Source organism: Mugil cephalus, chromosome 11 (assembly GCF_022458985.1).
Source record: "Mugil cephalus isolate CIBA_MC_2020 chromosome 11, CIBA_Mcephalus_1.1, whole genome shotgun sequence".
Classification (NCBI taxonomy): domain Eukaryota; kingdom Metazoa; phylum Chordata; class Actinopteri; order Mugiliformes; family Mugilidae; genus Mugil; species Mugil cephalus.
The window spans coordinates 18795168-18939346 of record NC_061780.1 but is presented as its reverse complement, the minus strand read 5'-3'; the positions used below and the strand labels follow the sequence as shown (position 1 = coordinate 18939346).

The following is a 144179-nucleotide window of genomic DNA, read 5'->3' as shown; positions in this document are numbered from 1 at the left end:
ACTATAATCCAATTCTATGCTACTGTCTAGTTTAAGCATATCCCTGCAGCTTTCAGGTAGACTTGCAGACTCTGCTTCTTTAAGGACCTGAAAACATTCCAACTATGCATCAAAAGAAAATAAGAACCATAAGAGTGTTGACACACCAGGGCAAAACAGTAATTCATTCATGAAACTTAATAGTTTTGGTTTTTTAATCCCACTCGTTGAGACCTCTCGGAGGAAAAAATAGCCCAATTTGGGCCGCAAGGAAACCGGACCGGTCTCGATCTTGGCCTGAATTGTGGCCTCCACAACAAAACAAATTTGCATCAATGATTATTTTCCAAAGGGGGTGGAAAATTCTTGCAGAAAGTTTCCAGAGTTATAAAGAAGGCAATTATTGACAAACAGCCACCGCAAAGGTAACCTTACCCTTCTGAGGACTATGCATGGTTCAGCATGTGATATGTATTACTTATCCAGATCTTTACAAGTGTTGCATTGCTGAATGATACAGTGGACCTAATGTGAGCAGGCAGTGGCAATTGAGATTATTGAGCTGGACTAAAGTGTCCCGGTCGCCCAAGAGAAGGTAAACTTTATTGGACCGTGCAGAATTTGATAGCTTAAAGAAGAACTCGATCTCCTCTTTCTGTCCGCTGTGGATGCGTTGATGCTCCTCTGGATGTGCTGATACACAGCTAGAGTATCCATACTGGTGTCATTTAAGTAATTCTAACTAAAGCCTGATAATTGAAAAGATGGCTTTGAATCTCTATACCGTGTTACACAGTGGTGGAAAAAAAAAAAAAAAAAGATTCATTACTTGAAAAACAAGTAAAAGCTTGCATTCAACATCCTACTTACACCATAGTTGGTCCAAATGTGAAAACTTCTCATCCCTTACGGGCTCAAATCCACGCACCCAAAATCTAATCTCTCATTACTACGCCACAGACGCCTCACTTTTGGTGAACATGGTGAGTGTGCCAGCACTTGTTGGCTAACCCAGCAGCGTTTTAGTTTTGCGAGGTGGAGCAAGTTCATCTACTCTCTACACCGTATGGTTACTGTGGTTGGACCCTGTGATTTTTCTTTTAATGCTTGGCTTTTTTTGGGGGGGATCATTGAAGAATGTTACTTCTTCGGACCCCAGGCAGTTGAATAAATTAAACTGTCTTGTAGATTTGGGTTAATCAGAATTAAAAAGCCACTACCTCCTCGACTTTATAATGCATAAAATGGGGGGGCTGCGGCTAGTCATTTTCGAAACCTTACAAAACCTGCATTCCTACACTCACAACAGCCACTGGCTGGCTCTGGGGGGGTGAGAAACTTGCCAGGGTTTGAAATTCTCCTACTTGTCATTTTTCTTTCATTTTGTTGTTTTATTGCTACAGTTTAAGTCCAACTGCTATATGAATATAACTTATATATTGGGGTTAGGGTTAGGCATGCCACTTACAGAGCTGTGAGTTCCATTCAACTTTACGACAGAAACTGTTGCATGAATTGCACATGGAGCACCCTCCCCCACCCCCAGCTGAATCATCAGTCCAAACAGTTAGCAACTGTATAGCTCCCAAGTTGTATTTCAGCAGTAACCATCCATTCATCTCGGTTTATGCTATGTGACAAGAATGGCAAAGTGTTCATGAAATCAAAGGCACCATTGTTAAGATAAATGTCCACACGCTGAAAAGAAAAAAAAATCATTTTTAAACACCTACCTTCCTATTTGTGCCTCTGAGTGACCAATGTTGTCTGAGGCTGATGGGTTTAGATGTATTTATACCTCTCTGTCAAAATGATGGACAAAGCATATGAAATCCTTACGCAATAAGTTCATAACATCAACAGTGAGAATGCTGTGTTGTATTTATGTTGAACATTACCTGTGGAAGCATTATCAGTCACTAGCAGCCACTAGAGAAAATGTCTTTAATCATTCTCTCTCTCTTTCTTTCTCTGTTGCTTTTGATGCGTAACTGATGAATAATTAAGGATGGACAAAGTGGATCGCTGCCAATATTGATTGTAATGCATTATGCTTTTTGCACAGAGCAACACAACCTGCAATGTCAAATGGCTTCAAATACTGTCAAACAAAGACTTTGGAAACGTTCTGTGCAACACCTACAGCACACAATGTGCTCGCATGAGACAGATCCTGCTTGAACCTGAGAGGAATATTTGGTGAAATTAGATTCTATGGTGTGGCTTGGCTGAAATACCTGCAAAGTTTAGCCAACGCCAATACAGACGAAAGGTCTTGGGGTCAACCACAAATTAGCTGATCTTCTCTGACACGAGATAATTTACACCTCCTGGATATTAGATTATAATTAGACACTTTTAACTTTAATGTCGTCCATGAAAACCAGATTTTACTAGTTGAGAAGTGTCTGCAGTCCAGAGCCTAGATGAAAAAAGCGTCCATTAAATTGCTACCATAGGTAATGGATTTGTAGCTTCTGTAGCTAACTGTCCATTTGGTTGAGGACCCAAGTCATAAAGCAAGTTTTTTTGTTTCTCTATGAGTCTGTTTGCTATTACTCACAGTTCCAATACTTTTCCCCATGTTTCTGCTCCTTAGTTTATGTGTCTCTGGGAGCGAATACTACTCCAGGAGCTGTAGTCGCCTCCAAATTAGCATTTACTAAAAAAAAAAAAAAAAATCTTACCTGGAAGACCTGGCGGAAACTGGCTCCGAGATTTACATGGGCAAGAAGTGCATGAATAAGAGATTCGGTCAGGTTTACACAAAACTACGTAAATGTCTGAGAAATATTACAGTAGCTGCCAGCGAGCTGGAGAAACACTTTGTCGTCGCACCGCGGCTCGTGTTGTACAAAGTCCAAACGCTGTGGAATGAGGAGTCTAGTGCTGTCTGGGAGATAGAGACTGAGTGGAACCCATCACTATTACCTTGGCTGTTTGTGGTCGTCCGCCTGCCATATCCCTCTCCCCGCAAGCAGATGGTAGCATCACTAGTCTGCCAAGTTTACACTGACGAGTATGTGTGTGTGTGTGTGTGTGTGTGTGTGTGTGTGTGTGTGTGTGTGTGTGTGTGTGTCACACAAGTATCCGTTGGTGCACATGTGTGTACGTGACCGCACATAAAATTGTACGTGGCAATAACACGGTAGAGTTCATTCCAATCCATCGCGAAAAGCTACTTGAAAATTCCCCCTTATCTTCCACAACAGAGAGCGCACAGCGTCTATTACAGATCACGTCACAGGAAAAGAGAGCGATGGGTCTTGACTGGACATATGTAAAAAGAAGATGTAACACTGTAACTTTACTGTAGCGCAAAATGAGGTGGGGAAGTGGATAATACAGGAAAAGCAAGTCAGCAAACCGCATTGCATGTCGGCGTGTCCTGCAGATGGAGGCTTGAATCTCTCACTCATGCCGTAATGTGCACATGTCAAACAACACCGAGTTAAGTCGGGCCTTTTCGCCGATGATCCTTGTATTTGCCAGTTATCATAGTTGGGGAAATTAACAGTGACCAGCCAATCCTGGAGACAGTGGAAGAACACATGGCGGCTACCTTAAGCATAGAGCAAAAAGAGCCAACTTATAAATGAAACCATGCATGGAAGCAACTCTTACGAGTACATCTGGATGTAATTAATAATAATATTCTTGGCATTTGCTAAAAACACAAACTTGAAGTAATAAGAAAATGTTTTGGAGTTAAGCTGGGGACCTCAGCCTGTAGTAATTTGCAGAGTGCAACAGGTAAATAATGAATGCTGAGTCAGGCGTCAACAGGTTGAGTAGTCAGCATATGAAGTATTTATATCCATTACTCAAAGGAATGGTTTGGCAAGGAATATCCTAAAAGAAATATCCTACCCTCTCTATTGAATATGAGGCTACAACAAGAACTGGCTGTTAGCTTTGAAACCTGCTAAATGAGTAGTTGTGCTGTAAATTGTGACTGGCCTCAAGGATCTGAAGTTAAAGTTCTGTTTTGTGAGAGTGTAAGTGGCGTTGAAATTTGTGAGATCTTGTAGAAGTTTCTCTGAATTTGTTCTTTTTCTTTTTTTTTACTTTGCATGTGCATCAGGTCTTCCTTTGGCACCTCCCCCATGTTCCCTCTTGTCCAAATGACCAGTGAATAAATTAAGTTAAGCTGTAGAAATTGTGCAAGATCTGGCACAAGTTGGAGCTCGATTTTGCGATTTCTCAAAGCACATCAGTGCTGCAGTATGGAAAAAAGTGTAAAGCTGCAGTTTGTAAAAAGTTCTCGAGATCCCAAGCAAGTTTCGCAAGATCCCAAGAAAGCTTTTCTCCTTGTCCCTTCCAGGACTCTCTAAGTCTTTGCATTGCCTCAATTTCAGTAAAAATATTATGCATTAGCTCCATTTCCAAACTTAAACATGACAGTGACTAAACCCATAGTCGTAATTTGAATGGCATGATATAAAAATGACAACTTTCCTAACCATAATATAGTGAAGCAGAAGTGCAAACTAGCAAAAAATCTGAGCTACTGAAGTAGAAAACAGCCTCAGTACACTATACAGTGTGAGTGCATGTGCATTCCACTGTTGACACCATGATATGTGGTAATCAAACGCAAGAGAAGGAAGTGCACACACCATCAAAGCTACAATGTGGAGGAATATGTGTTCCATTGTTCCCAGTTGGAGTGAGGTTTGGCACCGTGCCTTGAAACTCCTCTGACCCCAGCTCTGTAGTAAAACAGTGTTTACCATTCCTGGCTGGTATCATGTCAGTGTAGACACAGATGAGACGTCTCACCATGCCTATGGAATAAAAGAACATGTAATAGCTTGTTTGTATTCATAAACCCATGTAAAGCATTGCCTGCACAACCCCAAGTTTCCTCAACTTCCACATTCTTCCAGTCTCTGCTGCATCCCTCTCAGGGTATAAAATATCCCTCTGTGGTTGCCATTAACATTCACCCAGGAAGCTCAATCAGTAGCCAGTTCTGGTTTTCCCTCCTTTTTGTAATTAGGCCCCAGGCCTTGTGTGGGGTGAGCCTGCGCATTCTGGCTGAGAAGACGCTATGAGAGGGGGATTTGCGGTTCGAGAAGCCTGGCCTGGAAAGAACAACTGTCTGCTGGAGCCAGCAGCTTGCCCCCTCTCTGATTTGACACATGCCCTACACTGCGACACAGTCTGCAGACATGTGCGCTGTCAGGGAGCTACCAGAGAGCCCGGAGCCGAGAAGCCAGAGCAACAACCAGAAAGTGCCGTGGAGGCCACAGAATATCCTCTGGAAGAAGATCGCAGCAGCCTGGAGCCTCCTGGTCAAGAGGCTTAGGAGTGCTAACACAACACGGAGCCAATAGTTTTAATTCCACAGGCGAAAGGGCCCTTCATACTGTTAAAATTACCACATAGTCTCACTCACATGTGCGCACAAACTCGAGCTGACACAAAGGCATGCCTGCACATTGTCTGCACATTCATAATCACACTTTCATAACCACACATTCTCTCCCTCCTTCCCTCTCTCGTACACTCTCATGCTTTTCTCCGGGATGTTCTTGCCTTTAGAGGAAATGATTTCCCAGCATCGATGCCCTCGAGGCGAAAAAAATTAAGTTTGCATTCATGCTGGTGCAATCGTGTGGTAGAAAAATAAGACGGGATCAACAAGGAGACATTGTGCAATAAAGCAGAAACAACAACAAAAAGCAAAATAATCTAACTGATTCATGTGCAATGCTTGGATTTATGTGTAACTAGCCCTCTTTATTGTTATGCAGTGAAGTGGCTTTGATGCACTGATTGCGCTGTGTAGATGAGATGAATGAGATGCGACGCATGTTTGTCAAACATTAGTATCCGCAAACTGCTTTAATTTGACATGACAAGCCAAGCAAATCTATGTAAATACCTCCCAACTAATGAACGTGTTAATATTCAAAGCTAGCTACGACAGAAGAGAGGTTTGGGAATTTGTTTAGTGAGTTCTGGATGGCCAGCTGCAACGGTTACCTCCTCGCACCTCTTCTCTACGTGTCAGATGTCAGATTTGACTGGTCAATCCGCACCGGTCCAACTCTCAGCTTCTCCTGTATCTACATTCCCAGAAGAAAAAAAAGAAAAAAAAAGAAAAGAGAGCAGGTCAGGCCGTTTCTGCTCGTGGCCAAAACACTATCTCATAGCCGGGCCCGGCCGTGCGGTGACTGGACAGGGCAGGATTTAGCACCGCATGCCTCATCCATCTTTAGCACTCCCGGGCCTCTCTCTCGAAAATAGACAGAGATGGATGAGTTCGCTGGAGCAGCACTCTCGCTTTCCGCTCACCTCCAGTCCTGAGCATCACGGAGCAGCTTCCCCCATCATCTGTCTTGTTCCTTGACTGTTCCTGTGGTGCTCCCCCCCCACCATTAGTAGATGCTCCGATTTTACTACGGGTGGTACCACAGAAAAGGCCACCAATGACAACAGGTTTCATCCTCTGGACATCATGGATACTTTTAAAACAGGATTCAAATATTTTTTTTTTTTTTTTTTTTACCTACTGTGCAACAGTAGGGTGGCCGTGCAACTGCCACAAACATAAATGTACCTAACTGGTGTTTATATATGTAATTAACATATAAAGAAAATAAAACAAAGCGATCCATTTTGGCCTCATGGGAGCGAGCAGCACTGTTAGCTTCTCTTCAGCTAACATTGCATTGTGTGTCTGGTATTTCACCTGGGAACTCACAGGCCTTGCAATTGACTGAGCAGTGATAGGTGCATGGCTGTGTAATGGGGGGCTCAGATTGAGAGGTATGGACTAGAGTGGCGTTCTGTGTGATACAGTGTGCTGTTTAGACAGCTCCCGTGTTGCTTCATATTAATAGTGTGGGGCAAAATTATATATATAAATACATATACATAAAAAATGTCTAATCAGGCAAAGATTTTGCGAACTCCCTGCAGTACCTCTGCGAACCCCTAGGGGTTGCGGACCCACTGTTGAAGACGTATGCTTTAAAATATTCAACGCAAACCCAACTAATATTTGTAGAGTGACTGTAGTAAAAAAAAAAAAAAGAAAAAAAAAAACAATAAAATAAAATAACTGCGAGAATCATCCATTCCTGGCCACAGGCGTCCGAATTAAATTGTATTTATCCAAAAGCTGATGAGGGTTGCACATGGGAATGTTGGTCTGATAGTGAGTTTGCCAATTTGTGAAGCTTAAAATAGTTTTATATTTTAACATTTCAGGAGCATTGATGCAAAACTAACATGATTAAATAAAAAGTCTTTCTCTTCCTGTAAAACAAAAAGATAGATTACCTGACCGTAAAAGTGTTTCATTCTGTCAGTCCATCTGCTCAGTCCTCGGGCAGTTGTAAATCACCGTCACCTCTGCACCACCCATGCTTTGGACGAATAAGGTGATCGGGCGCGTCTTCATCCAGGTTGTAATCTCCTCATCCTGGACTCATCCTGTTCAGCTGACCTGGGCCACTCCAGAGCGGTGGGGGACAAGAAAACCAGCAAACCCTACTCCAGGAGCTAATCTTCCAGGGAATCCAGGATAATAGGCGGCGCTAACAGTGAATCCCCTACACACACTAAGCTGAGCCGGCTGGCTTAGTGGGGCTAAAAGGTTCTCTCCCTACCTCTACTTTTTTTTTTTTTTTTAAGTTGACTGGTTTCGTGCTTGTGTCAAGGTATGGAGAAAGAAGATGTTCCTCAGCTCTGGACTCCTGGGACAAAGGCCGAAAATGGGCTGGAGGTGTGGTGGAAATGGTGAGGTGACAAGTGATGCGAGGGCTTAAGCTGACTCTAAACTGCACGCACGGGCCAAGATGCTATTATTTTTGACTCTACAAGGATATATTTGGACAGAACGGCTGAACACAAGGAAAAGATTTATCAGATTCATGACTGAGAAATGGTGCGTAACCCACATTTTTTTTGTCTTTCCTCTGCAGATCAGAGTTGCAGACAGGCTGAAAATAACCTTACATCCAGGTTAAGCTTAGTTCATGACAGTCGGAGCCTCCTCCCAGGTGCATGCCGTCACCCACAGCTGTATGTGTTCAAAGCTTTCCCCCCCCAACTCATAGTTCTTCATTCAGGCTACAGATGGCACTATTGCCTCAGTATGGTTGGCACTGGATACCAGTATATCATAAGACCCTCTTAAACTGACTGACAACCTTTATTCCTGTTTTACAAGTACATAAACGACCTTAACAGATCATAGTACTATGGAAGCTAAAAATAAATAAATAAATAAAATCATACTACTCTCTATTCCATAACCCGTTAGAAGAAGCTTCATTTAGCCCCAGCCTCTTTTTCTACAATAAAAGCTGAAGTCAGTTTATGCTCAAACATCCCCCGGCTTTCATTGGTTCCACCAGATTATTGAGGCAAATCAAACGCAGACAGATTCATTCACTGACCGAGGCCAAAGTATTAAACAACTCGAGAGCATGGCTTTCAGAACTCCCCGCTCTGGACTGGTGACCCCTCTCAATTTAAAAGCTGGTCCAGGATCGACCATAAACTCAACGCTCAAGTTTTCCGTCAGCCGAACACTGGAATTATGGGACAATTGCCGTGACTTAATAAACAAGAGAAATGAAAGTTACAGCTGACCCTGCACGGGTGAACGCCGACTCAAGATAATCATTTGGATCGATTCTGATTCAACAATTACCGGACCGAGTGAACCGAGTGTGCTGCTCTGACACCAGGACTGGCTCGCACAGCACCGAGTTCCCAGACTCATGAATAGATGTCTGTGTTCTCCCCTTTTCCAACTTGTAGCGTATTAATCGCTGAGCTGAAATGACAGAGGTGTTCTTCTTCAGTGTGCCCATGCAGTACTTCCCAGATGGATACTGGAAGCACCTCTGTTGTGGCCAGGGTCTTTCCTACCCGTCATATAAACTATAAATCCAGCTCCTTGTTGCCACAAATACCCCAGAAGAACATTCAGATTAAACTCAACAATGAGTCCTACTTTCATGGAGACATTCTGGCAGATTAGACAAAAGAAAAAAAGTTTATTAGACAAGAAAGTTTCATTTACATACAGCAGAAGACTTCATTGCAGACGGTTGGGATCTCCACAGTGTCTTTATAAATAGCATTTACTGTACAGTTTATTATCTTTCCTGGTCACGTGGTCATAGTGCGGATGTGGTAAATAGTGATATTAGCTCAAGCTATACCTAAATGATCCTAGGATTGAGAGTATATCTGGAGTTTGTTGTTAGGTCCTGGATAGGTATCTTTCATAGTCCATGTCAAAATATATAGACAACAGAATCAAACATTAGAGAGTTTAAAAAAAAAAAAAAAAAATCGTTTTTAACACCCGGGTCCGGTCACATTGAAAAGGTGTCCAAGCTGCACATGTTGCTCCAACTGAACAGGAGGGAGGAAGAAAGGTGTGGACGGGGGCATCTAGGACATGGTGATCTGCATGGACTCCAGCATCTCCTCCACCGCCTTCATGGAGCATTTGTTCTCCTTGGTGCCTCGACCGGCCATCTGTGCAATGGATAGGAAGGCGATAGGTACAGAGAGAGAAAGAGGGAGGGAAAGGGGGGAAAGAGAACATCAGCTCATTAGATTTCTCTGCCAACTGAAGTAATGGAGAGCCCTAGCCACTAAAACACATCCCCACAGAGTCGGTGATAACCTCCTTCACCCCTGTAGCACGCTTCAGCAACTGAGCAAAAACATCCATATCCCTGTTTGGAATGCAAAACGCTAGAAGCTGAAACAGGAGGCGACAGTGGTCATTAGATGGAACTGGCAAATAGGTCGTGCAAATTAAAAAAAAAAAAAAAAAAACTCTAAGCAGAGGGCTTTTCCTCAACTGTTGCATAAATGCCAATTTTGTTTTGCGTGAGCTAGAAGACAGGACACCCACATTAGTCCACTTCCATGGCCTCTAGCATAGGACTACATAACACCCCATTCTAATTTCTGAACCGTGTCCTCGGGGTTTCCCAGGAAGTGCCGCAAATAATAATCCACACACTTGTACAAGACTACTCATGTGGCTCAGTCACTTTTTATACCCAATTTAATTTTGCTGAAGAAAAGGCAAGAAAATGCCAAAAGGAAAGATGACTTCCTTCGCCTTCAGTGCGGACCAGGAATAGGGCGACGTCATGACCCATATTTATAGACCATTTATAATTAAATCTTTATGAAAGAATTTAAGGCGGTTAGCCGTGTTTCCATCAGATTCTAATTTTCCAAAGGCTACGGTGTTGATGTATGTCAGCCATGTCCAGCTTCTAAGTTTAGCGCATTAGCATGCACTGTAACGAATGTGTGTTCAAAAAGCCCTACACTTTCTAAAAGTGCCACGACTTTGGAGGCTACTAGTGGAGGTACCTCAAAAGACAATTGTGACAGTTAAAGGTACAACTGCTCATCAGGCAGCATACAGAACTCACTGCTGAGATGTCACCAACATCAACATCACAGATGAAAAGAACAATCGGGAGGCAGCTGCACTGCAGGGACCTTCAAGTAAATCATTATGAAAACACCATTACTCCAAGAGTCCCATTTCATACACAGCAATGCTGCCTCTGGACAACACAGCAAAGTCTGCAAGTCCTCCAAGGTGAGAGATGAGCCTTGAGAGTGTTCCAGGCCGAAGCACGGGAACAAACGTACGCATTGTTAATAACTTCAATATCTGGAACGCATGCACGGCCGGCTGTAGGAATTCAAGCTGATCATTTGTGGCACCTTTTCCAAAATTACAGACGTTCTGTTTGTGGAATAATAAAATGGACAATGCCCAATCCTGCACTCAACACAAAGTCCCGTTTTCATTGCTGTGACACATTTCTCCGTTCGACCTTTGGTCCTGCCCAGAGCGTCTCCAAACAGGAACCAACTGTAGCCTTGACCAAGCCCATACTGCATTTCCACGGCAAAAAGTTTTTTCCTTCCCTCTTTTGCCAAACTCCAACTTAGAGAGGGCAGCTGGCTAAGGTGTACAATTGGCTATGTAATTTCCAAGGGTGAGTCATTCTTCTAGATTTAGGGCGTGTGTGGGGTAGCTATAATGATCAGTGCATTTCATTGCTTTGCTGCCTAATGCGGCATTACCCCGAGCCCGGTAGTCAATTATCTCCTCAGCCCGAGGTGAGACCACCACATTAACTCATGCCCTGCTCTACAACAGTGGGAGCGGAGCAGACAGCTACATATCTATTTAGAGCATCTGATAATAGAGTCATGACGCAGTGGGAGCATGTGGTCCGTGACAGAGGAGCTAATCAGAGAATTTGTTTAGAGAGATAGGGCAGGAGGGCAGGCCATGAAGTAGCGCTTTTAAGACCCCTGCACCAACAACCCACACATCTCTGGGTCTTTTACATGTCAGCCGACCCCACCGAGGTAATTACTTTTTTCTCTCTCTCTTTTTTTTTTTTTTTTTTTTTTTTTAAAGGGGCCCCCAGTCAGTCTTGACCTCTTGCCGACGTCTGCTCCCACTTGCTCTCACCTGCCCACCTTTTTCTTATTCTGAGGTATGACAATCACCAGGTACCGGAGCCTAATAAAAGCGGACGACTGACACGAGCAACACTTTAAAGGGCCCATCAATCAGCTCGCACAAGCCCACAGCAGCCTGCAGCTGTCTGAGTGAGGCCCACACCACCGTTCCTTTCTAAAGATCTCAGAAGCGATTTGACTGGAGGTGGGAGCGAAGAAATAAAGGAGGCAACCTCACACCTAGTCATTTAACTCCACCGAGCAACAAAAAAAAACAACAACATCTAGAAGGACTTGCATGCTTGGTACCATACATCTGCCATTCATGCACTCACAGCTGGGTGACTCTGGCTCAGCTGAGCGGGTCATGCATTGATTGCAAGGTTGGAAGTTCAATTCCCACCCCTTCCACATGTCAAAGAGCAAGAGGGCGAGACGCGGAACCCAAAATTGCTCCCAACAGCATGGCATGAGAATGTTTGTCAAGCCCATGTTGTAGAGCAAAGTAATTAAACTCACATCATGTTCCCTGAAGGACAAAGGTGCGACTGACTGGGGTGTCTCATTATTACCAACCCCACCTATGGTCTAGCTTTTTAACGCCTGTCCAGTGGCCTTTAAGAGTAGCCCATTATAACAAGTCAGCCCAAACCGTTTTGTGCAGCTAAAGCGGTGCATTCATTCCACACATGGACGGCAGCCCTGAGATTTTCCGGGCATCGCCCCGAAGAGTTCTATGTGTGAACGCAAATGTCCAAATTGGTCAAACCAGACGTTAAATGGACCATATGCTGCCAGGTCCCTAATACAGAAACAACACTGCACTGTAACTGCTTAGTACTCCTTTCTGCTTTTCTGTATATTGCTGATACTGCAGATGTATCCAAATGCATTTAGTATTGATTTCGTTATGGATGAGTCCTCCTGCACATCTGACCCAGTTGACCGTGCCTCACGTAAAACATTATTATTTACAGGATTCCCAGCTTCTTTTCATTGGCTCCCTTTATTCCCTGGAATTTAAAATTTTCCTCCTTGCATATAAGGTCCTTCATATCTGAAATCTCATTGTACCATAGCATCCCAACAGATGGCTTAGATCTCAAACTGGAGGACTACTTGTGGTTCAGAAAGTAGAAGGGGAGGTAGGGCCTTCAGCTGTCAGGCTCCTCTCCTGTGGAACCAGCTCCTAGATAGGGTTTGGGAGGCAGACACGTCTCTACTTTTAATGTCAGGCTTAAGACTTTCCATTTTGATCAAGCTTGTAGTTAGGGCTGGACTGAACCATCCCTTAGTTATGATGCAGTAGGCCTAGGCTGCTGCTCTCTTCTCTCATGCTCCGAGCTCCTATCCTCTACTTTCTTTTCTCTGACATTGAGCTCCTGTCCTCTAATTTATTTCTTTTACTAGTCATGCAATTCTGTACTACTACTGTATACCATGTTAACTACTGTGTCTCCCTCTCCCCTCCTCCCTTCCAGTCATTCTCCATGTTCTTGTGAGTATCTCTGGCCTGGAGTTGTGTGTTTCCAACCTGTGGAGCTTCATACTACATCTGTTGTTGTTGTTGTCTCATCAACCTGCCCAGTCTTCATGGCCTGCAGTTATTTACTCCTACCTAAATAAACAAATTTTCAACCTGTCTACCTCTTATATTCTCAAACTGTCATGTAACATCTACATCTACAACTATTTTGTGTTTGTATCATCATCAGATTCTACATACACGCTTTAGTCAGATGTATGTTTATCTCTTTTCTGTCTCTACCCCGCAGGCCTCAGGCAGATGGGTCCCTCCGTACGAGCTGGGTTCTGCTCAAGGGAGTTTTTCCTTGCCACCGTTGCCTTCAGACTCGCTCTGGATGTTTAGGCCGGGTTTCAGACCGAGATTTGTAAAGCGTCTTGAGACAATTTGTGTAGTCATTGACGCAATACAAATAAAACTTAACTGAATTGAAATCTATGACCATTCATCTCGCAGTAAGAAAAATACTCAGTTTAAGACTTATGTAAGACAGTGTTTGGTACCAAACAAGCTATTTGATTCATTACAGTCAACCTCACTAAACACAGATGTGTTCCCTGTCTGTGGGTAAACCCTCTCCCACACCCCCTTGGCAATAAAGAAAATATTTAAGTGAGGGAAACATGTGCTACGCTACTGGTTATGCTACTGTCTTGAACTCCTTCAACTGCTTTCAGATGAAGTACCACAGTAATGTTATTTTTTGTTGGATATTTGGACATTCGTCCAAATTCTTTCCAAATATGATTTTATCTATATATTTATTATTATTTTTTTTACATGAAGCCTGTCCCGGTTATAGGCCTCAGATTTATGATGTAAAGTTGAAGAAGGTTGGGATATCTGTCTTGCCCCCTGTAGTGATCAAAGCTTTTTGAAAACAGCGAGGTATTGTCAGAAAGCATAATCATCTACGTGATGAGTAGTGTGGACTAGACATCAATGGAAACATCTGAGCAACTGTGGTGACCAAACGACCTCAACATTTTTCAATATATCAAGAAGATCTATACCTGCAAGCGCTAAGCTAAGCAAAACAAGCCACACCACTTACGTGAAGATGGTGATTTTTATGTTCATTCTAAAGAAAACCTAAAGAAACAATTAAAAGCTTAGAGCTGCCTCGTAACACTTCTGCAGCAGCAGCTCCAGACGTTCGCTATGATGTTTCTTACATGCACACTTATTTCCAGCAGAGCCATCAGACTTGCCTCGGTACTCAACATGTGAAATGCGCCTGCATGGCGAAGAGAGTCGAGTGTGGTGAGACGAGGTCTTTAGAGGCTCAGCAGGGAGTCTCTCTCTCTCAGCAGGACCCACACAAACTGAGCAAAGAACCACTTATTACAGTTAATTGTTGATACCCAAATAAGCAACACATATGGTCCGCACGGCAAATAAGATTTCTTTTAAATATGCTTTCATACTTAGGCTGCTATGACAACCGCAGAAAACGTTTTAGTGATACCATCTGCCGAGCTCTTCACTTTTTCCCATCCGCTGCTTTACGTGCATACGTGCAAATACTATAAACGCTAACACACATCTACGCACATGCACGTCCATCATTTATCTTCCTTCTTCGCCCTCTACGGTAATAAGTCTGATTCAAAATATATACTTCTCACAGAACCTCTAATGGGCACAAATTGTTTCATTGGCTCACAGATTTAATTTCAGGGATGCCTCTCTGGGCAGATTGAATTTGTTGACTTAATATTAAATGTACAGCTAATTTAGAAACACTGCAATTCAAGAAATAAGAGTAAAATATATAATTTGGCTTGCAAATTTAATTATATCCCACTTTGGAAAGGAGGACTGAACGACACAACTCTCTGCTAAAGTTTAGCGTGATTGCTGTCCTCTGAGAATCAGCTTGTGGCTCCGCGAGAAGCTCATCTGTGAAGCCAGTTTGTGGGATAAGTCTTAGCAGACGTTGTGGCCTTAAGTCAACACATTAACTGTAAGTGTACCCAGACACACTGAAGACACTAGCGAATACCAAGCACTAGAAAGTCAGTGCTGCGAGGCATGCTTCAGGGCTGTCGTGCATTCAGGGGTCATTTGGTGGTGAATATTTTTCACATTCTATGCAAATGAGGGGGATTTCTGGGATGTCTGGATATTGTGTGCAAACACCCCATGAAAGCTAAAACACAACAGAAGAGTCTGAGGGGCGGTTTTATTGTGTCTGGTGGAGTGAAGTGGGGAAAAAGTAGATGCAGTAAAGTGAGGTGCTCCTACATCACGCCTAATTAAAATCAATTTGTGACTCACCTTATAGGCTCTGTTTATTTGAGTGGCAGCCCAAGCAGCGTACTTCATATTGTCCTTCTTCACCTTGGCACTAACTTTAGGACTGGCAGCGATGTGACTTGCAGACTGGAGGAAAAATAGAAAATGGGAGGAAGAGGCAAAGGAGAGAACAGGGGGAAGGGGTGTTCTTATATCAAAACTTGGTGAAACAGCAATAAAAGCGTAATTGAGATGAATGTGCAACCACTCTTACCATCTACCACTCCACTAGTCATTGTGGCAGAATGAAGAGAAAAAACAGACCTTGGCCTGATGACACAGGGGAAATCATTTATGGGGAGGAAAAAGTGAGTGTTTTAATGCTTCATACGTAAATTGTCACTTAACGGGGCCTAATTTCTCCAACACCATCGATTCCCGGCGATGAAAGGGCCTTGTATGTTCCGAAAAAAAAAAAAAAAAAAAAAAACCTGACGTGCAGAGAGAGGAGTGCCATGTGAATCACGGTCTCTGCCTGTCCCGACAGCTCCACTCCGAACCACAAATCCCATGTCTTTCCCATGTTCCTGCCATCATCTCCACGCAGCAAACCCCAGAGGGCTTACCCTGCCTGCACTTCAAAGCCCTCCCCACCAGTGTGCTGAAATTTTAACTACACACCAATCAACCTGGCCCTGTTTTTTCTATAATATGGTTTGGCTCCTGTGTTTTTCAGTAAGCATTTTCTTTATTTCTATTTTTTTTACCTCAAGAGAAACCTCAATTTAGATGATGTCAACCCAGAATGGCTATCCCCGAATAACAGTGTGTTCCATTATGGAGGGGAATCCCCACGCAAGTGTTGTCAGGAACTTACCCACATCCCAGCTGTGGTCAGTGCTACCAGGACTTCTGTCACACTGACTCAGGCCGTGTGAGATGGTGAAAGTTGTATGCCCTTTCACTGAACTTCTTGCACCTGTCAAGGTTTGGACCGCCGAGACCAGCTGACAATCTGCACAACACACTCCGTGACTGATTTGTGACCTATGAAGAATACACTCCCATCCGACGTATCCATCAAAGACCAAAGTGTCGGTGGATGACTTGTCAAAAGTCTGCCCTGCTTTGTCTCCAGGCAAACTTGAAAGTAAACAGAAGCAAACTATCTTGGGGTTGACCCTGCCCTGATCCGCCTGTGCTTGCTGCCTACACCTCCTCTGTGAGGTTTCAGAGCGTACGGGGTGTTTGGAGTACCTGAAGAAACCCAGGGCAGTCCAGCGGAAAACACTGAGTCTCTCTGTGTAAATGGAATTCCCCTCTGCATTTTTCATTCCCCGTGCCACTGCGTTTGTGTTTTTATGTCAGGTCTCCCTTACATTTGATGCACTAGCACTTGCAGACAACATCCTGTTTAAAGGAAAAAGTAGATGAAAGCCCTTTGCCGCCAAAACTACAAACAAACCAGCAGCTGGTCGGATAATTTGCCAGTGAGAAAATACTCAAGGCTGTTGTACTGCTCACTCTTCTGCGCTTTTTTTTTTTTTAAATCCATAAACATTATTTATTTAAGTCATAAACATAAAACGGCCATACCAAAGGGGTATTATTACTAAAATAAAGAACTCCAGAGGGGCAGACTTTTGCAATGGTGGAGTTCACCGTCTGAGTCAGCAGTGAGCCGACCTGTCAAGGAGCCCCTTATTCGCTCCCCCCTCGCACTCACACACATGGCGCAGTCTTACTTGACCCACTCTGTGGCCAGCCTCAACCTTGACAAACCACAGGGTTACAAAAAAGGTTCTACTGTTTTGTTGTTTTTCTTTCTCTCCTTCTCTTTTTACCTCACTCCTCTTCGAGCGAAGCACTACTCACCATGTACAGACCAAACAATGCTCTCATATTCCGGTTGTTCAGCCTCAGCGCCTGAGCGAAATATTTTCTGGACAGCTCCAGGTTTTCCAGCCCTCCTTGAGTGTACTTCACCTGTGTGAGGAGACATTAAACACAACCAATAAGCTGGGCTAAAGGGCAGTTTAAGCAATGACAGCATGACATCTGAATAAGCATTAGATGACCACCCCACGTGTAAACATCTTTCATGATCTACAGTACATTCCCGATGACGTTAAGTGCAAGTCGGTGTCTCTGAGAGTTAGAAAGAGGCATCATTCACAGTGGGCTAACATAAATTTCAGAGTTTGCCCCCCGTGCTTGATGATGGACATCCAGGTGGGTACCTACCTCAGCGTACTGCTCACAGTACAAGTGATTGTGAGGGTTGGTCATCATCAACTCCTCCAGACAAAACGCTGCTTTTCCATAGCTGTGGACATGACAAGAAAAACAGAGCCAATTGATACAGCTGTGGACGCGTCATCTTTCAGCTTGCTCAACTGTGAAGCACAACATCCATGCCCTGTTAAATTCACAGGTATAAATCTCAATTGAGACTGCATGGGGCTCAGGTCAGTTTACAAGTGACAGACTTATAATGTATGTAGCTGAAATGTGTAAAGATTCACCAGATGTCATGAAGTTTATTTACAGGCTTGGAGTAAAAGGAACTCAGTCCAGACAGCTGGCATAGGTAAAAGCACATCCAGTGTGGTGATTCTCCCTCCTTTGGGGACACTGGGGATCAATCTTGTCCGTCTGTGTGTTTTTTCTGCCTTTAATGTGTAGTTAACTACCTTCCTGAGGTCAGCACTACAGTAAGAGCTGGCACACTGTGCCTATACTCAGATGAGATCACTTCTCAGCAGCAGACTGCTGAGCTGTTGACCTCACACTAATCTGCTGCCACTCCACTTCTAATACACAGTTTTCCCTTCACAGGTCCAGGCCAAGACGAGCTCAGATATAGTATATCACTTAACACAAAGCCATAAAACGTTAGTACACCTAAAAAAAAAAAAAATACAACACAGACCAAGGTAGAAGCAGAAAACAAACAGAAAACAGGATGACAGTGGAAATCTATGCAGACTGTCAAACTGAATGAAAGTGTTATTTATTTACAATTTTTTTTTACAGTTTTATGTTTTGGCAGCCCTTTGTAGTCAGAACAAGAAGAAGGAAAGAAAGAAAAATGGCTTGTTTAAGGAGGCTTTTACTCCTGGATACACAGACTTTTGTTTTCGCTGCTTGTGAGAAATTAGGGAAATGCTGAGATGCAGAGATTTTGCAGAAAAGAAAATGATCTCAAAGTTGCCTGCCAGTACACGAAGCACTTATCAGTCTACTCCGCCATGGTAACTAGCCGAGAGATTAACAGCATGCGAGGGAAAGGAAGGTGGGGACACGGCAAGAAAGAAAGAAAGAAATAAACAGTGGGAAGGGGTTGAGTAGAGGGGGGAGATCAGAGGGCTTGGGAGGTTGGGGGCTGCTTACAATTACCACTTCCTCTCCATAAAGACTTTCAGATGTGCTAGTGCAGCGGCCGTGGCCTGCAACAGAGCCCGCTCCATCAGCCATCAACCGAAATCTTGTACCAGAGCCAGAACTTTACCTCTTCTACTCTTCCTCTAGGCCATCTAACCCCGCCACCGCCAAGCCGCTCTCCATGGCAGCTCCCGAGCTCGCTGTAGTCACCATCGTGTGCGAGACTGTAAGAATCGCGTTTGTTTCTTTTGGAGGTTTGCAAAACCATCAGCAGTGGCTTGCCCCCATTTTAATACCACATTCTGACTGTGTATAAGACAGAAATGGATTCAGACTGGGCAAAGTATGTTTGAAAAAAAATATTACTATTTATCCTGCAATTTTGGATGACCAGTCCAATTTTGTTGAACAGTCTGATAATTTGGGTCAGAAAGAGAGCCAGCAGCAGATTCCAACAGTGAGTCCGTGCAATGCTTGCAAACAGAAGAAAATAAGCTCCTGTCTAAACATCACTGGCGTGAGGATTGTTTTAACAGTGTCAACTCAGGGGCTATTAATTACACCCTTAATGTGTTAATGTTGATGCCTGCTACAAACCTAACAACGGCGAGGCAGAGACACACTGCTTTGTTTATTTTTAGCTTCCAGGGTGTTGCGCAGTGAGGGGAGGAGAGTTTATTTCTCTTGCCCGCTTCTCCATCAACCTCTGTTTTCTCTGGCTGGAGGGAAATGAAAGTGCCACCACCTTCTCCTGGGAATTTCGCAGCAAGTGTTCTCTCTCTCTGCCTCCCGCTCTATTCCCCTGGAAAAGAGTGGTGATAATGCCTGGCTATCCGGAAGAGGAGGAGGAGGGGAAACAGGGAGTTTGTAACCCAAAATAAAGAAAACAAAGAAAAGAAATTGACACGCCTGTAGATAAGGGGCTGTGGGAGTGAATGGTGTGATATTAGAAGTGTTGGGATAAGCCGAGAGATAATCCGCTCACCCTTGGATTTCCTCTCGCCACTACAGCAATAAAGCCTCCCAGACAAAAGCATGAAATATCCAATAAGTAGCCTTCTCACCGTGCTACACATTCCTGCTGCCACCGCCTTCATACCGGAGCAACCACAGAGTCAAGTGTGCCCACACACACACATAAATACACACAAATACAAAACAAAAAAAAAACATAGTTTGACTTCTGAAACTGCTCCACTACCTTCTGAGCCCCAGATAATTGAGGATGTATAATAGGACACACAAACAAAATGATTTTTTTTTTTCTTACTGTGGTCTTGTCTGTCTGGCAAGTCTCCCTGGCAACTGAGAGATATCAGTGGGAGGCCATGGAGTCTTTCTGCTCTCATATGCAGGGGAGGGGGCTTAAGACTGCAATCCTATTAAACTACTCTTATGTGACAAACATGGACAGGGCTCCATTCAGACCCCTGGCTGACTTAGGCATCTCAACGCCCTCCATTGTGGTGATCCAGTGGCCCGATAGAGATCAAGCCATTAAAGTGACAGATACATCCCAAGCATCCTCAGAATGTTTGTATTTTTCTACAGGGGATGTCTGGAACTGATGCCTGTTCATTTGTTTCCACACTATGATAAAAAAAAAAAAAATGAAGATGCTGCGCCGTTGCAATTTCAAAATCAGCGCTGCCAAATTCTTCTTAGAAAATCCTCGTAATGAGAAAAAGGGCTTATTTTGTGCTGTAACCGTGTAAAACGAAGAGCTTCGGTTTATCCATTACAGATGGCGTAAATGTCTCGCATGAATTATCGACTGGTTTTAATGGTTTGTAGTTGCAAAGGTGGGTCAGAGTAAAGCCACAAAGAATGTGAGCTATTCAAAGCTGTGTACTGAACAGAGGAAGGGAAAGAAGGAAAGCTGATGCATGGATACAAAAAAACTGTCTGAAGAATTTATAAATTTTAAAAAGCTTGACGAGCAGGACTTTGATCAAGCTCACAGTGGCCAACTTTTGTTTGCGGTTGTGAATAAATTTCCAATCTTTGAAAAGTGGCTTTCTAGGCGGTAAGTGGAGAGTAAATCTTCCCTGATTTTTAAATCTATTAGTTCATGTAAACTTTAGAAGATACTAAAATAATACTGCGGCTCAAATTAAGAAAGTGTATTTACTCATGTTCGTTGATGTAGAGCTCCGACAACTCATGCCACGCTTCTTGGTCTCCCACAAATCTGTGAAGACAAAATGAATGAATGAAAGGAAGAAAATCTTCGCTTATTACAATTACAATAATGACAGTTGTGCAACTCTCAAGGAGGAGAAAGAGTTTGTTGGCATTTCATGCTCGAGTTGTGCCAGCTCTATTGAAAGTAGACTCATTTTTAATTAAAATAAAAGCCAGGGGAAATGAAGAGGAGGGGGAGCCTGACCCTCTCCCCTCCTCGTAGAAACACTCACTGCTCCAGATACTCATTGAGCTCCCGGATGGCTTCGGCACTCTTCCCCTGGGCCTTCAGTATGGAGATTTTGCGCTTCCTTGCTGCCTGCAGAGAAGAGAGTAAACAGGATTAGGGACTCAAGCTTCTCAAGTGTTTGTCTGAGGGGGTAAAGAGCATGAGTGAGTGTAAGAGTTCTGAGTTTAAGTGTCTTTTCAGTGAGCCGCAATCCTTCTTAAAACTTATGCTAGAACACTGAATAATTTTCAGAGGAAACGGCACTTTGGTGCATTACAAACGGCCGTGCGGACACAAACAACACTTAAACGACAAAGTTAGCTTTGTGAAGTTAATTCGTATTATTGTGAGACCTACGTGAATATGACCCTACCGGGACATAATTGGCCGCGTCCGACAGGAGATGGACACGCATTATGAGTCGGTGTTTGAAAGTTGGAATCAGCTCAGTGGCTGAGATAAAGTGGTGAGTCATCCACTAACCAAGGGGGGAAAATGGCACACTCCCCCCAAACCCAAACGCCCGTCTTCCTACAGGCACGGCCCACATGGAGCGCTGCACCAGCACAACCTACATCAGCTAAAAACCGCTTTCCGCTTCGTTTTGATGTTGAACTGACCTTAAGGTGGATTAGATTCTCATCAATCAGAAAAAGAAAGTATTACTCCTACTGCTCTGACTTTCCCAAGTGTTTGACTCCCCACGACCCACCTCCCTCTCCTTTTGATAATAAGCGAAAACCTTAACAGGAGGCTGCTGCTCCATTAAGAGTGCACCACCCTGCCACAGCCTATTTTATTTATGGACTAGCACTTGATTGAGTGGGGCTTCCTCTCCTATACTCATAACCAGAGTCATTGAGGGCTGTGTATGAGTCACGTCTAGGGGGCTGTAAATTTGGGCCTCCTCAGACACTGCCATCCCAAGAACTCCACTTCATCAAGCCGGGACAGAGACCTGCTGAGAGACTGCAGCCTCAACTGACAAGCAATATTTTAGCCACGCAGGGAAAAAAAGCATGCAGGCATCTACATAAAAAGGATTCCAACCTACATCACAATGTACCCTGTTCCCAAATTGCCTTCTGTCTCAGGGCACGAGGAGCAGTGAACGGTAAACCGAGTTATTCTTTAATGTTCTCTGACAATAAAGCAAAGAATTGATTTGACATTAAGCGCATTTCAGCAACACTTGATGCTGTGTGAAATTGAAGAATTTATATTATAAGCATGTGAGATCTTTTGTCATCCTACACCAAACAGGTGAATAAAGGAAATTAAAAAAAAAAAATGATACAACAAACACTACAATGATGGTGAATGTGGATCTTTGCACTTGTGCGCTCCCACCACCACCGCATTCACTTCTCGTCTCCCCCAGTACCCCCCACCAACCCCCACCCCCCGATTCTGAACCACTTTGGGCTCAAAGGAACATATGGAAGTTGGTAGCCCAGAAGAGTCACACAGCACTTTATTAAACGAGAAGCAATTCCAAACCACTCCTCTCTCTCCTCCTTTCTCTTACTAATGATCCAGAAAAAGCTGGCAGTGGCTCGGATCCCTCTGTTGTCGTGATTCTATTTTAATTAGCGCTCTCCGGAGACCTCAGGAGTGAGAAGTGGATTATTTACATCGCCCCTGGCTGTACATGTCGACCTACCGCAATAATAAGAAACATTACCAGAAGGGCGGCACACCTAGCACGCCGAGCGTCACTGAAAAAATGGAAAGGAAGAGAAAGAAGAATTTCTAGACAGACGTCATTTTTCTTTGATTTCTTTTTGGAAGGTTTGTTTGCATGTGTACATATACATGCATCTTAAATTAAGACGCCACCACAATGCATTTAGTTTAAGACCAGTGGTGCCATTATTTTTAAAACTTTTTAGGTGGTCAACTAATTCTGCATTGAGGCTTTACATTTTAAATCACTTGTCCCACAAAAATAAACTCTTGTCCTACAGTGAATTTGCTATCGTACAAAATAGGTTGTAGGTCAACCTTAGGAGTGACATTGTGGGCTCATTTAGGTAATCCAAGCTTTTTATACCGAACACTTAGGGTGAAAGGAGAGCGCTGGAATTTAATATTAACATAATCATAGCGTCCACTTAAACAAGCACTAAACCGAGCCATCCTTGTATGTAAATGCTGTGGGCACCACATAATATAAAAAGGTGGAAAAAATTGCATTTATGCACACAGACAAAAATTTTGCCAGCTCATTGCTGTAGGTATTGGAACATTGCAAGCAATGGAAGGGCTAAGAGTTTGAAACATTTTTGGACAGCGCCATGGCAAAAAAAAAAAAAAAAAAAACCTTGAGCAATTTTTGTTGATTCAACAATTTTGGTTAATGGGTACCACATCTATTCCATAGCCTATAATTACAACAGCTCAGTTTCCAATCTCTGCTTTGCATGCCGGGATGCCTTGCAAGTCTTCTTTGTGGTCGCCAATTTTCCGCCATTTCTCAGGCCCATCCCTGCCCGATTCTAAGGAGCATATAGGAGAGCATTTAGGGAGGAAACTGTCCTCACCACGAGACAGGTGACCTAAGAGAAGCCATAATACGATCGCTCCACCTTTCATCACTACACCCATTGAGGACTGTGGGAAAAGGTTAAGATCCCAGGGACAGAGGACATATTTGTGTGTGTTCTGTTCCATTCCCAGTCAAAGGTTTGACTGACAGCAAACGCTAGCAAGGGTGGCAGTAACCAGCCTTCACAAACCAGGAAATGGACCATTCCCTTTCCGAGGATGTCCCTGCAATCCTCATAAGATCTGTGCCATGTCAGGGAGGTGTCCCCAGATGCACTGAATTTACAACTCCCACTGTCAAAACAGTGGATAAATGTAAAGCAATTTGCTATGGCCAATTACAAAGCATACATGTGTTGCAACCATTTTGTACAAGAAAATAATTTGATTTATGGCTTTCACATCAATCTTGGCTTGGAATATTCAATGCAGCCACAGGGTCCACAATGGACCTGATCCCGGTTGGGGGAAATGCCAGAATTTGTTAAACTCGGATGCCAACAAAGCTCTCATGAAATGTTTTATCTTTCCTGTGGTTTTATCCATTCTCTCTCTTATTTTTGACAAATAAATAAATAGGAAGCATTAGCTGCTTCACATTCACAGCAGATCAACATCACAGACAACTGGTCTTTTTATACAGTTATAAATCATTCTTCAACTTTTGATGCACAATACATGAATATTTTGAACTTACTAACCTCACACAGTAGTTTTAGCTGAGGATCTCCAAATATGCGTGTTTGTTTTTGTTTGTCAAACTAATAATTAGCAAACCAGCAATCAGTACTTTTATATTTTCTGTTGCTCATTTTATTTTGAATCTTGGGTTTATCAAAATCAGTAGGGTTAGCCAAATCGTTGTATGGTTGGTTAACTTAGTAGCCATCACCAATAATTTTATTTCTGTCTTCTTTCAATTAAATCTTGTAATTCTTAATAGTTTTGATTACATGTAAACAATGAAAGGCAAACATTTGACGCGGGACTCAAACTTTAATTTTAGATTTGATAACAGATTCTGAATTATGATAATGCTACTGTACCAGGCGTCTGTTTTCGGCAGCATCAGCATACATGTGTATCTAAATGTGCTACAATTAACATTATTAAAACATCAACAATTTTAATTTAGTTGTGAAAGCCCTTTTGCTCAGCATTCATCTAATCCCTGTGCTTTACCAAGAAGCATATTCTGTGACCAAAGTACTACTTTAAATTGAAATATAACTATGTGGACCTGCCTATGAAAACAGTCGTATCCCCTCTTTCAATTACTGACTTGCCAATCCGACTTGCAAACTTCCAACAGCAATAAAAGCATAAAATAAACAGATTGACTTGACAAAGTGAAGGTGCAAGTGAGACAGAGCATATGAGGAGGTAGTAGCTGTGGCTTTTAAAATGAGGAGGCTATTTCTCCAAAGCCACAGTGAGAGCAAGCGAAATCGGGTGCACCAGGGCCATGTAAGCATTAATGTAAGTATTAATAGTTTGTTTGTGTCAGGCCTCTATTTGTGACCATGTGAAGACTCTTTGCGTGACATCCGACATCCGAGTACAAATGCCTGTGATGCGTTTCTTACACACTGCCAGGTGAGAGAACGTGTTTAATACCTCTATACCAATCCATATGTCAACATGGTGCAGGAAAAGTGGAGAAGAGGGGGAGGGTCACATCCAAAATAAATAAGGTCATGGCTTATTTTGAAGACCCTCTAAAAGAGGAATTTTCTTGTAAGGTCACATGACAGCAGGTACATTATGTTTGGGAATGTTGATGTGGGATTGGCAGGACACTGGCTAGACCTGCAAGTCATTTCACAGAGATGCATTAAATTATTATTAAACGCATTAAATATTAAACTGCAGTGATAGCAAAAATAGAGCATCAGAGAAATACTCAGCGTGTTTACACGCACAGCTTAATGGAGCTATTTTTGAAATTCAGCTTCCTGAATGCGGTCTTTGTCCCAGTTTACATTCAGCGGAGAAAATCGAATAACTGAACGTGGACCCATTACGTCAAATAATAAAGTCATTCATGCGGCAGACTACCACTTAAAACAACAACTGGATGGATAATAGTAAAGCTTTTTTAATCTCGTACCTAATGTGTGCGCTTATAGTGCAGATAAGATAATCGCTATCGCTCCGGTGGTTCTTCTACCAGCTCTGTTTACCTTCTTCTTCTGCAACCGGTTTTCTTGGATGTTTTTATTCCAGGGTCATAGGCCAGTGTAGCCGTTGTGATACATGCACACGTGCAGTACAGTTAAAGTCTGATTCAGCGTATACATGCTGGAGAAAATTGATTTGAATCAGACAAGGAGAACTCTGATTTTAGTCAGAGTAACATGTGCTTAAGTTGTTCAGTTAAAGTCGGATTAAGGGAATAATTTGTTTTTTTCCAAGTGCATGTAAACGTACTGACTGACAATTTCAGACCCATCTGATTTACCAGCTTTATGCACAGCAGACTTTGCACCTGAAGCCAATAGTGGCATAGGAGAAGGAAGAATAGGAGCTTAGTCCTGTTCAGTCATGGTGGGGTCTAAAAGGTCCAGTAAATCACCATCTTCAAAGACCAGAAGTTTTATTTACGCTTTACTTCCACCAAACATGTCTGCCACTGACTAAGACCATGAATAACCCTCCAGCCCCCGCCCCTTCAACACATTTCAGCTGTGTGGGTGATAGGCTGATCAGCACTGTGGTTGAGGCCAGAGAGGCCAAGTGGAGTTTAACTCGCACCGCTAACACCAAAGTGCCTCGACAGATTTAAAGCCGTCCAAAAAGCTGAGACCACAAAGTGAACACTAAGCAACGGGACTTTTCCCCCATCTACCCTAGGTTTTCAGTCTCACCGTATTAGTGGGGTCGTCTTGGAGAATGGCATCGTAGTGCTTGTTGGCTTCATCGTACCTTCAGAGAAGAGAAAAGAATACAGTTTTTTAACCCAATCCCAACGGAGTTAAAAGACATGAGGTTTCTGTACACAGTGTGGCAGGTTTCTGTGATTACAGTGAAGCACAACAGAAATCAGTGGGGATCTAAAGGACGAAATAAACATTAATGTAAGTTTAGGTGGCTGATCACACAGCCAACGTCATCAGACGCTTATATCGCTGCAGAATGAGTCACTGAATCAATACAAACAAAGCACACAGTTTTGAAAATTGAATTTTTAATTTGATTGCCTTCATTTAACCTTGATGCTCTTACATCTGTCCAGATCTGCAGCTAGATCGTTGATTCGGGTGTGTCTATACATATGAATCTGAGAAGCAACAATGTCCGACACAGAGTCCTTGAAACTATACACAGAACCACACGATTCCTTTTAAAAGGAAACATGTTGTAAATATCAAATCATACAGTAAAGAAATCTCACAACAGGAAGCATTTGCACTTCACTCATCATGTCAAATTTCTTTTCTCTCTTTTTTTTTTTTTTAACCAACACTGATGTTTTAGTCACACAGCGCATGGTTCTGTGATGAGAAACTGTCCCGCCCACACCATGCAACAGACAGAAGCAACTCTGGTTCCCATTAGCAATGAGCAGTCCCACTTCCAGCACTGATACTCCCCTCACATTCACTTTATTACTCAGCCACACTTTGGGAGATTTCAGATGGCACTAGGCAACCACTCACAAGCCACTTTGATTTGTTTTATTTATTTAGGAGCCAAGTGTGCGTGTGTGTGTGTGTGTGTGTGTGTATGTGTGCGCATGTATGAAGGGGAAAGGGTTCACTGTTTGAAGCTGTGTCATTCAAGTGTAGCTCTGCCTGCTGCCAATTAGATCCCAGCGTGCCGTTTATTTAATCTGACAGTCCCGAAGCAATCACTCTCAATTATCACATAAACTGTGACATAACCGATAAACCAGCAATGGTGATCTGGGTGGGGAATGCGAGTGAGGTGGTAAGCAGATAAAATTACCCTTACTTCAGCTCAGTGCAGACTTAAAATACCCCTTATTTATCTTTCGGTCCTCAAGCGCTCCATTCTGACTGTGGTGACATGTCAGTATTTACAGGGCCAAGACATACTCGCTGTACAGTGACCGAAACAGAACAGTAAAGCCTGAAAATAGGGATGGGAACAAGAAAAACACGCTGAGAGATGAGGAGGAACAAAATAAGGAAACAACAGTGGAATAGAAACCAGAGACGACTGAGGGACCCCCAGAATAACAGTGGGATCCAACCACTTCCTTCCCGGGAATCCCTGACTCAAGCTTAAGGGCCACAGGACTACCCAACACTGAACCGTTCCTCTCTCCGTTCCCCTCTTCTCCAGAAGGAATGCTCGGCGATCCAATATAAACACACCATACCCCACACACATACTGTACTTACACACCCTGACCATTGAACCACTTGGGATCTGCTAACACTTTCTCACCCCCCAAGCCTCCCAAAGTACTATACTCTCTCCTTCTCTCTTTAGAGCTTTTGGTACCCGATGCTTACCTTTCCAAAGCTTCCAGCCTCATGCCCGTTAATCGCTTCACTCTGTGGCTATCTGGAAACTGCTTCCTCAGTTCCTGTAGACAGGTCTGCAAGGATGTGGGCAGAGGAGAGAGACCGATTATAGATGGCGGTGTTTAAACTTTGTGTTAAACTCTTGATCTCACACAAACACTTGGGGTTTTCTATAACAAATCACCCGTCTTGAAAATGTTTAGGGATTCAGATAAACAATCACAATCAACTAATGTTAACAACAGTCTGACGTGGGAAACAAGGCCGGCGAGTATTTCCAGTGCTGGGCAGGCAGGCGGAGTCCTTGCCATTTACATTGCATATGTAAAACAAGAACACACTTGCCCTTCATGTTGTGAGAAGAGTACTGAATAAAAGCTTTAACGTTTAACATATATGTTGTTATCTAGTTTAATTGAAAGAAAAATCAACGGATTAAAAAAAAATTAAAAATAGATGGATAGATAGATAAATGGATTATTAATCAATGAATGCCAAAATATTATCATTTGTTGCAGCTTTAGTAGTCATGAGACGATAAGGGTCTAATTTGGGCATGGCAGTATCATGTGCTTGTGAAAGCTAAATTAAAATTAACGTCTAATTTTGTTATTAGGGAAATATGAGGTGTGGGACAGGGAGCAGAATTTGAAGCTGAGTGTGTAACTGCGGCCAAAGAACACTTAGAGATGCAGACACTGCAGACACCAAGTTCCTAGTCGAGACAAAGTGTTCCAGCTATGCACAGAAGATCTATGTATCTATTCATCTATGTATTCAGATAGATATTGATTGTATAGTTATTATACAAAAGTAATCAAAAGGGGTGTGGTTAGCACTGGCCAGAGGTGTTCATGAGTGGCTCGTTGCCTTTGTGTGTTAGCCCTAAAACAGAGGGTACCCCGTACAACCCTTTACAAGATAAGCGGTGACAGAAAACTAACAAATTAAAGAAAGTTGCAAGGTTGCAAAGTAGCAGGCTTGCTGCTATAAAAAGGGGAATAAGGATTCTCACTGTGACTTGTTCTTCCTCCTCTATACGGTTTGCTCGAACAGAGGGTAGTTAAACGGGTGAGGAATGCTTACAGCCCCATTCGGCATTATCGTGAATGAGACGGAAAAGTCTGCGGTGTGACCTGGATCATTTGCGCTATCCATCAGTTCAATTCCAGAGCAATTCTGTTTTTTTTTTTTTGTTTTTTTTTTTTTTCAAAGTCTGGCAGCGGGCATGAAAGGACAGCCAACAGACAACTAATTGTAATGACTGTGTTCTACATTCCCCATACTTGCTGAGTCATTCATTTTTTTCCACAGGAGTTAACACATCTACAATGGGAGATGAACTATTTCAATTACCGAAACTTTTTGTCCCATACGGATTTCACGATTTGCAAGGCTATAAATATTTCTAAATGTAAACTCAGAAACAACACATGAAGCTTTACGATGGCAAATAAATCCTAAGGGGAAAAATCTCCATAAATGATGGCCAAGTTCAGCTAACACTTGAAGCATGCTTCTCCGCTCATTTGCTACACCCTCTAATTCCAACTCTTCGTAAATTGTTTTTCCAAAGTACAGACAGAGTAATACCACTTGGCCAAATAAAAATCAGATTTTCACATTTGGCAGTGCGGTTACCGCAAAGTAGGAATGGCTGTGAGAGAGTGAGCGATTGCTTTTGAAGCTCTTGGGTGTGTGAGGAAGCGCGGTAAAAACCTACCAGAGCCAAGTCATCCCGACTGCAGTCCAGCGCTGCGATCATCACCTGCTCATAAATAATCCATACTGGGCAGAAGAGACACACAGACAAAGACGACAGTGTTAACGCCCTTTCCATTCCAGTCCATTGCCTGGGGTAACGTAAAAAAAGATGATATATTGAACTGTACACTTGACACTTGACGCACTCTCTCCCCAGCAGCAGCTGCATGAGATGTTTTTTACTCATAATAAACAAGCTTTCACCATGTGCATCGGCAGCTGAAGAGTTTATTCACACAAATGTTCCGTTTGCACAGACGCTTCATTTATTATTGTCTTTTATGGCGCACATGAAAGATAATGTTGCTTTTTAAAAAACATGCATTCATATAAAACTTGGACAGCGCTGCAATTTAATAATAAACACAAAACACAGCGTAGCATGCAACACCCTTGTCTAAGGTCACGTTATTTATTTGCAGCAGTTAGTTGGTAATAAAACCAATTAAATTTCATAATCATGTTACATTTATGTGCGCTATTATCAAGGCAAATTTCAGACTGAAAATGATCCTCCACCCTTATCCATAATTCATATCCCTCATTAGCAGAGGTCTTCCACACACTGTGTGTGGAGAAAAGATGGAAAAGATTATCTGTTGCAGTACCAGAAGAAAGGAGAGGGATAGTCTCATTTTGGGTTTAGGCTACTTTTTCAAAATTTCTCTGAACACTGCGCTGAGATGTTCGTTCAAGCAAAAACCTAAGGAATTTATTAATACCTTGAATATTGTCAATATGTTGAATTTAAAAAACAAAACAAAATAAAAAAACACATCTCATGCATGTCTGAGAATGCATTAAATATATTTATATCCTTTCAGAGCAGGGCATGTTGACCACCATCAACATAACAAGCTCAACCATTCCTTTAACATGTTTCAGTCTGTGGTTCACTATAAAACCATGAAATGTTTATTTCTTTCAGTCAACTGTAACATTATAACACAGTGACTAATAGCCTGGCTACAGAAGCCAATTAATGGAATCAATACAACATGTTAGACAGACAGCTTTGACAAGCAAACTGGATGTGTTCAGCCAAATGAACAACCCTGGTTAATTGGAAAGAATAACAAAATCCAGCTCCACCCAAATACTGCCGGGCCGTGCCAAAACAAACAAATGCCCTGAGTTTTTCTCGACTTTAATGATCCCAACGCTTGTTTTGATAATTGCCATCTCATTTCACAGCCAATTTAAAGCTGGTTTCAATAAAATCAAGGCATGTTAAGTGTTTATACGCCTTTTTTTAAAAGGACTGTATGAATCATAATGACTTGGGGAAAAGGGTGCATTTTATAGAGTGATGTAGCAGGTCAGTCACATCTCAAAGAGAAGCCGTGACCTTGGATATCTTCATTATATTGTCTGTAACTCTGACTATTGCTTCAAAAGTGAACAATGAACAACAGTAGAGTGCTTTACGCTGTTCTTGGTAACAGCACCTTTCATGGTATCAATATTACTACTATCCAGCATTACGTATCAAACTGTATGTCTGAAATTCAGACATTTTCTGCTTTTTCCCATTTACTTTTTTGTGGGGTCACCAAATCAAAAATATTAAAACTGAGGTTTCATTCATCCTCTCCCAAAATAAGCATTTTACATTTTCCCCGAATAACTCTTCGAGTTATGCTACTTTCTGCAGAAGAGAAAATGTGCCTGGCAGAAAATCACTCACTTAGATTAAATATATCTCATGCTGCTGTATCCATGACTCCACATACTGGAATAATAATAGACTGACTTTTTTTTTTTATTGACAGTTACAAATCCTCTTTTAAGCATATTTTAAAATTCTGATCTAAAGTTGAAGTTATATTGTATTACTGATAAAACACTAGGGTTGCCCCTGCTACAGTGAGATTATAATTTTATTTTCTACTTTTAACTGTTTGAATGTTACAAACCAAACTTAAAAGAACAGCATTTTAATCAATGGACTCAGTTCTCAATCTAACACTGCACCTTACAGTCTAACGGCAACTCCTCAGCACAGACATGCCTGCTAAAAATTATGCAAGATTGTGCACTAATTTCACCAGGTCCCGACACACTTACTGTCATCTCCCAGTTTAGATGCATGGTCACTGATGAGCTCCTCGCCAACATCCACTATCTGTTCACTATTTCTGCAGTTGTCTTCTCTCCATTTACGTAGCTTGTCTCTCATCTCTGTGGACAAAGACATTAATGCATGAGAACTGTAACAATCAGTGATTAACAATAACAGCCCCAGCACAATTTCCACACTTCCCACCTCTCCCTTTCCAGACCTTTACTGCAGGGATTATGCAAGAAACGATTTGGGAGCACTGTGTGAGACATATTTCATTCACCACTATTTTGACAGATTTAAGATGCTCAAGATAAAGATCTAGCCTCCTATTGGATGATTACTGCATGGGTAATTATCTTTCAGCTTGCAACAAGTTATTTAACCCCATCTGACGCAATCAGCAGCCTCTCATTTCTTAAACAACCATGTCGAAAGACACATCCTAGGTTACGTGGTATGATGAGTCCAGATTTACCCTGTTCCAGAGTGATGGGACATCAGCGTAAGAAGAGAGGCAGATGAAGTGATGCACCCATCATGCTTATCGCCTACTGTACAAGCCTGTGGGGGCAGTACTATGATCTGGGGCTACTGCAGTTAGTCAAGTCTAGGTTCAACAAAATCATGCTCAAAGAATGAGGTCAGCTGACAACCTGAATATATTGAATGACCAGGTTATTCCATCAATGGATTTTTTTTTTCTGTGATGGCACGGGCATATCCCAAGATGACAATGCCAGGTTTCATCAGCCTCAAAACGTGAGTGGTTTGCGGAGCATGAGACATCATTTTCACACATGGATTGACCGCCACTGAGTCCAGACTTTAACTCCATTGAGAACCTTTGGGATGGGCTGGGGAAGTCTTTGCGCAGTGGTCAGACTCTCCCATCATCAATACAAGATCTTGGTGAAAACTTAATACAACACTGGATGGAAAGAAATCTTGTGACATTGCAGGAGCTAATGGAAACACAGCGATGTGCGCTGTAATAAAAGCTAACGGCGGTCCAACGAAATGTGTGTGACCTTTTTTGGCCAGACAGTGTATTATGGTTAAGCTACGATATTGTTCCGACATGGTAGAAACGTTAACGGAACTCTAGCACCGGGAGCACAAGAGTCACCAATAATAATATTAAGGAACTACATTTTTATGACAGTGTTACGGACCTTTACTAAACCAGCCTCCTTAACGTCAGCTGAATTCGCTACAGTTAGCCGTAGCCACTGCTAACATTACACGCACGGGCTAACAAACCAACAGGCGTTGGTCGATACCTTTAGTAAAAGTCAGACGTCACTTTCCGCCATACACCATCGGCTGCTTTAACGCCTTGAGACTTGGGAAATTGAGCCGTTAACAGCTAACGTTACCGCAGGCATGAACCCGACGGGTTAGCATACCGTGCTAACTAGCGTTAGCACTTTGCATGCAGACTTGTCAGCATAGAATTTCAGCCAGGAACAGCGACGACTCCGTGATTTGCTCTTGTACAAGAAATGCCGAATGGCTTCGATATTACAAAAGGTGCCTTAGTGACAGTCAAGGAGAAACAGTTTTGTCTTTTGTCTTACCTTCCCAACCCACATCGTACATTTCTGACACGGACGCCATCTTTTCCCCTATGACAACATACGCCGTGCCTACGTCATGGACTTGGGCGACATGGGCGTGGCCGACTTATTATTATTATCATTATAATTATCATATCATTATTATTATTATTGTTGTTGTTGTTGTTGTTGTTGTTACTGCTGGAGCTGCATTTGCTTTAATGATTTAATTTCAAGTCATACTTGTACATGTTTTGGTTTAGACACAGGACAAAGGGATTCCGTTATACTGCGAAACTACTCCTAAGTCCTCATTGCACTGTTCAGCGTCAGCAGCACACGGCATGATGATTCGCAGGCTGCAGCCAAAATGCGGAGGGAATGTCATTCTCATGCTCCATTTCCATTTATATATAATTTCTCTCCTAAGTATTGGATCAGACAATTTCCTCTGAAAATATGAAATCTGCTTTCCAAGCACATCTACAATTTTATCCTGATTTCCCTCAGGAGCCTCTGTGAATCTCATCCCTTCACTGTGTGTGCTTTCTTGCACACTTCTCGCTACCCACATTACACACTTGTTGATGTGAACTCAGCACAAACTTGCTTACAGAGACATTTCAAAGATCTGACGTCATATACAGTGGCACTCACTGCCCACTGCCTGCTGTTATGCATGTCGTCACGGTTCACGGTTCATCTTATCAAAATTCAAGATTCAAGATCACTTTATTGATCCCTGCAGGGAAATTATTTTGCCTAAATACATCAACACAACGACATCATGATAGGGAAAAACAGAGAACACTGATATGGTAAAAACAGCCTGGTATTGCCAGTAATGGGAGCATCTCTTTTGCACAAGAGAACAATGAAATGTCATCATGTCAAGGATACAAATAACAGCGCTATGTACAGTTCAAGTTATGCTCAGCATTGGCGATCTGCGCACATGCAATTTTCAAGTGTGCACATGGCTGTCTGTTGATATGTGGTCAGGTTTTTGCAGGAACACAGAATACTGAAGCAACCACGTTAAAACAATCACAGACTGTTCTCTGTAGTAGACGGCTTCCACTGCCAAGGTGCCACTCGGGGCCAGGGCACTAATAGTGACCTGCAATAAACACCAGGCAGCGGGTGTGACTCCTGGGATCTCAGAGCACGATGGTGAAACTCTGAGAACAGACTGTCCATAACTCTGACATGCAGCTGGAAAAAAGCTTCTTGACATAAGGCATCTGTTTAACTTGGAGTAGTGCTCTTGTACAGAAATGTCACGATACGTGAGATCAATTGAAGCCATCTGAAAACCCATTCTAAGTTTTATTTATCTATCTATATATGTGTGTGTGTGTATTTATATAAATAACTTAGAATGAAGGGTGCTATACATATATATATATATATACACACACACAAAAGCACAAAAGAGAAATATTCCAGTAGAAAGTCTTCACAGGCATTATATTTTGATTTCTGACAGAAGCAATCAGAGTTGGCAATCTCTAAAATGATCTGTTGTGGACTAAAAATTGAGGTATCGTGGAGGTGCTCTCTGTGGTTTTGAAATAGTTCCTGTTCCATCTAGATTTCTTTCGTTGGTGTTGTACAGTGTGTTGCGGAAAATGAAGACAGATGCAATTAGCAACGATGTTTGGACTCAGCCTCCTGGAGCCGGCGGCACTGTGTTTACTTTGAAACCTGATTAGGTCTCCTGTCTGACCAAGTTGCTTTCACCTCACCACCAATAACTCTGTGCAGATGACTTCAGCACGCTTTGCCTCTGATGGACTCCCTCTATTGCACCTTTGACCTCACCCATATCCTGACTGAGAGGCCCTGAGCGGGAAATTATAGCACATCACAATTAGCCGTCTCTACTCTCTTGCTCTTCTCTCTCTAGGCTTCGGGTGCCAAGAACAATATTCACGCTCATGTCAGAGCAGCACCATGCTGGTAATTGACGGTACTCACACAGCATGAAGCTTAGGATGTATTGCTCCCCTGACACAACGTGTAGTAGCATGATTGCTTGTTGTGGATTGGAGTATTACCACATGTAGTATATTATGTGCTGCAGGATTAGGCTTAATAGCCGATCATTGCTTCTCGTTCAATTTGAACAAGGATCCAGCATCACAATGCGTGAGATTACCTCCAACAGACTGCACGTGAGCCGCCGTGTTCATCACGAGAAGTGATCTCTACAAGCTCTTGACTCTTCCATATATTGATTTCCAAATGAACAGATTGCTCCTCTCCTTCTGGAATGTATGATAATAAAAAAAGTCATATTGGAAGACTTTATATTTGAGCCTAAGCTTACATAACCTCCATGCAGTCTTATTAAAGAGAAAGCTTGATCTCTAAGAGTGGATTTGGCAGTGATGTGACAATTTTGACACCTCCGAGCCAAATATTGAACATTTATTTTTCAGTCGCATCCAATAAGCACGTCATCTTCATTCTAAGTTGGGGTAGCTGGTGGAGTTTATTCATTCCAGCAGCATTTTTCTGTGTTGGTCCACCTTGAACTATAAAGCCCTCATGCGAGCTCTCAAGGGGTTTAAGTTGAGGTTTGGTATTCATGGAAGACCTTGTTCACTGGTCTTACTTTCTTCCCATTATTTCAAGGGAGGTTTTACTCGGAGCCCTCCACTTAGCTGCACAAACACACACAATAGCACAAACGTTTAAAATCCACAGGAAGACAAGTATTCAAATTCCATCCCCCATGCTGGGTAACTATGCAGCATAATCTGGAGTTATTAGATTTCTTTTCTGGTAAGAATACCATTGCCGCAAATTTGGCAATAGCACCACGGTGTCTCTCAGAAAATCACAGAGGAAAAGTTAAGCTGAGCACAGAAAGGGAAGCTAACATGGGTGCTTGTCGAGGAAGGATTAGAGGACTCAAATATTGATCAGCTCGGACGTGTGCCTTCTCTGATAGTGCTGATGCGTGTGTGAGTACAAGTCATCACTTATTTGTGAGGAGCATGTGTTGCACAGACGTTCTGCCATGCCAGGTGCCACGGGGTGCACGCTGGGACTTCGCGTTGTTTTCTCACTCACAGGCCCGGTCGATAGCCTTCCTCCCGTTGCCACCGACTGTGGCAGTGCTGAAGTCAGCACTGGGCTCGGAATCAGGAGCGTGGACCACTGATTTATAACCTGACATGCACTCGAAGCGAGGTGATGCATATCTAAAAAGTTTACAAAAGAATCATTGAAATTCATATGAGATGCTGGAATTCAGATTCAGAGCAGGGATGCTTGGCTTTGCAACATCCCGCGGCGAGTCATTTGTCTTCAGATCTTATTGATTTATATTTTGACAGATATTAGAACGAGGCCAGTAGTGGGTGTCTTTGGCAGTGTCATCCCCTCTCCCTCTCTTGGATTCATTTGTTGACCAAGAAAGCTTTCAGGGAACTGGAGAGCTGAGGTTTTTCATGGAATATTTGGCCCATCACTGCAGCGCCCTTTAAGTTTATCCCATTAAGGCTGAGGAGTATTTTCTACAAGACAAACACGTAGAATGATGGATAACTGCTGTGCATGCTGAAATGTGTTGGTGTTCCTGACAGGATCCCAGTATTAAACCTGGATGCCATGTGTGGTCAGAGCCATCACTGTCTGTAGCTGCTTCATCCTACAAAAACACACACATGCTTTGATTTACAGAGTCAGAAATGGTGGATGACTGTTTATATTTACTCCACTTTTATGGGCTTTGTTTAAAGTTTTGATAAGCCTTTAGCCCAGACCTCTTCATTCACTAGCCTGGCTGGGTAGTATGGGAGATGATGGAGCAGATCATTAGTTACGATTTCGGTTGGGTTGACCGTGAAGCACCTCGGCAGTAGTAGATTACAAACGTTGCAGAAGCGGGGCCTGCACAGTTAACTTGGAGAGCAGACCACCATGAACTGCATCCATACAGAGAGTGACTTTGACAAACAACAAGTAGGATTAGACTCGTGTTTGCAAAAACAGTGTACGGCTTAACAGACACGGCTTTAATGGACTAGTTTGACATTTTGGGAACTATTCCCCCTGTGAGATAAGAATAAGTATACCACTCTCATACCTGCTGATGTTATTTTATTTATTTTCTTGTTTGTGAGCTAGTGTCAGAATTTGCAGTTCATCAGTCGGCCACTTGAGGGTGGCTCCTAAAGTGAATCAAATCGCTAAAGACCTTCATGTTGAGAGGAATCCTACGAGAAAGGGCACAGAGGGATCGCCCATTACAGATGGCTATTTTTCCCGGCTTCTGATCCTCTCATTAAACTAAGCTATCGTAGCATAACGTAGCATAGCATCTTAGCTCTGCTTTATCTGCCCAACATCTCTGCAAAGCACTGCGAAACTTTGTCTCTTACAAATGAAGTTGCAATTTCACAGGGCATTGTTTGTCGCAGTATTTCTTTGGCCAGAGAGATGACTTCCAGGATGACTTGATGTGTTTTATATTCTGATTGTACAAAAACAGTTTGGCTTGCTGCAGCTACTTATCTATAAAGTATGTCTGCTAGGTTTCAACACATTGTCATTTGGCTTCCTCCTGCAGTTTATTCTATGACTGATGTAGGTAATACTTGCTGTGAGATACAGTATTGTTAGAGGGTGTCCAACCAGAAATTGCAAGGGTCTGCCTGCTATATTATTTGTCTCAATCTGTCATTTTCCCCAACTCCTTTTGGTTTTGGCTTCACTTTGCTCTAAGGAGATGGATGAGCAAGCTGGCACTGGACCCTAACGGTGTTTAGTGGCTAGGACTGTTGCACATTTCAGTCCATGGTATTCTCACTGGATGTGCTGTTGGCAAATGTAAAAAACTGGAGTTAGTGTTCAACAGAAAGATGATAGCAATTAACTGAATGCTGTAAAGGATAAAGTTTCTTTTTCTTACATGACCTACAGTGAATATTCAAAGACTCTGAGGTCTGGAAGGAATAAACTGGTTTAACATATTTTTGTGAGAGCAACATGTTATCAACAAAATAACATTAGTGTGGCTTTGGGAAAGAAGAAAGCAAAGTGAATTCCTCTGCACATGATTTTTCCAAAATACTACCTCCCACGTACCTTTTTTTTTTTTTTTTTGTGAGGACTGGCTGCTTGAAACAAGAGAAACCAGCGTAATTTGGCCTTCATATCGGTGTTTAAAATCCATCCCTTATTGTCATTTTGGGTTTGTCTCGTGGTATTTAACCTATTTGGGAATGCGTCTTGGCATCGTTTACGCCGGTGAAGATTTTCCCTCCTTCTTCCTAATTCAATATTGTGTAATAACAAGTATTAAACCCTGCACATAAAATACAAGTGCGCAACTTGCATTACACTGTAAATGGGGTGTACAGTGCACATGTTTATGTTTCATGGAGGAACAATTACTGAGGTTCGATCATTTTGTAGTAAATTAAGGTTGGAAGGACACGTTGAGGTTTTTCTGCTTGCTAAGGGACTGTATGAATATTATTGGGGTCATGAGAAGGGTGAGCCATACACTTTACGTAGGAAAAAGCAAGGCCATTCCCAGAGGTTAGTAATGTATTTTTCTTTGTTTTTGTTTTTTTTGTTTTTTAACTCTAGACAGAAATGTACAACTCCCTTCCCCAACTTAATATTAAACTAAAATTGCACTGGTACAGTTCATTAGCGTATATTTAGGAAGGGAATAAAAAAAGAGACGTTCTCATCTGCTCCCTCATAAATTGACATATACGTTTCTGCATGACGTTGCGCCTCCACAAATGTCACTATAAATCATGGTGGCACAGAATGCAACAGCCATAAATGTTTGACTATCCATTTCCTAGGCTGTGTCTCCAAGCAGACAAGGGCAGAAAGTTCACCCTCCTTCCGCTCCTTTTCCCGCCTCCATTGTGGCAATTTCAGCAAAAGTGACTGTCCACGTTTCAGTTGAGGAGCTGCACACTAACCACATCACAGCATTTTGTACGAAACAGCGCCAACACGCCAGCGCATATGAATGCTGTAAAGTGCATCTGCCTTTTTCGCAGGCTATGACGTGGAATGTGCGTGTATACTTTTTGAATTGTCTCGTCAAAAGAACTTCTGTGTCGTTCACTGTGTCAGAAAAGGAATCTGTTTGTCATGATGTTGTGTTTTGGTGCATTTTGTTATCCAGTTTGGTGTCTTGTTTTAGTTTGTTAGCGTGTTTCTCTATATATAGACCCCTGTCTTCTCCCTTGTTTGTTGTCTTTTGAATTATCTGTTTATTCGTGAACTGAATGTGTTTCCTAGTGCTTCTGACCAATTCTTAATGGCTTTGTCTTGCTTTTTTTTTTTTTTTTTTTTAAGATCCTGCCTGATGCTACAACTTTTTTAATTACCTCCATTGTAAGTCTTCATTAAACTAAAAGTTATTTCACGCAGTCCTTAGCTTTTCATGTCCGGTGTTTGGGTCCTAGATCACAACGCTGTTGTCCTCAATACATCACAGTGCATTTTGCTGTCTGAAAGACATCTTTCCTGGCTATGCCATCCCACAATTGTTTGCGCGGAGTAATATGTCACATGACTGATGGTGGTTTTGAAGCTCGATGTGTTTGGCACCGGCCATCACAGACTTGGCAGCGCTCGCCTCCTCCGGACTCTTAGTCAAAAATGAAGCTTGGGCAAACAAATGACGACTGGGCAGACATCATCAACCCGTCACTCAAGGCAACCACACCCTCATTTATGCATAAATCGACAAAGCACAGACAAGATGACAGTGAAATTATAACGGCAATGATGACAAATGAAAACACAAATGGGGTTGCTGTAGCTCAGACGTAAGATGTGTAGCCCTAACTGCCCTGTCAACGATATGATAAAAAGGTGGTGTTGCAGTAACAAATGCAAAGTTCAAGGTGCGATATTGTGGCAGCGTGGTAAGAGCCCATTGTATAATACATGTGACAGTGACAGTACATACTTTGTAAGGGCAGCTGTTGTATGTACGAAAAGTAGAAGTGCGTTTGCCTGAGGAAAATGGAGGGTTTATAAATGTTACTTCCCCATAAGCCAAATGGGAATAGAACCTTTTTTTTTAATATATATATATTTTTTTTAACAATTCAAATTTAAACTACTGAGCAGATATGTATAGCTGAAAGAAAATACAGCAAGAAAAAGGCATCACTGACTGCTGACATTAATGAAAAAATTGTTACAAAAAAAAGAAAGTGTAACACAGACAGTGTTTTACTGTGATCTTGTAAAGCCAACTCACTTGCCGCCAAACTGGCTCCAGCATTCACTTCTTCAAATTAAACTTATGAGTGATCTAATAGAAACAAATTCCCAACGATACTTGCCAAACAGACCATATATTGCATGGACGCCTTCCTTCAACTGCACAGCCTTTCCTCAAACGAAGCGGACGCCACAAAAGACGTTTAAGCGGAGTAAAAGCTTTTTTTTTTTTTTTCATTTAAAGCGAGCTGCCACCGAGTGAGAGCCGACTGTGTCAGAAGCACCCAGTAAAACAGCAACTGGCCACGGTGAGTGGTGTCTGTTTATGACTCACTTCTACCTGCTGTCTGGCAGCAGAGAGAACTGAGAGTGGAAGAGCGAGAGACCAGCACTAACAAGGGGAGAATTGTGTGAGGACACAAGACAGCGCCATGTGGTTGTCAAGAAAACACATAGTAGTGAAGCCTATTAGAGATGGACCATTTAGTAGCTGATATTGGCCGCTGTCGTTTGGGTACAGTCAATCCGTGGGCACCTTTTTTACAAGGCAGCTGCTGAAACGGAGGAGGAGGACAGGGGAGGATGGTCCAGATGCACAATGAAAACATTCTAACCTCCTGGAAAAGTCAAATGATTAAAAATGACCTGGTTGTTTTCGTTAAGGCCGGTGAGTGGGGGTCAGTCACGACTGCTTTTGCCATTGAAGGGTTTTTAGTCCCATAAAGAAGTCACACACGGGGTTTTAGAGGAAATATTGGTGGAGTCTGGAGCAAAGCCTGTGTTTTCACATTCAACAAAATGTTCACTTGGAGCGCTCTTTATAAATGAAATGTTTCACTGTATCAACACCGCAAGGAAATTATGGGTATTCTGAAAGGTTTACAAGTCACAGTCACACATCCTTTTGAGACACCAGTGAAACTAAAGACAAACAAAAGCACATTTCCATACAGGAGCCACGTTGTAAATGGGAGGGCAATAATGTTTTTGAAACTCAAGTCCCTTTCACCACAAAGGGGAGTTTTATATTAACTGGTATTCTATCAAATAAAATACACTGCATAATATATAGTGTATATACTACAGAGCTCCAAAGAGCATATGGACATATGGCTATTTTTTCATACTGACTAAGTACAAAGAAGTCAGTAAATTAGATACTATGAATTTAAAACTCAGCTGTGCATTTCTGCTATGAAAAAAGAACCACGTTTATGGCAAGTGCAGTGATGTGTTTTTCTTTCATTGGATGGGCACATAAGTGAAATAACTTACTCTGCTCTGCTGTGAGACACTTACCACTTACCGTAATGTTTGCTCACCCATTTCTTTCAAAGGTTCATGTCTAACTGACCTGGAAAGAAATTAATAATAGTAATAATAATAATAATGGAGATGATAATAACAATAACAATAATAATAATAATAATAATAATAATAATAAATTAAACAAAAAATAATCATTTTGTTTATCTCTTATTTTATTTTTATTTGTCAAAATTAAAATAACTAATGACATATTTTTGGCAGACTTTCATTTCATTAATTTTTTCATTAGTGAATCGGCGGTGCAGACTCAGGTCAGAAATATAAATAAAAAGTTTCTTAGTCATACAATTATTAAAATACCGTATTGTAATTATTTCTTTATCATAAACGCTATTGGCATATAATATAGCTTTCAAAATAGCACTGTAACATAATGTTCACAATAAAATAAATAAATAAATAAAATAATAAAATAAAAACGTATTGAGGATGCTGAGGATGTCTCTGATTGGTCGGTCCCTCTGTACACAGGCGCATCACACATCCACTTCCTTTCCCCCTGAGCAAAGATGGCGGAGTACGACCTCACCACCAGAATTGCCCATTTTTTAGACCGTCATCTCGTTTTTCCCCTGCTGGAGTTCCTGTCTGTTAAAGAGGTACGGCGAACTTTAACGCGGTAACACGTTGGTACATGTTTTTGTTGTTTTGAACAAACAATATACGTGTTTTGAGCTGCTGTTAGGACCATCCACGCTTAGGAGTTGGCCACATTTTCTTCCTTTGTGTAAAGACGCGTCACTACCTACCGGAAAGAAGTCGGAAATGTAGAAACTTGCTTTCAAAATAAAGGTTGAGAAACACGGTGCACAGGTATTATTAAATATAATCGATGAGAGCTAAATCGAAAATTGCATAATTACTATTAACAATTCATCCGTTGTGGAAACAAGGTTTAACCAATTCTACCGTGATGAAATATTACCCACCACATTGTGACAAAATTTAGTTGAGTTAATATTTTGAAAAGATTACATCGGAAGTTGTGTTTTTTCTTCAATGTGTAGCTTTACGCCGGTTACGCTAGGTTCGCGCTGTTCGTTCAGATGGCTGTGAGAGTGCACGTTTTCTAAACTCAGAACAGCCCGTTGTTGGGCGGTGCTTCCGCACAGAATACTATACAGCAGGCCAGCGATGATGTAGCCTCCCAGCAGGGATACGCGGGGCAATGAAACGTTCACAAAAGCGCTCTTCGCCGGGCAATGCTAACGCTCGAAAACTACCCAAGTGTTAAATTTGTAATAATAAAACACGAGAATAAAATGGATACGAGTTGGAGCATTCGATTAGAAGCTAGCAAATGTTTATTTAACAGGTTTAAACAGTTAACACGACTATTGAGGCCAATAGACTCCCGCCATGTCCCCGTAGCGCGTATGCTAACCTCGAGGTAAAAGAAGCTAACGCCGGGCTCCCTTAAGTTGACTGATACATTTATATCAACATAGTTGCTGTTACACAGGCTGTAACAGCAACTATGTTGTCTTAAGTTAAGGCGAATGTTATCATAAAAACAGCCGACATGCCACCATATTTGTTATCCAGTGGTTTGTTAGGAATACTATACAGTAGTTTGCTTTTGAAGACTGAGCTTCACAAGAGGTTGTGGGTAATTTTAAGACATTGCCAGAAGTTATGGAAAACATGGGTTAATTTTGCTGTGCCTTGTCATAATAATTCAATTAAAAACATCATTTATAAGCCTTTGTAACATAGTCTGAACCCCCCGGTTGTATAATAATGTGCAAAACATCCCCTCATCTCTGCTGTCTATTGTTTACTATGTTTTTAGATCTACAATGAGCAGGAACTGCTTCATGGAAAACTGGACCTCCTCAGTGACACAAACATGGTGGACTTCGCCATGGATGTGTACAGAAGCCTTTATTTGGATAAGGAAATTCCCCATAGTAAGCGTGGTGGATACAGTCACACACATACACACACACAAATGCACACAAAGCCAAGGAATGTATTAATATTGCTTGATAGACATCATAAAGGGCTACTGCACTACACCACTCACTCCATTCAGGATTGATTTAGCAGTAAATGTTGTTTTATAGCGTTTTCACTTCTGATTTATACAGACTGTGTACATGCTGGTTGATAGTGTTGTTGTAGCTAATGGCTTTCTTTATCCTGCCCCTGTGTCAGCTCTGAGGGAGAAGAGGACGGAGGTTGTGGCCCAGCTAAAGCAGCTGCAGTCGGAGACCGAACCCATTGTGAAAATCTTTGAGGACCCTGAGACAACGAGGCAGATGCAGTCCACCAGGTAAAGCCTGTTATTCTTTTTTTGTTGTTGTTGTATTGTAAATCAACACTATTGTATTTCTTTATTTAAATGTTATCCATTTGACGCAAGACATGATTGTCCCTAACAAGGCTGGATTTGTAAAAGCTGTTACTTGGAATAGTCAACACACAGCAGTGTTACAAAAGGATTTCATGGAACTGCATTTTAAATGAAAATGTATTAAGCTTATTCAAGGCATTTTCTTAGCGTAGTCACCAAAGAAAAAAGAAGTTAAAAAAGACAGATGCATAATGTTGTGGTTAACGCTATTAAAACTTAATCTTGTTCTTTGTTTCTTGGTGAGAGCATTTACAGTTCACCGAAGGCATTGTCATTTTTGTCTCCTTTCAGTTTGCGGTTTGTGCTGCACACAGTTTGCTTCTTTAAGCCATAAATTTGCTGGAACCGTTATGTGGGATTTCAAGCCTGAAGATGGCAAAATTGACAAAGCCCTTGTCTATGTTATTTTTTAGTTTGCTGACAGTGTGTAATAGGGAGGAAATCTTTTGGATGAGGAATAATACGTCTGTGTTCAATTATTTGTTAAAAAAATAAAAAATAATAAAATCCCGTACCATATTTTAAAACAATAGGAAACTCATCTGGTGTCAATGAACAATTGTCCGTCAAGCCAAAGAACATGCAAAAGTCTTATTCCACTATTATGGTTTTAATTAGCCCATGCTTAATGAAATATATGTTTTTAACAATTCTTTTTGGTCCAATACTAGACATCAGGACCGGCTTGAAACCTCATGCTTTTTCCATTGGTGTCAATATATTCAGACACATCTACAAAATAAAACGGCGTCTTGTCATTTTTATTTTTTTTGTATTGCAATGCTCGCCAATAGGCCTCTAACCCTTATCACTCTTAGCCTTTATGTGGACAGATATGGAAGCCAAAAACCAAGCTGGGCTGTCGTGCTTGGCTATGTTTACTGAAAAAGTATTTCGTCAACACGATTGAAATGACTCTGACTAGAGATTCCTCTGCGGTGCTTCAAATCTACTGGAAACATAACATAACATAACAGAAGAATTATTTTTCCCAACTTCACTGACAGTACTGAATTTACTTAATGGAAGAACATGAACAAACGCCAAGACAGACCCATAGTATCAACAGCACTGGTCTGCATTGATTCCAGCTTGGTTAATTTTTTTCAAACATTTGTTTTAACTACTTGTTTTTTTGCTCCTTCCATTTATCTTTCTATTGGGGAAACTCATCACCATGTGGGACGAGCATGCGCATAAATAGTATCTGTTCAAACCAGAGAAAAATGATCGACTAAAGTGTTTACATGGCTATTAGGCGCCAATATTTTCCTATACTCCATTAGGGTGTCCTCACGCGTTTGGACATCCTAATCCATCTTGCAGATGGCTCTTTGACGTTTTTAGTGCCGACTATAGTCTTTGTAGAGACACTAGCTGGTGATACTGTTAAGTTTTTAGATCTGCGTTCTTGCAATGCACAGCAGGCTAACATTCCATACTGCAGGAAAGTCACCCTGGAGCTTATGGAAACCATCCATCTCAAGCCTCCGAGCAGAGACAACCTCTTTTGAAGGGAAGAATACCGCCTCTGCCTCAACAAAATCCGTTTAGCTCGCATCACAAATGCTCCACACTCATCCATTCCCATTATAAAAGTGGACTTACCCTAGAAACACACATAGTTTCAATGTGGCGTCCACATAAATAGATTTTAGGTCACAGGCAAAGTTGTAAAATGCATTTGGGATAAAACCGTTTAGAAGAGCCAGTGCATTCCTTTATTTTGACAAACCCATAGAGACACAGTGGCTGTGCAGAGAAATAAGTATTCACTTTATTCACCAGACATAATTTGTTAGACATGGCTTGCATAGATTTATAGCAGCCAAACCAAATGTAATAAACAGCCCATCACACTGTTTTAAAAATGAAATGGTCTTCGTTTATGCACAGCCCTTGATTTAGAACAGAAGTGGAAAAATATACCTGAACGGGGCTCTAAACACCAGGACGTCCGCCAAATGACGACTCAATTTAAATGGCCTCTAACTAAAGGAACTGTCTTTTCTTTTTTTCAGAGATGGACGAATGCTCTTTGACTATTTGGCAGAAAAGCACAACGTAAGTTGGCCTGATTCGCTGACATCTCACTTCTTCACTGCATTTCCCATGGCTCTTGTGTGAACCCATGGTTGTTTTAGGGGCAAAGTGGGAGGGACTGGCCGAGCAAGGAAATGCAGAATTACTTCCCAAAACCCTTAACTCATTTTCGGGGTTTGTATGGCTTGCACATATTCTGCGGACATTTACATTCTGTGGTGAATTGTTAAGAATAAACGGAGTAGCTCGGGACTCGTGGATAGAGCCGCAAGAATGCCGGAGCTTCTATATTTACCGTGATGTTTGGCTTCTTACTCTCCCCTCCACGGGTCCCCTCCCACTCCGGTATCCCGCTGACCTGCATGCTGTCCTCAGCGTGCCTCCAGACAGCCCAGGCTCGGGCCCCTCATTCTGCTGTGTGAAAGGCTTGGGCGGCCCAGGGTACCCACTGCCTGTCGCGGTTGTACCGAATCTTAGTGAATGGCCTGACGTCAGTGCGTGCTCCTTTGAGATGCTGGACTTCAGGATGAACTGTTAAATATGCGAAGACAGTCGATAGCCCCGTATATACCTACGCATTTCTAATTCAGTTCATGTGACCACTTCTTGGCAGATTTCTTAACGAAAGTCAAATGTTCGAATAGCAAAATACAAATGGTTTAGCAGCACCAACACATAATGGAAATCACTTTATTGCTGCAAATAAACATGAAATTAAAACCCCGTTTTCAATCTATTTAAGATTATCAAAAAATATTTATCACCACAGCTGCATCACATTACAGTTTAAGTGTGATGTTTGAACTGAAAATATCCCGTCAGTATTGTTGTCTTGGGCTGACAATGGTTCCCATTTTCTCTCGCTGCGATATTGATACTCTTGTATTGTGTTTCTCTTGAAGTTTCGTCAGGAGTACTTGGATACGCTGTACAGATATGCCAAGTTCCAGTACGAGTGTGGAAACTATTCCGGAGCTGCAGAGTACCTCTACTTCTTCCGTGTATTGGTAAGCCTTCAGCTCTCACACATTCAACACAATCCCACTGTTGACCTCACCTTACTTAACAGACTGTGTGTAGTATTTTACCAACCTCCTTTGTGCACCAAATAAGGGCACATTCTGACATATTAGAACTGGACGTAACATTTTGTTTGCCAAATTGTTTTTAATTCCTCAAAAGGCCAGTGCTTGCATAGGAGAGGAAAAGAACACTTAGAATTAATTGAATGTGAAAAGCTTACGTCATTGCCTATTCAATTCCCTGCACGTCTTCTGTATTAGGAGGAGGCGGCTGCTCTAGGACTTGAGTAGGATCTTTTACTGGGCCAAGTGATCAGTGGCGGACTGCATAATCTGTCTGTAGTCTTCTCATGGGCCGGGCCTCTGTAGACAGCTTATTGATTTGAGTGCTGTGGCCAGAGAGTCCCTAGTCACGACTTCTGAGCCTATGTGTTTGGTTATGCAAGACGTCTCTTAGTTAGCATCGAGAGAATCGCATGTTATTTGTAAGGTGCTTCAAAAAAGGGTTTATGCTTGTGGCGGGCAGTCAGAATGAAATGTATATTATTAATCGCTGTCTTTATCAGACTGGTCGTTCTTAACATTTTGATTGATTGAGGACAAAGACAAATATGTCATTTTAAAGACAAATGTTTTAAAATAAGATGCCACAATCTGACATAATCCTTTTAGTAATGCATCCGTGCACCCCCCCCCCCCCCCCCCCCCAGCTCAGTGTATTAAACAAAAAGATATGTTGTCTAGGTTCTCGTATTTGTGGCCTCTGCCATTTGCTGTCATGGTGTGTTAAGAATATCAGTGAATATACTCAACTATATTTGTAAGTCCCCTTAAAAACCACACTAGTGGCCAAAGTGCTATACATATATGAGAACAAATAAAATAGATAAAAGAATAGAAACACTTTCTCTGTTGGCTGGCGATATATGAAGCTACGAGCTGTAACCCGACCTGATGTAAAATATTGTGGAAATACCTCGATGCCCATTTTGTAAAAATCTGAGAACTAGAATATCTCAAAGCCCGTGCAAAATTGGTAACAATACCCATTCATAATACTTAATGATGATTTGGTGTTCACTCGTCAATAGCAAGTAACTGCAGATCCCAGAGCAATAAGATAGAAGCATGAACAGCACCCTAAGTATCCACCAATGGAAAGAGAAGATCCCCATGACACAAAAAAGAAATCTTTATTTTGAGTGGAATGAATGATGTGACCTGCTCAGTGACTATGGGTCTTGTATCCAAGGTGACTGATGTTGCTTTCGGGTTGTTGCCTATGCTGAAGCTAACTTCAGGGTCACATCTAGTGCATCTTTAAGCCTTTTCTGCTGTTGACTTATGTTATTGCTCCATTTGGAGTAAATCCAAAGTTCCAGCACAAACGTAGCTCAGTTTTTACTCTTTATTATCTTGCATCAATTGTTTGAAAGTTCAACCCGACTGATGTCTCAAAGCGACCAGTGGAATCAGCCTGCGTAGTCCGTGGTTTCCAAGTGTCACTCACTTGTCCTCTAGCCTTTGTTTGTGTTTGGTTCACCCTATAGCTTTGTGGTTAAGCACGGACGAGTGCCAAAGCCCGTCCTGAAAGAAGGGGCTCGAATAAAAATCAACAATTTGACTTTTTCTTGCAATGAAAAAATCAAAACTATTTTTTATTTGTATTCTAATGAGCATGTGATGTTGCATTGCGTCGCCTCTTGGCTTTCGGATGTCAGTGACTCTAGCTGGTTGTGCGCATTGCTGAAGTGTCCCCTCCTGAAAACCTTGGCAGTGGATCTGAGCAAAGACGAACCCTACGTCCAACCCTCTTAACCTCAAGCAGTTGGGTTATTCATTTGATGGGTTCTTGACTGATCTTCTCAAATTTGTAGAAGGAAGAGATGCATTGAAGGAAAGATAATTTTTCCAAGCTTTCCATGTCCACTCTCTCCCAAAAAAGCATCATAGAATAGTTTTCAAAAGCTTGGGAGAGGTCCCACTGTTTCAACAACAGCTCTTTATGGCTTTGCAACTCAGTCTAAACGCACTAAAATTGCTCTAATTGGGGTATGTTGTTCAAAGTCCAGCATAGAGTTATTTTTCTTCTTCTTTTAACTCCTCAAATTGTCAGATCTTAAGTTTGTGCCAGATCGGTCTCTGTAACTACATACCTGTTGCTTGTGACAATGCAAGAGGCTTTTTAGAAAAGGGGGGCGAAAGGTAGAAATGGATTTCATTAGTGGGAGTCTGTGTACTGCTCTCCCCCCTCCTCTCTTTTCAGTGTTTTTCTGGACCTCCCATCCTCACAGGCCCCTTGTCTGTCTCTCCCTCCCCCGTATGGGAGAGGTGAGGCTCCATAAAGTCATTTAACGTGGGAAACCCAGTCAATTAAACGAAGGAAGCCAGCCTTGCAAAATCCATGCCTCAGGTCTTGTTACAGTGTGGCCTAGCCCGAAAAGAGCAACTTATTCATATCATCACTTAATGCAGGGATTGAATGTTAAGAATAAAGATTGAGTATCCCGACGGATCCCCAGCACAGTAAATTTATTGTTGCTGGTCAGTCAGCGAAAATGTGCCCATTTCACAAACCAATGGAAACTTAAGGTAACTGCTGGAAAAACCCAGGTATTGAAACTTTTCTAGCGTGGCCACTAGTGAAAGCCAGACTGTGTGTGTGTAGAAAGCTGCCATAATGACCTGGAGGTCAGCCAAACGTAGCAGGCAGGGACTTCCAAGAGAGGAAAAAAATAGCAAACAAAACAAAACACTTCGACAGACGAAGCGCTGACCTTTCTGCCGGCGGAGGAGGCAGTTTCTCCTCTCAAGAGTTACAATACTGATCTTTCTTGTGACTTCTGCTCTTAAAAAAAAAATCATTGTACACCTGAGTTGTGCTCTGTGATCAAAGACTGCTTCCGTGAGTGGATAGATGGACACAACATCTTATTGTGTTCTCCTTTGGGGGAATACCAAAAGAGATTTTCCAAATATTTTCCCACTTACCTGCCATTCTCTCACGTAATAGCAACTTGTTGAAATGTTATCAGACTGGTTACCAGTTTCTAGGGTTCCAGCTCAAACCTGCTTTTTTCTTCTTTCTTTTTTAACATTTCCTCTAGTCGTACATCTGTCGTTTCTCACAGTCTAATTAAGTGGTTGTCCAACAGCATACGGGGGTGTGTGGTTCGCGTCTAGGTTTCTCTGGACGCTCAGCAGACACCCACCCTGACTTCCTGCTTGACTCATGTCACTGCGTCTGGTGTTTGGTGTTATCAAGAACCGCCGTGGCGCAGAGTTTCCCATGAGCCCCAGGGTGTAGTCCGATGTCCACTACCGAGTGATTGTGCAGTTGAGGTTCAGAGGCATTCTCAACCTGTGTTTCATTACCTGAGTGTTTTTTGTTTGTTTAAGCCTGTTCTGGAGATCAGAAACGGTAGCCTGCTCCATGTTTCGGAGTAATTATCCTCACAAAGATGTGTCTTGTTAGCGTCGGTTCATATTTCAGCTTAATTACTCTGTGATAATGGAGTCGGGTGGAAATTAGTGCAAGTACTGTTCTCATGTCTGAAGGATGACTGGATGAATTGGTAAAGTCCACTTCAACCAACTTCTTAAATCATTCAGAAAACAATGGGGACATGTGCTCCAAATATGCATTTATGCAGTGAGACGATACTTGGTAGTAAATGTGGTTTTAATAAAACCTAAGCTGCTACTGACGCCTGTTAAAAAGTGATATGTTTCGTGTATGGATGCAGATGTTGTTCAACAGTCTGCCAGCTATTAATGAGAGACTCTTTTTGGTCTCAAATGTAAAGTGGAAAAAACACTTGTTTCATATGTTCCAGTGATTCATCAGATTTTAACAAGTGCACCATGTCATCTGTTCTCAAGGTCCCATCTACGGACAGGAATGCCCTGAACTCGCTGTGGGGCAAGCTGGCCTCTGAGATCCTGATGCAGAACTGGGAGGCAGCCATGGAGGACCTCACCCGCCTGAGAGAGACTATCGATAACAACGTAAATGCCCCACTTCTCAGAATTTGATACCGCATTTAGATTCCCTTACATAGACTCCCATATTGACATTTCACTTGCAGTACAGCTCTGCTGTGGCATTTTATTTCTGACCACATGCACTCATCTGAGTACTTAAGAACTTGGATTTGAGTATGAAGTCTTTGTAGGTACGTGAGTGCCATTTAGAAAGCAAACACACGACTCCTTTTCTCTTGCGGCTTATTGAAGAATAATAGATTTTATGTAACTGGTGAAATATATTTGTGATAAAATGAATTTTTGTTTTTTTATTTGTCTGTGTTTTCTGGGCCTCTTTTGCACCTGTCTTCCTGTCTTTACTCCTGCTCAACTGGATTTTTGTCTGGGTTTTTGTCCAGTCCGTCAGCTCCCCGCTCCAGTCTCTCCAGCAAAGGACTTGGCTCATTCACTGGTCTCTCTTTGTGTTCTTCAACCACCCTAAGGGAAGAGACAACATTATCGAGCTCTTTCTGTATCAGCCACAGTAAGTAACATTTATATTACTTTTTATTTTTTCAATGTTTTCACTCGCTCCTTTACAGCAAAACTGAAAACTCTTGATAAAGTATAAGGAAACAGTTGTAAAGATCCAACACCTTTCCACTGAACAATGGCAACAGAACAGTTCACTAAAAGCCGCCTCCACGTCAAACTTCTGAAATACTGTAGCCATTCTTATTTATACATTCGGAGAATGGCTGTTACTGACAGTTTTTACTGTTATTCTGTGACTTTTTGTGTTTATGTTTCTGATGTTTTACGGGTGTGGTTTGGATTTATAAACTGCTGTATTAAAATAATTCAGTCATTTTATAGCGTGATCTTGATTTGGAGAAAGCTATTCGCTTTACGAACACATTTTTGGGCGGTGGGCTTCTTCGTGAACTCTGCTGGTATTTTCAAAGTGGTTTCAGAAGTGTGTGTTTTCGTGTGGTCTGTTTACTCTCCAAGTGGAGAACCAGGCCATGTGTATCGCAGATCGGAAACTTTACACACTGCGTTAAAATTTGCACACCACCTATTTTGATGTCTTCGCTCCCTCCCCGTGTTCTGATTGCAGGCTTGTATAATTGTACAGATGATTGGCCTCCACAGACAGTATGACAGGCGACCACAACACAGCGCACTCAAATGTCTGGTTCCCTGAATTTTACTCAGTTTTTAATTTTATTGTGGATGATTAAGGAGGCCTGCCCAATAATTACTCATGAAAAGCTCACCCAACCATCTGTTTGGACAAACTGAGGTAGTTTTGTGTGCTTTGCAGTTTCACAGTGTAGAAACCTCATGTTTTCCCCACTGAGGCTTGGCTTGGCTCTTGTTTCCCATCTCTTGACCAGCACTTCCTTTGGCTGAAGTCGGTGACCAGTGGCTGGCCTTCAGCTCCGCATTTGACCTTCTTTACCCCTGGAGTCAGCAGATGTTGATCCACAGCTTTGTTTGTGTACTATTGAGAGACTGCACAGACTTTAGAGGGAATTATATTGAAAGAAGGACTTCAACGCAGGTGTAAACTGGGTGTAAGCTACTGCTGCAGTGGTACGTTCTGAGTGGCTGTTGTCAAAATCACTTGTTCCCTGGTTGAACATGATATTCTTCTCCAGGCATACTGTGAAATTGGACCTTGTTTCCCTATCCCTCATCTGTGTCCTCCCACAGCCCTCTTGAACTGAGGAAATCTGAACTCACACTTGGATTTCTTGGCTGCATGCCTCAGTAGCATCTTCAACAAGGCAGTGCAAGGGCGCTTCTTGTCCCAGAACTGCAATAAATAAATAAATAAATAAGTAAATAAAAGTACCCGAAGTGGGTTAGGGTGAATGCCCCGAGAAAGATATGGTACAGTGATTCATGCAAGAGTGCTTGTTATTGGAGCCCCCAGGAGAGTGAGTAGGTGTAAGTTAATCAGGAACACAGCATGGAGCATTGCGGTCTTCCACGGGAGTCAAGCAACTACAAAGGGAGGGAGGGAGTTCTCCTAAAACCAGGCAGACGAGGGCTTTGCCAAGTAGCCCACTGCCGTTTTTAGTCTCGAGATCACAACTGCCACAGGTTCCCTGTCCCTTTAATTGATTCAGCTAATTAAACTGTTGTCAGCACTGTTTCTCTGAACACCATGTGTTTCCTCTGGCCGTTGCCATGGGAGACCAGAAGGGGCCCACTCCACTGCTTCCTCTGTTCAGATTTCATTTGGTCAGAGAGAGGATTTAAGTGGCGGGTGAAGTTTAAAGATGGATATTTAGAATCCAGTGAGGAGTTTTGTTGATACAGGTAATGTCAACTGATCGCCGTCTCGACAAGTAAAATGGTGTTTATGTACAGACGGAACAGAGGGAACTGTGGGTCCAGAGTTAGTGTGGGATTAGAATTGGCCTGTAACAGGCAAGTTGGCAAGTTGACCTGTGGTCGAAGCATCAGTCCCTCATGGATTTAGTTTCAGCTACTGGGCAGGTCCCTGCTCACTGATCTATATCTTCTTGCCAGGGTTTCCTTTTCCTCCATCCCCCCCTCCTAGGACACTAATGAAAGAGACGGCTTAAGGCTGGGACCCCACGAGCAGCAAGGAAGGTCCTCTTAGGACATTTATCTGTTTAGCTGCAAAGGCTGTTTCTCTGTTGGGAAATGCCAGGAGGCCCATAAGCAGCTAAAATGTTATATTGTGTGTCCTTGTAAAGAGCATGTCCTTGCTTACATTGGTCTGATAAGTGATTAATTTTATCCTCCTTCATTCTAGATACCTCAATGCTATCCAGACTATGTGCCCTCACATCTTGCGTTACCTGACCACAGCGGTCATCACAAACAAAGATGTCCGTAAGCGCCGGCAGGTACTGAAGGATCTGGTGAAGGTCATACAGCAGGTAAAACACTTTTCTAGTCATCCGCGAGTGTTTACGAAGTGCACACGATAATTAGGTCATTGCTCATTGACTATGCCGGCTTTGAAGGATGAGTAACTGACCATGTAACCCAATGGGCTTGCTGACGCTTCCCTTAATCACAGGGGTCTTTCTAAAAGGTTGGGTCCAGCTGGGTAAAGCCTTGAATCCATTATTTCTGATGAATAGTACTCAATTAACCTACTGTCCACCAGTGGCGGTAGCTACTTTACAGCTCTAGGGGTCGATTTTGGTGGGTTGTTGGAAATCATTAAAAGATGTGGTCAGAGCCTCACAGCAGGTTGAAGCCATTCTCTCAACATGAGTTTTATCTGTTATGTTAAGCTTTTATGACCATCGAGAGGTGGTTTTAAGCACATTATTGTCAGCAGTGCCAAGAATTTTTGTGTTTTAGTTTTTGTTTTATGTGACAATTGACTCACAGATGTTAGGTTTGAAATATCACCCGTCAATTATTGCATCAAATCATGAGTCTCATTCAGTTTTGCTGTATTTACTATATATTTAAATATGTCTGATCTTGCAATTAATAACTGATTTTATTTTGTTCAGGAGTCCTACACCTACAAAGACCCAATCACAGAGTTTGTGGAGTGCCTCTACGTGAACTTTGACTTTGACAGTGCCCAGAAGAAACTGAGGGAGTGCGAGTCGGTGAGTAACCTCTTCAGTAACCTCTTTCACCCTTTTGTTCCTAAACTATGAGAAGCAGTCGTCTTAGTTCAGTGTACATGTCCGTGAAAATACAGAGGTCTTCTGAAGACCCCCGTATCGAGGGTCACGCCCCCGAACTTTCACGTCGAACCTCGTAGTAAACATCGTTAGTAATCATGTGATCTCCGTCTGACCTTTGGCACGTTCACACAGTGATTCTGTTGCTGGATTTGTGCGTGGGTCCACTGCAGACAAAACTGTTCCTTGTATCACATTGTCAGATATAGAGGTTTCCTTGGACACTGTATGACTCAGGCTTCAGTCAGATTTTACTATGGCCTGTAATTGACCCATCAGGCTGGTACTTAACAGTAAAAGCTTTATAAACAAAAGTCTCCACAGAGGCGTGCAGACGCTCGTTTTTAAGGGAGAGATTTGTCATAGCTCCACTGTTGGCAGCATTTATTTCACTTTTGGTTTGTAATAGCTTAAAATGAGTGTAGTCCATGTGAAAAATAGAAGAGGAGTAGCATAAAGGTCACGATTGTCTGTGGCCTACAAAGTTGAACTCAATATGAATACTGTGACGTGAGTGACGTCTAAAACAAGATGATATTTACAGCTCAGTGGTAAAAGAAAACATGACTTTTAATTTTTATTTGATTTTTTTCTGAAACCCCTCTTCCTGATGAAGTTAATTTTCTTCACAGAGCACGAGTCTGAGAACTGACTGTTTTGTAATAACTTGCGGTAGAAAAAAAAAAGCACTTGCTGAATGAAGTCTGACCATAATTGTAGAGTGATGACACTTGGTGGTGTGGATGTATTAGTGCTATTTGTTCAACATTTATTGAGTTGCTCAGCCCTCTGCATATCCATGACCTGTGGGTATGTTACATCAAGTTCACCCAGTTTAGACTAAATATTTAGAACAGTACAATGATGTAACGGAAAACGGCACAACACACGACATCATATAAAATTAACCAACTTGAGTTGGTTTTAATAAGGTGGACCGAATCACCTTGAAAGTGGGTGAAAATGTGTAATGGAGGAACACCTTATAGAATAACACTTTCAATAATCACAGTCTAATAAGATTTTCTCTGGCAGTTAAAATGTGCATTAAAAGTACCCACCAATGTATTGTGCGTATCCTAGAAATCATTGTGTCTTTGTCATAAAACTAGATTTTCTTTTCTTTTTTTTTATGAGGAAGTTCTCTTCTGTGTCTTTGGTGACTTTGTTTCTTTTTACTTTGCTACCACCTCAGTGCAATAGTACTGTGCAGTAGATACATTGGCAGGACTGTAGTGAAATAAAGTTGAGACCTTCTCATTGGAAAAACTGCTCCCTTGGACCACTTAAAGCCAGAAAACTACATAAGTTGCAGACAGTAATGGTAAACACCTGTTCCAGATGATAACAATAATTTATGGCAATAATATGTAGCATTGGTAGCCTATAAACTGGATTCTGGACACGTTCAGTGCACAGTAATCAAATCTAAAAAGAGAGCAGGTGTCCCAGTCGAGCATTATGCTATATATGTGCATTTTGTGTAACTTTATCTCTTTGTTCATTCTCTGCATACACACTGTAATTTGCCTTTTCCCAGATGACCTGATAATTTGGAACTGCAGAGGAATAAAAAGCTAAAATTGGGGTTATTTGGCCCCTTTTTCATCTTTCGCCTCTTGCCGATAAACGTTGAAAATGAAAAACATCTGGTCTGATCAAATGGCTCTTTCCCCTGAGTCTATGTTTATAACTCATGTCAGTGGTATACTGAAGTTTCCATTTTATTTGAACCTATTCTTTTAAATAATACAAAGAGTCCTCCGCATTCCAAAACACTCTTAATAAGTGAGGAAGTTATAAACAAACATAAACCATATTTATTTTTTACTTGGTTATACCCTCAATCTGTGCACGGTCAGAAAAATATTCAAAGCATGTTCCAAGAGAAAATTAGATTTTTCCTGTGCAAAGGCCTCCAGAGGCCACCTCCAAATGATGACATATACTATCAACAATACAAGAGCTGTATCCTATTTCTGCCAAGACGTGACACACGCCCTCAATCAGCAACCTTGTTAAACACTTGTATGTACTTTTAAGGAACTCTTGGGGTCGGTCCTGACCTCACCTCGTGGGGTTTGTTTACAGAGACTCTACTGTGGTCAAAACACATGCTCAATCCCAACTTCCTCTTGGATTAGAGTTGAAGTTATTCCGACATGCTTCTAGAATATGTCCAGTTGACCCAAAAAGCCCTCTATTGACCTTCTCCAATTCACAAGCAGGTCTAGCAAGATGGGTGGTTCCCAAACTCTTTAACAACACCTTTGATGCATTACCTGTAATGGTCTGCAAACATTTTCTCAAAATGGTCTTGTTTGAAGTCAGTAATGCATTTTTCTCCTGCCGAATTTCACACGTAGGCCTTTGAAAAGCAGGTTGTTTCAGAGGTAAAGGGATGTTTCGCAGACCGTGAAGTGATTGAGGTAAACGGATACCCCATTGGGATCGGCTCTCGTCTTGATGAGCAATTGCAATGCATCAATTTTGAGCCACTGAGAAGAGTGGCACCCATCTACTAACTGATTGCCGTAATGGCAAGGTATGGGTATTGTTTTCAGCACTCCTGTCTTCAGTTTACTGTGCCCGCTACAATAGTTTGAGCCAAGTGCTTTCGAATGTGGAGTTTAGCTTGGTTTAAATTGTCCTTTTCAGGCTCTACAAGTTCCTTTTTGTTTCTTTCCCACTCCACCCAGATCTGGAATCACTGTCAGATGTTAGATTCTTGCACGTCAAAGAATGAAAAGTATAGGCCCACCTATAGCCAGGCCCTGAGATTGCGTATAAATGGGCTCTTCAAGCCCCTTTCAAAATTTGTTTAAGCTTTGTGGTCTGAATCCCACATGACAATAATTAGGGCACTTTACTGTTCAAAGTTTACCAGCCTAAGATAAGCATTGTCATAGCTGAAATGTGTGTTGCCTGATAGCGCCATGCAGTTGGGTTTTATTCAACCAGAACTCTGGGCAGATAGCAGATTTCTAAGCTTAAGCAAACAAAGACCTAGTAAGAACTTCTGAAGTTGGAGGTCTGTGATGTGAACTGGCTCTCACTGGAGAGTTGGAATGCAGTGAGCACTGAGAAACGCAACCATTTCACACAGTGGTACCTTTGGGGCCAAAGCTGGGTCATGAACATTTACAGTAGATGAAGGAGATGAATCTGTCATATGCAGCTCTGTCTGTATATCTTACTGGTAGGGACGTGCTGATCCACTTTCATTTCCCGCTGATTTCAGTCACGATCATTTTAATATTGCATATTGGCCTGACTGAGCTTTAATGTGATTACTTGTCGATCAGTATAGTTTGGAATACATTCTTGTATGTTGAATAGCTCTGTGGTGTATTGAGATTACAGTGTTTTGTTTTTTTTTTTATCATAGTAAGCCTACTATTAGACTACCTTCACTTCTGGTCCTTACAAAATGGCAGGAGAGCCACTCCAAACATTTTGGAACAGGGCCCTTTATTTTTCTTTCTTGGTGCACCAGATAAGCCACGCTGCTTTTCTTAAGATGCTCAACAACAACATAAAACGTTCCACTTCTTTGTATTTAAACGTCACCGTGTGTACAGACAGCAGTGTAGTTTTCATGCAGCTACTCTGTTACACACGAGTCTGCTTCCCTTAAAGAGAAAGGCTCACCTACGTAAAGCACTTTCGCACGGAAGACGTGTTCAAGTTTGGTGTTGTTTTGACTATATGCAAAGTCATATCCAGTCATTTTGAAAGTGCCCAGATCAGCCCCCTTTTAGACTAGTGGTTCTGTAATTGTTGGGTCATGGTACCTGTGAAATTTTAGACACTGTGGACTGGAAGTTGACACTGAACCAGATGACCAGTGTTGAATCATTTACGATGCGGTCACCTCTGTGCCTGGCTCTGTTCCTAATGTGTTGTCTCATCTGCTGGTAGTTTGTTTGATTGGAAGTGCTTAGTATTGCTTTAGAATATTTGTTAAAAGAAATGTTTTGGTTCCGAGCCTGCACTCTCACTACCAAAAATTGATTGGAACCTTGTTTGAGAGAATAAAATTCCTTAAGCGGTAGACTGATTTAAACTCTGCACTCATGGCTTTCCACTGTTGTTCAGTCTGATCCAAGACTTCTGTGCAATTCTAACAGTTTAACTTTTGGCTTGCCCCATGCACTGACAGAATTAAGTGTTGGTACAATATGTTCTGTGAAATCCCCTCTTGTAACATGCTTTCTTTCTCTTAGGTTCTTGTGAATGACTTCTTCCTGGTTGCTTGCCTGGAGGACTTCATTGAGAATGCCCGGCTCTTCATCTTTGAGACCTTCTGCAGGATTCACCAGTGCATCAGCATCAGGTCAGCCACCCTATACAATGTGGTCCTTATGCAGCACTCTATGAAGTCCAAACACATGCATTTGCACGCTGCAAACTTTTTATTGGTGCTACTGTATAGTGACACATTCACTGGACAGGGAAATTCAGACAGACATCCCCACAAAAACTAACAGGAAATACTATTTGCTGACATTAGACGTTTTAACTAGACAAAAAAAGCAGGAAGTGAGAACATTTGCTTTGTGATTAGTGGAATCTTACTCAAGATAAGTGTTTATTGGCCTGTCCACACACATCCATGCTGACCCCACACATCTTGGGGATAAGGCATTATGACGTTTAACTGCTTCCAGGTCTCCATAGGTTCCTGCTTGCTAACGTTTTAAGACCACCTGTCCGAGGCCAATTCACAGACGGCTTTCTCTCAGGAAGAGGTCAGGGTTTAGATTTTTTTTTTTTTTAAGGTGTTCCCAGCTGCTTCAGAGCACTGAAACGTTTTAACTCTCCTCGTTGGGTAAATGAAGGTCAGAACACTCTTTAGGTCTCAACTGACTGCAAGTTTGAAATTCAGTTTAGTTACATTAAAATAAAATTGACCTTGGACACATCCCCAAAACCAAGAAATTTGGTAAATGCTAATTATAGTGAGCATTAGCGGGGAGAAAATAAAGATTATAGTAATTGTATGCAATTAAGAAAGATTATAGGATTTGGATGACGCTTTACATCAATTTTAGAGAGTGACAAAGATAAAGGCAGAGCGTTCACCCTCCCGAGCCATTAATCCTCATTTTTGTAAGGGTAAATAATCTCTAATGTGAGGAAGTTCATATGCTACTCAGTTTTGATCCTGCTCCTGGCTAATTTACAGTACGAATTTTCCACTCCTTTGTGAAATCAGTATACTGCCCCTCAGGCATATTGTGAATGCGAAAGATTTGAAGGAAGGACTTCATTACAAAAGCCGTCCACTTGCACATGATGCTCAGTGGAAAGAGGGAATGAATTACTTCTGTTGACTCGAAAATGATTGCATTGACTGTTATGTAGAGCTGTGGAGGTCTGTAGTCAAGGTTGAACTGTGGAACATGATCAGGCCCCGTCGAAATCTCCAATTGCAGATTGTCTGGAATTGATTAGGAGTCCTGGTTCTTTTTGGCAGACTTACTGCAATTGGATCCATTTACTTGTTAAGGACCACAAAGGTTAGTGGTAAGACTGAAAGAGGAAGTCAAACGGTGATTTTTCTACTTTTCACCTTTTCTGTGTCCTCTGCTCTCTGCATGTTGAGGTTTCTGAAGCCGGAACGCAAAGGAACATTCTCGGGGATTTCCGTGTTTATTTTTGGGGGTCTTATGTCGACGGACAGATCAAGTCTATTTCTGACACACACCCAAATTCCGAATCATTAGTCCTCTACCCAGAAGCCTTCTGCACCCAAGCGTGGATTCATATGAATTCGATGGCTGTTTTTAATGAGGACATTTTTACAGCTGTTGGCCATGATGGTTTCACAGATATTCAACTCGCCTTTTGCCCACAGCTCGGGATACCGAAGTAGACCAGGAGTTGGCGTATTTCAGTTATTTTATGCAATAAAGTCTTATGTAAAACGCACTGTAGGCAGTGAAACTGTGATTCAGCCTGCACTCGTAATTGCCTACACACACATCCTTAAGTCTAGACTTTTCAGTGTCCCAAGTGTGTGTTTCCAATTTAGCTTTGTTTTCCTTCTTTGATTTACAGGCTTTATTTCCTTAGTCCTTCCATGAGTGTTTCAGTGGCAAGACCCTGCTTTGACCTCAGACGCACACTTGTCCTTTGACATTTTGCGACGTGATCATTTGGACAGTTTTTTTTTTCCACTGTCATCACCGGATTGTATTTGTACTCAACAGCTCACTAGCAGTTGGAAGGAGTGTCTTGAGTATTTGGATGTAACACTGAAGATCTTTCCACCTCACAATTGAGTCATTAAAAAGACCACACCATCATTTCGGTTTCCCTGAAAAATCAATTTTACCCCAAGCCGAAAGTGAGGTTACTCCAAATGGCTTGGAGTCTCCCAAACGCTATCATATGTTAGTATTTAACAATGCATTCATTTTAGGCCAGCCATGTTAAGAAGGGGGCTACTTTGGACGAGAATCCTCCATCCTCCTCTCTCCCCTAACCGAGTTAGACCCCAGTGCCTGACCCCTCTCTTCAAGTGTGAGGTTGGTATTGAGACTCACAGGAGTCCCCTAGCCTGAAGTCGAAAGCTCAGGAGCCTGAGTGAGTAAGGGGTCGAAACGAAAGTGATCCCTCTCCCCCAAGGAACAGGATCATGGTTTTGTAAAACAAAACCAGTCATGGAGGCTGTCTGCTTGGCTTAAGGGCCAATGGATGTCAATAGTGTAGGTTGTTTAAGTCGGGCCCAGTCCCTGCTCCCTCTAACATCTCCCTAACTCCCTCTTTTGCTTCATATCTTTCTCTGCTCTCTTATTTCTGTTAGTTAGTTCTAAATCGCTATAGCTTTTGAAGAACTCTCTCAAAGACAATAAGATAAAGCAACTTTGCTCTAATATACAAATGTGCTTCCTGGAAGGAAAACATTGCCAGACTTTATGTCATAAATTAGATTAGAGGATTTTGGCTGGTACAGGCCAAGGCCCTGGGCCTTTTGGGGCACTCTGTGTTCCTGTGTTATGCTGCACAAAGCATGTTGAGAGGGGTTAGGGGTTAGTTTAAGTCCCTGGTGAGGAAACCAGATCATGTTTGTTTTGATCACCATATCTGACCTGGACTTGACTGACATGTGCCCCCACTTTAGTGAATTGTCAAACAAAACACCCGCAGTACCCCTGCACAGCAATCAGTTAATCGCTGGGGTAAAATTGGAACCAATAACAAATTTCATTCAGGTTTGCCCAAGATTACTTGATTGTTAGGTAAATAAAAGAAAAATGTTTGTCTGTGGCTATGATTGTGGTACTATCCAAAAATGTCAGGCACTTCAGATGTTTACGTTAATGCCTCTTATGTTGTACCACAGAGACAGAGTATGAAGCAGAAAGAACAAGAAGATCTGCTACAGTTTGGCCCCCACAGAGCCCCTGTTTTTTTTACTTTTTTGTTGAAATGGCATCAAACTAAAAGCTTTTAGTTTTCATTAAACCGTCCATATGAGCTTCTTTCCAATGCATCATTTGCTTTACATTAGCAGTTGGGCCTGCACGTGTCACTCTCCAGTTGCCGACATGTGTTATCCATCACAACTTAAACTTGCGTCATTAGACAGCCAACACTTTTTCAGACTTGTTAGGTTCGCAATAATGATCCATAGGAGTAATTTTGTTGTCAGGCATCATTTTCCACAGGTTTTGATGAGCTGAAGTGTAATCAGCTGTCCACCAGAGCTAGTGTTACTTGGTTCGTTGGCATGACTGACGGGTTCACCAGCTTCCCTGTATTGTTTTCGCTGCTCTGGGCGGCTGGCATCCTCATTTATCTGTTCACAACTGGTGTTTTTCTACGCCGCTATCCACCTTCTCCATCACTTCTTTGTGGTGAAAGTGTCGAGAGATGTGCACTGTCACTTTGAGGCCAAACCCTATTTTCCTCATTATGCTGAGGTAATGCCCTTTATTTGTTGTTTATGCTTTTAATTCCCCATCCAGACGCTGACATCATTTCACTCCGCTTCTTTATGTGGTTTTGCCACCATTTGACCGACATTCATGGGTTAGAAAGTGGCAGTCTTTTTTTTGTGTTTTTCTTTTTAAGCCATGAGGTAAGACAGACATTTCCCAAACAGAATTGCTTCCCGCTAAAAGAATGTCTTAAATAAGCCTGTCAGAGTGACGGTTAAAATCAGTAAAGGTGGGGGGGGATCTGTTTGCAGAGCTGTGGCATGAGAAGTGGTCTGGGTAGATTCTAGCTTATTCATTGGAGTCTCACAAAATATGATTAATGGACAAGGAAGTGATAATTAGTGCAGTAAATTGTTTTTATACAGGCCTTATAACCTCTATTTTTGGCGTAAACACACACAGACCCTACGCAATGACAAATTTGTAACCTAACTTGGTGCTGGTTTTTCAGAAGTGGGAGGGCTGGGTATCGTTCTTTTGAGATTGGAGGTGGGGTTACTGGAGTAATTCTGAGCTGTGCACGAGGCGGTTGAGAATATTTATTGGGGCCCTGATATGAAATGTGGTAGGCGTGGAGGGTGGTGGGGGTCAGACAAGAGGAAGGGGGCAGGAAACGTTGGGGGAAGGGGGTCTCGATGGGGGTATCGAGGGGGTCTAGTTATTTTGAAAGCCACAAGGGAAGCCAGCTGCAGTGGGGAAAGCTTTGGATCAAAGATTGCCAGCCACCCTCGTACCTCCCCTCCCCTCTGCCGTGACACATCTACGTCTAGCTCTATCAAAGAGCAACCCGGTGTCCAAGCTGGCTTTTATTTTCGGGGACAGTGTGTCATGACGAGCTTTAGCAGCCAGGTGGAGAGGGTGCGTGTCCTGGAAACAGAGGTTCCAAAAAAAAAAAAAAAAAAAAATGAAAGGATAAGAGGATAAGCAGCCACAGAGGCTCTCAACATGGGGTAGTACCTGCACTTCTAACTGAGTTATTATTACAAGTCTGTAAATCAAGCTCCCATTAGTAGAGCACCATTAGAAGTGTTTTTCGGGTGCGCTTTGTGTTTTACACTTTGCGCCTGAAGCACAATATGTCTACAATCAAGTGGAAATGGTAACTAGTCACTTGGCACTTAATGTGAAACATCCATCATAATGTAGTGTAGTATTAACGAAGAGTTATTTGGTGCTATTACATATTTCATGCATGAATCAGTGTAGCACGGACAGCAGCTCCGTTGAATAGAAGTCTGTGTTTGCAAACGTTTAATCTTACCTAGGGTTTGTAATGTCAGTGATTTAACAAAGCACTACAAATTGCCCACATATTTTTGCAATGAAAGGGGTACTGTTTTAGTACTAACGGCAGTAACTACAGGGGCAGTTATATTAAGAACTTCCTGTCCAAGACATTTTTTCACAATGTTTGTACACTGTGGTAGTGGCTCTGCGAGGCAGTACCTTGGCAGAGCTAAATGTTGCTGCTTAGAGTGGCAATGCTGTCGCAGGTGTAACGTTTATCTTAGCGCGGCCTAATGACGTGACAAAATAGATGATAGCACTTTGATGGTCGAATGAAAATTTGAATCTAACAGCCTAGCAGACATATCCTCTGGGAACTCTCAGTCTTTACAACGTTGAGTATCAATCCATCGGGAAGATTTTGTAATAATCATTCACGACCAAACCAGCTTAGAGTTCCCTGCCTCTTTGTTTTCTCAATAGCATGCTGGCAGACAAACTGAACATGACTCCAGAGGAAGCTGAGAGATGGATCGTCAACCTTATCCGCAACGCCAGGCTGGATGCCAAGATAGACTCCAAACTGGTGGGAACTTCTGTCTTCTTCTTGAATCTGTCTGTTTGGTGCTCAACAAATAATTCAAGACTTTTTAAACAACACGTTGTGAACTTTTGTGTGACCTTTTTTTTTTTTAAAAAAAAAAATGAAGTTCTGATTTCCTTTTTGTAACAAAGGATAAGTTCTAAGGGCTTAGTAACCACTCTATCTGAGCCTCGTTACGCACCCTTTGTGAGGCTCTTGTTGAACCTACGTGTTTTGGTGTGCGTATCACAACACTTCTCTGTAATCAGCAAATCACAGCCCAGTGGTCCAGAATGACATAGAATTATCTAGATATGCCTACAGTAGAAATGAATAGGACCTATACAAGTTGTGGTTGGTGCTTGTAGAGTGGTGTGTCTGCAAGCTCAGATGTGATAGGCTTATTGGCATTGTGGTGAGTTTGTTGTACATTTTCATCCATATTTCTAGGGCCATGTGGTCATGGGGAACAACGCCGTATCGCCTTACCAGCAGGTGATTGAGAAGACCAAGAGCCTCTCGTTCCGCAGCCAAATGTTGACCATGAACATTGAGAAAAAGCAGGCCCACAGCAACAGAAACGAGGTGAGTAATGCACATACTGTACATTCAAAATGCGCACTCCCAGCTTGTCGCTGTAGGGCAACCAACCCCCCCACACACACACACAACTGATGAAACTGAAGGTCAGCCTGAACTCAGGGCAGTTCAAAGCACCTCGGATGATGAGCTCAGAAGAACAAGGCTGAAGAATGTTGATGAACAACCGTCAACAAAAGCTCTCTTTACACGAAAGAAGCCAGTAAGAGCAAGTTTAACAGAGCTAATGCTTTCATCCCTCCATAGCTCTTCAAAGGCCTAATGACAAGGTAGATTTCAAACAACCATAAAACAAGACCTTAGCACAATGACTCAGCTCAGCAGCGTAAATAAGGTGGACCCTCACTCTGGCTTTTGATGAACATTACTCAAAGCCTGGAGTTCCCTGCACTTAGGACCTACTGCAGATGTCTGGCTCAGTGTCCAGTCACCCCATTTAAGTCTGTTATTGGTGTTGACCTTGTGCGTTGTCGTGGTGTGTCGACTGTTCAAATACTACAGCTAAACACGGCGACATAATGCTCTGAAGTGGAGCTGTTCCTTCGTACGACTCCCCTCTCCTTGAAGAGTTTGCCGTCTGTCAAAGCAGACCGATGGATCCCTCGGCCGGCGCTTGACGGCACCAAGGCCACCGAGTTGCAACAGACATGTTAAATGTTCACTTTTTAACCGTGCGGCTCTTGAGTATCTTTTGATGTGCTCAATTAACCCTCCTCCCTATTGTTAGAATGTCTGCAGGAGTGCTGCCATAACCCTGTCGTGTAAAAAAGCAAAGGTCTCCCTCATTAAGGAGTTTTTGTAATTAGACAAAAGAGGCTGCAAACAACTCACAGAGAGCTATTACATCCTGCTGTCCTCAAGGCTACAAATCACTTACATATAGAGAACATTTACTGCCTGCCATCTGGGCCGGCTGCTTAGAGTCCCTGTCAGCTCTCGCAGGCACCCAGCACTCACTAACAGAACACACACATTACACTCTCCTGACAAGGGAAACGTCAGCATTTAACTGCTTGCACATGTATGTTACTTTTTCACATTTCCCGCAATCAACAACAAAACTTTGTTTTGATTGGTCCCAGTGATCTGTAAATGCTCTAATTTGATGTTTTCTTCATGCTTTTCTCACAGACACCAAACTGGGCTGGTCAGGACTCCGGATTTTAGCAACGCAACGCAAGACGGATCCTCCTGCTCTTTGTGTTACAGCTTTTTTCCTACACTTGTCTCTCAAGGAGCATAGTACTGTTTTGCACTTGGTTCAAGTCATCACCAATTCAATAAAAGTGACCAGCAAAACCATTTTCACCCATGATTGCCTTATTTCTGGACATTACGAACGGCGGTTGAGGTTTGAGTGGTCAGACTTCTCTGTATCGGTAATACTTGATGAAGTTTTAATGTGCGCATTGAGTCACCGAGTGGGACGGTTAAGACTGCTGCGTGTGATGCGGCTCATGTGTGCGCAGTAATGATGAATGGCTGTTTAGTCTGTTGGTTTTATGGTGTTTTAGTGGTTCGCTTCACCGTGGCAGGCAGTCTCGCTGAGTGGGACGTCAGCTGAAGGGGGCAAACAGAGGGTGAAGTACAGTTACCAGTGGTCACACTCTCTGCCAGTCATCCTGCCCATCTGAGGGCATGAGGGAGTCATAAAGGACCATTAGCCAGGCGGACACAATCTTTTTAATGTCCCACCCCACCCCCGCTTTTCTCTGCTTTCGACCTTCTCATAACTCAGTCCTTTGACTCTCCCTCCCTCTTCCTCCTTTATTGCTCACAAACAGGCTTTCATTCCTTCGTATGCCTCTAATTTGCTTCCTACGTGGAATCCGAATGCTAAACAAGTATTGTGCGTAAAATACACCTGCTTTATTGGGTGAGGTCAAAAGTGCGGAGAGCGCGGAGCGTGCTGCGGCACCTGCGTGTGCGCTTCGTACAAACAGGTTCCCGAACAGTAGTGTGACTGAGGAGCAGCAGCAGCGCAGACCGATAATGGGTGCCTTCCCTCTCATATTTTTTTCCGTAGTGCGTCACAGACTGGCTCGGTTGATAAACATAAGAGCACTGTGTACAATTGAGGTGAAATATGAAAACCTGCTTTTTCAGTGGTTTTTCAAAGTACACGGTCTACTCCAATTTATTTATGCAGTATACTTTTAAATAGACCGAGAGTCTGGAAGATATTGTTACATTGTAGAGAGAGAAAATGGCCTTAAATCTGACCCATAGTCACATTTGTTTTATATGCAGGTGAACTATTTATTTAATTTTTAAATAAGTCATTTTGGCGTTAAGCTTTGTTTGCAGAGGGCATTTATGGACAAAATGGTTCTTATATTCTATTAAAAGTCCTCTACACAGTCGTTTGAAGTGGAATTCTCTGAAATTTTAATTTAGGTAAATTTCCCATTAAGTGTGTCATCGGATGGGCTGACAAACAAAAACTCCACGAGGTATCCTGATGAAATTCTAACGATGATAAGTTCACGGGGACTGGGTGTCTGCGGTGACATTCTTGCACAAATTGCAAGCTGTGCAGTTAGTGATCCATCACCCAGCAGTTACCCAGCAGTGTGCCAGAACACAGTAGGCGGAGCTAACATTCAACTGACCCGGCGTTTTGGATTGAAATTCTGAATGCACAACTGCAGTGGACGCTCACTGGCATAAGGGCCACCAAAAAGAACGAAACGGAGATCTTTGCGGTTAGCCGCCGGGTTTCTCCGGTAAAGCGACCATTTCCAGTGCTAAAAAAAAGCCGTAAAAGGTGACTCGATTGTCCAAGAGTTTGGCCATAGACCTCCGTATTAAAACATATTACAGCCTGTTACCATAATAAACTTTGTCTTCTACAGCTAATTTCTCCCTTAGTGACAACCGTATGTGTTTATTTATTACATACATTGATCAGGCATAACATTATGACCATGACAATACAATGTTCTGCTGGGAACCATTTGCACCTGGCATTCGTTTGGATGATACTTAGAGATGTATCACCCACCTAGACCAGACCAGGCACCCCCACCCCATAGCAATTACACCCCAGCAGGCACAAACACAAAAACTCAACAAAACACGAAAAACAGCACAAGGTGTTGACCTGGCCTCCAAATTCACTAGATCCCCTAAACTGACCAACTATCTGTGGGATTATCCAGAGAGGCCCCTCCCTCTCAACTCATAGGACCCAAGGACCCCCACTTACAACATTTGTTGCCAGGGACCACGGGACACCGTCAGAAAACCCATGTCCATTCTCTGATGAGTCACAACTGTTTTGGAGGAACAAGGGAGACCTACACAATATTAGTGTTGTGCTATGCCTGATGAGTGTAACTCACTGTATGAATTAAAGTTATGAGTTATTATTCAGTGAGAGCTGTCAAGGTGCCACCTGCCCCACTTGTGCAACTTTTTTTTTTTTTAATTAGCCAGGAGTCAGGTGGTGTCAGACAATGCCAAGATGGCGACGACCAGATCCAGCACACTGACCTCCAAAATGAACCATCCGCTCCACATTAACAGCTGCTCTGGGTGTTTTCGTTATATCACGTAACCCCGTTGCAGACCCAATCGTCGCCGTTGAAATTGCCGCATTAGTGAATGAAAGGCGAAGAACGTCTCTTGAATGAACCCAGAGTGGAGACAGTTTTGTCGTGCGGATTTATGGCAACTATAAAACAGTGTTTGTTCATGTGGACCGTAATGTTTCAGCTTTGTTTGTGAATGTCATGTTAGATTATTTCTGGATATTGTAGTTTCCCCTCTTTCCATTTGGAGCCACAAGAATGGAAAGTTGCTAAGTATGACTGGAACTTTTTTCTCACTTTGCCTGACTCTCAGGCCGTCCTTGACATTTTGGAGGTTCTGACTTTTCGATGACCACTGCGGAGTGACCTTTTTTCTTCCCCTCCCCCCCACTTGTTTGTTTCCTTTCCTGTCTTAACCAAGTAAACCGTGACAGAACTGCCTGGACCTCTGATGAGCAGAGTGCACAGCAGCTCCCCTCATTGCTGTTATGGCGCTGAGGGCTCCGAGCCAGACCATCCAAATGCTGACGTCACCTCCACTTCTTGTGCACTGCAATGAGCGGGAGGGGAGGGATGGAGGGAATAAAGTGATTGGTTTACCGGCCCCCTTCTCCATGACACATCATGAAAATAAAAGTGCCGGAGGCCTAAATTATCACGTTCACCTTAGCCGTGCACTCTCAGATGTTGTTTTAGAGAGGGATCCAAACCAGCAGCTCTGCCTGCGGCTAACAACCCTCCTCACCGCAATGTCTGTCACTGCTGTCTGGATAAATAAATAAACAAAAGACAGGACAAAGGTCGCCATAGGTGCTTTCTTTTTTTTGTGTGTGTGTGTTCACATAGGTCCCCCCCCCCCCCACATATTTTTTCAGTTCCGGTGAGGAAATGGAAACTTGCTCTGTGTGTATGTTTAAGTAGCAAAGTGTGTGTGCGTGTGTTTTACTGCCTGAGGCTTTTTCACTGGTCTCTCTGCCTCTAAAGTGTAAAGCCAGCATGTAAATGAAATTCTGTAATGCTGTAAAGATGAGAGGCAACCAAAGGAAGCTCACATCTGTTAGTAAACGCACTCCTTATATATATATAGAGAGAGAGGGAGAGAGAGTTTTTTTTTTGCCTTACGGAAGTCTGTTTACTGTTATTTTTTTAATGACCTCACACTTGTAGAGTCACTGACGTAGACGGCCTACTGGAGATCTCCCATGAAAATAATTTCCTGAAATAAATGAAAGATTAAGTGCCACACCTAGTGGTTGAAGGGGGTAGAGCAGTTCCAGCTCTGATCCCAAGGAGGTGAGAAGCCATCGCCAGAAATGGCCCCTGCTGTAGGTGTCCTGTAGTTTGCACGTGGCCACGTTTGCGCTCTACTGCGTTTTTCTTTCTTTCTCTCTTTTTTTTTTTTTTAAACCTCCACCCTCTGTCGCCAACCTTCACGCCAGCCGCTGTCATGTTTCCATCCCCGGTGTGCATTCATTCTCTGCAGAGTTGACGAGCGGCCAGCGTTTGAATGTCACGGAGGAGTGGATGAGTGCCAGCCCCTCGCGTCTTTCCCCGCAAGGTAAGACGGTTCCGAAGGAGGGAGGCTGACCAGCTCAGACGGGTTGTCGGGATGAGGTCACGTGGTTCACGATGCGACGGGTCAAGGTTTGGAAAACCCAGAAATGATTGAATGATTAAAGTGCCACAGTTACAGCCCGCACAAAGATTACCATTAATTGCACAGAGGGGTGGGCAATAAAAGAGGCGTAACGGGACGGCTGACTTGCTGACTGCTTGCAATGTGCAGATATTTATTTCTTTATTCTCTTGGTGCATCGAATTATTAAATAGGACTGTGGTTGGTTTAATAAACCTGATCCAGGATAGGCTGACCACTTATGATGGTTCACCAAACTTTAATTTGATTTCATTTCTCAATTAAGACGTGGCGTAAATGTCTGATGGGTTCACGAAGAATATTTGGAATATTCAAAGAATATTGTGGATGTTGAAACAGTCTAAAATCGCTCCTGCCCATCACAGACGAGCTCCTAAAAATTCGATTAACCCCACTACCCACCCCCTCCCCACCCGAATTAGTTGCCAGCTTTTTACGCTCGCTAGGACCCAGAGGCAACCTCGTACCGGCCAGTGTGAGCGAGTGCGCTCCGGGGGGACGGAGGTGGGGGGAGACTGAGCGAAATGTCATCTTCAGCATCTTAAATTAGAAGAAACACAAAACTTGAAATCTCCACACGTGACGGCGGCACGACGCTATATGAGGAAAAAGGCAGCGAGCATCAGGACCAGTTTGAGAGTCAGTCACCGCTGAACCTCAGCAGCGCGCAGAACGCAGACTCACTCGCCGGCTCCCATTTTCCGCTTTTAAGCAAGCAACACATGTGAGTTTGTTTCTGCCGCACCACAGGACAAGCTTAAGTGGAGAAACGCAGGTAAACGGAATCTAAGTTTTTTTTTTTCCACAGAGAGGAGGAAAGGAAACCCCCTCCCTTCACCGCTACCACCTTTTTCCTCCTCCTCGGACCTCTGTTCTCTTCTGGAGACACAAGTTTCTGCACACAGAGAGGGATGCTGCATGTTCCCGAGCCGCACTTGCACTCAGAGGGAACCTAAAAGTGGACCGGAGTGGATATACACTTTCTCTTAGTAAAGGTACACAACATCACGTTATCTCACGGAGCGTTTTGGCGACTATTACGCACACAGTTGCGCTCGCTTTTTGGAAGAGGGGCGTTTGAGCAGCACGCATTGCATTTCAATCTACGATTGTTCCAACACATTAACACACAGAAGATCTATTCAGTTTTGGTTTCAATCGCCCCGATCATCTCAGCGCGTCATTGTTTTAGGAAGGTTTTGATTTCGTTACACTGTTATCACAGTAACCTCCTTTGTCATTCTCCCCGCAGCGCACCAAAACGGACACTTTTACTGACTGGAGGATCAGCGCGCTCCATAAAATGATCCCAGACGGCGACGTGATACCATGTCGCATCTCGTCTGATGTTTGACACTTTTGAGGATTGACTAAAGAAACTGGAGGAAGACATTGTAAAGTCAGAGAATCCATTCCAGGCCCAGCTGGCACATTTTTACCAGAGTCCGAACAACAGCCCCGCCGTCCAGATGCAGTTTCGACTCTTCTCATTTGCCCTGATCGTATTGAACTGTATGGAGTACAGCAACTGTCAGGCGCCGTCGCAACGCTGGAGGAGAAACAAAAGAGGTAACACGGAGTTATAGTATACAGGTCTTAGAGCATCATCCAGCGAGTGACTTAAACAGATTGTTAAAGTTTTAGTGTGTGTGTAGCGCGAGGCAACGGCAACAGTCCCAAACAATGTCACTCACACATTCAGTAAAAAGTCCTGTGTATATCTATATATCTATATATAGATATGGATATATAACATTCTCTGTGAGCAAGAGTGGGGAGCACACAAAGCGGGCGGAAAAAGTCCAAAAATTGGCACCAGATATGGGATCTTAATTTTAAACTCACAGGTGAGAGACGCCGGCTCACCACAGATCGTAGCCAAATCCGGGAACATTCCAGAAATTCAGCTTAAAATAAAAAAAGAAACGTTGTCTAATCCACAACTCAGTCAACTTATTATGCCGTGGAAATAACATTTTCGGCATTATGTAACGACTTCACAGCCGGTAACTAGTGCGTAAAATGTGCGCAAATTTGGGCACGCGTGTGTCCAAAAGTACTATTAAAACACGTTGGGTCGGTGAATTGGCTAACCGTATTTAAAACACTCTGTCAGACAGGCAATTAACGCCACTTTCCCGTGTTATGGCCCCAGCAAAGGGCGTCCTATATTATTTACATGTGAAACCGCTGGAAAAAAAAGAAAGAAAGAAAAGGAAAGAAAAAAAAAAGATACGGGTCGGTCAATAGAGAGCTTATAGGAGGGGAGGGGTGCTATTTAATGAATAGATACGGAACCCCCATCCCCAGACTTATGAATTGCACATCTCCACTCCAGCCCCCTAAGCTGGTTTTAATTGATCTCATAACCACTTTGAACAGTTGGTAGGAAACCCGCATAACAATCGCTCAGCGGAGGCGCAGGGGTTGAGCAGGGGATCAGCCCCTTTGCAAATACTATTCTATACTCCGAATGAATGAGGAGACAGTCGGATTAAGAAAGTGGCCCCCGCTGAGCCCTCCTCAGACCTGTGACATAACACATCGCCAAGATCCTCGGGGTGACCATGAGAGGAGGCTTGGTCCGACTCGCTCACGCCGGTAGTGCGGCCCGCACGGAGACAGGGTACAGTATAAAAAGTAATTTAAAGTCGAGGCAGAGGAGGGGGGGCTTGTAAATCGTAAGGCAATCACAGATTTAATCATATGCGCTGCGTGCCATAGGGAACCTCCACACTCTGCAAGCCCTCCACTGCCCATCTGCAAATAATCAGGCAATCACTGCGGGGTACTGGCACACACACGTTTTTTCAGCCCCTGTGTGTGTTTCTTTCTCTGTGCACTGTGTGATCTTAGATAGCACGCAGGAGATAGAATGTCATTTTCTTAGTGTGATCTGTGCTCTCTCTTCTTCTTCTTCTTCTTTTTTTTTTTTTGTTTAAAAATCTTGCATGGTCAAGCTGCAAATCCATCCAGTCTGCGCATTTGTCTGTAGGTGCCTCTTTATCTGTGTGATGTGTGTCTGCTTGTGTGAGAGGGAGAAGAGAGAAAAAAAAAGAGGTTAGAGGAGGAAGAGGCGGGGAGCTGTGGTGGTGGTGGTGGTGGTTTAACCAGTAGGGATGAGATCAAGAGGTTAACTTACACATTTGACCTCAAGAACAGCTTTAGGGCTGAGCACCATAAGCTACATATTGTTTCCCCCGGCTCTCAGGACGGATGCTACACTTGTCAAACTAATCTCGTGCAAATATGTACCGCTCTCGCCTATACAGTAATGTTGACTGTGTGTGTGTTTGGAGGGGGAAACAGCACTTTGGGCCAAAAGTGCCATTCTAGCAAGCGGTGGCAGCCGGCCAGGTTTTCGGTATTTGCTTCCTTCCTTTATTTATCACGGTTATATTGAAAGAAGCATGTGCAAGAGATCACGGTCCAATAGGAACAGAAATGCTTGAATATTTTTCTAGCCCTCAAGGTTCCTATGACAGCTTTATATACAGCCTGTCTGGCATGCACGGTGAGCTATCCAAACCGTTCAGGAGTGTTGAGACCCAGACACGTTTGAAACTCAATTTGGCCACACTTTGGTCCCCAGGCGTAACTGCTTCAAGCGGAACGAAACACATCCTGCATAATTTAACAAAAGCCTATTTCATTTTTACATGCATGAAAAAAAAAGAAAGGGAAAAAAGTTTGCCATTGCCATTGACACACCGTGTGAGGTGTAAGGAGGCGGGCGGGGGTGGAGATGCCATCACAATCAGGGCGTTAAACAGCCGCTGCATATGGCTGCAGCGCAGCAGATCAGGATCTCCAATCTGTGTGGTTTCTGGGCTGATCTTGTCTTGCACACGCGCTGCACACACAGAACGGGCCGACTTCCCATTTGGCTGTGGTATTAGTGCACATGCATTATTTAAAATGTGAAACAGATGAGAAAACATATTAAATTTACACCTCCTTGCCCCCTATTCTGCCCACTAGGAACAGGGAAATGATGCCAATGAGCCCTGCTATGATATCATAGCTAGACACAAGGGTATTACTTTTCATTTTTATTCTCTGGCTAATGATGCCACCTGCTGACTACATAAAATCAGGCTGGAGTACCAGCGCTGCCTGAAGGAACGCAGATACACAGTGGGGCCCTAAGCTGTTTAAACAGGTAATGAATAGGTAATGGCAGTCAAAAGAGGTGAAAAGTTGCCATGCGATACTGTTAACCCTTCCCTCATCTACACAGAAAATCCCAAATTTGAATTCCCAGTAGGCCGTGGCGGGTTTCAGATCCCGCTCAGCTGTGTAATCAGTTACTCCGCTGCGTTCCCAGATGTTTTTTGAAGGACAAAAGTGATTAGATGAAACCAGTGCTGTACAATCAGGGCGGAGGGAGTGAGGTCAGAGATGCATGACATTTTGTACTTGTGCTAAGAGTCGGTGAGCAATAAGGGTGTGTGTGTGTGTGTGGATTGTTTCTGGTGGATGGGTGCCAATTATCCACAGAAACTAGTCATCATTAGTGTCTGAATAAGCCCTTCTTCGACTGAAGAGTGAGCAGAAACATGAAGCCCTCAGGTATTTTTAATCTTATGAGTGGACTCTGTGCTTTTAGTTTGATTAGTTTCATAATAGCAAAAGAAAAAGGAAGAATATTCAAAATTGAGTTGTATTTTTTTGTTGTTTTTTTTTGCTTTGGATGCATACACTTACAAAAGCCTATTCCAATGTAGCGCCCCGGCTCTCTGAGCCCTGGAAATCGGGCCTCTGTGCGCTGAAAGCTCACGCGAAGTCCCAGGTTTGTGGGTGTAAGTGTTAATGTTGGAACCCGGCACTCCGGCGCAATATAATACGTTGATTAAGTGCCTAAGGGGGACGTGAGGGAGCGCTCCAAGAAGCAGCTTTTAAAGCAGCCCTCGCCACTTTTGCCTCTGGAAAAAGTGAAAAAGCCCCGTAGATGGCGCGTCTGTTAACAAGGCCTTCTCACATGATGCCACTCTAATCCAGGTGATGTTATCCCCCCGCATCCTGACTTCATTTTCCTACCCCGAGAGTGCGTTAGTTTTACTCCCGTCAGGCACCAAATTGGTCACATTACGGAAAGCCACCTGATCTGATATTGACAAGCGAGGAACGGACCTTCCCCTGACAGTCCTCGGAGGCAGCGCTGGTTAAGAGGAAGGAGGGGGGGGCTTTTTAGGGTGGGGGTGAGGAAGGCATATTTAAGCAGATCAGCAGGAAATGGCTGAATGTGAACACCATCACCTGAGAGGGATTACAGCGAGCCGAGTCTTGACCTGAGCCCGAGCTCCGGCGTCAAGGAACAGAGCTCGGTCTTTTCTCTCCCAGGCCCTGCCGGCACGAGCTTCGAGTGGAAGTGGAAATGCGTGTGGTGGAAAAGTGGCACAGGGAGATGCGTGGACGTCCTGCAGGTGCATGCTCCCGATGATCAGCACAAGAAATCGACGGCCTTCCCTTCACCTTCGCCCGCCCCCATCTTCTCGTCCGCGGCCCGTGTCGGGGATTATCGCGGCCGTCGAGGACAAAGATTCGCTTATGTGCTGTATTGATAAATCACATTAGTCTGACCCAGCCTCCGTCGAAAGACTAGCTCCTTGTTTGACCTGCATGTCGATCCCGGCCTGTGCCGCGGCTCCTGCTCCGAGTCACAGCGGTATCAGGTGAAGCCGCTGAAAGGCTCCTCAGTGCGGCCGTGCCATGCAACACTACCAAAAACCCCGGCAAGAGAAAAAAAACAAAAAAAACATGCAGTGGCATGAACTTTCCTCTGGAAAGGAAGACACAGAGAGAGATTCTGTCAGTGAATCACGTGACAGAGTTGGGGGGTGGGGGTGGGGGTGGGGGATCTGTTTCACTTTTCCATTGTTTTTCCCTCTGAAACAAACAAAAAAAATCTGTTAATCATAATCCGTTTAACTGCCAGAAGGAGTAGGAGGAGAATCTGTCTGGAGACGGGGAGGCAGGAGGCACTGACACTCATCTGTCAACTTCTTGGGTGTTGCAGGAAAACCAAATTCACACAGAAAGCTCGTTTTGTAACACTTGTGCGCTATCCATCACGTTCATTGTGCAACCGTTCGGTCTCCCCTCTCTTCTTCTCACCCTTCGCTCTCTTTTCTTCGATAGGGGTGTTGGGCGGGGGACTACCCGAGGGACTCCTCTCACCCACCCTCAATCATTGTCTTCAGAGGATCCCAAATGCTGCCGAAGCCGAGTGCCAAACATGTGTCTTTATTTCAGGCTACGCTTTTTACCACGCCGTAAAAGTTCATTTTTTCGGAAATGTGAAATAAAATGGACTTATTATATGAAATCCCATAATGCGCTCCATGTTCCCTCACGGTGATCGGAAACTCCTGAGCAGCGGACAAACGCGGCAGAGCCTCTCCCCCCCTCCACCCCCAAAGTGTAAGGGCGATTTTGTAACTCTCACCTATGCCCGTTCCCTCAGTTGCTCACTCCCCCGCAGCAATTACACCTTAATGTGTTTCCTTATAAAGCTACTAAATATGACCAGCCAGTTTGGTCCGATTCTCTCAAGTTTATTGGCCCATAAAGATTCTAATGTTGGGAATCATTTCCAAGTGCCACACATAAAACAACAACACAAAAGGAACATTTTTTTTTTTTTTTTTGAAAAAATGACTCATGCGAGGGCTTCACAGGTAGGAGAGCTGCCCAGAGTCGGAGATTGGAGCCCCCGGGCTTACACCGAAATCCACTTCCACTCCGCTTACCTCTCACGTTGCTAATACACACCTCTAAAAGAATCCAGTGAAGAGCTGTTTAGAGGTAATGGCGTGAACACAATAGGCATCCATTGTGTTTTCCTCAATGAATCTAATCATGGGAATTGTTAAAATGAACCATTTCCCCTACAGTTTACAAAAGAAAGCATTTAAATTAAGTTTAAATTGTTGGATATTTTAAGAAAATGGCCCTGTGCTCATTTTCTTTTCTTTTTTTTTTTTTTTTTTCATCTCTGCACGAACACTAGTCTGGACTCTCCTGGACTAGTCCCTGGAAATTTGGTTAATATGTACATATAGTGTTGAAAATGGTGATACTATATATATACACTGATCAGGCATAACATTATGACCACCTTCCTAATACTACTGCGTAGGTCTCCATCTAGAACAGTTCTGTGGTGTCTTGCAACTAAATGCTGTTAGTGGGGGACTTTGGGTCCTATGCGTGGAAGGGGAGGGGCCTCTGTGGGTCAGGCTTGTTCCAGTACAGCCAGTACAGATACTTGATACTATCAGTTGGGATCTGGTGAATTTGGAGGTCAGGTCAACACCTTGTGCTGTTCTTCATGTTTTTTGAGATGAACAGTGTTTGTGTGTGTGCCTGTGTCAGGCTGCATCCTGCTGGAGATGACTGCTGCCATCATTGCTATGGGGTCGGGGTGCCTGGTCTGGTCTAGGTGAGTGGTACATGTCTAAGTAACATCCACGCGAATGGCAAGTCCAAACTTTTCCCAGCAGAACATTGCATTGACTTCTCCTGTCAGTGGTTTTAATGTTGTGGCTGATTGGTGTAAAATCGTTTTGGTCTCCACAGCTGACTTTTCCGTACATTGCAACCGTCTTTTTTTAAATATATATATAAATTCTTTTATAGCTAAACGTTTTGCACAATTAAAGGTGGGTCCACTTTGAGTAACAGGTGGGTGTCAGTCTCCCTCTTCAGCTCCATCTCTTCGACCGGTTTTAGGTTTCAGAGTAGTCCAGCAATAAGACACACTGAGCTTAAGGACCTTCAGTGTACTCTATGGATGATCTCACGGAAAGATCATTCATCACTACAAAAACTGAAATCCAAAAAACAACAATTTATCCCATTTTGCAGGGGGACTAACTCACCTATTGACCCTGTTTTCAGTCTTTATGCTAAACTTAAGCTAACTGGGTCCTGGTCACAGCGACACATTTGATTTAATGTGTAATTTCCGACTGTGCTAAATTTTAAAATCATTAGACCAATTTCTCTTCAAATATGTAAATTAAAAAAATGTAAATTATCTTTTAAGCATGCAATATGGTGAGTGAATCCATTTTTTTTCTGGCTCGCAGTCCTTCTGTGCGGACCTTGCAACACAAGAGCCCTCGGAAGGACGCTGTCTAGTGTTTCTAGAAAAAGCCGCACTCTGCGTGTGCTCTTGTTTGCCATGTCAGTGTGTTCCTGCGTGTGCGTGTCGACTAATACCTACTTTGCATCGATCCGCGCAGCCTGGAAATCTGAAACTCAAGGAGGCCCCTTGAGAAAATACAACGACGCGTGCAGAAACAAACACACGCGCTGCCTCTAGCATGGCGCTAAAGGTTGTTGTTTGCATCAGCGCCTGTTCGAAAGGCTCTAACAAGAGGGGGCTCTGATCGCAACCTCCCCCTCCTTAACGCACGACAGATGGACAAGACTCCTTTTCCCCCTACCCCTCTCCTCTCCCTGCTTTTATGGGACCTCTAATTATGCTTACATGCCACATCAAAATAAAGCTCAGCATGATATGCCTTTAGTATGGAGAGGAAGTGAGCTGGTCAGATGCAATAAAGCTCCTCACTGCGGAGCTTGCCTGTAATTTTGCTTCCCAAGTATGGAACGTGGAGAGGTAAAGGTGCACCAGGTCCCGCACCGCAATCACTGATCTAAGCTGCACTAATATCCTTAAGTACATTTCCAAAATCTCGGATAGTCTTTCTCACCATGTTGCTACAAGGGCTAGGTCGGGATAATCACAGTTTGTGTGAAAGGCAAATCCAACACACTTTAAAATACACGCAAGCACGTGTGAAGATGTTTCATCCACGCCCCCGATGTGTCTTTGCCAGGGACTGCAAGCAGCCTCTGTTACGGCTTTGTTATGGTTTTGGCTGAGGTTGGGGTTAATGTTAGTAATTGCGCACCCTTAGACTAAAACGAAGACTTGCCTGTGGAATTAGGCTCGAACTAGTCCGGACACGATCTTTGAACGATGCAACTTGTACGGCCTTCTCTGGATTCTATTTATTTATTTATCTATTTTCTGTTTTCGGATTCTTGGCCGTGGAGTTATGCTGAGGCCGGCCCAGCTCTCAGGCCTTGCGGTGTGAGGAGGGAAAGGTCTCATGGTTGCCTGTGGAGTGCAGAAGCGCCCGGTGTGTTTTTAATCAGGAGCAAGGCTGGGAGTCATTACTGGTCCTTGATGCTTAGCTCATTGTCTCCCCGCGGAAGGCAGAGATGGCAGGAGGGGGTGGGGGGATGGATACAGTGAGGGCAACTTAGCGTGCATGTCAGATTTGAGGATTGCACTCGAGGGTCAACCCCCGTAGACTTTTGAGGTCAGAACAGAAGGAGCAAGGAAGGGGGGGACAGCGGGGACAGTGGGAGAGGATGCAGGTGAGCGATAGTGATTGAAGGAGACGTGCATCTGTGTGTTGTCAGAGGAAAGCAATAAAGAATGTACATCAATCTTGTAATAAGAACTAAACTTTGTAAGATTTTTCCTCCGAGGCAGAGGAGTGCATTCCTCCTGTCAGAGTTACTCAGTCTCACACCAAATGCTTGTCACTCGTCTCGATGGGCTGCATGATTACCTCTGAGTAAACACCTCCGTCTTTAAACAACTCCTAGCTAACTGGCTAGCTTCGGAGTTATGTCAGGCCCTGTTAGCCCTGTCTCACTTCTTTTCCTGTCCTTGAGCTTAGAAAAACAACACAGATGTTCGCTGTTGTAGAGCTTGTCATATATGCCTCACGTTAGTCTGTTTTGTACTTTGCCTCGGACTGCCTTACTCTGATGTCTTTGTTTTCGTTTGTTTTGTTTTTTTTTTTTTTTAAGGTCTGATAGGTTTAGCCTGCTAGAGCCGAGGGTATCTTTTGCTTTGACCTCTCTCTGAACTCTCAGTGCTTTGTCTATTTGATAAATTTTATGTTTTTTTTAGGGCTGATCAGTAGAATTAATCATGATTTGTATAGTTAATGCACGTTATTGCAAATGTATCGCTTTTTTTGTTTTACTGTAAACTTTTCAGGCCCCGCTAAGTTCATAACCCTAACCCTAACCCTAACCCTGCTTTCCCTTCTTCTTTTGTATTGTTTGGTATATTGTGGCGGTTTTGACGCTACAGGTCTTATTACTGCCCTCTGCTGGGTAAAATGTGCCTTAAGCACTTAAATAGTGTTGAGGAGGTGGTTCGTTCCAACTTCCTGGTTGGTTGTTTCGGTTGGGTTGCACGAGTGAAATAGATAGAGGTTACAAATGAGAGTAAGATGTGCAAAGAATCAGTAGATGCTGATGCTTTCATGCTGCGGAATGGATTTACTGATTTACTTCCAGTCAACAGAAGCCAGCTAAACACCTACAGAAATGTAATAGCAACCACTACACCCATATCCAATGTCAAACCAGTCCAATCTCCGCACTGGATATTAGTTTCTGTTCACCTGCCACTGTGCAGTACGAGATTCAATTTGTTCCCCTAAAGAAATTTCTCCTCCAGAACGGGCCGGCCCCCGCGCACTGTAATACAGTGCATGTTGTGTTGCGCTGCGGTTGTGGTTCTCTTTTAGCTGTTGTCTGCGCCGAGGCGAAGCCCACGCCTTTGTGCTTTCCTCTGGCCGCACGCCATGCAGGCTCGGCACCGAACTCCGCACGCACGCAAACGTAGTTGTAAGAAAAGAGAGAGTGGAAGCCTAATTGTGAGAGAAATGTGCAAGCCGTGTTCCGATTTGAACGCAGCACATTTTTATGCTGCGCTTCGTCAAAGAACGCATCAATTGTGGTGGCCGCCTTCGTATTTTCTTTTCCCCCCGTTAGGCTTTCTCACTAATCATGTTTTAGGACCCAGACAATGAAACACGACTGTGGTAGAGACAAATGCACAAAAGACAGAAAAGTATAAAGCTTTAAAAGAAAAAGAGAGGTCCATTAACATTTCTCAGATTCCTTCACTCTTTTCCCCCTTCTTGTTATGCACTTGTATTACATCTTGGCTGACTTCTCCTTAACTGGATATTATTTTATTTGGACTGGGTCCAGGTCTCAGGAGCAGCGGCCTTAGCTGTGTAAACAGCTGTCACCAGCAGGAGTCATAACTAATTGGTATCTGTAGGCAGGGGTCACATGTAGTTTATATGTTTACCAGCTAATGGCTTCAGAGATGGTACTGCCCTGGTGCGGTAATGAACACAAGTGAAGTGTAATGGACAGTATGGGGCTGGTTAGCATCAACAACCAGGGGGAGCGCATACATACACTACCAGTCAAAAGTTTGGACACACACTCTCAGTTCATTGAGAAAGTGGGAGGAGTGTAGTCTGTGAAGACCTTACATAACTTCATGTTAAGGGTTATTTTTGGAGAACGAGAGATTGCATCTGAGATTTTGTTTCCCCTGACTATTTAGACAAGAGTAGACAACTCCCATGGCTGAGACATTGGCGGCGCAACCGGCACCTTGAAGGGCCGTTGCAACAGTGGCCAATGCATGCCAGCCGGATTGGTTGCTCATTCGTAGCTGTAAACACTGCGGCGTGTAGGCACAAGACGCCTGCAGCACGACGTGTCTCATGCCTCCGTGTAATGATACGCTTGATGAACCCATGCCACCCAGAGATTCAGTATGCAAGTAATTATTGGAGGGGCAGCGGATAACACTCAGATGCGGAAAGGATATTGTTTTCGCGCATATTGCTTTACATATGAGTTCCATTTTGGCAGTGGCGCACGCTCTCATCCTTCATACTTAGCTGAAGCATTTGAACTGCGGAGAGGAACGCGTACTCCCGAAAGGGCCGAGGGTGGCCTTCGAGAGCCAACGCAGGCCGGTTCCTGTTAAGGAACCCGGCCCGTGCCAGCCATTGAGGTGCAACTTAGGGGTGAAGTGAGAACACGAGGCCAGATGTGACCCAGGCACCTGCTGCAGCATTTACGTCTAAACAAACTGTATATCACAGGGCTGCGAAATACCTCAAATGAACTTCTCTGGAAAGCCTTTCTCTTGCGTGTGTGCCTGCGCTCAAGTTATGAATCAAGACACCCGTTATGTCTTAAAACCGCTTAACAACTGCTGCGCGCGGAGAGGCGTGGAGGCAGGTTGTAGCCTCAGTAAAAAAAAAACTTTATCATTCCAAGATTCAACACTGAAACGATCCAGTGATTGCTTAGGCCATTTCTTTAGTAGGACACAGACTTGAGTTAGCAAGGCTTTTCATGTGAAGGACCTGATGCCGCGTGGCGGGGGTGCTCCAGAACTTTGATGTTCAGGGGGTTTTTGTTTTGTTTTTTTCATGTGAAAGGGAGACCAGGTCTTTGCCATCTGTCCCCTGTGGTGTGTTCCACTTTTGACCCTGGCCGTCACCTCAGATCTCCCTGTTGGCCTCAGTGGGTGAGGAGAGAGTGAGAGGTTGTATCTTGTTAAAGGGTTAATGAGTTATGAGTCTGCAGCAGACGTTCCGCGGACAGACGCTCGTGAAGTGAATCAGAAAAAGACTTATTTTTAGTTTGTTTTTTTCTTTTCCCTTCCCGGTCTCCACTTCGTCATGATTGCGTAGGTACTGTCATTATTGCTGCCTGCCACTTGATGACTTCAGCACTATCCTAAGTGATTTTTTGCTGAGAAACACTGAGACAAACTGAGCAGCAAACAACAAATGTCAAAGCTTTTAGAGACTGGCTGAACCGCACTTTAGCTCTTGGCAGACATTGGGTGAACTTAGCTCTAACCCTAACCCATTCACTCGACTGCTGCACTCAAGATCAGTTTTTAATCTTCTGGTCCGACATTTGTGTTAAACATCCACAATTTATATTGATTCAACAATTAGAATTACTGCAGACTAATTACATACAAATTGCTTATTCAGTTTATACAGTGTAATACACGGAAATGATAAACAATAATGACAATTATTCCATTAATTAAAAGAAATATTCTCCTGCATAATAAGTTATTTTTTAAATTGATATCATTGTTACTTTTAGTGTTGAATTTAATACTAATGGAGCGATTAGAGTTTTTATCTTTGTGGTACATGTATATTAAATAGAGCATACATTTATGAAGATTTATTGCCACTGGTCAGTTTTCCCAGGCTGTGATCACTTTTTCCAGTTTAGGCTTTTACAGATTCCAGGAACCTTTCTCTTGTGATGAAAAGTAATACAACAAAATTTCGCGTTTTTTTTAAACGTTAGAGTCTGTTTCTTCTTTTTTTTTTTTTTACGTGACACCTCAGAAAGAGACGAGCATCTCCCATCTGGATCCTGCAGATACTCTCTGGCAAGTACGGAAAAGAAATCCACATCCAACTCTTTTGTTGTTCAGATGTGTGAGCTGGAAGTGGAGATGAGTTTAGTCAAGGTGATGACAAATGGTGAGGGGGAGGGTGGGCGCGGGTGAGGGCGGGAGAGAGGCAGAGGCGGCGCTACATGGGGTGCAAGTATGCCAGGCATGTCCGCCGCCTTGACTTTCCCTCGCCTGTGATGTCCTCGGTCCCCTCGTGGAAGAAAGAAAGGAAAAAAAAAAAAATCCGGCGTCATGTGTGTGTGCGAATAAACTAGACTCCCCGCACGTTGAGCTACAGGTGTGAAAATTAGGTGTGAGGTTTATGTGTTATAAATTACCAACATGTGGCCTAATCAGAGCCACTCCATCTTTTGCTCCACCCCACCTTTCCCCATCTTAGCTATTTCTTCCTTCTCTTCTGGGCTGAAAACACATTTCTCCCACAGCCCGAGAGAATTTGAGCGAGTGTAAATATTGAAATATAAAGATTCCAAATACTTTCATTTATTGCTTCTTGTACTTCATCAAGTCCCTTCTCTGCACTTAATAACTTTCTTGTGACATTGACTAATGAGGACTTTTCATGCTGATGCTGCGTCAGCTTGATTCTTCTTCTTAAGTTCACACTACGCGTCTAAGAAACATCTTCTTTTCCATATTATTAAGCATAAGTTTGCATGCATTCCCATTCCTCTCAGCCATGTTGAAATACTGGATTTTGCAAACGCTTCCTGGACAGTTGTACTAATCATTTCCAAATGCGGCGCTCATCACCTCTGGACCCACAAATAAAAGTCATAAAACGATTTATTATACACCATACAGTTTTGCAGATAAGGGCCAGTGTGTTTTTTTTTTTTTGGCACAAATTTACAAAGAGAGTAATAATTTATCCAGTTCAGTTTTCAGAAGTCCTACAAATGTCTACATGCCATCGGTTTACGTTTTTTAGACCAAATTTTTGACACCGACAAGACGTGTGACGTCCAAGAGCTCGGCCTTTTCTAACGCACCAATTCGCTTTTGTTGATACAGACGTTAGATTTTGCCTTTGTGGTGCAACACTGTAGGGCGTGAGTTTTTGGGTGACTGTCAAAATCCCTGGGGCGTTTCACGCGAACATCAACCTTTTTCTCTGAAAGAGTGAATAAAGATGGACGAGAAGAAGAAACAGGGCCTGCAAGAAACATAAACCACATGCTCGACTTGTTGCGTCTGTCCAGAGAGTGATAAAGCCCATACTCCAGAGTCATCGATTAACTCCACGCTTGAGTGCCATAAAATCCTTTTGCACCTGTGCTGACCAACTTTGGTGCGTAAAGTAATTTTCGCCACAGAGACAATGAGAGGCAGATGCTGAAGGAAGACCTGTGCCACTCGCCAGCATGTGTCTACATTTTTAAACAATGAGCGAACATACTTTTTGGGCTTATATGTGTGGAGGCAGACTCGTATCGTTTCACACAGGAGGAAAATCCCTTCCAGTTTGGGATGTTTCGTGCATTATGCTGTGACGGGAGTACGGCAATTTACACTTCTTCTTCTTTTTTTTGCCAAAACCACTTTAAAGCTGTGCTGTAAATATATAAAGCATACCACCAAAAATAAAGTGGACCAATAAATGCGGCTATTCTTAAAAGTGTAAACCCTCTTTTCTTAGGACGGTTTTCCTCCACTGGAACAAAATGTTTAACCTGATTATAGGTTCACAGCATTTCATTGCATTGTTTAAATAATTTTCACACTGACTTTGAAGAGATATTCTGTTGTTTTCGTGGCCCAGCTGGACGTTTTTATGGGACCGCAAGACGCAGCGAGGAGGCGAAGCTGTTACTTGACCACCACATCAAGGTCATTCCCTAAGTTTTTTCCCCCGCTTTTTCTTGTACGGAGTGGAGTGGAGTTTCCATGGCAATCACGTGGTGGTTATGGGTCAAGGGTTTAAGTATCCATCATTGTGTGATCAGGTCAGCTAGGTCAACTTTTTATTTCGAATTTCCTGACAGGAATTACAAGGTCTCTTTAACTTCAGGGAATCCAGATGTAGGGTTTGACCCCGGACAAGGAATTTGAGTCATAATCCATCGTACAGATATTAGCCCTTCAAAACTAACTCACAGTGGTTTGCGCTATTGACAAAATCCATTGAGCTGCTGAAGACTGGGAAGTTGTGCTTTTGTCTGGAAGATCTTCGTGACATCTCAAGGGTATAACTAACTTCATTTTTATCAACAAATTCCTCCAAACCAACTCTCTCTTCCTGGGTCTCTGTGTCGCAGGTTGCATCGTTCCCCAACCTGCAGCCAGCAGCAGTGGTGTGTCATCATTACTGTAATGGCAGCTTTTTTTTTTCAACCAGAAAGCGCAAATTCCCAGTGTTCAGCCACGCTTTGAATTCTGTCCATTGGTGAGTTACGGTAATTCAAATACTGTAAGCTCTTTTTTATCCGCACGTGGAGGTTTAGGTCTGGATTGAGAGTTCAGCTGAACAGATGGACGAAAGGTGCACCGAGTGTTTCCTGATAATCATTCAGTGTCTCTATTAGACAAGCTGCAGGGGCTGGCGCAAGATTATCAGGGCACAGTGTACTGGTTACATCTCAGAAGGGGTTTGAATGGATGGATAAGAGACAGAGACAGTGGTTCAGCATGTGTTGAACTTGTTCACTCCATGTTGCTGTAAGATTTCATGACTTTCATTCACTTGTACGCTGTTAGCATGTCAGGTGAAGAGTATATTAACATTTGGCATTATCTCGTAATTGTCACTCGCGGCCTGGCTTTAAGAGAACAGGCCTATGTTTTGAGAAGACGCTTCCATGGCTGCTTGGTCAATGTAAAGCGGGAGCCATTAAGTTTTGCACAAAGACTGGAAACAACCATGAAACACCTTTCGCCAACGCCATGTAATGGGGTGATCATGTGCTCATGTCCTGGCAGGGAGAAGTTGCTATGCTCCAGCATGTCTGTGCACCTGTATACTTTCTTCAACCTATACAATTGGTCTCGGGCCTTTCATTTAAGTTTCATTGAAATGCAATATATTTTGAATGAGGGTTTGTGGTCCAAGCAAGCTTTCTCACCTCCATACCCAACCTGTTGGGTCAGATCAAACTAAATGAGCTTGACACGACTGCTTTTATTGTGCACTTAAAAGTGGTGCTTTACTGTTGCCATTTTCCAGTTCCCTGTTTGAACCATAGCAGCCTGTTTTACCCATTTGCCCCTAAATTAACCACCACTCTTTCAAGAGAGGGTTCACGTCTCTGCACGGCCGATGGATCTGTGTCACAGGAACACTTTGGCCGAGCTAATACGTCTGACAGCAAATGTGTTTGCTCAGTCTCATGCTGCAAAATCATTATGAGCAGTGGGACTGTCCCAAATTATAAACATGTGCTTACAGTATGATCTGTTAAAGTAAACTGGGAGAAAAAAGACAAAAAAAGTAGATCTTAAACCTTACTATTTCCAGCTGGAAAAGAGTTGGAGGCAAGTCCAACATATTTTCTGCTAAATTGGAACAGAAATGCGCCTTCGGCACACAGGCCCCAATGTACCCCCCCTCTCTCGCCGCTTCTGTTTCTTCTCTGCGAATTTCGAGCTAAGTGCCACTTCCACATCCATGACAAATAAAGTCACGGGACTGAAAATCTCGTGGTTTAATGTAATTTTCCATGTAGCAGCTTTTAACGAGCATGAACAAGACGTTACAGCGGCTGGTGAACTCTGGGTGTGAGGGCTGACGCTGTTGCAGCCATGGAGCGTAAGCCTGGATAGTTATGTGGTTTGAGGAGATCCAGAACGTGGGTGCTGTGCTCCAAACGCTTTTGGGCTGCAGTGCCCTGTGTCTGCCCTTTCCCTATCCCTTGGCTTTCTCTTTTTCCTCTTAAGTGGAGCACCAGTAAGCTTAAACCATCATTTAAGGGAAACAAGTGAGGTGGACAATAAACAATAATTGTCCCAGTGCCACGAGGAAAGCATGTAATTCTGCTCGCGAATGTGATGCTTTCCACATGAGAGCACAAATCTTCTTGACTTGCCGCCGCTCCGAAAGTTTTTCCATCGCTGCCTCTCGGGCCGTATGACATTTATGGATAATATATACGTAGTGAATGACTTGTCTGTCGGGTCACCTGACGACACCACGCTCCGTCCTATGTGCTGTACTGTAAGTGTCTTCACCCAAACAATGGACAGTGTGCCTGCTGGATAGTTGCTTTCACAGCCTGCGTTATTAGATTTACATGCCAGGGGCCCTCGGAGAAATGGAGGACAACTGCGAGAATAGGCAGAGTTGTGTTTTAATATAGGCTCATGTCTTCCATTTGCTGCGTTTGGAATTCTCTGCTGCACTATGACATTGACGGTTAGTCTGGATGCGCTCTTTCCCACCACACGGTCGTGTTTTCTAGTCAGCGGTGGGTTTAAAAGACTATGACGAGGACATCTTCTGTTTGTATTTTCCATCTGTGCTTTTTTATCTTCAAACGTCTGCGATATAAAGGTTTATAAAGCACACGTTTGCAGCCACAATGGATCCAATGTGTTTTATTGCCTGCAGAAGACCCACATTAGTGAAGCCATACATGAGAATGTCTTCTTGTTCTCCACCTTAATTCCAAGGCTCTAAAAAAAACACAAAAATTATGTGCAATTTGCCCTGTTAGGGTTTCGGGTTGCACAAATTTGGAATGGGTCAATGTGAATGATTTCATGGGTAGCGGTAGGTGAGTGGAAGGCAGGAAGTTAGCCGGCCGTGGGTGGAACCCCGTGTATACGCAGAGGGTTTTGGCAGCTCCGAGCGCAGTCTGTCACGCTTGTTTTGGACTCATAAAAACGTACCTGAGACGGAGTTTGGGTTTCTGCTTGATCTCACTGCAGCCTTAATTGCTCTTGAGCTGCATTCAGAGCAAACCTCCCAGCGAGCCCGAGGCTGCAAACGAGAGAGCTGCCGCGCTCCAAACATGCCGTCATTCCTCATGTTGGGGCTCTGACTGTTTCGCATGAATGACCGAGCAGAACTTCACCTGAACAACGTAGATAGTTATCAATGAAAACTGTGTAGTATTGATTTCATGGCCTCGTTCATGACTTTTGAATTTGCTGAATGCGTTTCAAAGAACCTGGATTTAATTTTGAAGGACCGGTTTAGCATTTAGGGAAGTACACTTGTTCACTGTCTTGCAAAAAGCTAGACCGTTTATGTGTCACAGAGCTAGCATCTGCCATCCCAACCATAAACTTGGAGGAAACTGCTAAAGAACATAGGTGCGTCAGTATCTCTCAGTTACCGTGAAATGGGACACAAGTTTGTTCTTTGTTCCTCAACTGAGACAGAAGATGATGCACAAATATTTTAACCTTCCAGAGCTATGTATCTTGGTTAGCAATTTTTACACCAAATATTTCATAACCTATATCTTTACCTTTTTCTGTGCTATATCCAAGTCCTTCTAGATTCCTATGTTGCATCACCAAACTGACGCAGTTTCAAGGTTTTCCAGTGGCCCAAAATTATACCAGTCTAATCAGGTCAAGTAGTCTTATTTTGGGGAGGGGGGCCTGTGTGTCACTATCCAAAACTAGGTTACAATAATAACTGAGTGTCAGCACTGCAGAGCGTTTTTCAGTACAGCGATGATATTAGTTAGTCAGAAGTTAATTCAGCAGCTGTTTTGGAGCCACAAGGGAGACCTACGCAATATTAGGAAGGTGGTCGTAATGTTATGCCTGATCGCCATATATAAACCAACATTTCAAAGCGGTTTTGTTTCCCTTTGTTGTACAACAGTCTTATGCTAAAGCTGCTTCTTCAACATGCACGCACGATACGTAAATTCCGCTTTTCCTCCCTTTGGAATCACCACTATCAACGCGGATTACTGATGGCTGAGAAAGAAGATATGTGAGGGGTCCTTCATGTGGTTCACGTACAAGAGCAGCAGCAGCAGCTTTGCAGCAGCCCTCTGCTTTGTAGACATGACACACTGAGACACTTATTGAGTCTTTATGTTAAAAAGGCTTTGTGGAGGCCTTTTCGGCGATGATCATATGGACTCTGGCCTTTGTAAATACAATACTTGACGCCCCGAAGAATCCTCACTTGGCTGTCAGAAGTGGGAACTGCGGATGCGTTTTGTTTCACGAAACATCGCTCTGGCTGAAACCGTAAACGACATGAGTTTATCATGCACAGGGAGTGGCATTTGCTAACGATTTGCGCCCGTCTCAAGTCCCAGGACACGCATGTTAAACCTGGTATCCATAATCTCACAGTGGCCACTTTCCATGCAGCGCTTCTACGTGTCTGGGTCACTACGGTTTCAGTGTGACTGACAGAAGAAACACTAGAGGAGCCGAGGCATGACGTGATTTGTGGGGGGAAAGCGGAGCCAGAGAGGGCCGTCGAACATGTGTCAAAACACACGGTTAGCATTTGGATGGACTTGGTTTCAGTGGACGTGCTGTCTGAGGACGGGAAAAACAATATGCAGGACAAAGACCGCATCCACAGCTTGGAACGTATTTCGCAGCAAACTGAACATACAGCTTTATGTTCCTGCCAAATTAGGTTAAAGTGCCAATCTGTCACCATCTATTGCTACACAGCGTTGACTTAGCCTATAGCCCCTGAATGAAAGGAAACAGGGTGCCTGTGGGGACATTTGAGGGGAGAGTGCCATATTAAGTTAATGCTAATGTAATCTCTATAAGCAATTCTCTTAATATAAACTGTCATTAGAAGATTCAGAGATTGCCACTAACACACAGTCAATATTTCCAATCGTGGCAGCTGTGCATTAAAGGCATTAAACCTGGCTATAAAGCAAGACAATGGCCTGGACGTGTTTTTTTTTTCTTCATCATTTTTGGCAGCGGATCAGTTTGAAATATTGCGAGAAGTGATGGAACAAGAAGAAACCAGCCCCAGTGAGCTGTTAGATGAAGAACTGCAGGCGACCAGCTGCGCGCCTCCAATCCCTGAGCCGTGTATCCGACCCCTTTCAGTCTGGCCCTCTGTTCACAGACTCACGCTGCGTGCAGCGTAAAATCAGAACCCAGTTGCTCACAGAATGTTGGAAAAAGGAAAACAATTGCATTGTGTTTTTATTGAAATGTGGGCTGTTGTTTTAAACCACACCACTGCAACCAGAAACTGCAGGTGTTGCCAGAAGAACCAGGACTTAAATCATAAAGATTTAAGTTGCAGTGATTTATATATAAAGACTTCACTTACTCATTTCCCACTGATTGTCTCTTCTTCCAATCTAAAAAAAAAAAAAATCTGATTCATACAAATGGCTGTTTTCTTTAAGAATGGCTAAAACCTGCTGGCAGCAGACAGATTGATGTAAAGTGCGCTAGACATTTTGCCGGTAGTGTGGGATGTGAGTTGGACGGCGCTGCTCCAGACACTGTGAATTGTGGCCTCTTTCCTGACATACCTGTGGCCTGAACCTCCAAACCTTTCCACAGGCACACTCGCAAGCTAATCTCTCAAGATCAGCACCAAAACAGTTTCTCCCCACCGCGTAGCGTACAGCCTCTCTTCTTTCTCTTCTTTTTTTCCCCCCCTCGTCGTACAGTAATTCCAGGATGTGGGCGACGCATCCAAACGCCGTGTGGTTATGTTATTGTCAATCAGCGTGCATTGCGAGATTAGCAACCAGCAAAACAAATGTTTGACAACAAAGAGGGGAGTTGGAGTGTTGAGCCAGGCTCATGAAGAGCCTTTTCAGTGACTGTAATTTCTTTGTTGATTGATCAGCCAGTGAGATGACCACATTCCCAGATCTTTCGTTCTTGTTAGGATAGTGTCGTTAGCGGGCTGTCAATAGTTACAGAATTGAGCCCATTCAAAATGGGCCGGAGAAATAAGCTTTCCAGCCTCACAGTTCCTTACTTTTTGCCAAGTTGGCTTTCCCTTCCCGTCCGGGTTGCGTTCGACTTTGGCGAGGGCGGCCGGGAGCAAATGTGACCGAGTTAATGTGAATGTCAGTTTGCTGTAAACACATCCAGTCTGTGTATTCTACAGAAATATATGGTTGAGTATTGAGGTTTGGTCTGATGTTGCAGTTTAGTTTTACGGAATGGAAGGTTTGACAAGATGAAATGTGAGACACTTGTGAGAAATCTGACTGCAGTGTTACCTGATGGGAAACAGGATTTATTATTTCTTTCCCGACATGACATTTAGTGTGTTAAATTTAGCACGTAACAACATATCAAAATTTAAATGCGTTGTGTCTAATGTTAACGGTTTGTGTAATGAATTTAAAAAGAATATCAGAGTCACTTGTTCTACCCTCCAAGTAGAATAAACCGACTGAGGATGCCTTTATTGAATTAGGAGACAATCTGGTTTGGAACAACTGAAAATAAGAAATAATAACATCTTAGACACTGGATTGACAGTTGAACATAGGACGCAGTTTTCCATCTGAGAATTGGAGGCTAGTTATAATTTGGGGTTTTCATTTCTCCTTCATGTCCTACCAAGCGAGTGCTGACTGGAGATGAACCATCACCAGTCTGTGTGATGAATGGACTTGGAGCTCGGATGCCGGCGCTGCCGTGATCGATGGGGTGTCGCTGTAAACCTCATCCCTAAAGACCAGCAGAGACACATTCTGATTAGCACTTAATCTTACTTCCATCCACCCGGGCTTCAGGAGAGTAAGTGCCGTTTGGCAGCGCCAGCATACCTCTTTAAAGACTGTCTCCCAACGCTCCAGCAAAAGAAATGAAAAAGATGAGTCCAAGGCAGCCACTGACATCCGCTGACTGATTTTCACATGATTACAAACTGATGCTTGCACTGGGCCCACTTAGCACTCACTTTTTGTCTGGGTGAATCTGTTCAGAGAAATCTAATACGCCGATCTATGGTCAGTAATGCAGGCATGCTCTGCTCTGTCTCTCAGGCTTTGTCCAGCTTGCTGCACGGTGTTTTATTAAGCGTTGTGGTAGGTCGCTCAGTTTGAGCGCCGCTGCTACCCGAACCCTGCTTGTGATATTTAAGACTTGGCTAAGATCAAGTGAAGTGTCTCTCGTTTGGATTCGCCCAAGGACATTTTCCTGTAAACGGGACGCTAAGGAGTTTACACTGAAAGTCACTTATTGTGGAATGGACCGTCTTTTTACTGGCTCCTTTGTCTTACGCAGGCAACTCGAGCCCCGGCCAGAGCCACTGTGGTTTTGGGGGCTTTCATCGGCTGTCTCAACACAATCGTTTAGGAGGCCAGTTCTGACCAGAATTAATGCAATATTCACATTCATAACCAATCAGCGTTCGAACGTTGAGAGGGGAACCAGAGTTTGCATGAATGACAAATTGCTGAATTGGTCGTATTTACTGTGATTTACAGGATATCCTGATGATATATCTATCATGGGTATTTTGGTTTATTCTTGTTCTTGGGTTGTATTCTGCGGGTCAGCCCCCCCACAGTTGAGTCTGCTGCTTTTAGTTCACTCTGTCCTTGTCATCGGGTGAAGTCAGGGTCATCCGCTGACGTGTAATGATTAAATGATCTGAAAGAATTCTTCTCCTCTGTTGCTAGTACGGGATAAACAACCATTTGTATAACCGCTGTTAGTACATCTTCCGTTGAGAGTTGTAGGAAACAGCAGCACTGAGCTCACAGTTAAACAACATTCACTAACCCTCTCACACACACACTGACCCAATCTAACAGTTGATTTAGATTTAATTCCAAAAAAAAGCGGCGATCAAGACTAATTTCCGGTCTTCATATTCAGTATTGATGATTGTATTTTTTCTGTTCATTGACAATTAAAGCCTTCGTTGCTGTGAAATTGCCAAAACTAACAAATTCATGTATTGTCTGATTCGTCCCATCTCATCTGTCATATTTTGTCCTCTGTTTTCGTCCCACAGCTAGCTATGGCGCGTACCCTATCTGCAAAGGCTGCTCGGTGTGCTCCAGGGACAACGGCTGTGTAAACTGCCAGCCCAAGCTCTTCCTGTTTCTTCGGAGGGAGCGGATGAGGCAGTACGGGGAGTGTCTTCACGACTGTCCGGCCGGATACTACGGCATGCGCAGCCCGGAACTCAACATGTGCTCCAGTAAGAACCCCCCACCCCCCTTAAACTGCTCCACCACCACACATGTGCACGCTAGGCTTCACGATTTCCCATGGCGCGTGATTTATCGTCCGTTATCCAGAGTAGACGCACATACCTCCCAATTCAAAGGGCTCATCTGTTCACACAGGTGGATGTCAGCACAGAAGCCTTGTCTCAGCGGCGTCTCCCTGCGGATTTAAATATGAACGCGATACACCTGCAAACATCCTGTTGTCATGACAGTTTCTAAAGCTACGAAAACACGGGCGCAAATGCAACCAAGATGGCAAATCAAATCCATTTAGAGAACAGTGTTCTTTGGAGGTGTCATTCAATATCTTCTACAAAGGTTATTATATATGAGGATCTGGGCATGAAACTAACTTGTTTTGTCGACCGTCTGCGAGGGTTTTGGACTGAGGCTTTCACTAGACAGTGTAATTTCTTGGCAGTCAACGGTTTTCGGGGAGTTTTTTTGCCTTTGAACAGAAAGCCAGCCACAACTGAGGTGTCCAGATGCTCCACCAACAACTGCGCATTGACTTGTGTACGATGAGGAAAAACAAAGCAACAGTTACCCCGTAAATTAGCCACATATTTACAAGGAATGGAATTCTTACATTTAGTAAGAATTAGTAGTCACTGTTAAACATATCGCTCATAGGGAATGCACTTTTTTATACACCATAACTTGATACGGACCACACACTCAAAGTTATGCTTTACTATTAAGAAAATAAATCCAAACGTTAACAGTGAAAAATCAAAATGTTCTCATGATTCTTGTTAAAGAATAACACTAAACTCCAATTAATGAAACGTCTCCCTCTTCACCTCTTTGTGTAGCGCTCCGATCTCATAACCTTCGTTTAACATGGAATATGCTGTGAAAGAGAGTGGGAGAGAACCTTTATAGGTTTACGCGGAGCCCGAGGTGTTGGCTGAGTGTTTCATATGAAAACAGAGAGGAACTTGAACCCTTTTGGTTCACTGAGCCAAACTCCTGACAGACGCACTAAAATGAAGCCCCAGAGGAGGGTGTCCGGACATTTAGGCCCAATAATAGGAACATGTAGCAACCGCAGGAACAGAAAGACCTACATTCTGCTTACCCAACCTAGATGCAAATGTAGCCTCTGGCTCCGTTTGATTATGAAAATGAAAAGCACATCCAAGTTGCACTAGCCAACTTTGTATGTTAATATGCTAGATGGCCTGCTGTGTTGATATCGCTCTCCTCTGTGTGTGAGTGTTCGGTTGGAGAAAGCGTTGGCCTGGCGCAGGCTGGACGTACAACCCTTCCCACTGCCAAGGCAGCTTCATTACATCCGATATAGTGCATTGTTAGCTAACAATAGCAGTTCGTCAGCCTATTGTATTGCCGCCTTCAAATGGAATTCACAAGCTTGCGGTTACGACGAGGGAAGTTGTGTACAAAAATTACTCCAAGTTGTAACATCAGCCATAATGATGAACTGTGCCAGCTACAGTATAGGACTCAGAAGCTCAAAGGGTGTACACAACGAGATGTGGGAACACGGTCCGTGTTTGTTTTGGTCATTGGATTTTCATTTCATTTTAAAATTCAAAAATTAAAATTGAAATTCAAGTCTTGTCTTTTCGGGGCCGAGAATGGATAAACAAAACTTTAAAAACGGTCGATTTTCATTTGATGTTCCTAAAAAAAAAATCGTTAGAGAACAGAAACGGAAAAAGGGCCCATTTTTTTCATATTGTGTGACTGATTGTTTTCGTTTTCAAAGTAAGAGCACATATGAGGACTGCCCTGTGTAACAGAAGTTGCAGGACATGGATCAGTACGTTGTTTTTCGAAACAATAAAAGGGTCTCAGTGAAGAGAACATGACTGCAGAAAACCTAAGCTGCATATTTCAGGTAAAAACTAAAAATAATTACATATAATCAGGTAATAGTTACCTGCTAGCTAACATTGCTCTGATAAACGTGCATAGATTTCTGCAGGTGATAAGTCTTGTTTTGTCATGTTAAAAATCACTTCAGAGTAATGTTCTAAAGACATTTTAACCTGGGCTAAGGAAACCACATAGAGGTCATATATTTAGCTGCTCTTGCCATAAACACAGTACCGTCCTCATACATGCTAGTCTGGTTGCGAAATATGGAAAAAGGGCGCTTTTTGTTTCTGTCTTCAAATGATTTTATTTTTTGTTTTTAGAAGCAGAAAATGAAAATCGGCCAATTTTTAAAGTTTTGTTTATCCCTTCGTGACGCTGATGAAGAAAAATGCCTGGAATTTCAAATTTAATTTTTGAATTTTAAAATGAAAATCAAAATATCCTTTTCTGAAAATCCAATGACCAAAACGTACACGGACCGAACAACTTTGGTAACACAAAGTGAACGGATATCAAGGCAACATCCCGCGGGAGCGACTGATACAGTTTATTGAAATTGCATTCAAACGAAGAGTTGGCAAGGAGCTTTAGTCCCTCAAAATTCACCGTGCTGACAGCAGGCTTGTAGAGTTGGGTGAACCCAGATGGAGTGACAATAGGCAACTGGATGACTATAATGTCCACAAGCAACTGTCAGCTGAATCGAGCAAATCGATTTATATGTGGTTAAATGGTTTAGCAAGCTTTAGACTTAAAAATGAAAAAAGAAAAGGTATAATGGAAAGATGAGGCTATTGGGAATGTCAACAATTTCCTTTGACTGATTAGCCCATGAAATAACAAAGAAAACTTTGACCTCATCTAAACATCTAAACCTTATTGGATGAAAAATTTCTACTCATGGGGTTGTGTGTACCCAATTTGAAGGCAGCACATGTTCATAAATCACCTGTTTATAGTGATAAAAGCTGATTAATAGCCACTCTATAACATTTCTAATGATGTAAATCTGCATGATTTAAGTTTTGCAGAAATTTCTGCCACAGTTTAGAACGATAAAACACTTCACGCAAACTGCTGGTATCACTTGGATACCCCCCGAAAACAAAACTCCATTCTGTGCATGCTCACATACACCCACAATATGCACGTTCATCAAACCTCCCCCACATTAAAGGCAAAGTCCTAAAGGCTCCACAGTCATTTTACCCCATTTTCATAACTCACAGAAAATTGGAGGAGAAAGACATCTTGTTCGCTGGTAAAGGAAAACAAAAAAACAAAACAACTTTTACTTTAACCCTTCTATCCTAACCACTGTATCCCCACACCGGGTGAATTTTGACTTTAACAGATCCTGATGTGCGGCAAGTTAATCTGAGTCCCACTCTCTCTGCAAACTGCTCGTAGAGCAACATCTTGTATTGTCACGTAGCATCAGATCTCAGAGTGGGACCTACTTTGATGTGATCGGGGCTCCAGTCATGGCTCTCTAATCCAGTTTCCCATTTGACCCTCATTCTCAGCTGCGCTCCACGTGTCATTTTCACTAAACAGTTCATGTTCAGCCTCCCTAAACAGATATTTTATTGAGTTGGAAGGCCAGCATTTGTGAGCGGATAAAAGCAAATGGCACCCAAAGGCACGGTGGACAAATGACGGTGAGGGGATTGCTATCGCTGTGGTCAGAGCTGCTGTGCGTTCTTGGTTTTCAAAGGGGCCTGGAACATGGCATTACGTCTCTGTTATCATGAGCTTTTTAAACACAGCCTCTGAAATCACTTAAGGAGCAGCTGCTTATTATTACACCAGAGTTTGTCTGTGTGATCTTATCTCATTCAAGAATTTTTTTTGTGGAGAGCCTCTGTAAAGGAAAACAAGAGCTAGACTAGGCTTATGCAGCCAGCCGCTCGCAGGCTTGATGCTCACTTTCAGTTTTTCTGAGGGCGCTCTGGAGGAGCATGTGACACAAATAAGTGTGGATGTGGAGAAATAATGAAAACAGCTTGTAAGTAATCTAAGGGCAGTAAAATAATGTTAATGATATATAGGCTTTAAATTTAAATTTTAAATTGGGGTGACAGGTATACTTTCCTTGCAGCTATGGTCAAGCTCCCGCTCATAAATCTAGAGGTTTATGGTTTTTAGTTAAGGATTTCCTAAACACTGGTTTTGATCTCTGCAAGATTAGACCGACTAATTTTGTGGAAGAGGAGCAGGTTTAGGAAAGAGTTTAGAAAAGACCAAAACAGGCCATCTTAGCCAAATAGGGCCTCTTCATTTGTCGTCTTTACCCCACACGCCTGCCCCTTTCTCTGAACAGCTTAGAAACTGCACCTCGCATGATGAATTTTAAGTATAACGCTCACTCGTGTTTGACTCTAATATGTAGAGCCAGAAACAATGGGAACTGCACGCAACATAACATACTTGGAAGCTCATTTGCAGCTACACTTGAGCTGAATACCAAAGAGACTGAAGACATGAGGGCCAGAGATGTATGGGGCTGGTTGGTTTGCAAAATTCTGGTTGCATAATATCTTCCTGCATGACCATATATTATGTTCCTCGGCCTGTGCTTTGCTGGAGCTTCTTTCAGCAGCTAATGGACGGGTTGATATGAGCCATAAACCATGTGCAGTTACTCCACTGCTACCCACAGTGGTTCTTATCAGCCGCCCAGAAGAGGCCCCACACCAGTGTCTGTGGGTGTCAGCCCGCTGCTCTGCGGGGAAGATTTGTAGCAACGGTCACACAGTGCGCTGCTTTATGTACGGCCAAATCTGCGTGAATGCGGTGCAGTCATGCTCTTGCCTAAGTCACTTTTCATAATGCTTCACTTTTAACGTACATTCCTAAGCCAAAGCATATTCTGTCATTTTATATCGCAGGCGAGCTCTCTGCCTGAAAGAATTACGATCTGAAAGGCAACTATCAGAGTTGTCTTCTTTGAGAGGCAATGTGTTGAGAGGGTCAGCGTGAGAGCAAGGCTGCATTCATGACTTTGCGCCTTGAGGGTGTTTTAAGGACCCCCCACTGCTGTACGTGCATGCAGATGCTCTAGCCACTAACCCTGTTGCCTTACCCCACTGCTGAGGGTTTAAAGCCCCAGCTGCATTTGCTGCCAACCAACAACCGGTCTAATAAAGGCCTGAGATGTGCCTTTATCCTGGAAGTGTGGTTTAAATATCAGGGTTGATTCGGTGCCAGTCTAATGTGCCACCAGAGGGTCATCTGTCTGAAGTCAGATTTTTTTATAATTGTTAATGGTTTCATTGGGGCTCCTAGTAGTAGCTTATTGGACGTAGATCATTTAAGTGTAGCGCAAGTGGGTTGTTGGTAGGTAGGTAGACAACCGAGGGCTTTTGTAACCTTTACTACAGCACAGGCACATCTCTCTCTGTCTTTCTCGTTCTCTCTATCTCTCTCTCGTTCAAGCACTCCCTTTCTCGCTCTAATTCTAAGCTTGTGGGTATTTCCATTGCACAGTCTAACCAACAAAAAGACCAGTTGCTTTTGGCCTTTGAGCTTTACCGAGAGACATTTAATCATCACAGCTTTACTAACCGCACTTTCAGATTTGCCAGACAATACAATGGTCCCACCAAACCAAGCGCTGCTCTCAGAATATTACGGCCGGGCACAGAGTTGAGAGTCTAAAAAAACACAACGCGATTGTTAACGCTGTAGTGTGAGCGGAAGGGCTGTCTGTGGCTCGACCACCGTCTGAGGCGTGAGCTGTCTTTGTGAGCTCTGGAGCTGACTGAACGGATACAGGGGAAGAACCCGGTATATCACAGACTGTGTTTCCTGGAGTGGAGAAGCTAGGAGGACCGCTGACACATCTGCCATCCCTGATTTCTCTCTGGGAGATGCTGATTGACAGGAACACCACCCCTGCTTCACCTAGCTCCACGCCAGCGTGTGGAGGAGCACCCATGTGGAAAAAACAGCACGGAGAGAGCTGGGAAGAACATGGCAGCTCTGGCCTTTGCCATGATCTCCTGCCATCCGCAGCCCCACATGACATGGTTGGGTGGCAGCGAGCAAGCCAGAGCTTCCATGTCAGCCAAACCTGGGGCCTAGAGTAGGTCAGAGCTGTTCGACTTAGCTTGGAGACGAAGGATGGAAAAATAAGGCTTGTTTTCCCCCTCACACTGCCAGGCTTTTTTTTTTTTTTTTTTACAACATGGACTCTCCTGCTGTGCAGCATTGAGTCTGGTTAGGTTTGTGGAGGAGGCTGAGGCTCTCTTGGTAGACCGATGAGTGGTCTGACAACCATCCTCCAGCCCCGATAACGTAAAAGACCCGGTGTGGAACACAAAAGATTCATCAGTCTTCCCCGAAATGATTTAGCACTCTTTCGTTACACAGCGAGTATTCATGTCAATAAATGGAGTGGATACACATGGCGCTGTCAGCTTGTGGAGGACTAGCAGTTGACTGAAGCTGACATGAGGCTTTGAGTATTCGTGATAAAATCAGCGGGTTCCCTATCCAGACCACAGCCGAGGGACCGGCTCCTGCCAAGCATGCGCTATTAGATCACGAGTGACACTTGGTGACTCATCTCTCAACTTCAAATGCACTTGACATGCAAACCACATAGAATTCAAGAGCAAAAATCAAAACTTGTGACGACGACACGTTTAACGGTGGAACCGGTGCAACACTGACGACATCTCTTTGCCTGGAGCACTATCGACCCAGCTTTCGCAGTTACTCTCCAATCTGAAACGTAAGCCCCCCGAACACCCCCCCACCCCATCCCGTGCTCATGATATAACTCACAGCCAGAACCAGACTGGGAGATAATGATGATAATACGTTTAAGTCGCAGGAACACCGGGCCTTCAGTGGGATCCGATGACCTCATTATTTCTCATTAGTCTCCCTGAGGCACCTAGATGAAGACTTTAAAGGTGGTCCAGAGGTTAATCCCACACAGAGAATGAACCCACTCCCCTGTATCTGTTTCTGGAGCTGCCGGACAAGCTGCCTAACTGCTGACTGGTCTAGTGGTCAGCGTAGGAGCTCCTCCAGTGTCACAGATAGCCTTCACTGTCCCAGATAGCCTTTTGACTGATAACTGGACAGAGGGATAAATGTCTGTCATAGTGATCCCTTCCTACCCTCCTCGCTTTCCGATGACCTCTAACCCCGTGGCTTTTCCTCCCTGCATTCTAACTCCCATGGAGCCGCATTGATGTGTCATCCACCTCATCCATCTCGCAGAGTGACATTACTACTTATCTTCTATTTACAACACGGTTTCCTGGCATTCACGCCGTTTGCCGGACTGCGTCTGAAACTGAAACCAACGGTGATGTTTTAATCAAAAAGCTTGTCAGGCGCTACTGTTTCTGCAAGGATACAACATTCGGCACATCTGTGTTGCTCATATTTACTCTCAATAACCGAGGATTGCACAACAACCCCAGCGCTTGAGAGTACTGCCAGATGTTCTTGTTCCCTCTGTTGCTCTTTTATTTTTTGTTTGGGAGCTAAAAGTCTCTCAGGTGATGACAGGCCTGGGAAGTGTGAAGGGTAAAAGACAGCTTTGTGCTTTCCAATTAGCTTTGTGATTTATTAGCCCGCTCCCTGTATTGGGCTTGTTTTGTATCAAACCCAAGGACTGGATTCTGTTTCATCCAAACGCATTAGTCTCAGACATTCTGCACCAAAACATAACAAAATAATATCAGATGACCGAAACGGTAACACTAATATGATGTGTGAATTCGGGAAATTGCAAAAGAGAGCAGTGATTTATGGTCACTGTACCTGCACTGTTTTTGAGAACGTGGAATACAGCGCTATTGTAGAGTGGGTCTATCTCTGGCCGTATCTTATTGGTATGTGTGTGTTTGTGCACATGTGTGTGTGTGTCTCCATGGTTTGTTTAGACTGGTCGGGAAAGCGTGAGACCAGAGTGAGTGGGCAGAGGCCATACTTTAGGGTTCAAAGTAAAGCGGGGAGGGACCCCCTCGTTTTGGAGGAATGTCGAGGAGGAGGCCTGATGGTTAGCTGGAGATGGTGTAATTAAGGGGTGTGATTGTGAGAACCTTCCCTTCCCCGGGCCCTGCAAGGGTCACAGATAAAAGAGCAGCCCTCAGCCCTCGTCGCTCTCACATGTGGAAAATCACAGTAACTCAGTTAACACGGCAAGAGGAGCGCACGCGCTAATGCATGGTTGCATCCATGTCCAAGGCTCAATCAGAGGAGCAGATGACTCCGTACCTGGGAAGCCCCCTGCAAGTGGAAGAAGGCGGCAGCTGCAGGTTATAGACTGTGGTTCCCTGACACTTGGAGCTTATTGGGCAATATAGCGACATAGCGTTTCTGAGGAGCAACATAAATTAGACATCTCCAGCAGGCTCCTTCTAATCATGTGGGCCTGTACGTCGCCCTGCTGGTGTGGTTGTTGTAATTTGGCCTTGCCTGACGTGCTATTTGCAGAGAGCTTGATGACACATTGCCGTGCCTTCCTTCGTGAGCGCGGCACTGTGTGTCATGCGCAGCGGCAGGGTGTGGCGTGGGAGGATAAATGCACTGTTGTGCGTTTGCTGACTAAAGCATTCAGCATTTATTTGGCAGTGTGTTGGAACATTCTCCCTCCTGTCATCCCAGTACCCACCCACCTTACCCTTTTTAATATCGTAGCCCAGGATCCACACAGCGGGCCAGCCCTGGGATCGTCAGACATCATAACCGCTTTCTTGGAAACCCGACTTCCCGATAATCTTCGGTTACAGAAACGGCGCAGTGCGGAGTGATAAGATAGCACATTAGGGACACTGCAATGGGGTGTACTCGGCATTGGTTTAAAAAAAAAAATGGGAGGTTGTGAGTTTGTTGAAAGAGGTCAGAATGACATAATTCGTCACCATCCTCCGCTGTTGCCTTTTCACGCCATTCATTTGCTCTCTCTGAACAAGAACAGGAAGATGAAACATAAATGAAGTCAGACAAAACAAGTTTTCTGAAATGCACTTGAGCCCCGGAGAGAAATGATTCACAGGGCAGCGTTGGCTTTTTTGCGGGAGAGACGGTATAATCCCTTCAAGAGCCCCCCTCCACAAAACCCCTCGGCTCTCGATCAACTCCAGATGAGAGGGTTGCTCAGACCCTGATGACTTTCCTCTTTCTTTGCTTCTTCCTCCAGGGTGCAGGATAGAGAACTGCGAGTCCTGCTTCAGTAAAGACTTCTGCACCAAGTGCAAGTCGGGTTTTTATCTACACAAAGGGCGCTGCTTTGATAAGTGCCCCGAGGGCTTTGCCCCACTGGAAGACACCATGGAGTGCGGAGGTACGTGAAACAAAACCAATCTAAGTAGAAAAAGTGCATTAACCACCTATTATTTTACACCTTTCCTTACCTGTAGACAGCAATCTTTAACATTTCAGTTGCTTATTTTTGAATCAAGCAGTTCAAGTGAGACCACACACACAGGAATTATAGCATTGCAGTAAAACTCCTTCACCCCGCATTAACGCTTGACCCGAGGTCTCTGAGTGGCCTCTAAAAATGGCACTCCAATGTGGTTTCGCTGCACATCACTTTGTTCTGCGTCTCTCTGCAGAGGGCTGCGAGGTGGGTCAGTGGAGTGAATGGGGAACCTGCACCAGGAGAAACAAAACCTGCGGCTATAAGTGGGGTCTGGAGACCCGGACGCGGCACATCGTAAAGAAACCACCCAAGGACACAATACCCTGTCCCACCATCGCCGAGTCCAGGATGTGCAAAATGGCCATGAGGCACTGCAGGACAGGTAACGGTGTTATCCATACAGACATATGTTGATGTGTGCGAGAAAGGGCCTTACAGTATGTCAGTCAATCCCGACTTCCATCCGCATACACTTTAAAGTTTACACTACGCGGTGAATATTAAAGAAAACAGCCCACTTATCCCTAAGGAGGACTCTTTCCCCCTCTCAGAATTCCACCTGTCTCATGTAACCCTCATACCTCATGCTCAGCCTTGTTTTTTCACCGTCTGTGTTTTTGAGGTGCGCAGTGGCGCTTCCTTGCATGGAATATCAGTATTTTTCCATGGCGGCCTTGTTCTAGCCAGCTCTTTCTCTGAGGTACATTTCCCCACCGCTCTCTTCCATCTCCCCTCCGTCTCCTCAGTGCAGTTCTTCAAAGCACGAACTGCAGGTTTCCTCAATGGCCGTCTCTGTTTCCTCCCGTCAACTTGAGAGATATTTGCGGTGAGCACAGCATGTATGTCAGGCCATTAAATGAGAAGTCAAATCTGGAATTTCTCTGTGTGCAAATACGGCTAAAGGAAATATTTTTTTTTTCTTCAAAGAGTAAACCATTTCTCCTAGACGATCCAAACACACCATTTGGGGTGATGGCCTCAGTTAGGAGTGCTTTTAAAATAAATGTCTTTTGCCGTAATGTACTTTAACATCTCTCATAAACTTTGGATTAGGATAGGCCAAGTGTAAATATTTAATTCACCAAATAAGGAAGCAATTACAGTGGCACATATCATTCAGTCTGTCGAAAAAAGAAAAACATTGTTCAACAGAAAGAGGAAAATATTCTAACCTTGCGGAGTTTTCGCCATTTTTGGCCTGGAGTTTTGAATGGGAGGATCACTTAGTGAAGTGGTGAAAGAGTAAATAAACTTGAAATAAACCCTGATAGTTTCTCATATTTCAGCACCGCCGCAGCAGTCGCTGCTGTCTGGGTTGGAAACTGTGATTCCATGGCACATATAGTTCCTAAAGCCCTATCCTATTTGTGGGGGAAGTTCTCCCCAACCCCCGCCTTACACCCCATCATGACTTTACTGGGCCTGCTTGACCTTTTCTGAGAAACTTTATGACCTTCTTTAATTAAAATTGGGCATGGTTGCATATGGTTACTGTTGCCAGTTATGTCAAGCATGAAGTTACTAATGGGATGTTGTTAAGTAAAAAGTGAGTGCATAGCTGAAGCAATTTTTTATTTTTTTTTTGTCCTTTAGAAACCAACAGCAGAAACTCCATGTCCGTCTTACTTAAAACTACTGTTCCCCGGTGATGTGGTCATTGTAAACCTCTCAGTGCAGTTCCTTATCCAGCGACTGAGTTACGTCCCTGGTGGTTACAAAGCACGCGTTAAAGTGTCACTTTGTGTGCATCTTAGGACTCTCCGGGCTCGTGAAGTGCTGCGGTGGCTCGTTTAATAAAGGCAAATTTCAGACTTAGGCATGTGTTGTTAATTCCCCACCGCTAGTGAAAAATCCCCACTTGGCAAAAGCCTGTGAAATGCAACACTCCACAGTTCAAATAAATACGATGTAAAAATGTGAGTCGCTGAAGTTGAACAGGAGGCGAAACGCTCCGCGGATCCAGCTCCGTCGCATGGGAGCTCGACCGATAGGCATTGTAAAATAATCACTTCCCGCGAGTGATAATAACAGGGGAGAGGCCACCCTCTGAAATGCAGGTGTGTGGAAGAGAGTCAAGGAAAGGCTGCAGTATAGTTCATTACGAAGTATCTAGCTAGGTGACATTTGAAATTTATTCAAAAAGCAAGGACATTGCAAGTTTAATGGCAGGCATTGCAACGTACTATAATTCATACTGCAGCTTATGTCTAAATTTTATATTTAGATGTAAGCTGAATGAAGAAAGTTAAATGGGTGAATTTTAAATCTGCCAAGTGCATATTATGACCATATTGGTCTCAAGATGGCCTAAAAATGAACGTTTATATCAGCTCTTCTCACTGGACACCAGACACCAGTGTGTATGATAGGTATAGGGTTGTATAGCCAGAGACTATAAAGATGCGGTGGATTAAATGGAGGCAGGAAATAGGGAAAAAAAAAACGGAATGTATGTATGTCCTATTTATGGTAGTGCTTATCTGATCACCTTGGCTTACATTTCGACATATCTACGTATTTAAATTACACTGGATGTCATTGATGGATCCCAGTCAGACTAAACTGAGGTTAGCACAGATCATTCGTTTTTTTTTTTTTTTTAGTTTTCCATCTGCAAACACTTATTCCCATGTACACCAATAAGGCAAATAAACAGCATTGACCATCTCATGACAACACAATGTTCTGCTGGGAAACTTTTGGAACTGGAATTCATGTGGATGTTACTTAGAAATGTACCACCCACCGAGACCAGACCAGACCAGACACCCCCACCCCATAGCAATGGCACTCACTGGTCCCCTGTAGGATGCAGCCTGACACAGACACACTCACAAAAACAGTTTAGGAACAACTAAATAATAAAAAAATAAATAAATAAAAAAAACATGAAAAACAGCACAAGGTGTTGACCTGGCCTCCAAATTCCCCAGGTCCCTAACTGATTGTGTATGCGCTGCTGGGATTCATTTGCTGTTCTCTGGCAGCCAAAACAGCCATGTCCTGATAACACACTCTGTCTTGAAAATAAGGTGAAAGATTCTGGAAAGCGCACAAAATATGTTGTAGTGTACACTGGCATACGGGCTATTTTCATAACTTCGAACTCTGTTTCCACTAGCTGGAGTGCACAGTGTTTCGTGACTATTCTGTATCACGTCACTCATGGCTAAACTGCCATGTTCAATTAACCAACATGCTTTTGATGGCATCAAGTGAACTTTTCCCATCCAGCGCAATACGTTTACACCGCATGGAAACAGTGCTAGGCAGTTTCTAAAGGAACAAGGATATCTCGCCTTGTTGATGTTGGCGGGTTTGTGCGCTAGCCGTTTGCATTGTGCCCTTGAGACGGCAAAATGCTCTTCTATCCTTGGAAGTCGAGCTCTGAACGGGCTAGAAACGATGAAGAGGCTTTATTAATAGCTGCTCCGGCCCTATCAGCATTAATAGACTCGGTCCGTCTCATGAGCTGATGGGAAGAGAGGAGAGGATAGATTTGAGGAGAGCGATAACACCGCAGCGCCCGGCTGTTCAGTATTGATGCCATTAAGGAATTCCCTGCGGAGATTTCCCAGCAACCTGTCATCGGATTCACGGTTTTCCAAACAGATGTGCGCAACACAGATTTCCCTCAGTATCTCTGTTGTCCAACCACTTTACAATACAATGATCTCCGAACAACAGCTGCCCCTGCAATGTTAGTGTCATTACATGTTGAGTAAACAACTTAAAGTGTTAAAGCCATTCCCGCTCATAATGCAATCCCAGATTTGGGATTTAAAAGGGAGTAAAGTCCAACACCAATGTACCATTGCAACTCCGGGCTAATTTCCAACAGTTTCGACAAATCGGCTTTCAAATTCTCAGACAGGACAAAGTCTTAATGCCATGAGGCAGGAGTGACATTTGTGTAGGTCAGCCTGCAAGATTTGTAGGTACAAGTGGATTTCTTTTCTCAAACAAGAACAGAAGTTTTACAATTTCATGTTATGGAATAGTAAAAATTTATAGCTTAGCAAATTTTGGAACTGATTACCGAAGCGCATTTAAGACTTGGCTCTAAAAGAACGGTCCAGTTCAATTTACACTCAGAATGACTGCAACTCTGAAACCGTGAAGACTAACAGACACCCAGATGATCTCATGGAAAGAAAAAGAGGGAAAGCAGAAAGAGACAGAGAGCGAAAAACATATAATGATTAGCTTTGGCCATTGGATTATGTACCTGTACTTGGGAGAGCTGCAGGCCTTTGTGGGAGTATTGATCTCCCGTGTGTAACCAGAGAAACCCTTTCTGCTGTAGGGCTCAACCGAGGCCAAGCCCTCCATCCCATCAGTCATTTGAATGCTCGGATCCAGCCACCGCTAATACTGTCTGTCATAACTTCTCTGTGCAGTTTGTGTTTATACTGTAACTACTTCTTCTACACATGCTGCTCAGTCTATTACCACTGCCATTAGTCTGAACCTTGAACGTTTAGCTGCTCATTCCGCAGCAGGGGTGTAGAAGAGGATAAACCCACCTAGACTCAGTCTACCACCTCATCACTCCTCCGCCGTGTGACGTCTAAAGGCCCCCTAAACGTTTTTGTCTGTATTTAAGACCATTGGACTTGACAGAGAGGCGGGCAGTTGTTTAAATTACCACACAAGCACCTACAGTCTGGTGCAGCGAACCAAAATGAACCCAGATCTGCCCGGATCGACCAGACCCCAGGAGAGTTTGGTTGACTGGTGGGATTTATGCCAGGTTCTGTCTGAAGCCAGTCTGGTTCTGCGGTGAACCGACAGTGCTGTGGACCTCCTAGTCCTCCCAATCTGCGGACCATCTGCTCCGAAGTCTCTGCTCCTGTAAAACGATGCACAGAACAACGGAGATTGCCTCAAATCCGCTCTGGAGGAAGCTTAACCGCTTTGTCTGTGGTGCACACTGCTTGCAATACCAAACAATTCCGGTTTCTGGCAGTCCTTTCATACGGGCAAGCACTTAATACGCATGCACGCGTATGAGCATGTGTCACACAATTTTGGTGTTTATACTCACCAAGCCAAGAGGGTTAAGTTCTGGCAAAAGATGCCACTCACTTCTGAGCATTTTAGTTACGCACTCAGCATGATCACATCTGAGTCTGGACCGTGTTTGGCTTGGAAAACCTTACATCCAAACACATATCTGCATGTGTTTTTGTCAGATGTAGCCTTCCGCCATCAGGCCAGCTTCTTTCTAAAACAGATGCACGCTTTCAACTTGAGCCTAATTGATGGAGCGTGTTCTTCGTGTCTCAGCAGAAAAGCTCATGGTGCAGTTGGTCCAAGCCAAACAACAGTGGAGCTTTTCCCGAGCCACCACTCTGAACTCAACCCAAAGCAGTTGAGAACAGAGGTTTGCACTTCTGTTTCTTCACACACTTATCTCATTATTCCAATTAATGTTCGCCGGGTGTGCTCTACAGGAAGTCAGGACTTTTGGATGGGAGAGCTGGTGCACAGATGACAAGTCCCGCTCTGATTTCTGCCGCGCTGGAATGGCAGGTGGTGATTAATGGCGATCTCTGGCCTGGGTAATATCACGGACAATCCGGATCAGTTCTTCCCCGCCAGCGGGAGTGGAGTGAGGACTACTTTCCCAGGACAGAAGGAGAGCACTAATTGGCAGCCACCCTGTCATAGTAATTATTTGTGCCCCTTAAGGCAGCCTGTTGTGACTGCTGAAGCCACGGCTTAATCTTCATTTAATAAGGCTGCTCCATAGGGGCCGACACAGTAGCTGGTGAGAAGGCCTCAGAAGCACTCTCCCCCCTTTGGACGGCATCGACGGGACGACGTCCACCTGCCACAGCCACCCATAGCTCAAACTTGTATCATTCATTCATTTAATTAAAATCTGGCCCCACATCTGGTCGCGCAGATGAAAACAAATATTATGACGAGATGACAGAGCGTTTTGGAGGCTTAGCTCTGTGCTGCAGTGAATAAGAGTACGGATGAAGGGGATAGACACATCAACCTGTCATTGAGTTGGCCAGGCCTCCAGCCTCCCAGTGCCAACGGCATGGCGGCCGCCGCAGTCCCACTTACAAATTAACACAAGTTCGGCTTCAGCTGTGTTATTATATTTGCAAATCTCTGTCATAGATTATTGTGTTTAATATCTCCCCGAAAATTGATTATCTCGGCTCTTGTCTGGACAGGCAATCGACGCGTGCTTTATACAGATGGTCTTAAATCAAAATTTCAGGTTTATTTTTCCTGCCTCTCGTGCAGTTTGGTGGTGTTAAATCTTCCATTGCAGGCGAAAGTCATTACCGGTAGTCTCTGAGACTTCTTGCCCTGAGTACATTCCTCATTGGTGGAGAGGGGGGTTTGGAAGATGCTGGAAGCCAAGTGGGAGGGTAGGGTGGGGGTGTCTCTGATTAACTTCCCACTAAGTGCCCCTGCTCTCTGACCAAAATAAATATGGCTGCTGTCATTTTGTCAGCAACTGTCTTCAGAGAGCAATATTTGAAACACCCCATGATCCTGCTGGCTTTTATATGGAGAATCCATCGTCATACCACAGGCATGAGCCATAAACATGTGGAGGCCTTTCAAAGACCAGGGGGTGGAGGGATGGAAGGAGGGAGATGGAAGAGGAGGGGTCAGCGGCGCTCGCTGGGGCTCCATACTCCACATTATTGTCATCTGGTCTTTTCCAAGCAGGAAGAAAGAGGAGGGGGTGCGAGTGAAGTTTTTTTTTCACACTCTTTGGCCCAGTAGAGTTGCGGTTTTGCGGAACTGCCTTTTGTAGACTCATGTACACACATTAGATACAGCCGGTCTCTTATTTGTTTCTCTTGCCTTCCTGTGAAGTGCACATTGTTATTCTAACTAATACAAGCTAGCTGATCCTCCTCATTAGAATCCATTCTGATATCCGCTTGCCAGGTTTGGATGTTTACATTCACTTTGTACGGATTTAACCTAAATCCGCCATGTGTAAGTTTAAAGACCCGAGAGCACACAGTGTGACTTTGTCAAAGAGAAGTGACGCTGGGTTGGTTGCGAGGCTTCCGTTGTTGTGTTCTGGCAGAGGAAATGAGGCATATGGGCCGACATCAACAGCCCCATCAAAAACAGACGTACACAAACAAACAAAGTGGCAGCAAACTGGAGGGGGAGAGAAGAAGGCGGGCGGAGGAGGAGTGCAGGGAAGGGGGGGGATACTGTACAGAAAGTAGAATGTTTTCAATGTTCTCATGCCCCACAAACGGGAGCTATTTCCCCCCACTGTGTAGTGTATGGGCTGATATTGCCCATGACACGGTTCTGGGGCCGTGAAGCAGACCTTCAGCGAACCCTCCCTTGATGGGCAGTAGGTGCCGTTACACCCTGTGATTTTTTACAGCAGTTAAGACACAGTCTGACTCTTTACAAGGATGGATGGCAACAGCTTGTGATGATCTTTGAAGTATGGTTCGACTCATATATGGAGCTCTTCTTGACCTTTAATAAAATATATGGCAACTGCCAACAAGAAGATGTGATAAAGATGGAGGCGCCTTCAGTTTGTGATCGCGTCCTTTATTTGAGGTTAGGTGCTAAAGGATTTTACACAACTTCAGGGGTGGCACTCAGTAAAAACTGGTAGTAGAACACCCTCCGTTAAAAAAAGGAAAGAAAAAAGTAGTAGTTTGACTGAGCTTGAGGTGTAAAAGTGTAAAAGTGCTTTCAGGGGTGCAAAAAATTGTAGGAAAATACAAAACTGTTGAGTATATTTTATTTTGGAATTGAGCTATATCAAATACAAGCACAGGGTATCAACTTCATCATTAGCTGTAGTTTGAACCGGGCTGTTGTGTAAGGGTTTCTCGCCTCATATTTACATAACCCGGGCTGGTCAGGGTGGGATCGGTGTGATCGTGCTGCATCCCTGCACCTCCTCTCTCTGTCTGCCAGACCTCCAGTCCGCTGCTGCTGCCAGCTCTTCCGTGGGCCGCAAACGCTTTCATCTCCACATCTACAGCACACCAGACAGATGAGGACGCACACGCACGCAGACATTCGCGCAGCCCCAGTGTGAGAAACATGTAATAGACACCGACAAACAGTAAAACAGACCTCACAGGCAGAACAAGTCACCACATTATCTGCTCTTTGCCTCGTCCTTGTTTCCATTTCTCCTTTCCTGTCTCGCACTCGAATGACACGCTCTCGCTCTTGTATCGCGTATCGCCGTGCGTGGCCGAGGGGAACAATGTGCATGCCACGGAGGAGCATGTGTTTCGCGTGGCGCGCGCTTTTTCGAAGCGGGCGCTGCGTGCACTGCAGTCCTCCCTTCTCCAGTGGTCTGGCTGGAGGAGAATGGAAGGAAGGCGAGGAGAGCTGAACGGGGGGAGCCTGAAAACATCTGGTGCACAGTTGCACTGGCTCAACCACCAGGAGCCCCTCTCCTCTTTCCACTCGCCTTCCCTGTATTTCTCCATCTCTGGCGGGCGTCTTTATAGAGACATCACAGCTTTTAATTACAGCTGGTGATTCAGAGAGAGAGGCTGTGGCTTCTGACCCACTCATGCCCATGAGCATGGACCCGATGCATAGACATGCAGACACAACAAAAGGCGCAAGTACAGGCCTGCTGGCCTTTGGCTGTGTGTACGCCCGGGTGTTTTTCTATGTGTGTGTGTGAACTAACACCGACAAATACAGGGGGGGTTCAGACTAAAAGCACAGCCATTACAGTGGTAAGTAGAGGCCAGGGCCAACTTGCCAAGGTTGTAGGGCGCTGCACTCTCATCAACACACACAAGAAAGGCACTACGCAAGGCTGATGTCACGGGTTAGCAATTTCAGCTTAAAGGAGCAAATACATTAACACATGTTAGTGACCCTCGCCTCGTGTTTTCTCACCGCATAAAACACAAGCACCGACTTGCTTGCACAACCTGGTGTGAGGTCATAAACTGCTTATTTTTGAGTTGGTAACGGTGCCGCTACTGTAGAATGAGGGGGGGCACGCAGGGTATTTATATATCCTCAAACTATTTCACTTGCCTTAATTGATTTTTTGGCCACTTGGGGGACAACAACACTAGACAACACACTAGTTGAACTGGTTACCTCACTTAGCAGATGCTTTCTTTTTTACCCATCCTACCATTCATTTAGATTCAGGGCAGATGTTAGCCTTTTCAGATAGAGATGACACATTCCTAATTTGGATTTTGCAGCCTCAGATTTTCAGTATTCACTTTAAGATTTTGAATGTTCTGAGAACCCCCCCCTCATACAGCCTGTTAAGAGCACAGAACATGTTGACTGTCCAAAGAAAATCCAAAGGCATGATTGACTGGTGGGTGTCATGAAACTCAACCCTTCCTAGGTACCATATCAAATCCCTTCAAACGTAAATGCTTCTTCCCGCTGGGTGGTAAAGGTTCAGGACCGTGATCCCAACAGGCCTTGAGACAGTTCTTTTGGATTAGTGGGAGCTTAAGTCTTCTTTTGATTTGATTCCTTTCTCCTTCCTCCGCTGCATCTCTAACAGATGCAGCTGCCTTCTGGAGTACACAAACCCTTCCCCGGCAAGGTGAGACCCTGAAATGACCGTTGAAATTGCACTGTAATCATACACAGCTAAAAACAACAAGAAAATGTCTGCCATATGCCACAAAGCCCTCTGTTTGCGTTCTTCTGAGTCCAAGGGGGATTATTGACAAGGGTATGAGTGGTGCCTGGTTAGGGGAGCCGGCCGGGTGGTGACTCTTATTGCCTGTGTCTGTGATCGGATCTGTCAGAGCCACTCAGCTGTCTGTCTGCCTGGTGTTCGACAAGTGTTTGATGCAGCACAGGCCTTAGAGAGGATCTAGCCCTTCCTGAATTGGCTTTACCTCACTGCCTGTGCAACAGGAGCGCTGCGTACACATCAAACGCATCTCCCTCATTTCTTCTGCTGTGAACCAATTAACTATTTTTATCGGAAAATATGCACAGTCTGTCGGATCACCAGAGACTGAAAAACAACACCCTTTGAGAGAAGAACAATCAAAGAAAACAAAAAGCGCTGGCCAGGATTGATTCCCTCATCACTGTCCATTGCACAGGGATTGTGGCATGATCCCGATGGCCCCTGTCTCTGCTTTAGTGTCTAAGCCCTTCTGACTTAGCTTGGCTCCCTGCTCGTTAGGGTCAGGTCCTGCTTTGGGACAGTTGCGCTCCATGTCCAAACATGTGAGGGATTTCCTCCTTGAGTTTCCCAGTAGAGAGAAGGAGGGATGAAAGGACTTGTGCAGAAATGAGATATAAAGAGGGAATCATGTTGGACAATTTCCTCCGATATCCTCCCCCATTCCCTTGCAGACCCACAGAGACCAGAAGGATGTGGACCAGGTGGAACTAAAGAATGAAAGAGTGCGTGCATGCACGTGGACACGCACGCATTAAGAAAAAAAAAAATCATGTACGAACATAGTTGAATGCTTGTGTAGTGGAGAGGCTGATTCTGTCTTAAACTATAAGCCTATGTTGGATCTATGCAGACCACACTGTTCATCGTAGTCTACAGGAATGGCCAGCGCTGTTTTCGTACAGCATTTTCGTACTTAGGGTTAGGGGTTAGGGTTAGGGTTAGTTTGCTGGTGTGTTTTTATTGTGTTAAACATTTAATTTTACTGAAATCCCTGCAATACAGAAAACAAACCTGATTCGATGGTGTGCGGGACCACTGAACTGACTGGGCGCAAAGAGGGTGACAAAGACAAGGACCAGTGAAAGTTGTTTAGTTGCTGTTAAGATTTCTGAGGAAGGGCACCACTTGACTACAGTGCGTGCCTCAGAAGTTACATTGTAGTTAGGTCATAACTATTGCTCAGATCTGAGCATAAATATGGCTTGATTGTGGCTAGAATACAGACACACCTTAAGTTTCTATCTTGGCATCTAACCGCTTCTTTGTTATTGTCGAAACAAGCAGCTCTTGGTGTCAGGCAGCGGTCAAACACAGCAGGCTTTTTATTGGCAAGTTGGAACCGCGGTAGCTAGCTTGCTAATTGAGCTAACTCAACAGATTTGAAGTACAACACCAACACATGGAAACAAAGAGAAGCCATTGTTCTTGTTTTGACAGGCAGAGGCGATTACTCCCAGAATCATATTAATGGAGTAAAAAGGAAAAGTTTTTCATGTATTGTGTTAAACTAAAAGACACATTACTTAGTCTGGTGTGTGCTTGTAATTTACACAGTAGGCCGAGGCTTTATAGAAGCCCTCAAGCAGCCTATCCACCTTATGACCCTTCATTTGTGTGCAACAAGCCCCTTCGCTTATGTTACCTTACTGCGCTGCTCCTCGTGGCTGTGTTAAGAACCATTTGTTTCCTCTTGATAAAGCAAGGGCTGGGGTGATGTTGTGCAGAGGGATTCTTGGTCAAGGCTTAGAGGCTCATGATAGGTGGTTGAGCAAAGTAAATCCCCAAGCCAGGGCCCTCCATTGGGGGCTGACCTCCCCCACTCCACCAGTTACACGAGGTCCGGGCTTACACTGTCCTTAACAGATCCTCGAGGCTCCCTGGCCAAATAACGAATGTTAGAAATATTTGTTTAATACCTGTGTGAAGAGTTCAACTTCATAGCAGGATGTGCTTTTTCTGCCTTGATCCTTTGTCAGTATGCGGGTGCTTTTAAAAGAGCACAGTTAATCCAGGTGAGGTGCTGGTTTATGAGGAGAGGCAGAGATTGGCAAGAAGTGAGTTTGTCTCGTTCTATTAGTCAAAGCATGCCAAGTCTGCAGTGTGCAGTAACAAGGGAAAGGTGGAGTGTGTAAAAGTACACTAAAATGATCTGCCAAGTCCTCTTTTTATTAGCTTTTACTTGTTAATGGCACGGCAAAAAATAATAAGCTATGATGTACTGGCCGACACCGTAAAACCATGTAAATGTAAATGACAGTTATATCGCACAAGATAAAGAGGAGTTTGTTATCCAGGATTGAATATAACAAATAAATCCATGCTAGATGTCTGTTGAAAATGATTAATTTCATCAGCTCAGTGCAATACACTTATCGGAAACTAAGATGGATGACTATCATAACTCTGCGGGACATTTCCTGCTTTATATCACAGCATGTGGGAATTATAATATGGATCAAAGGCGTTATAGAGATCTTGATATAGAAGACATGGAAATTAAAGTGGAGTGCTACGGCTCTTTCTGTCTTTGAGTAAAGACAAACAGAGTTCACATCTGTAGTAACTTACCAGCTAGAATGATGAATCTGCTACTGTATATCCCAGCAGGTTTCCTGATCTTCGGAGTTGTGGTCCCGTGCCAAACCACTCCCTCGTACGCTGCAGCTACTCAGCTCACTCCGCCTTGCCTCCATGCACACAACAAATACAAAAAACAAATAGACCCGCGCCAGCAGCAACCCCTTCAGGAGCCTCGGCGCGGGGCCTCCCTTTGATAAGTGCTGAGCTTTATATTTTTCTCATCAGAAATGAAACACAACATTAAGCCATTCATTAAAGTCAACTAAAGCTAATTATCCTTCATTTACCCAAGGGCCCGTGGGGCAGGAGAGCCCCCATATACTTAGGCCCAGATGTGTCGATGAGTCAGTCGAGAGATAGCAGACCGCAGAGGGAGCTGCTCACTTCTCCTGCGGTTTCAAGGCGCATCAGGCTCAGCAGGCTGGTCGTGCTGCCTGTTCGCTGCCTGGCTGCTGATGTTACCCTCATGACACTGCGGGCCGTGTAAAGTCAGTGCAGCAGGGCTCCATTTACTGGAAAATTTCTTTTTAAAAAAAGTCGATAATAATCAGTTATGCGCTTTAATTCGAAACTGAACAATGAGGAGTGAGTGTCGCACCGCACTAGCTGGCGCGTTTTCCCCAGTTCTGCAGATGTTGAGTCGCATAAACAGCAGGCCTCCATTCTGATCACCTCCCATTGCTGCAGGGGGCGACATGTGCATACAGACCCTCTGCTTTAAAGCTAAACTACCAGTCTTTACATTTTGGCAGCTCCAAGTGGAAGTGGGAAAACCTTAATAGTTGGCAGGATGTCATAGACCAGAAACCATCTTACGTCATTTGATTGAACTCCTCAGACCTAATTTCTTCTTTTCTGCGTCTGGTACCCCCACCAAACGATTAGATATAATGACGGCACCGCTTTACCGCTGCAGATGAGGAAATCTAGACCATTTTTCTGTGTCCAGTTGTCTCCGGATGAGGCATCTACTCGTAGCAGTTTAGAGGAGGCATTTTATTTTTATGCTCCGATTAAAGCATTACTTGGGGAAAATGTATCCAGAAGTGATGGGATGCAATTCCCTGTTCAGTCATAATTCATCAATTTAGATGGACAAGTGAGGGTTGTATGTTTTCCGTGCAGATCTTGCGCAGTGTAGCTTTTAACTAATAAACGTTGTAGAAGAGAGTTTCTTCTGCAGTATATTTATGTGGTGTCGAGAGGACAGTGGTGAAAGAGCAAAAATGGTGTGCAACAAAACGATGCACTGTTCCTGTTTGTCTGGAAGCTGTTCCTCATTGAAATTCTTAGTGGCTGATCATTTCAACATGGTCGGCCATCTTTATGTCTGCTGTTAAGGCCAACAGCCAGATCAGACAATACCGTTCTGTTCAAGGTTGGAGGATGCAAACTTATTCCACAGAGGTGATAAAAATGTCAGTCTCGGAGTACGGGGGAAAACCTTTGAAGAAACATGGATACGCAGGAGACAAACACCGTTGAGATATTCGCCATCTGTGGCTGGTTACTTAGCATAAAATGCTGGCAGCTTAAAATGTACATTTTAAATGCACTTTTAGACACCGGTGCTGAGTATTGAAACATCTGTTAATGACATATTACCATTTATTGCCTTTTAAATCAAAGTAGACTTGGCCACTTTCAGTTAACCTACCTGTTTGGAGTTGGTGGATGTTTCATGCACAAGATCCTACATTTACCAGGGCACATCTTGTAACATTAACTATTACCTGCACACTATTTCACTTTAAACCAATACAAAGTATAAGAGGGCTTGCTTATCCAGAGTAATGGCTGGTCAGAATTGTTGGCTACACAAAATGATTTTCATTCCCAAAGTTCTAGCTATCTTCTTCTAGCTTTTACTAAGACCATATCCTCCTTATCTTGATCTACTCTTCCGTAGAATTTACTTTTAGTGCAATAGTGTGTAAATATATTTAACATTGATGCTAAAGTTAGGAAACATCTCAAATAAAAATGGATTCAATTAAATGAAATTACACAAGCCTTTGTACCGTAGGTATGAAACTACTGCATTATTGCACTCCCCTTACAAACCTAGCAAAAAAATCAGGCTGCTTTGATAAGCTCAACCCATCATCGTCACATTATTTTACTATATACTTGGCATAAGAGCCAATGAGATCCCCACTTCCCTTTAGATGATGGCAGTGATAAACTGTTAAGCTGTCAGGGGAAGAGGAAGAGGACTGGATCGCCAGCTTGGACTGACCACAGCTAGAAAATTATTGTGTGGATTCAATAATTACTGCACAGCTGGAAAGAACCCAATAGAGATGGGTCTCAGGACACCAGTTTTTTTTCCCCAGTTAAATAAAGATGCAATTCATATTTTTGACAAAACTGGGACGAGGAACACAATGTATAGCCATGTTAACTCATGGAATTACATTTCAGTCAGTAATTAGCAGGTCATTAAAAGACTTGCTCGACACCGTTTCACTGTTTAAAGAGATTTGATAAAGTGCATCACAGAAACCCGAGGAGCAGTTCTGGAAGCCATCACTTTTTACTTCATTGAACCTCATTGAGCTTCATTGAACATCTGTCACAGAAAGTTTCTACATGATAACCTGCCTTTTGAGCACCTGAGCTGGTGGGAGTAACCCAAACAGCACAAGGGAACAGTTAGCATGTTGTACAAAGCAGTGGAGCATGACTCTGAACTCTAGAGTACTCTGATGGAGAAGAGCTTTAATGGTGGGAGTCATCATCCGTTCTCTTCTTGGGCAGGTTTGCGGCCGGCTTTCTAGCTGGTGAGATCGACCCTTCTGCAGAGGGGAAAAAACACGCTGTCCGCGCTGACCATCGGGCGTATTAATCTCTTTGTCAGTCATGCATGTTTTGCTGGGACTTCGCTGCTTAGGGACGCTAATCTCCGAGTTGGGTTTTCGCTTCGACTTACTGTCAGTGAGACGAGGCATCAAAGAGCCGGGCGGTGAGCTAACCTGCTTTTTCAAATCTCCGCGCAGATCCTCCGCTGGGTCGCAGATGAGAAAATAATGAGCGACCTAATCCCGACATTAACTTTTTAAATCGGAATGCGTATGTTTTAAATCATTCTCGCCCCGGCACTGCGGTGATAGTAAGCAGAGCATTTCGGGGGGAAAAGGGAAGGACAGAATGAAGGAGTGAATGAAAGAGTGTGATCCAGAGTAACCTTGTTAGGGCTAAGTGACGCTGTGCAGAGAGCCTCTTGTCAGTTGGCTGGCAAGATGAGCTTCTTGTAAATGATTGTCCTCTCTGTCAAAAGGCTGATTTCTTTTTTCCTACATCTGACGTCTGTCTCCACCACAGTAGTTTCCTCTCAAATGCTGCTGCTGTTTCTCCATCCAGGCTTGAATCTACTGCGAATTTCTGCTTTTTTTTTTTTTTTTAATATTCATATGGAGCACTCTGCCCCGAATGTCAACTCACCCTCCTATAGCATTTCCCCATGGGCAGACAGCAGCACGGAGCGCCATTAAAAGTTCTGGCCCACGCCTTAATGAACTGTGGGTCACTGGAGGTCAGACCACTGTGTCCCACCTATAAATCAACCGCAAACTTGGTTCGACTGCAATATGGGCCAGTGTCAGCGTCCGTAACCTTTTCCCAGACAGAGGAGTTGTCGGTGTGTGAGTCAAGAGAGCACTGGCTGGCTACAGATCCTTTCCCCTTCACAGCATTATAAATGTATGTGTGAGGAGGCCCTTAATGGCTGCTAATCCAATTTCTGCCACTGAAATCAAATCTCACTGGCGCCAGTAGTTCTCTCCTTCCCTCACAAATAATGGCCTCCGCTTTGGCCTGTCCATGAAATAGACAAGCCGCCAAAAAATTCCGGCTTCACCTTCGTCGAGTCTTCTTCAAAATTGTTTGGATTTTTTTTATTTATATTCTTCTTTTTTTTTTTTTTTTGCCCCACGTCCCTCGTCCTACGCCAGTTATTAATTGGCCGTCTGCATCTAGTGGAGGGAAGGGGTAAGAGGAGAGCAAGGGCGAGTTTTCAGCGGCATGGGCTCCCATTTACCGTACGTCTTAATGCCTTCTCGAGGTCAGCCATCGATTTTTCTAGAACCGCAAAGCAATGGAGATAAGATTAGGCCTTCGATTCCTGCGCTGGTGCCGGAGCCGTTAGTGGATGAAATCACCTGGCCTGCGCTTTATGCATTGCTCTTTTTTTTTTCCTTTTTTTTTTTTTTGCGGGCAGCAGCCTCCGTCAGTATGGGGGTGACATCTGGATCGCAAAAATTCAGCGCAGAGTTCCTCGCATGTAAACTTAAGCATATTCTTGAAAATTTTCCCCCCTTTCCAAAATAAAGATATTAACTTTGACACAGTTGAAGAGAGCTTTGGCTTCCTTTCTTCTGGATACGGATTTGACTGATTATCTTTCAGTGCATCAGCTGGACAAGCAGTCGTATTGCCATTCCGCAAGGAGATATTATTTTGGAGTGCGAGCCTAATAATACGATACCTCTAATAGTGCCCAACTCTTAGCTGGATCTTTACCGTGCAGTCGTCTCGATTATTGCTCAAAGAACCTCGAATAACAACGCGGGGACACGCAGAGGGAAAAGGAGCAAGACGGGGAGGAAAAAAAGAAAACGAAACGGTCTGGCTTTGAGAGGTTATTGAGGAACGTCCAGCACAGTGAGCTGTGTGGGGAGAAGTTACATTTCTCATTTCTCACTGGTTTGGCAGCTGAAAGCATTGGAAGTGTCACTTAGTATTTTCTCAAGCTCTCATAGGTGACAGAGGAGCTCGCGATCACTGACACGCAGGCACAAAGGCCGCGTATATCATTCCCTCTCGCACGTGAACACATAATTCCACAGAGGTCATAAAAAAATCTAAAAAAAATAAAAAAGGCATCCCACTGCAGGCTCTGCTTCTGATTCAGAAATACAAAACATTTACATTTGCTCTCGAAATTTCTGTTTGTTTGTTCGATTTTTTAACTCAAACACACAGCGGCAAGCTGGCAGGGGACGATTGTTATCTGTGAAGGGGGAAACCAAACATTGGTGAAACCGCGGTTAGCTGTAGTGATAGTAAACGCAGCCAGAACGGAAAGAAAAGTATAAAAAAAAACAAAAAAACAAAAAAAAAAGAGGATTATAATTTTCCTTAAAAAGCTCAGTTGCTTTGATTCGGCCCTCGCCGTGCCAGCTAAACAAAGACAGAGAATGATTTGGAACCTCCTGTGCCTTCCAAGACAAAATTATCTTTACATGCTCTAAGATTTATGAATTTGTTCTTGGTTTTGAAAGCAATTGAGGCAAATTAAACTGTTTCCTCTGTGAACCCTGGTAATCAGCTTAAGTGATTACATCGGTCGTAAATATGAGATGATGAAAGCTCACTGTTTGGAGCGCGCAGTGCCCCGGGGAAGGGCTAAATGGGAGTTCACAGGGTGGACATGATAGACCATCTCTCTGGGACTGTGTCAGATGCAGGGGGAAGGGGCTTATGTGGGGATTGGTTGCCCTCTAGCTGTCAGCAATGACATTAAGTTATGAAATATGGTCCTAAATTGCTGCTGAGGGAAGTTTTATAAAGTGGCATCTGTTAGTTTGGGGCTATTTGAGCTGCAGTGCCGATGATGCCGCTGCTGCTGCTCCTGCTGCTGCTGTGGAGGACTGGAAGAAGTCAGTTTCGGCAGGGAAACGGTCTGCTCGTAAAACATCAGGACTTGTCAAAATCTGCTAAACAAACAAAAATAAAATCATCCAGAGTGGGTGGAAAAAAAAAGAGTCCGCATTGGGTAATATTTTCTGCACAGCACGGCTCGATTAAATCTACCAGTGATGTGCTGATTTATACGGCCGCAGATTCAAAGGGAAGGCTGGAAAGCATCAGGACTCAGCTTAGTACATTTAGTTTCTTGCGTAAACGACGTTGTAGGATGTTGACTTTACATGTGCTCCGTCTAGACAGCTGTCATCAACTCGCTGCAGCCATACGCAAAAACAAGGAACAGGGAAAAGGGGTTTGACTGAGAGGGTGGCATGAACTGAGGCACTGAAGAAAAAAGGGGGGATTGAAGTTTTCATGTTGAACTCTTCAACTGATTGTTTTACCGCAAATGATTATTTCTGTAAAGGCTTCATATTACCTTTTAAATGCCTAAAATGCAGTTAAAAGAGACTGTGCTTTTGTGTTTTTGTTATTTCTAAGTAGTCATATAAGATAAGTTACCTTATCAGGATTACATTTTCACTGATCAGGCATAATATTATGACCACCTTCCTGCCTCCAAAACACTTGCGACTCATCAGAGAATGGACATGGACCTTGTGATGGTGTCCTGTGGTGTCTGGAAACAGGACGTTGTTAGTGGGGGGTCTTAGGGCCCTCTGTGGATCAGGCTTGTTCCAGTGCTTCTCACTGATACTTGATCAATTTGGGATCTAGTGAATGTGGAGGCCAGGTCAAAACCTTGTGGTGTTTTTAATGTTTTTTTTTTTCTTTTTTTTTTCTTTTTTTTAGTTATTCCTGAAACATTTTTGTGTGTGTACCGAATGGCAGGTCCAAAGTTTCCCAGCAGAACACTGTAGTGTCACAAGATGGTCATGTTATTCATCTCTCCTGTCAGTGGTTTTAATGTTGTGGCTGATCGGTCAGCTATAATTAATACAATGAAAATCAATTAATTCACACTTAATATATATGATATATATACATATGATCTGATATGCAGTACAACATACTGAGAGCTGAGATTGCAGCTGTGTGATCTCCTAAGCTGTTTCCCCTTACTTAGCTGAGACAATAATATCAATTAATTAAAATGGATATTTTAAAGAGTCAGTGGTTGCAGCATCTGGAAGATCTCATCTTCTACTAACGCTTATCCTCACTAGGGTCGCGGGGGTTTGCTGGAGCCTATCCCAGCTGTCATCGGGTGAGAGGCGGGGTACACCCCGGACAGGTCGCCAGTCTTATCGCAGGGCTAACACACTGACCAACAACTGTTTGCACTCACACTCACACCTACAGTCAATATAGAATCACATATTACATGTCTCTGGAGGTGGGAGGAAACTGGCGTACCCAGAGACACCCATGCAGACATAGGGAGAACATGAACCCAAATTTAATATTACTAATATTAGCTTCAGCTTTGCTAGCTAAGGCTTTCTCTCAAGCTGGCTTTCACTTGATTTGCTCCGGATGCCTTTTCATTTAATAAAAATAATACTTTATTAATTTGAAACTGTTTTCTTATGTAGGAAAACAAATATTAACAAATCTGATCCAGTTCTGACCAAAATCACTTTGAAAAGAAAAAAAAAGCCAGCCTTTTTTTTTCTTTTCATGTTGATCAGTGTACCTATGAAATCATTTTTTTGTACCTTAGCAGCTCATTTTGAATGAGCAGCTTCTACATTAGTTTTTGTATGTGTTTTTTTTTTTTTTTTTTAGTGATCATAAAACTCTTTGGATTACAGATCTCCTGCCCAGTCCTGAGCTAGCCAGGAAAACTACTTCTTGACTTAACTCTCACGTATTTATTTGTGTTTCAATGAATTGCTGTAAATGCGGGCTTTTTTTAGTTTAAATGCACCCTTGCATCCAAGCAATGGCCCATGAGGGCTTTGCCCCTTTACAGAGGGAGTTTAACGCTGCACCGTGTACTTTATTGCCGTCAAACGTAATTCATTCTGAGTTGATTGCACAGAAAAGCCGTGTTTATCAGGCACCTAGCAACGCTGTTTTGAATGAAAATTACCTCTTAAAAGAGCAATTAGGAAAGCCGGCCTATAAGCCAAGTGCCTTTGAGCTACAGATTTACTTTAACAAACATTACTGTATAGTATGTCGCGCAAAAAAAAATCTAAAGTGGCATCAGCTAAGCAAGTCTGATGTATTTCAATTGAAGGGCATGAGACTTTGATGGAGGAGATGTGAAAGTTGTTTTCAAAGGGCGATTCTCACTCGGAGCTGTGTGCGAGAAACTTTATTGCCACGGCTCAGATTGGCAACGTAACTCAAAATAACAAGATTAGATTAATTGCAGGAAATAGCTCTGAGATGGTTTGATGTTTGCATGCATCTGTATTATTCATTGGGAGACCCTATTAGGAGAGCAATATCTTGCCTTCTCATGCGTGGCAGCTTAAACGAGTGAATATTTTCAAATCTGCAGCCCTGAGAATTTTTTTTAGGGGTGGTTAAAGGGCCACCGCAATGCCAGCACATATGAGAAGGCAATTAGAGATAATGCTACATTTTACACACCGTTACTTTATTTTTTTATTTATTTTTTTATTTTTTTGGTGGGGGAGAGTAGGCTTGAACAAGTGCATTAATAAGATCCAGAATTGATTTTTTTCGTAGTGCTTTCCTGTTCTGCTTCCCCCTCAGCGAACCCTAGCATGGATTGTTTCTTGGTGTTCTAGATCGGGGTCCAGATAGCATCTCATCATCCAAAGCCTTACTCCACTTTTCCCCCCATTAGATTTCTTTTCCCTTAAATTCCCTCACACTCACAGTACCCCCCACCCCCTCCCATCCCCACTCCTCGCGCACACATTCATCTCGCACACACACCTCGTTATCTTATTTGTGGCCTTGGCAGCCAGATTGTTGCCTTGTGGTTCGGTAGCCAGAGTTTTCTCTGTCACAGAGAGTCGTGGGTGCACAAACTCCACCGCACAAGCTTCCATGAAAGCAGGAAGTCAGTTCCCAGCATGCTTTGCCCATCCCAGTGAAACCTGGGATGTATTAACCTTGGGCTAGGGGACCTTTCCAACTTGGAAAGACAGTTATGCAACTTCCCACACTTATCTCCCCTCGCCGTTGCAGTGACAGTGAAAAGTGTTGGGCTGAGCAGACATTTGTTTAAAACTGAGGTTAAGTCCTGAGGGTTGGCGCAAGCTAAGACCCGATTTGTGACGTTCCCTAAAGTAACTTTTTTTTTTGGCAAAACTTGTATAACTAAGACATCACTATCTTTTTTGGAATCCATATGAGCCATTAGTAATCGAAGCACGCTTTGATTATTTCAAAGAAGCTGTTAGTGAAAGTCAAAAACCCCCCTCATCTTTTTCCAAAACTTCTTGGACAGTATAATCAAATGTCCTGACCAAAATAAGACGAATGAGTTCATGTGCCTGTGCTCCTCCTTGCCGCTTTAGTGCAGTAAAATCAACACAAGTTTTGCACCGACCAATATGCCGCATCATCCCATCAGGAGTTTCGTAATACATGCCCTGGCTACATGATCAGGTACAAGTAATGCTGAGAATAAGTGTAGAGACAGACTGAATACCAGCCATCAATCTATCCCAACAATTTATTTATAGTAATGCTAGGTCATTGGGTTTATAACGCACAATTGTGTGGAACTGCAGGGATTTTCTACCCTAAACAAATAATAACAATCTGGAGGGCATGCTAAAGATAAGACTAGCTGAGTAGTTGCTACGTGGTTCGGTCTGAGCCACATGCATGAGGTTGTGTGTGTGTGTGTCTGTTTTTTTCTCCACCTTATCCTACCCTTAACTAGGGTTTATATCCTCAACCCACCCTTCCCTTCCTGGGGAGAGAGGTAGGTTGGAAACCCAACTGACACATTTGTGTATTTTGGTGGATAGCAGCAAAAATCTAGAGCAGGGGTCTTCAACTGCTTTCAGACCAAGGACCCCAAACTGATCGAGTAATTAAGTAGGGACCACTTACCTACTACATTAGTTCTATATTAAACTGGGCCTACTGCTATTTATAAATATATTATCATTTTTGCATTGAAATTGCAACTTTTCAAATAATATACAGATTTTGTTTTTTATTTCAAATACATGTAAGTGTAGGGTGGCCACAAACATAATAAATAAATATAAAATATACATTATATATTGTGCCTTACTAAAATGTGTTGGATTCATGTTAATGTGTATTTAAAGAAATTAAAATTTGTGGGGGGAAATTAAATATATATATATATAAAATGTGCAATCAACCAAAGATTTTGCAACCCCCTTGCAGTACCTCTGTGGACCCCCTAGGGATCCCAGGCGCCCTGTTGAAGACCTATGATCTAGAGATAAAAAAAAAGGGATGCAAGTGGAATTGAGGCAGGTAGATGACGCTCAGCCAACATTTTGTGCCCCTAGTCAGTAGTCTTCCTCTTCATGTTGCATTTGCTAATGAAACCGAATATAGAAGATAACGATTCCTCTCTTTTTATTCCCAGGTGGTTCGGGGAAGCACCGAAACAAAGAACCAAAGAAGAACAAGAACAAGCAGAGGCTGAGGTTTCGGGCCCAGAACCAGCACAGCGACCACTTGGCCTCTGCGCGCTCCAGCCAGTGAGGACTGAATCTACCCATTGAACAAAGAACCAACGCAAAGCTGCTAGCTGCTGCTGCTGCACCCATATTCTGACTGACGACTATCACGAGCACCACCACCACCACCACCACCACCACCTCCCCACCTAAATCACAGCCCTTCCCATCCTCTGCCCTCCCCACCAGGACGCAGCCACGACTCAAAAAAATATATATATCTCAACAAAAATTATGCCGTGTAACACGCAATATCAGTACCAACACAATAATACGTGCTTTTCATGCCTCTGCCTCCCGCTGTGTCTCCCAACCTCTGTTCCCCCAACCCCACATCTCACCTTGCCTTGTGGACCTTTACAGTTGACATTACTGAACTCATTTCCCATCATTAACAATGTCATTAACCGTCCAGGGTGATGAAAGAAGAGGGGGCGACCGGAGGTTTTGTGGAGGCGGGAGAGAGCAGGAAAGAGGGTGGTGGGTAGGTGAGGTAGTGAGGGAGTTGGCAATCTATACTGTTCGCGGAATATGCTGGAGGATGCGGAAGCAAATGATGCCGATGGACAAGAAAATGGCATCTTGAACTGAGAGAGACTGTTTTTTTTGTTCCTATATTTATGTCGAAGCCACCCTCACTTTCCTTCGAAAAGGAGACGGCGTGTTCCCATGCGTGGCCTTTATGTTATGTACATTTTTGAGAGTAATATTAATTACCATGCATAGTTGCAAAGTATTTTATTCTCAGCACAAACTGTTTACGTTCAGACCGCTTTATGCTCTAACTGTATAGTGTGAAAAAAAAGAAGAAAATTTAGTTGTTCGACTAGCATGGCAAACGACTCATGTACATAGTTGATCTAATTATGAAAGCTTATTACTGTATTTTCAGTATTGACTCGTTCACCATTGTTTTAGAGATTAAAAAAAAAGGTTGTAATACGAGCTACAGATTAAAATGATTAAAAAACAAATAATAAACATAGCCACCACATAGCTATTTCATTTATATGGTATATATTTGATTTATTTATTAATTCTGTTTTGTACTATTTTTTTTTTTTGTTCAGTGAGAATTTTTGCCTCATACTGTTACTCTTATATGCTGAATTATTCTTTGACTTCCTTATAACAGTGCATATCTTTAACACGTGGAAAAGGTTTTTGTCTGTCACGCAAGTGTGTTGTATAACATTCATTTGACCTAATCTACTGATTTTGATGTTTTAAAGAAGAAGAAAAAAAACACTAATAATAAAAAACTATGCTTTGACATATTCTAGGTTTAATTAATTAGGATCCGGCAAATGTATGGTCATAGGACTGCATATGTGTACATTGTGTTTTATTAAAATACATTTCATGTGACTGTATGATGAAGCCCTTCATTATTGTCTGTGGCTATAATATATGTGGCTAAACTCTGAAACTGTCGTTCCCTTGTCTCACTTCTGAGTCCAATTATGTGATTTCAAAAACATTTGTGAAATCCATCATGTCCCGCTGCATGACACAACTGCTACCACCAGCCAAAGGATTGGACACGGTCGACTGGGCCTTAGCAGCATGACGGCACTGTTAAGGGTTTGTAATTCGCTATGACGTACACTCGTGAACGCTACCATGTCGCTGGTGGTTCATCCGTCTCCGCCGTCGTACTGTAATACCCTGACACCATGTATCTGGCAGTGGTGCTCATCTTTCATCACGCAACACACAAGCGATCGCCTCCTTCTGGGATGCACATCGCACTTTGTGTCACTTTGATGATCTTCAAAACATCAAATAAACGCATATAAGTCTTCTTTACGCTATATTGGTCTGGTGCACGGGCAAGGAGAAAAGGTTTTAACACAAGTCACGGCTAATTTAGCCCTCGATCCACAGTGTGTAATCACCGTCCCAAAAGAGAACAAAAATTTGCCAGACAGCATATGGATGCACAGTAGCGCATGAATCACACTGTGTCACACATATATCATCCGGGAGAAAGAGACCACAGTCTTCCTGCTCTGATTAACCCCCACCCTCCCACCACCCCCAAAATCACACATGATATTTCCATAGGGAGACTTTTAGTGTTGAAACACCCTGCTCTTTATGTGCTCCACATCCATGCCGAGGACTAATGCACAGCAGATTTAAGCGCCTGAGCATCTTTCACAGGTGTTCAAAGTGGCATGTTAGAGTTTAGACTGGAAACTATTTGTTTTCACAGCTTAGCGCCTCCACCGAGTGAGATTTGTGCTATGGAGCAAAAAGCACAAAAAGTAGTAAGAGGTCATCAGACGAGCCAAAAAAATAGAAATAAATGTGATGGAAATAATACACATCAATCTGAATATAATGTAATCCATGTATAAGACAGTAGTACATTTTAGCCAGGAGGCAACAACCATACTTTTAAAATAAAGAGGCAAATCTCCCATGCACAGTAACTCTGTACTAGAATAGCTGACATTTCTATTCTACCTCTTCTTCATTTTTATTTATTTAGTTCTCAGACACAAATTTGCACAGTGTGAGTTGTTGCAATTTCGTTTCACTGCTTTTATACCTGTATGCCCTTTGTGTGACAATAAGTTTGAAGATATGAATGAGACAGAGACAGACCTAGAGCTGGATTTGTGTGAACAATGTTTTTATACAGTTGTGCTATACTTAAGAAAACTTAATACAACTAACAATAAATGTTAATGTGCCTCGCATGGCTGGGTTAGTGTGTTGACCACACTACTGGAAAGGTTAAAAACAGGGTTGTACCGACTAGTCAATTAGTCATTATGTCGACGAGTCGCTGATCACGTGACAATAACAACATGGACGCCCCCAAGGAGACAGGTGAGGAGCCCAGTGGATGGTTGCAGCAAATAAGCAGTGGTGCATCTATTGTGTGGAAATAGTAAACCAAAGATGAAGCCTACTCTACCGTGACATGCAAAACATGTAAGTACTGAAATATAACAAAAGCATTATTAGCCTACTCATCTGAAAATACATGCGCTAATGCTAACGACCGGTCCTAACGCTCCGCTAATAGAGAGTAAGGAGGCTGCACATAGACAATTTGATGGTGAATTTCGTTGTCAAAATTATTAGACTTGCAGAAGCAGCAGTAACATGTAATTTCTTACAATTAAGAAGATATACACAGTGTGAATTGGATAGGCTATATCTGCAGCGCACAGTATTGATAAGTCACGTGTTTATGTTTAGTTCTGTTGTATTCTATTATTTGACATTGTCGCTGTGGTTGTAGAGCGTGTTTTTTTGTCACTGATGTCAGTGAATGCACCATGCGAGAGACGGAAGTTATGGTCGAGTTGAGAGTTTGCTGAGCCGATTAGTCATATCAGTGTCAGACTGATGGTGTTTATGGTGCTGGCGTGGGCTACTACTGACAGTAGCCCGTGTTCAAGCTGCAGTAAACTTGTAAAAAAAATAAAATAAAAATCCTCTGTAGATTCAAGTTAAGAACAGACTCATTGCTGCCAAGCATTACTTTCTACTGTGTTTTTATGAGTGAAGTCGATGTCGACTACTTTCACCACATTATAGTCGTCTTTTTTTTTTTTTTGTGGTGTGAAACACCACCTAATGTGAAGGTAGTATGTAAACACTATTCAAGTTTTAACTTTCCCTGCTTTAGCTTGCTTCTCATATTAGGAATCTCCTGCCTCCAACTGGAAACGATGAGTCAGTCGTAAAACCATTCTCTACATTTTAATTTGGCTCAAATCCAAAAGAGTGAAATGATTGCTTGCCATGTCTATACGATTAGCAATTTAAAAACATTATGATGGCATACGAGAAAATTTAAAACAAAAGGACAACAATCACTCCACAAGGTCAAGTTCCATTGATGAGGATTTTCATTTTATTTTGGCCACTTGGGCCAAGGGAGACAAGTCAAATGGATACAGTATTTAATGTATGTCTAAAATGTTATAGACAAGTAAAGTAAAGTGACTCAGATACTGCACATTCTTTTCAAGTAATCTTTAACAAGGGACCACAAGGGAGGTCAATGAACGGGCAGCTTCGTCCACCAGTGAATGAAGCGGAGCAAAAATGACTGTTGCAAGGAATGAAATAAGGCGTAGATGTAGCAAGTTGTTTTTAAAGACATCTGCTGCTGGTTACAAGTTAATGAACGATTCACAGATGTCATCCCCTGGGCCAGACTATCACTGCTCCAGACTGGGGGATTAAACCTAAAGGCTTATGGAGAGGAACTGCACTGAAGTGGATTCATTAAGCACAAGAACACCACTAAAGCGCACGTTGCAGTGTCTGCGATGGAAAAAAGAACGGGGCACAAAGAACCACATCGCACATTTTGGATGAATGGGCCTCTTCCCGTCACCTTTCCGACTCGGACATTAGTCCACTTGTTTTTTTTTTCCTGGCGCTGTGCGAATCAGGACACTGATGGTATTCTCAGTGTTCTTAAGAGGGTTAACATTCATCCACACATCAGAAGGACTGGTCCTCCCAGTGTAAACCACTTCTGTAAACTGTGTGTATGCCTGCCTCTGTGTCTGTGTGTGTGTTTTAATGTTTGTGCTGAATGTGGTTAGGTGGCTGAGACTGAAGCTCCCTTTTAATCTGACAGAGAGCATTTTCATTAGTTCTGTTGGGTCCTATTATTAAAGCCTGCTTCAAAGGCACAACAAGTGAAACCACTAACAGGAAATGACCCAGTGGGCTTGAAACTGTATGGATCAGTGACAGCAATCTGTGCTTTTAAAGCAGGTTGGTAGGCCATTGTATGCCCTGTACTCTGTGTACCTCTCAAGACAGTCGGAGAATAAGAGGGGCTCCGTTCTGTGTTCCCATACTGTAACCTACTGCGGGTGTGCAGTTGTGGCACATGTGACACATTCGTTCCAGTGCAGATGGCAGAAGTGGAAGTTATGACATTGGCGGAGCAAATAAGATTGCCTGGGATAATAAATGCTGTAATAATTTGCTGTTTTTAATAACTGTATAATGAGCCATTGCCTGCCCTCTGAGTCGGAGGGAAATATGGAATCATTAATCTTCATATGGGTTAGCCATGGTGCTTGGCACGGACAGAAACAGCAACGGGTAGGAACATACTGGTGTCAATGGACAAGCAGATCTTAATATTCTGGACCAGTTTGCCATATGTTAGACATCATGGTGTGTACAAGCCCTCTAAATGGTGGCATTAATGGGTGACTTTTATTACCGAGCTCGCTCCTAATTGCAACAATGCAATCCAAAGTCAACTCACAATGCAGGATTTGGCTGCGTTCAAAAGTTGCTAGGTAACAAGTTAATCACTAAAATAAATATGTTCTTCAATAAAAGCTAATTGTCTGTGACAGTAATTTGCTTTGCTGCAGAAACTTTCGAAAGCGGAAATTGTAAACGGTTCGGAGTTGGAGCAGCAGTACTACGCTGCTGCGTGGATGTTGATCAACAGTATATCTGCATTACCTGCAGAACAAGAAGTGTAGATTGATGTCCTAATGGTCACTTTGCACATTTACAGTATATCACCATGCTGTATTTGACATATATGTCCAACATGTGCTGTATATTCTAGCTTCAATTCCTGGAAGACAAAAAGGGAGATTATTTATGAGTCACTTGCTATGGTAGTGTTTCAGTTAGGCTTCATTGCAGCAGGTGCAGTTAGGGATTTGTTTTTGTTGCTTTTTTAACCACCATCCATTAAATGGAACAGACATTTCTATACTAACCTGTGTGGTGTTTCCCAAGGGTGCAATAAGAAGTTTTTGGCTTATTCAGCTGGAGGTTTTTCCAGAATACCTGCCTCTTTTTTTTTCGCACTGGGATCTAAACACAACACAAACTCATTGTCCGTGTTCACTTAAGGGAAATATAGGCAGAGCAGCTCTGTTCTTCCACTCAGGATGTGACACGCGAGGGCTTTATGACCTGAACTGAATCATACTGCGCACCTTAAACGCATTACAGACTGGGCAAACATTTCTCTTATTGGTGCTCTCAGAGCCATGGGCACACACCATTATATTGGGCTCAGGAGCCAGCTGGTGAGGACAAATCCACTAGGAATCCTATTTCCCCCTCTTGACTCTTTGGCAGGCCTGCTCCATTCATTCAGTTTTATATGTGCCCATTGCCTAGTAGCTGTGTTACTACCGGTTTCAAGGGAGAATTAATCAAAAACAGGTCTTATTAAAGCACATTAAGACCAGTTGAACTGGATATAATGTGCTATGTAAGGGCCCAGAAGGGTTGTATTTGAGCCCTAGCTGACACTTGTGGCTTCTATTTTGTCCTATAGTGGCACTGTGCAGGTTCCAGGGGGGCTATTCACTTCAGCCAAGTGTTGCATTTTGGATAAGCAGATTTTAAATGAGTATGAATACAGCAGGGGGTAAAGGAGGGTCTCATTGTCCTGGAATGCTTATCCCCCGCTCTGCCTTCATTCAGGGCCGGATTATGCAGCAGCAGCATGCTCCAGAGACAACCTTTGCCTCCACTTGGAGGGTCTGTGCAAGAAACGTTCATTCATACATATACTCTGCACATGTCTAAACTGTTGTTATCCTCCTGATAAAGAGCCAGATTGATTGCTCCGTCAAGGCATGGCGAGTAGGCGGAAGTGGAGCCGATGCAGTAGGGTGTTGTACCCCAGACTTGCTTGCTGGGCTGGGCTCTCTGGAACACTGGAGTCAATGATGCTCCCAGTTAGTGCAACACAGTCATCACCCTCTGCACAGCAGATTTTATTGGGCAGTGTGTGGGTTGTAGAAACGTGTTTAATCAACTCCGCTATAAGGGAGGTCTTGACCTCATGGCAGTAGCTCCGAGCCTTGATTGCATATGTGTGTGTGTTTGTGTTTGTGTGAACGGTTCATGGCCTTTGCTTTGCTGTGAAGCGTGATCTGTGGTGGAGCTTCTGGTTCACACTACGCTCTCCGCTGTTGCTGGTTTAAGTGATTAACTGTAGAAAGTGATGACTAATCTGTCGGTTTAGAGTCTGAATCAACTGAGGTCAAATGAGATATTACAGAAAATATTGCACTGATTTCCCTCTGGCTGGAGGCAATGTTAATACAACATCTGGGTGTGTAAAATGTTTGCCGACCAGAGTAAAGCGCTGACTAACATGTTTTGAGAGGAGTCATCAGAGTTGTGCGCTCATCAAGGTTCATCAGGTTCGTCCATCAAGTAAAATATCAGATCTTCTGTTTGACAGATTGCCTCAAAGTTTTTCTCCTGCCCTTTGGAACCATATTTTCAAAAACATTTTGGTAATATTGAGCAGTGAGAGACATTCATTTTATGATCCCGTCTGAATTTTATTACAAACATTTGTAAGTTAAGGGACGTTGCTGTTTATTTAAAAGTGGTACCATCAAGTTTTGTGTTAAACCACTGTCACCAATACCACCGAGGCACATTTAAACATATCTATCTCAATCTAGAGGATTGGCTCTAGGTAGTTGAGTTGTTGTTTTTTTTCAGTCTTTCTAATTAATTTTATTTCACATTCTATGATGATCTGACAGTCTTATAGATTAAACTGACAATTATATGTTTAATTCATAATGCTTAAAAAGATTAAAACATTGTTTCTCCCTGCCATTGACATATGTACAGATTTTTCCCTTGTCCATTCAAAGGGCATTTTATCTTGACTTTGTTTATTATTCTGGCACCCACTCAATAGTGTCTACTAATCAAACAACCAAGGGCAGCAACATCCTGTCTTCCGTTCTTCTGTTTATCACACAAAAAATTTAAGTTTGTTCTTGAAAAAACCAGCTTCAAGATTTATAGAGGTAGTAGACTGCAGTTCACCGATGAACAGGCCCCTAATTGCTGCCTGCCCGCCTGCATTGTGTCTCGTATGTGTGTATGTGGGTATGAGTCAGATAAAATAAACCACATACTGTGTGTGAGTGTGTGTGTGAGAAAGCTGAACAGAACCCTGTGCAGTCATTTACTATCTCCTTGTGTGGTTTGGCAAGAGCTGGTATGGGGGCGTGCAACGGGCATCCGTCTGGGCGTGAGGTAGGCCTGGCACGCTGCACTGCTCAGCCCCCTGCAAGGCTGCATGAGGCTAGGATCAGAGCAGGAATCCACCAGGCTCCAGACTGGTAGTCTGTGCATGTGTGAGTGTGAGCAAATGTGTGTGTTTCTGAGCGTTCATGCACTTCTCTGTGTATAAGGGTAATTAAATCATAATCACACAAGCTCGAACAGCAACCACAGGTTGGCCATTGTACGGCCTGTCACTTGCAATATGTTGGCCTCTGCTTATGTTGGTTCACTGTTCACAACTCTATCACAGAATCTGCCTGAGTCAGTCTAATCATTTCTGCACCGATTTAACACCACACCATTTATTTGACCCTTGCGGTCATTATAATTGTGAGGCGCGATGCAGCCATGCTGAAAGTAACACAATAGCGTGCACACCACCATGGCTGGACGCCATACCTCCCGGTACTGTACTGGATAACAGCTGAACCACCGCAGAGCTGAGCCTGCTTCGCACTTGGACAGCAGACCACCCTTGGAAAGTAAACTAAAGCCTCTGGAAGTGTTGTTTGTTGGAGGCCAGTGGAGGATATTACTTCCTAAACACACCGGGATGTGGGTCTGTGCGATGACAGATATTGTCAGAATGCTGTTAAAGTTAAATACTTTTTTCTTTTTTATTTTATCACATCATCGTTTGTAAATGTAGAACAGACTCAGAATCTGTTGTTCCATCCTAAGCTGACATGTCAGTTTGACGACAGTACAATATAGTCTCCTAATGCATACAATATGTCATCACGTGAAGGGCAACCAAATACAGACGAATACAAATTTTTAAGTTAACAAAAGAAAAATAAAGCACGAGCACACGAATCCTCACTTGCAGCACACGCCGCAGACACCGAGGCCGCAGCAGCCGCAGCAGTACCGGCATCTAACTGGGCCCTTGTATTGCCCCTGCCCGAGGTTGTACGGCAGCTGTGTGAAAAACGAGAGACATGAGTCACTCAGTCTGCTCTGGTATTCTGTCATCTTCAAAGCGTCATGGCAGTTTATGGGGAAACCATTAAGATTTGAAGAGATTCGAGTTAAATGACTTAACTTACCATCCATGTTTCCACTGATGCCTCTTCTTGCGCTGAATCTGAATCGTCGGTGCCCGGTCCGTCTTCATACGCTACATCTGGGTTGTCGGTGACCGTTGGCTCCTCCATCTCGTGCTCCTGTCGATACATCAACAGCATTTTAGCATTTCAACAAAGCATGCATAGTTAATTAGCGGAGTTTAATTAAGTTCTTACAGTAGCAAAAGGAAAAGCAGAATTCCTTGGAATGCACGTAAAGGTGAGCACAAGTGCAACCGCAATCCTGCATGCCTTCATTGTAACAACTTAATTTGTTAAACTGACTCTTTTGGCTTCTGCTCTCAGCTCTTTTAAAGTGTGTAAACCATTCTGGTATTTACACTCGCTTGGATCACTGTTGCCTCATCACTGGCAGCATCTACGGGCCTCCAGGGATGTCCTCATATTACTTCCTGGATCACCCTGGGAATGCCCGAATCCAAATGAACTCATCTTTGCTTTTTAAATATTTTTCCACAAACGGAAAATACAGTTCATGTCCGGAAAAAAATAATTAGGCAAGATTTGAAAGCAATGTGAATAAACTCGGTCACTGTTTTGGAATTAATTGTGCAATATTAAATGACAATGTTGGATTCGTTTAATTGCATCTGACCGGTACAGCTGTATTTTATTACTTGCAATTATTATAATCTACTTCGGCTTTGTATGAATACTGGAAGTGCAGTTTTATCATGCAGCATACCATATATCATATATTTTCTTTCTCTCTAAAAAATAAAACTTTATTCTTATTCAACAATTTAATTGCACAATTTGACAAGCTCAAATATTATGCATATAACAAAATTAGATATGTAAATTCCCTGTATATAAAAATAAATACCATACAAGAGAGATTTACAACTTAATCAGTATTAAAAATAACATTCACAGCAAAATAAGTTTGTTTAAAATATTCCACGATAGAGGACTGAGTGTCTTTGAGTCAGTGGTCTTCCTTTTTCTGAGATCTGCTAAAATACTCTTTAAGACGGTGTCACTGTTGATCACTGGTTGTCCGATGACGGCTTTAACTCCAGTTTTCCACATGTGTGAGTTAATGATACACATCACCGACCAGAACCGTCGTCTTTTTGAATCATTAAGTCCATACATAGCAGATTTATAATTTATAATGATGTTAAAACCCACACTGGTCATTTTAGGCCTGATTCATTTAGTTCAATAGCAGCAGAGCAGACGACGTTGGAGGGTTTCATCCCTGCTGCACTCAATCATGGGACATTTTTTCTGCTACACAAAACAAAGAGCCTCTAACATAGAAAACATGCTAAATGGTTTTGCTGCAGTAGCATTCTTGGCTAATGATGTCATTTTGCCATATAAACTGTCTACGCATGCCAAAAACTGTATCAGCAAAAGATAAGGTGTTGTACGGGTATTCCGGGGCAACCTTGAAAAGTCCAGAGTCAGTTTATTTTTTTGCTTTTTCCCCACATCTTGTGCAACAACCAAAATCCCTTACTTAATGCTGCTTGTGTACTTTTGAGTTTCTGTACTCTGGGCCAACAAATAGAATGGCTTCACAAATCTGTTGCTCTCCTGAATCCAAATTATTTACTATCATTTCATCACGAGTCACAATTAAGACCTGCAATTTTGTTTTAAATATCTTATTTGTGTCCTTCCTGTGCATCAACTCTGGCCATGCTAGCTGCTGAGTTAACGTTTCAGAATGAGGCCTATGAGCTTGTTTGAGGTTGGTTATCATAACTAAATGTAGTTGCTCCGATGAATAACTTAACACAGGCTATGTGGCAATTTGGCAGGGTCGCATTACCAAAAAAAAAATTGTGTTAAACCCAGTGGAATGGATTATTTGTATTATAATGTGATCCAGCATCATTTTACATTTCTGATTACTGGGGAGCTGCTGAACCACTGTCTATGTGCAACGTTTGACCGTCCACTAGGGCTGCACGATAAATTTTTAAAAAATTGCGATTCTCGATTCACACATACATGTGATCTCATTTCGAAACACAACGATTCTTAAGCATTTTATTTCACTGGCGGCATCACCAGCAAATGCTCCCATTTCTTTCCGGATTTTTTCAAGCGCCCCTAAAGGCAGCACTGCTGCTGACTCCTCCCTCATCTATGGTAAAACGTCTTTACATGTGATTCCGTCAGTGGAGGAAGGCAGCGTGCAGGTGAGTGTGTGGAAACAGTGAGGGAGAGAAGCAGAGAGCAGTCGGCGGTAAAAAGAGTTAAATGGATGGCGAAGGTGGTAGTGGCAATTAACATTTTGTAAAAAAAAAAATCGTGCCAAAGAATCGTGATCTGAATTCTAAGCAAAACAAAATCGCGATTCACATTTTTTTCAAGAATCGGGCAGCCCTTTTGTCCAGTACTTCTACTTTGCTACGTTTTTCTGTTCGTGTCTGATGTGACTTTCTTTCTCATCAGTTATTCCAGTGAAACCCTGACAGGACACCTGGACGTGCATGTACAGACACACAGCTGTTGCATGTCAAGGTCAATCTCTTCGTAAAGCAAAATCTTGTTTTCTTTTCTATTATTAATTAACATTTCAATTTCACAAACAAAATGATATACGGTAAAACACAAACAAAACCAAGGGATACCACGCAACCTGTGTTTCACACATATCGGACAAGCTTTAGGAAAACATTTGCAAATGATTTGTCATCTGCCCTTAAGAAACTTATTTTGGAAAAACAAGCAAGAGACATTAAATCATTTAATAATAAATGCACAGGTGCAGGAAATTGAGGTGCTCTTGGAGTGGGGATTTGATTAAATGATCTGTAGTAAAACTATGCAATGATACAAAGTTAATACAAAAAGTCACACCACATGCCACTGCAGGTGTTCTGACTGAATTTAGTTGGATTATATTGTATTTTCTCTTGATCCAGTCGAAGGAAGATGGGTTTAAAAGATAAATGTTTAATGTTAAATTTTCCATTGTTGGAAGATTCTCCGATGAGCCAACATGTGGCGTTGGCATTGCCCCATCTATATGTTTGAGGTGATTCATTTTTATTGTTTTATTTTATCAGTTTTTTGTTTTTTTTTGCTTGTAAATAAAATTAATTACTTTAATTTTAATCTCACTACTACCACCTGTCTAAAGACTGTCTCACTCTGTGCCTTGGAGGGTACATGTCAAAGATAAATAAAAAAAAAAAAAATTGAATTCTGTTACAAAACAATGCATTTATACCTGTTTAAAGTTGTATTTATTGATGCTCCACTTTAGTAAATACAGCTTTTACATAAAACACATGGACACAGTTTTACGTTGCATTAATTAAGTGGTCATTTTGTCACATGGAAAAACAAACATGGTTTATATTTCATATTTTTGGGACAGGAAGATTCAGAATCTGCAGCAAACCCCACAGATGCCAGGTTTGCAGCAGCCGCAGCAGAGGCGACACCTGTCGTCACGCTTCTGTCTGGTCTTATACAACATCTGTGTGAAAGACAAGAGACATGAGTGACCATCTCCAACATGATCTCTCACTGTTTTATTTTTACGTTTAAAGAATCTGTGTCACTTTGTTAGAAACCTAGAAGCTTTTATTTGAATTATCTCACTCAGATAACATACCTCCCAGGAGTCCACTGATGTCTCTCCATGTGCATCAGGAGTGTCAGGGATCATTGGCACCTCCAGCTCGAGCTCCTGTTAATAAATAGTTTAAAGTAGAAAACACATTTGTAATAAATTTGCAGCCAGTGAGCTAATTGAATGAGTCAAGTTACACTTACTTCAGCAACTGGGACAGCAGAACTCTCTTGAATACAAATAAATGTGAGGACAACAGCCACTGCAACTGCAACACTGAAGATCTTCATCTTTGGAGGTTCTTTAGATCAACTAGTTTTCTCCTGATCTTTGTGGCTGCTGCTGTCGGCTCCTTTATGTTCTTCTGTGTGATGGTTAAATGTTCAGAAGGTGCTGTTATTTACACTACGTTTAGCCACTGTTTCATCATCAGTCCCAGCATTTAACTCCACCTGCTTTCAGGAAAGACTTGACAACATACCCTATTTACTATGTCACCCTGGGAGTGGGAATGGGAAATCCTCTAGGTTTGCCTGCTGAACACGGTTTGCCCTCACAGACTCTAATCAACATGGACTTATTCCTCACATATATGTTAATGTGTCACTATATTCATTGCATTTATCTCATCAATAAAGTCTTTTAATGCAAAAAACACTTTATTTTATTTTATTTTATTTTTTTAACCATTATCTAAATTAGAAAGACCACGTTGTGAAAGAACACAGTGTCTGCATTGTTCAAACACCAGGGCAATGTGCAAGCCACGAATGGGTTCACATCTCTGGAAGTCGTATTTGTTTTCCTTTGAACAGAAAGCAGCACCGTGCCCTTTAGCAATATCACTGATTATCCCAGTGTTTTGCAGCATGCAACAAAATTCCACTTCCATGTATCAGTGTACTATTAAAGCTTTGTAACTCTGTAGGTGTCTTAGATGTCCTCAGTTTTAAGAGCTAAAGAATGTTCTGTAATTAAATTAACAAGCTGCCATTAATGAAAAAATTATGTTCTTGTATGTGAAGAATTGTCACTTTTTGTACTTTCACATGCTGAACTTGAGTTAGCAAAATCCTACTCGCACTGTGTGCACATTAGTGTTGTTCCTAAGTATAATCAGTCATAGCAGGAAGAGCAGTGTTTGTCCAAATGACATAAATGAAGGCTCTGGCCTGTCCAATGGTCCCAGTAAGTGTTTACACTTTGAAGTGCAATTCATGCCCCTGCGGGACTAGATGCTGTAACCTAATCATGTGGATGACGTCGGTGCGAGCCATTTATCCTTGTACACTCGTCAGTCTTGCCCGCTCTGTAACAACGCCACCCCAATACTAGTCTGTGCTGTGTCTTTTTTGCAATTTAGTTTTTCCTTCTACTTCCTTCTGTTCACATTCAACAATGGCGACGGAAACTTTTTGCCAAAATGTTACCGTAGATGAGTCGTACAAATGCTTGTAGCTTCGAACCTCCTTAGGGTCTGCGATATTTCTTCTGTGTGTTCTGCTTTATTGATCCAAAGTAATCAATTCGAAAGTTGTGGAGGTGGAGAAGCAGCCGGAAATACTGAAGTGGAAATATGCTGCTACCAAGCAGACCAATCGCAGCTCTCACAGTCTGCATTGCCAAGGGGTGTAGTTACATTTCCGGGGTGGTGCATGTCAGGCTACGGCCTTAGGGTCTGCATGTGGTCTGGGCTGTTGCCGTAGCTGCAGCTTCAAATTGACACAGAAGCCTAAACCACCTACAACCGCGAGCCACCATGAACAATATCAGGACCCTGACACTGAAGCAGCTAAATGGGATTCAATCATCATTAATTTAATTTTATGTTTTTGTGACAAAGGTAGGCTGTGGGTCAGCAGGTGTCAGCATGTTTTCCGCCAACCGGAGGGTTCAATGATCTCTAGCTGTAGAACGACGTCATAGAAATACAAGACCATTTGCTACTGTAAATGTTTGCCTGGAAGACAGACCAACTACCATGTCTCAAATCTTTATCATACAGGTCATCTGTGCGTTGTTGAGTTATATTTGCTTACTACTAAGTGGCTGGCATTGGTGAAGTGAGCTGGTTAAAGTTGGCTATCTGCTCTGTTGTAAAAGATACTGATGGCAAAATGGCTCTAAAGCAGCTACCCAGTTGCTAGCAGAGGTATTTTTCGTCTTACCCAAACTCACATTTGGTTCTGTAGAGTGCTTTAAGATTATAGAAAATGCTTTTACAACTAACATGGTCATTTATATCCCAACAAAAAAAGCTGTTTCCAAACTGCATTATAGTGACATTTAAGTTTATTGAGATAATACACGTAGCACCAGTTATTTAGCATACAGTTTTGATGATGCAGTCATATTACAAAGTACCCAGTTATAACTTTAAAATCTTGCACAGTCTGCTACACTGCTTCAGAATTTGCAGCAGAGTCCACAGACGCCACGTTTGCAGCAGTCGCAGCACAAGCGACACTTGTGGACGCGCTTCTGTACGCTCTTACGCAGCATCTGTGTGAAAGACAAGAGACATGAGTGATCATCTCCAACTTCATCTCTCACTATTCTTACGTTCTTACGTTCTTCTTCTATTCTTACGTTTAAAGAATCAGTGTCACTTTGTAAGAAAACCTAGAAGCTTATATGTGAAGTATTTCACTCAGGTAACATACCTCCCAGGAGTCCACTGATGTCCACTCTGCATGCGCATCAGGAGTGTCACGAATCATTGGCTCCTCCAGCTCGAGCTCCTGTTAATGAATAGTTTAAAGTAGAAAACACATTTGTAATTTGTTTGCAGCCAGTAAGCTAATGGAATGACTTTAAGTTAAGTTACACTTACTTCAGTGACTGGGACGGCAGAACTATCCTGAATACAAATAAATGTGAGGACAACGGCCACTGCAACTGCAACACTTAAGGTCTTCATCTTTGGAGGTTCTTTAGATCAACTAGTTTTCTCCTGATCTTTGTGGCTGCTGCTGTCAGCCACTATTATTTATACTCACTTTAGCCACTTTTTCATCATCAGTCCCAGCCTTTAACTCCACCTGTTTTCAGGAAAGAGTTTGCAGCATTCCCTATTCACTACGTGACCCTGGGAATGGGAAATTCCAGGAGATTGGGAAATCCTCTAGGTTTGCCTGCTGAACACGGTTTGACCTCACATACTCTAATCAACATGGACTCATTCCTTCTGCCCTGGCTTTCTTAGAAGTACAGCTATGAGACGCAGTTTGCTTATACTGAACGTTATAGTGACAAACGATCATATCAAAAATGAGCTTCATTTTGTGCACAAAACTGTAATGACACATATTACTACTAACTTCCATTTTATCTAAATTCCGTATAAAGGCTAAAGCAAGTAACACACACTATGACTGTTTTACTCATTGGACACATGCTACTTTGAATAGAAATCTTTGTGTACCATAACATGTATCTCAGTTATTATCAACACCCAGTACATTCTATATGAAATATTAATTTTTTTATTAACATAATGAGATGTTAAAATATGTGAAATGTATTTCCCATGTCACAAATATGTTAATGTGTCGCTATGTTCTTTGCAATAACAATAAAGTCTGATAATGCAAAATAAACAAAAAACACCAACCCAATACTAGTCTGTGCTGTGTCTTTTTTGCCATTTTGGGTTAGTTTTTGCTTCTATTTCCTGCTTCACATTCAACAATGGCGACTGAAACTTTTTCCAAAATGTTGCCGCAGATGAGTCGTACAGATGCTTGTAGCTTCGAACCTCCTCACTCAACATTTCTTCTAATTGTGGAGGTGGAGAAGCAGCTGGAAATACCAAAGTGGAAATATGCTACTACCAAGCAGACCAATCGCAGCTCTCACAGTCTGCGTCGCCATGGGGCGTAGTTACATTTCCAGTGAGGTGCATTTCAGGCTACGGCCTTAGGGTCTGCATATGGTCTGGGCTGTCGCTGTAGCTACAGCTTCAAATTGACACAGAAGCCTAAACCACCTACAACCACTGAAGCAGTTAAATGGGATTCAGTCATCATTAATTTAATCTGAGCATTGCAAGTGAGCTGTTTAAAGTTGGCTATCTGCTCTGTTGTAAAAGATACTGATGGCAAAATGGCTCTAAAGCAGCTACCCAGTTGCTTGCAGAGGTATTTTTCATCTTACCCAAACTCACATTTGGTTCTGTAGAGTGCTTTAAGATTATAGAAAATGTTTTTACAACTAACATGGTCATTTATATTCCCAATAAAAAAAGATGTTTCCAAACTGCATTATAGTGACATTTAAGTTTATTGAGATAATACACGTAGCACCAGTTATTTAGCATACAGTTTTGATGATGCAGTCATATTACTGAGCACCCAGTTATAACTTTAAAATCTTGCACAGTCTGCTACACTGCTTCAGAATTTGCAGCAGAGTCCACAGACGCCACGTTTGCAGCAGCCGCAGCAGAAGCGACACTTGAAGCCGCGCTTCTGTCTGCTCTTATACAGCGTCTGTATGAAAGACAAGAGACATGAGTGATCATCTCCAACTTCATCTCTCACTATTTTTTCTTACGTTTAAAGAATCATTGTCACTTTGTAAGAAAACCAAGAAGCTTATATTTGAATTATCTCACTCAGGTAACATACCTCCCAGGAGTCCACTAATGTCTCACTATGTGCATCAGGAGTGTCAGGGATCATTGGCTCCTCCAGCTCGAGCTCCTGTTAATGAATAGTTTAAAGCAGAAAACACATTTGTAATACATTTGTAGCCAGTAAGCTAATTAAATGATTTTAAGTCAAGTTACACTTACTTCAGTGACTGGGACGGCAGAACTCTCTTGAATATAAATAATTGCGAGGACAACGGCCACTGCAACTGCAACACTGAAGATCTTCATCTTTGGATGTTCTTTAGATCAACTAGTTTTCTCCTGATCTTTGTGGTTGCTGCTGTCAGCTTCTTTAGGTTCTTCTGTGTGATGGTTGAATGTTCAGAAGGTGCTGTTATTTATACTCACTTTAGCCACTGTTTCATCATCAGTCCCAGCATTTAACTCCACCTGCTTTCAGGAAAGGCCCCAGGAGTGGGAAATTCCTGAGGATTGGAACATTCAAACTGGCCGTTTTTTTGTCCTTAAACATCAAATCAACATTTTCTGCAGTTTCTTAGAAGTGCAGTTGTATCGTATTTTGGCACAAGATGCCTAATAGATCCAAATCCATCTAAAAGGGAAAAAAATTAATGAAGTGTGAAAGGGAAAATAAAGCAAAAAGTATTCATACTAGGGTGGTCCACTGTTGCCTCATGCAGCAGGTACAAAACATGTTTTCAGGAACAGGCTTACATCAGTGGGACTGGGAAATTCCACGGCGCTGGTGATATGACATCTGTTTTATTCCCGACTTCAGTACGCATGCTGCATATATGGAAAATCACACTCTTCTGTAATACAAACTGTGAACATTTCAAAGTGGCACATGTATGACAGCAAAGACAATACATCAGTCACTATCATGGGAGTAAGTAGAAATGTTCTCACAAAATATGTGTGCATGCAAAATCGCAAATTAATGATGCAATAACTGTTGATTGTACCACTCTGCAACGTTAGTAAATCAGAATCATTACAAACTGAACCTGAAACAGGCCCGCCGCTCGCCGTCAGCATTCTGCAGCGATC

The 144179-nt window shown here is 43.1% G+C and overlaps 4 protein-coding genes across 4 annotated transcripts; 2 read left to right on the top strand and 2 right to left on the bottom strand.

Moving 5' to 3' along the window:
• Window positions 1-8979: 8979 nt before the first annotated feature.
• Window positions 8980-33533, bottom strand: emc2 (ER membrane protein complex subunit 2). Its single transcript, XM_047599106.1, has 11 exons — window positions 33470-33533; window positions 31895-32008; window positions 29787-29851; window positions 28052-28137; window positions 26438-26495; window positions 21028-21113; window positions 20742-20801; window positions 17471-17552; window positions 17102-17212; window positions 15269-15373; window positions 8980-9489 (listed from the first exon to the last, which is right to left on the bottom strand). Exons 1-11 carry the CDS (start codon window positions 33507-33509, stop codon window positions 9403-9405), a joined length of 894 nt encoding a protein of 297 aa, XP_047455062.1. The 5' UTR covers window positions 33510-33533; the 3' UTR covers window positions 8980-9402.
• Window positions 33534-42445: 8912 nt separating this feature from the next.
• On the top strand, window positions 42446-66735 carry eif3ea (eukaryotic translation initiation factor 3, subunit E, a). Its single transcript, XM_047599566.1, has 13 exons — window positions 42446-42594; window positions 43788-43905; window positions 44153-44270; window positions 46373-46415; window positions 47297-47401; window positions 51299-51424; window positions 51802-51926; window positions 54177-54303; window positions 54895-54996; window positions 59301-59410; window positions 64734-64836; window positions 65284-65418; window positions 66565-66735. Exons 1-13 carry the CDS (start codon window positions 42505-42507, stop codon window positions 66598-66600), a joined length of 1338 nt encoding a protein of 445 aa, XP_047455522.1. The 5' UTR covers window positions 42446-42504; the 3' UTR covers window positions 66601-66735.
• Window positions 66736-70214: 3479 nt separating this feature from the next.
• On the top strand, window positions 70215-127191 carry rspo2 (R-spondin 2). The gene is made up of 7 exons (XM_047597635.1): window positions 70215-71347; window positions 71432-71618; window positions 71876-72192; window positions 93813-94001; window positions 103043-103186; window positions 103461-103649; window positions 125725-127191. Exons 3-7 carry the CDS (start codon window positions 72093-72095, stop codon window positions 125841-125843), a joined length of 741 nt encoding a protein of 246 aa, XP_047453591.1. The 5' UTR covers window positions 70215-71347; window positions 71432-71618; window positions 71876-72092; the 3' UTR covers window positions 125844-127191.
• Window positions 127192-134394: 7203 nt separating this feature from the next.
• On the bottom strand, window positions 134395-135243 carry LOC125015827 (hepcidin-like). Its single transcript, XM_047597817.1, has 3 exons — window positions 135130-135243; window positions 134935-135051; window positions 134395-134806 (listed from the first exon to the last, which is right to left on the bottom strand). Exons 1-3 carry the CDS (start codon window positions 135208-135210, stop codon window positions 134705-134707), a joined length of 300 nt encoding a protein of 99 aa, XP_047453773.1. The 5' UTR covers window positions 135211-135243; the 3' UTR covers window positions 134395-134704.
• Between the last annotated feature and the right edge of the window lie 8936 nt (window positions 135244-144179).

What these genes read in the sequence shown, in the direction of transcription:
- emc2 (XM_047599106.1), bottom strand. Translation starts at nt 33,509, where the DNA reads ATGGCGTCCGTGTCAGAAATGTACGATGTGGGTTGGGAAG. An exon ending in GTACGATGTGGGTTGGGAAG is followed by an intron (nt 32,009 to 33,469) that starts GTAAGACAAAAG and finishes CTTTGTCCACAG; the next exon opens with AGATGAGAGACAAGCTACGT. An exon ending in AGGCTGGAAGCTTTGGAAAG is followed by an intron (nt 26,496 to 28,051) that starts GTAAGCATCGGG and finishes TCTTCTCTGAAG; the next exon opens with GTACGATGAAGCCAACAAGC.
- eif3ea (XM_047599566.1), top strand. Translation starts at nt 42,505, where the DNA reads ATGGCGGAGTACGACCTCACCACCAGAATTGCCCATTTTTTAGACCGT. An exon ending in CTCTTTCTGTATCAGCCACA is followed by an intron (nt 51,927 to 54,176) that starts GTAAGTAACATT and finishes CCTTCATTCTAG; the next exon opens with ATACCTCAATGCTATCCAGA. An exon ending in CCCACAGCAACAGAAACGAG is followed by an intron (nt 65,419 to 66,564) that starts GTGAGTAATGCA and finishes CTTTTCTCACAG; the next exon opens with ACACCAAACTGGGCTGGTCA.
- rspo2 (XM_047597635.1), top strand. Translation starts at nt 72,093, where the DNA reads ATGCAGTTTCGACTCTTCTCATTTGCCCTGATCGTATTGAACTGTATG. An exon ending in AGACACCATGGAGTGCGGAG is followed by an intron (nt 103,187 to 103,460) that starts GTACGTGAAACA and finishes GTCTCTCTGCAG; the next exon opens with AGGGCTGCGAGGTGGGTCAG. An exon ending in CATGAGGCACTGCAGGACAG is followed by an intron (nt 103,650 to 125,724) that starts GTAACGGTGTTA and finishes TTTTATTCCCAG; the next exon opens with GTGGTTCGGGGAAGCACCGA.
- LOC125015827 (XM_047597817.1), bottom strand. Translation starts at nt 135,210, where the DNA reads ATGAAGGCATGCAGGATTGCGGTTGCACTTGTGCTCACCTTTACGTGC. An exon ending in CTGCTTTTCCTTTTGCTACT is followed by an intron (nt 135,052 to 135,129) that starts GTAAGAACTTAA and finishes ATGTATCGACAG; the next exon opens with GAGCACGAGATGGAGGAGCC. An exon ending in CATCAGTGGAAACATGGATG is followed by an intron (nt 134,807 to 134,934) that starts GTAAGTTAAGTC and finishes TTTTTCACACAG; the next exon opens with CTGCCGTACAACCTCGGGCA.